The sequence below is a fragment of the Peromyscus eremicus genome, chromosome 9 (assembly GCF_949786415.1).
Source record: "Peromyscus eremicus chromosome 9, PerEre_H2_v1, whole genome shotgun sequence".
NCBI lineage: Eukaryota > Metazoa > Chordata > Mammalia > Rodentia > Cricetidae > Peromyscus > Peromyscus eremicus.
The window spans coordinates 89992167-90135570 of NC_081425.1; the positions used below are offsets into that span (position 1 = coordinate 89992167).

General features: G+C 45.2%; 4 protein-coding genes and 1 long non-coding RNA gene across 10 annotated transcripts in view; 4 read left to right on the forward strand and 1 right to left on the reverse strand.

Moving 5' to 3' along the window:
* Positions 1-1622: 1622 nt before the first annotated feature.
* On the forward strand, positions 1623-40081 carry Colq (collagen like tail subunit of asymmetric acetylcholinesterase). Its single transcript, XM_059274077.1, has 17 exons — positions 1623-1772; positions 6947-7059; positions 7703-7801; positions 11135-11179; positions 11504-11530; positions 13030-13101; positions 15378-15440; positions 15885-15911; positions 16556-16600; positions 16763-16798; positions 21550-21630; positions 27157-27262; positions 33793-33932; positions 34530-34649; positions 34996-35116; positions 36665-36767; positions 38680-40081. The coding sequence occupies exons 1-17, from the start codon at positions 1694-1696 to the stop codon at positions 38747-38749; spliced, it is 1347 nt and encodes a 448-aa protein (XP_059130060.1). The 5' UTR covers positions 1623-1693; the 3' UTR covers positions 38750-40081.
* An 18764-nt stretch (positions 40082-58845) lies between these two features.
* Positions 58846-67518, forward strand: LOC131919076 (DNA-directed RNA polymerase III subunit RPC1-like). The gene is made up of 4 exons (XM_059273134.1): positions 58846-58867; positions 60652-60842; positions 65215-65454; positions 65572-67518. The coding sequence occupies exons 1-4, from the start codon at positions 58846-58848 to the stop codon at positions 65737-65739; spliced, it is 621 nt and encodes a 206-aa protein (XP_059129117.1). The 3' UTR covers positions 65740-67518.
* A 12759-nt stretch (positions 67519-80277) lies between these two features.
* On the forward strand, positions 80278-91763 carry LOC131919693 (disks large homolog 5-like). 2 transcript variants are annotated; one of them, XM_059274101.1, is made up of 6 exons: positions 80278-80991; positions 85846-86005; positions 87241-87384; positions 88233-88413; positions 89251-89366; positions 91535-91763. In XM_059274101.1, exons 2-6 carry the CDS (start codon positions 85938-85940, stop codon positions 91542-91544), a joined length of 519 nt encoding a protein of 172 aa, XP_059130084.1. In that variant the 5' UTR covers positions 80278-80991; positions 85846-85937; the 3' UTR covers positions 91545-91763. The 2 variants fall into 2 exon arrangements, with proteins under 2 accessions (XP_059130084.1, XP_059130083.1); XM_059274100.1 differs by lacking the exon at positions 80278-80991 and having other exon boundaries at positions 84740-86005.
* The window catches only part of LOC131919692 (disks large homolog 5-like), a 114871-nt gene continuing 59956 nt past the window's right edge, over positions 88490-143404 (reverse strand). For 2 of the 5 annotated variants that reach the window (XM_059274095.1, XM_059274099.1), the window contains exon 5: positions 88496-88657. In XM_059274095.1, coding sequence (XP_059130078.1) covers positions 88583-88657 — 75 coding nt within the window. In that variant the 3' untranslated portion in view covers positions 88496-88582. Of the gene's footprint in view, positions 88658-119941; positions 120039-120982; positions 121100-143404 lie in introns of those variants that run through there. The other 3 variants (XR_009381369.1, XM_059274097.1, XM_059274096.1) reach the window with 3 other exon arrangements.
* LOC131919704 (uncharacterized) overlaps positions 103616-143404 on the forward strand; it is a 70323-nt gene continuing 30534 nt past the window's right edge. The window contains exons 1-2 of the long non-coding RNA XR_009381399.1: positions 103616-103937; positions 105214-105374. This is a non-coding gene — a long non-coding RNA (uncharacterized LOC131919704). The remainder of the gene's footprint in view (positions 103938-105213; positions 105375-143404) is intronic.

A 143404-nucleotide genomic window follows, 5' to 3' on the forward strand; every position in this document is an offset into this window, starting at 1 on the left:
AGCCCAAGCCTTCCCTCTCCTCCTCCTCCTCCTCCTCCTCCTCCTCCTCCTCCTCCTCCTCCTCCTCCTCCCCACTTTGGGTGAGAAAAATCTCTGCTTTTAAGGCTCAGCTCAAATGCCACCTCTTCCAGGAAGCCTTTCCGACTACTCTTTTCATTCTCTCTCCATCAACTATCTCTTCCTCCTGCGAGTCCCTCCAGACACCCCTATCACTATACTCTACTCTTTTACCTTGAGCAAGTTGTCCAAATCAGGTGGATAAAGAGCCTTCTTCTGTGCCAGAAATGCCAAAAGCCCTGGCTCTAATCCTCCTGACTGAGTAGCAGTTTATGTAACACCCACTTTACAGATGGGAAAGCTGAGACTCCGAACAGACATCTTCCTCAAGGGCACATAGCTGTTAAGTGGCAAGACCAGGAATTAAGCCATGTTTGCCTGATGCCAGCATCAGTACTGATTCTGCAGTGACACTAAAGAGCACGTTCCTGAGGCTGGAAATCAAGTCTAGTCACTGTACATCCACACACTTGGCCCTCTCTACATGTTTCTAGTGAATGGTGCATACATTGGATGGTATAGTGCTGGGGTCGGCAGACTATAGCCCAGGAGCCGAAACCAGCATGCCTCCTATTTTTTATAAATAAAGTTTTATCAGAACCTGGTCACACTCATACCTTTAGATATTGCCTACAACTGCTTTTGTGTATAATGGCAAATTTGCCACAGAGACCATGTCTCCTAGGAATCCTAAAACATTTAATATTGGCTGTTTGTAGGAAAGGTTGGCTAGTCTTGTTGTAAAGCTCATTGTTAAAATGCTTAAATCAGTGCTTTTACTAAGTCCCAATAGCCTTATCTTTCATGGTTTAGAATATTATGTTTGTTCATGCTTTGGGTATACCGTATGAGGCATATTTCAGTGTGTACCTGACATGTGTCAACTTTATTATTTTATAGAAAGGTTCCTATAAAAAGGTTTGAGGCTGGGGATGTAGCTCAGTGGTAGACTACATGCTTAGCATGCATAAGGTCCTGGGTTCAACCCTCATGATCCTTGGAAATACACATATATGTATGTGTGTATATATGTATTTACATATGTAGAAGACTACATAGTGGTATATATACATATATACCATATATGTATGATGTATCTAGGGTTTGTGTTTTGTGATCTTGAATGTGACTTTATTGGCAACACCTTGCCAGATATAGCAAACAGACCATGCAGGTCTTCCCTGAAGCAGAAGAGGGCAGAGTCTCCTTGGACAACCTCTGTGGAGTGCGACTGTGATGCATTCCAGAGCAGTATTGCTGAGGCAGTTTTGAGGCAAATGAAAAGCCGCCTGGCTGACAGACTGTGTTGTTTCCTCCTAGTGGTGTGTGAGGTGATCAGTGCCCCAAGCTCCCAAGCTCATATCCTCTGGGCAGAGGGTACTGTGTCTACATGGCCTGCCCTACAGAAGCATCAATGAGGAGCTAGAGCAGGGCTGCTTACCCATCCCTGCTCCCTGGAGCTCAGGACTGGCCCCTGAAAGCCTGGCATCTGGGGCAGAAGCAACATCAAAGCCGGGATTGGCCGACTCCCACCAAAAATGCCAAGCAGGCCAGGCGCGGGCAGCTTGGGGGCGTGACAGATCTCAGCTTGTCTCTAGCTTGTGTTCCTCGGCCAGTCTGCCTTGGGCCTTGCCCCATGATGACGGGCCCATCATTCAGCTTTACTCATCTTCTTATCATTTCAGGACTTCTCTATGACTCAGCTGGCTACTTGGGTAAGTGTGTGTGTGTGTGTGTGTGTGTGTGTGTGTGTGTGTGTGTGTGTGTTAGAGAAGAGAGGGAGGAAGAGAAAATATATGCATGAATTATTTTTTAAAAAAGACTTGGACAGTAAGCTTGCCCTGGGAGCATTAGCAGACTTTAAATTTGAACCCCCTCAGCCAGTGTTAGGATTGCAGCGTGAATGGGGTATGATAGAGTCAGTGGGGGCCTTGCATACATGCCTATGTGTGTGAATTTGTTTGTTGTTCCTCTTGTGACCTTGACTCCAGGGTGTTTGGCAGCTGCTGTCTCCTTGGCTTTGAAGTAAAACCATGTTCTGTGGTCCATGACACCCCCAGCCCCCACCCCTCGGCATTAGGTGGCTGGGATGCTCGCCAACTGGCTTGGGTGATGCGGCTCAAAGGCAGCAGCCACCAAAACATCGAATCACTTCCTTTGCAGATGTGTTCTCACTTGCTGCCCAGGCCCACTCTGGTGCAAACCTCCCCCACAGCCTTTTAAAGAACTGCAAAATGCTTTCACCTTTAGGACCAGAGTTTGTTTCTCAAAGGTAGTATGGTCTGTGCATGGATGGGGTCAAGGGGAAGTCCTAGGAGTAAATCTCTGGAATACGTGAATTATAGATGATTGGGCAAATTGCAGCTAGCTAATGTGTGGATGTCACCGTTGCTGGGCCTTCCAGCCTAGCACGGATGCACCCAGTGACGCCATGGAACGTGCTTTCACCTCGCCTTTTCTGATGTTTCCTTCCAACAATGTTCCAACAGGTGGGAGAGACGTGAAAACTTAGTAGGCCTACCACCCTGTGGCCAGGCAGATGCAGGACCACTAGCATATGGCTGCACTTGGCATTTTCCAATCGACGAAGGCAGGATGTGTTCTTTCATAGCTGCTTCCTTTGGTGGCTTTTAGTGACACACTGGCTTGCTCTGAGGGATGCCGTTTTGGTGTAACTTTGTAATAGGAACGGCTGTCTTGGTGGCCTTGCTTGGTGGCCTGGGCTTGTCTCGCATGTAGGACAATGAAGATAGACCTAGCAGTGGTCTTGGTGTCATACTTATCTTAAAAACTGCCTTCGGACTTTGTCAGGTAGATATGGGAGAATGACATCATGTGTGCGCATGTGTAGGTATGGGTGGGATGTCATCTCCTGCAGATTGAAATAAAACTATCCCAGCACTCGGGAGGCAGAGCCAGGTGGATCTCTGTGAGTTCGAGGCCAGCCTGGGCTACCAAGTGAGTTCCAGGAGAGGCGCAAAGCTACACAGAGAAACCCTGTCTCGAAAAACCAAAAAAAAAAAAAAAAAAAAAAAAAAAGAAATAAAACTAGACCAATTAAAAAACAAAAACAGAAAAACAACAAAAGAAACTGCCTTTGGAGGCAGTATATGCCAAACTTTTGGTGGTAAAGATGAGGAAACTAAGTCCTTGGGCTGAGAAAGTGAGTTGTACTGTATCGAATGGCCACATGCCCCCCAGACTCACATTCTTGGATGCAAGTTCCTGTATTTCCAAGAGTCCACTGGTGTAAATCACTTTCCAAGAATGTACCTCAGTTTCTCAAAACAAAGTATGGAAAAGGATCCTTTCCAATGTAAAAAAAAAACAAAACAAAAAAAAAACCAAACATTTGCCGAAACCTTCATTAGACATTGCCTCTATTTTGTCAGGGCAGTTCCCACAGATGACGTGGCATTGGTATCTTTAAGTGAAGGCTGGTGGTCTTGGAGTCCCTTGGTAGTTGACATTGCCAAGGCAGCTGCCTGGGGCTGAGCCATGCACATGATGCACCGGGCCACAACAGGTACTGTGTACTACACACATACACACCAGTTTCCATTACAATAGAGCCTTCTGGGGCTTTTCTAGGCTGGTCCCTGAGCTTAGGCACGATTCCAGCGGGAGACAGCACAGGCCTGAGAGAGACTCATGGGCCACTCAGCACCAAAATAGACATTTGAAGCCCTGGCTTAGCTGACAGGCAGAGTGAAGGGGGCGGGGGTGCTACTCCCAAACTCATCCACCTGATGGAAATACTCAGTGCTGGAATGAGCTGTAAATAAACCAGACTGTGCTAAAAACACACAGCTCCTGGAGTTGGGGGAGGGGCAGAAATCGAAGCCCTCCACCTGCTGGGATGAAGTAGGTCAAGGGGGAGAGTGAGGAGGGACGGGGTAGTGTGAAAGGCAGATGCTCTGGTAGCAGAAACAGCTGTTAATTTATGTTCACTGAAGACACCTCCAGTTTCCAGGAAGAAGTGAGGGGAGCGATTGCCTTGAGAGATACAAGCTCTTTCCATAGGGGGGCTCCCAGGGTGCTGGACAGGCCACACTGGAGACCATATATGGACTGGAAAATCAATGGTGATGGCGCAAATTAGCCACACAGCCCGCCAGGCTCCCAGGTGTTCTTTCTGGGAGGGCCCTCTGGAGCACTGCAGCCTTGGATCTTGGCTGTCTACTGAGGCGAAAGGGAGATGAAAGGAAGGGTCTGGAGGGGACTCTAACAGACTTCTGAGGCGAGTGTGTACCTACCGCCGTCTTCGCTAGCCCAAGGTAGCATGGAGAAGCTGAAGCTGTCTCCTGCCGGCTTCTCACCACCAGGAAAGAGGTGGTGAGAGAGCAGAGTTTGAAAACGTAACTATCACTTTCCACCAAGAAAGAGAACAGCGGGGGCTGGAGAGATGGCTCTGTAGTTAAGAACTCTAGTTGCTCTTCCAGACAACCAGGGTTCAAATCCCAGTACCCACTCAGAAGCTGTTAACCCTAGCTCCAGGAGGCGCCCTCTTCTGGCTGTCTCAGACACTATGCACACATGCACAGATGTACATGCAGGCAAAACTCTCATACACATGAATTAAAAATTTACAAGGAAGAAGGGAAAGAAGAACAGTGGCCGTGACAGCTGGACTGCCCAGGTCCAGTGTGCATGGCATTAGCTACGGCACACAATTCCATAGACGTCAACCTCAGACAGCACCACTCTGTGACCCGGATGGATCAGGGCAAAAGCAAGACTATCCCCAAGTCATAACCAAACACAGAGGAAAGCCAAGGCTATCCCACCATGAAATGACCATTCTCGTTCTTGTATGTAATCGGCTTGTGCTTTGCTCCATTCCTCTTTCTCCCAAAGGAGAACCAAGCCAGCTGACCGCAGAACAGCCCATTCTGCTCGTCAGCAGCTGTTCCAAAGCAAAGCCAGACTTTGCATCTCAGTCTCCCCCACAAATCTGCAAGGAGCCAGAACCCTAGAATAAGTTTCTCATTGTGCCTCCTGGTTCTTCCTGTGTGTGTTCTCCTTTCTTGCCATAAACCAATAAACCCAACTTGGTTCTTCTTTGGATGTGTTCCCGGTAGTCTTTGGTTGGAAAGCATTGATACAGTGGTCTCAAGTAGTGTTATGGGAAGTCCCTTGCCTCCTTCCTGGGTCCCAGTCTTAACTATTACCCATCTGGAGTCAGAGGTCAAAAGAGCGAGCTCTGGAAATATATAGTTCAAGTATAGGCTCCACTGCCGACTCGCTGTTTGACCGTAAGCAAACTGACTCACTGGCTTGGTTAGCTGATCGGTAAAGTGGGAGTGGCGATGGTGGTGGTGCTTGGCTCACGGTTACTATGACGATTTGGCGTGCTTGTGTACATGCACCACGCAAATGGTGCCCCACATGTAGCCAGTATTTGTCACTACGTTGTTAATTCGGCAACCATCTACAGAAGTCCAGTGTCTACAGGTGCACTGTTAGACCCTGGGGACAGAAACTGGCCCCTGTCCCCTTCCCAGGAAGCACAGCTCAAGCTGGGAGACAGAAGGAGAGTTTCAGCCTGTGGAGAAGCACGGACACAGGGAGAAACCCAGAGAAAAGTGCAGCAAGGCCCCCGAAGCTTGGTGTGTGAGTGAAGGAAAGCTTCCTAGCGATAAGATTCAACATGGAGCTCCGCGCTGAGAGGCTCGGGAGGCCCACCTGGGCTTGTTCTGTGAGGTCAGATATCCGAGTGGGAGGTGACGTAGAGGTCCTCGGAAAACCAGGAACTGAAAGACACGGCCTTGCCTCTGCTACATGCATTCTAGTGCACCTGCCTCTCCACTGGTAAATTCCTAGGAGCAAAATCGCTGAGCTGTAGTGTATGTCTGTGTCCTGCTTTAAGAGAAAACACCAAGCAGTTTTCCAAAGGAGATACCAGCCTCCGTTCCCACCTGCTAGTGTAGAGTGACAGTTCTGGCTGTCCCCCATTCTCGCCACATTTATCTCCTGTCCTTTTCTTTGTAGCCATTCCGGTGTGTGAGCATCAGTGTCACCCTATGCATATCAGTGATGCTCAGCAGGATGGATAAGTACATTGTGGTCTAGCCACACGGCGGAACTCTGCAAGACTAACGGATAGCCTGTTCCACTCCCTCAGACACTGTGTTGAGGAAGAGAAGACAAACATAGGAATTCACGCTGTATGCTTCCATTTGCATAAAATGCAAACATCTTCATGATGCATCCCTGGTGCTAGGGTCCAGTGGGTGTGGGGAAGCGCAGAGGCTGGGGTTTATAGGCCTCTGCTGTTCACTCTGTAGAACTCGATTGTGCCATACTGTAGAATCTGTGTCTTGTTGCATGCTATAACACTGACCATATAGTAAGGCCAAACATAGATAAGACTCTGCGAAAACTAAGCTGTACAAGTCCAGTGGCCTATTTGCCTCCTTATGCCGGGGATTTGCTCACCTAGATCGAGACATTTAAGTGGGACTCTCTAGTGAGATGGAGCACCCAAGTGAGTGGATAGTGTCTGTTTCAAACCGTGCTCTGAGCACCTTGGAATCAGCGCCGCCTCCAGCCTGGCTACCTCTTTGTCTAAACAGTTTCCTCCTGAGACAGTATCACAGTTGTCCACAAGCACTTCCTTCTGCCTAGCTGTGGGGCCACATTACGGGTCTGTCTAAACTTTATATTCCTTCTCACACCTACAAAGTCAGTCTCTGAAGGAGAAAAGGACACACACATATCAGTGTCTATGCCAGCCTCATCTAGCAGAGGCAAAGGGAAGGTCTGTGTCAGGCAACAAACAGGGGCCTGCTTACATCTCAAACAGGCCAGCAATGTCCCTTGGGCGTGGTGGGCATGACCAGGTCATCACCCTAGCCCCAGGCTAAGGAGCAGCAGTTTTCTCTAACAGCCCTTCCTGGCCTGGATCAGAAGAAGCGGGGCAGCCACAGAGCATGCTGCCTACTGATACCGCCGCCACCCCCGCTGTTCCCACCACTGTTCTTCAGGGGCAGCAGAAGCCCGGTGAGTGCTCTGGACGTCGGTGAGTGAAATCCCCAGACTCCCTCGTGTCAGCCCCACACCTGGCTCAACATGGCCACCTCAGAATCTCACATGAGAAGGGCAGCTCTACCTTCACTCAGGGGCCAAGGCCCAGAGTGGGCATTGTACCAATTGTGCCAATTTCGCCGCACATCTGTTCCCCTGCCGTCTTAAATCTGCGAAGGAGGGAGTTTTTTTTCCTCACCTGGGAGTTAGATGTAGCAAAATGCCTCATCTTTTTGAAAACACCAAGGTGCATTCACAGCTTCCAAGTTCCCATCAGCCGTTCAGATGCAGGACTCCCTCATTTACTTTTTAAAAATCAAGTATTTATGAAATCCTTGGGATGGGGGAAGGATGGGAGAAGGGGAGATGAAGACGGGGTATGAGGGTAGAAATGGGGAAGAGGGCAGAGAGAGGTTAGAGAATGGTGTCAGAATGCAGTTAGATGTGCGGCATTAGGACAACCGCAATCTGTGACAACTTATTTTCTATTAAAAACCAAAGTAGAGAAAGAAAGAAAAAAAGAACCCAGAGGTTCCCACTGCATAGACACAGAGCAGGGTCGAGTCCAGGGAGGCATCTTTCATTGGTCTGACCTCTAACCCATGGCTTTACTCTGAAGCTTCTCTCTCCAGACATGAAGAATCTTCTGGAACTTGAGGCCTCACCATCACCCTGCATTCAAGGCTCACTTGGCTCTCCTGGGCCCCCTGGTCCCCAGGTGGGTACATCCTTCCAGGCCCCCTGCTGTGTCTTCCCATAGACAAAGAAACCTAATGGCAGAGCCTTGTAGCTCCTGCCCCTATGGCTGATTTTTCTCCTGTAGAGGCTCTTCAGCTCCAGAGCCCGGAGGAGCCTCTGGTGAAGAGTCACCTGCTGTGATAGATCTGAGGGTCTCATATAGGATGCTGCCCATATGGTAGTGGCTGTTGTTGGCATTATCCCCAAATACAGATGTGACCATCCACTCGACCTTCAGACGAAAGGTGCTCCTGCTCAGTGCAGGAAAGTGGTGTTTGGAGGGACTGGTTACCTGAGCTTTCCTGACTTTGGACTGCTATAAGCAGCCCCTACCCAATGTAAAAGAGAAGAGTGAGGAACGAGCAAGTTGCTAGACAAAGAACTTTCCAGACAAACAGTGCACTCCAGAGACCCCCATCCTGGGGCTGGCCTGCTGCCGTGAGGGCTTTTTCAACTGCTCTGAGGCTCAGGTCCTCCGGGGGAGGAGCATGTCGGGCCCTGTGCTGTCCTAGGCAGGAGGCATAGAAATTGCCCCTCAGCTACATGAACTTCCTGTGGCTTCCTAGTGTCAGGGGACTAAAAACTGAACTTCCTGACATGGAAGACAAAGTTCCATGAGTGGTCCCTAGCTTGGATTGCTTCATCAGCTCGTACACACACTCCACCTTTGACTTAGCTACAATGTCTGCCTCTCTTCCTCACATTCAGTGTCTGCCTCTCTTCCTCACATACACGGAGCTTCTCAGCCTCGGTCCGTGCAGTCAGGGCCACACTATTCTTCCTGACGTTTTTACCAACTCCTCTTAGTCACTCAAAAGTTGGTTTTTATGCTGCCTCCCTAGAGATACCTTTATCAGCCAAGCATGGTGACACATAGCTCTAATTCCAGCACTCAGAGGAGGCTGAGGCAGGAGGATTACCATGAGTGTGAGACCAGACTGAACTAAATAGTGAGTTCCAAGACTGCTTGGGCTACAGAATGAAACCATATCTCAGGAAGTGGTAGGGAGGGAAGGAGAGGAATAGACAGGAGAATTTTTTGCAATTATCACGTCTAAATCTACGGCACTGAATCTAGCCCCGTCTTGACTTCTAACTCTGGTTTTACTTTCTGTGGCTGTTTCCAGGCTATCAGGGCAGAGCTGAGGAATCTGGCAGACAGCAGATGTGACTCTCTGAGCCTAAGAGAATAATTATTCTCTGGCTTTGTAGAGGAAAGGTTACTGATCCCATGTCTACAGGGACAGGGATATTGTTCATCCTGCTTCCCAGTCTACTCCACCTGTGGGCTATAGCTAGCCTCTTCTCCATAAACATTTATTGACCCAGGTATGATGACAGGCTTATTATCCCAGCACTTGGGAGGCTGAGGCAGGAGGAGCCTGAGTTTAAGAGTAGTCTGGGCTACATGGTAAGAGACCCTGTCTCAAAAACAAAATAAACAAGGAAAGAAACAATACAAGCATCTTAAGAATGTTATAATGAAAATGATTTTGAGCTCAGAGGCCAGAAGCCACCAAAAAGTGGCTGAGAAGTCTGCACAAAGGCCGGAGAGAGTCCGCTAAGGTGGACGGACATTCCACCTGCAGCGCTCTTTTCTGATGGGTCTTGATGCTCATGAGAACCAACAGAGCGTGTGGAAGGAATCCTTTTCTCGGCTCAGAACAGCAGTCACACTAGTGCATCTCTGAGCTCCCACAAGCTCTTCTGAATCACATGGAGGCTCTGCTGCCCACCCGTGGAGTCTGTGCAGCCACCTCAGTTCCCTTAGGACAGTGAATGCTGTTGCTACTAAAAGTGAGATCTCTAAGTCTGCAACTGGCATCATATGGGAACTGGTTAGAAATGCAATCTCACTAGGTGATTAACTTAGCCCTTGAGTTTGAAGCCAGCCTGAGCTATATCGTGAGTACCAGGCTAGCCAGGGTAAGACTTCCATCACAGGAAGAAGGGAAGGAAGGAAGGAAAGAAGGAAGAAAGGAAGGAAGGGAGGAAGGCGGGGAGGGGAATCTCACACTCTGCCCATCCCTCTTCATTCAATCAGAATCTGTATTTGTTTGGTGGGTTCCAAGCTTAATGATCTTGTAGAATAGTTCTAACCATTTTAAGAAATGGAAGGCTTGGCAGAATGAAGAAAACAGAATTAAAACAACTTCCCGACTCCATTCCAAAACAGAAGGCAGGTAAAGCAAAGGTGGTGTCTCCCAATTTTGTCTTCACGGGAGGACCCCTGGAGAACTTCAAACATGCCTAGTGCTTATTCTCTCACCAACTCCCTCCCACTGCCCCCGACAGTCGCTTGATCGGTCTGGGAATGGCCTGAGCTTTGGGAGTTTTCAAAGCTCCTGGGGAAATTGTAGTGTGATGGCAGGGTTTGGAGAGAGCATGCTTCTCACAGGCTTTACCTTGTATTGTTCACTTGCAGACAGCAGGGGACGGTGGAAGCTAAGGGATTTGGGGGGATTTCTCTCTGCCATCCCCAGGAATTTGGAAAACAGTCATCAACTGAACTTACCACAGACGTGTGGACAGAAAACAGCTGCTTCTGGCTGTGGATGTGCAAAACACTGGTGTTTCCACAGCCTCTGGCTGGAGCCACCCACCTCCTATGGCTGGCAATGGGACACAAACATGCGCCTTACTTTAATGAAAGCGGGGAGGAGAGGATTGCCCAGTACTGAGACCCACAGCTCACTTGTGGGAATGCTTCTTTTTGTCTTGTTTATCTTGTTTGTTTGTTATTTGTAAGACAGGGTCTCAGGTTGGCCATGAACTTGCTGGTGCAGCCAAGGCTGGCCTTGAACTCTCAATCCTCCTGCCTCTAGTTCCCAAATGCTGAGATTACAGGAGTGGGCCACAAAACCCCACTCCTCCCTGGGAATATTGGAATCAGCTGCTTCTCTAGGCAAAACTTAACTTTCCCTCCTGGTGGGGCCCCAGGGAAGCATGGTGCAGTCAGTGAAGGATCCCTGAGGCCAAGGAGCATCACAGACTCCCCCGAGGGGCTTCTTCAAGACTCTGTGGTTGATCTTATCAAGCACTGAAGGATTCTAGGGAGGAAATTAAAATCCAGAGAGGGGCAACTATGGTGCCATGAAACATGCTGAGAAAGCTCAGGAGGGAGAGGAACAAGGGGGGGGGGGAAGGGGGACAGTTTGCAGGATGGAAAGGCTCCTGCAGGGGTGCCTGGAGCCCCCACAGAGTCTGCCTGCCCTGTAAAGGTCCAGGGCCACAGGCCGCTACCACAAACCCTTCCCTGCAGTCTCGGCTTGGTTGGGTACATCTTTCTTCCCTTCTTATCTCGATTGTGTAGGGTCCACCCGGGCTTCCTGGCAAGACAGGACCAAAGGGAGAAAAGGTATGAGTCACCGCTTTCTTAGTCCCACCTCGCCTTTGTAGCTACAGCTTACTTTCTGGGGGTGCCACTGAGGATGCTCTGGTTGAGATATCAAAATATGTGCTCATTCTGTCTTAGCAGATGAGGAGGGCTCCCTGATGAAGGGCTGCAGCTGTAGTAGGGGGTGCTATTGATGTGTCCTGCTTCGGGCCACTGGCATGGTAGACGTGCTCTAACTGGTCAAGTGACCTGACTGATTGAGGCACAGCCACGCCCTACTAAGCATTCTGACTCCAGAACTTCTCTTCCAAACAACCTTTGTTTATCTGTCTTCTCTATGCACAGGGGGATCTTGGCCGCCCAGGAAGGAAGGTATGACCCATGCTGCTCTGTCGGGCAATGGTGCTGCATGCGTGCGTGTGCGTTCAGTAGCTACCAGTACCTGGTGGAGGGCTGGTGCTGCCATCCCTCTGGTGATGTCAGCATGCTTGCCTTTTCTGGCATCTGACAAACCTTCCAGAGGCTGCTGGGTCTGGCCACACTTCCTCAGCCTCACCCCGCCCCCCCCCCCCTCCAGCAGAGAACTCTCCAAAGAGTGACACAAAATGACCTTCGCTACTTGATTAAACTGGAATAAAGTGATCGAGCAGACGGGAATGAGTGGCTTTGCTTTGGAAATTACCATGGCTCAGAGTGAACCAGCCACATGACATCATTAGCGTCAGAGAAAGAACCAGCAGGTGATGTCGCTGTAGTCAGTGAGTGCTGGCACTCAAGTTCTAGTCTTGACTGTGATTGAAAGAAGAGAAAATCTAGCTGAAAAGATGCCAGTGGCTTTATTACCAACAGAAGCCATAAACAGACTTTTGCAAGGTACAAATAACAAGGGCAGCCACGGCTCAGTGGCTGTGTAGACTGCTGACCTGGAGAGGATCCTGTGGCTGGTCTATGCTCAGATGCATCAAGGTCTGTGTTGATTAGTAATGTCTGCCATGGGCATGGAAAGAAAAAGTAGAGTGTACACACCAGCATCTGGCATTCCTGAGCTCTTGGCTGAACCTTTTGAATCCCTAGCTAACTGTGAAGTGATCCACCGAGTGTGGAGACCAAGATAGACCCCTTAATCTATGCTCTTGTCCTCTTTCACTTAGCTGAGGTGGGGTTCTCTGGAAGCAGAGACACAGACAAGTGAATAAATTGCAAAGGGATCACTGTCAGGAGGAACCTGTAAAGAGGGGTGAAGGGGTCATGAGAGAGTGTGGCCAACTCCAGTAGCCTGAACTTGGGAGTGTGGATTGCCTGTCTGTTTGTCCTTCCTTGATACCTTGATGGTAAGGGATCTGGGATCTTGGCTGTAGGAAGGAAGGTTCATAAGTGACTGGGAAGCTCCAAAGCCCCTAAGTGAACTTAAAAGTTTCAGGCTTTGGTAGAAGTCAACAGGGTAGCCACTGAGGGATGGTGCCTGAAGCAGGCAGAATTCCTGAGGGAGTTCCAGCAGCATCCACTGCTGCTCCCCACACAGTCCCAGCTCACATCACAGGACAGCCTTGTGGAAAACTCACAGGAAGCAAGGGCCAGTGGAACAGTGAACAGAGGTGACAAAAAAGGAAAACTAAGGCATTTAGAACCTCCCTGCCCACTGGCCTCTATTTCCTAAGAAGAATAAAACCTTGTTTGATAATATAATATGACACCAAAAACCTAACTCATACCTGTTTGGCATGGTTTTTTAGGCCCTCATTCTTTGGAGGGTAGGGATGGAGGTACAGGGGGACTCACGTAGTGGCTTTATACCTTATCAGGACCCCAAATATTCTTGGCTGGAGGGAAGCATACCAGGGTATCTTGACTTTTGTTCTTCGTCTTTGAAGGGTAGACCTGGACCCCCAGGTGTTCCTGGCATGCCCGGACCCGTTGGCTGGCCAGGCCCTGAAGGACCCAGGGTAAGTGTCTTATGTGTTGGGGCTCATGTGGTATCAGAACATGAGGGGGAAGATGGCGACCTCCTGGGTTCTGGCCAACAGTCAAGCACATGCATCTCTTCCTTGAGATGGAGAAGAGCTGGAAGGGAGCCCCCAGCCCTCAAGCATTTCTCCTTCGTGTGGTCTGCAGACCCGGGTTAGTGCTGTGACTCTGCTCCCAGGGAGAAGTGGGGGCTGTTCCCTTCTTTCCCAGGAGCCCCATTTCCCCTTTGTCCTGAGAATTAGTGTGCTAGTCTTTGGCTTCTCTGAGATGACCCAAAGGGAACCCGGGTCTGGGGAGCTATCCCGTCACGGCTGATTTGGCAGGTAGAAAGTATGGAGTATTGGCAGCCTGGAAGAATGCAGATCCTACACCGAGCAAGGGATTACCTCCTCCTCAGAGGGAGTATGCAAAGCTAACACACCCCCCATCTTCCCTTATTTCATATTCTTTGCTGCCTGTCACAGGGTGCAGGGTACAGAGGCCATGACTTGGAAATTTGACCAGCAGAAGCCAGGGCAAGGAGAGCAAATATCCTCTGCTGCTCCATCTTCCTGGCTGTGTTGGTGACTCAAAATCCCAAGGAGGTTTCTCTTTAAACCCACTGTGTCCTGGCTGCAGAGACAAAGAGATGGCTCACAGTTAAGAGTGATGCTGCTCTTGCAGAGGTCTTGCCTTCAGTTCCCAGCACCCACGTGGTGGCTCACAACCATCTGTAACTCAGGTTCCAGGGGATCCGATGTCCTTCTCTGGCCTCTGCGGGTAGTAGGCATGTACATGGCACACATGCATATGTGCAGGCAGCTTTCAGTTCACTGCATGGCCAGGCACGGTGGCTCGTACTCACAAACCCAGTACTCAGAAGGCTGAGGTAGGATCACCAGGACTTAGAGGCTAGCCTGGGCTACAAAGTAAATTCCAGACCAGCCTGAGCTAGAGTGAGATCCTAGCTCAAACAAACAAACAAACAAACAAACAAACATCCCGACTATAGAGAGCTAAGCTGTCTATCATGGCAGCCATGTACGTATAGCTGTGAAGCCCTTGAAATGTGACTAATACAAATGAAGAAGAGAAGGTTTCACTTTGCCTTCCCCAAGTTTTAATTTATAAAACTGTATTCGGGGATGGGGAGAGAGTGAAGGTGCTTGCCACCAAGACTGGCAACCTGAGTTCCATCCCTGGAACCCACATGGTGGGAGGAGAGAACCAACTTCCAGAAGTGGTCCTCTGACCTCCACATATGTGCACCACATATATGTGGTGCGAGCGCATGCACACACACTAAATGAAATGTAGTTTTAAATCTCATTATTTTACAGTGATTACATGTTGAAGTGACAGTTAGATTAAATGAAAGTAAAATACTGGCAAAATTAATTTCAATTGCTTAGTTTTACATTTAAGGTAATTTATAAAGATATTTAAGATTCAGAATATGCAACCAGGCATGGTGGTACATTTCCTATAATTCTAGCACTCAACGGTAGAGGTAAGAGCATCCATTCAAGGCCATCTTCACCTAAATTTGAGACCAGCCAGGGATACAGGAGATCCTGACTTAAAAAAACAAAACAATAATAACAACAACAAAAAACAAAAACAGACTAAAAACAAAACAAAGAAAAAAACCAAACAAACAAAAACCCCACAAATTAATCCCCCAATCAGCATATAGTTGACTTTATATCTCTACTAATTAGAGGTGTCATGCAGTTTTGTAGTATAGAGAATGCTTAAGATTCAAACTTATTCTGAGGCACAACAAGCCCACCCTACTTGTTCACCACCCCCTCCTGTTTATCTATCCGGAGCCTGATTGTTCCCTCTGCTTGGCTTCAAACTGAGGGTGAGAGTATAATGAAATGTCTGAAAGGCCCTCCCTATACAAAAAACAAATCAGGCAAAGAATTTGTATGTGTGGCAAGCCTATTTTCTGAGGCCCTCATGCTGTCTCCCCACCCTCTCACAATCCTTTCCAGGAAAAGATCAAACATCACCATTTACAGCTTCTTAGTGAGTATTTAGTTTGGTGATCGGTACCATCTTGGGCATTTTTGTTCTCTATTAATCTCAATGACCACAATGAAAGGTGGAGAGTGGAGCCCTGGGAGGAGGCAAAGGGGCATATGGGATCTCAAGTTTACAACCGAGACCCAACACCCTGGTTCCATCCCAGCTTTTCCCACAACCCCTGTTTCTGTTTCTCTAAGAAATATCACTGTGGTCCTTCTTTTCCATCTTCTAATTGCCGCAGGGTGAAAAAGGTGATCTGGGTGTGATGGGCTTGCCAGGGTCGAGAGGACCAATGGGCTCTAAGGTCAGTGTGTGGTCCAGAGGGACATTCCCAGGCCTTCTCACTATGACTGGGGAGCGGCAGCTGTCTACAAAGATGGGGAGGGCACGACTGGGGGACTGTCACCCTGTGCTGGGGAGTCAGCCCTTTGGGGGACATCATGCCCTGGGGTGCAGGGACACAGGGATCCTGTTCCTGTTGTTCTCTTTGGTTATCAAGGTTTTGCCTCCGGATTAGGCTTTTGAGGGCTGAGAAAAGCTACATTTTTTTTTTTTTTTTTTTTTTTTTTTAGGCATAGTATAAACACAAGCCTCCTGGACATCTTCCTGTTTATGGCTATATGCCCCTTAAAACTCACAATAGAGTGCAGAGACAGCATACTCTGGGAGTCCTTCTGTTCTTACAGCACCCCCCCCCCACCTCCTCTGCTGTCTTGGGGGCTGATATAAACAGTCTGCTTTCTTTTAGGGCTTCCCTGGATCCAGAGGGGAAAAGGTCAGTCCGTGTCTCTCCTGGCATCCCAGATCCTGGTCTGGACACAGCTCTGGAGTTGGGGGTGGGTGGAAGACAGGCCCAGCTCTCTCTTCAGATATCAACTGCAGCCATCATTCCAGGCTACTCTGTTCTTTATCATGTATGGGCTGAGAGAGAAGAGGGGCCTCCTGGGGCAGGGCAATTCCGGTAAAAAAGGACCTCCCTGTGAGGCTCCTGCCCCTGACAGGGAGCAGGGAAACAAATGAGAGCCAGGTAGGGAGTTATCCTCAGTCAGCATAGGGGTGCTGGAAGAGGGGACTTATCCTTAGGCCAGGTTTCTATCACACAAGCCTTCTTTTCTACTAAAATAAAACAAACACCAACAGGCACCCGTGGACACATGCCCTGTGAGATGAGAGGATCTGAGACCCAGAACTTTCTGTTTCCCTTTACTAACTAACATTAAGAGGTCTTAGGGGGTCTAACCAGAAAGCATGCCTTGACTGGGCAAGCTACCTATTATCTGAGCCTAGAGCTTTGTCAAAATGAAGGTGTTGGCCTAGGGAGCTTATCAGTTTGAAATGCTTCTATCCCTAGCCCCCCCCCTACATAAACACACAAGTGCAATATTAGTGCATTGACCCCCTCTTTTGGTTTTCTCCTAGGGATCCAGAGGTGAAAGGGGTGACTTGGGTCCCAAAGGAGAAAAGGTAATGGCAAATCTGTACAAGTGATGTGCTGCAATGGAAGTGGGAGCTCCCCGACCTGTGGACTGAGGGATAGCCGTCATAAAAATGGCTGACCAAATCTATCCGCAGCCAGTTCCAAGTGGCATTTCAAAACAGTCACAGTATTTGTTGTTCTTTTCACAGGGTTTCCCTGGATTTCCTGGAATGCTGGGGCAGAAAGTAAGTGTCTAAAAGTAGAGATGACAAACCTCAGGTGCTCCAAACAGCAAATGGAGCCTCCTTCTGGTCCTTCAGGCAGAAACATTGATTTTGACTGTGGAAAGTTCCAGTTTGAGATGGGGACCAAGTTGTCTTGTCCACTGGGAGAGGGTAGCAGGGAGGTCTGAGGTCAACCTCCAGTTTAGTGGGAAAGGCTCTTCCCACTCTCTCCATACACACACCATGGAGAGAGGCCCCTCTTTGCTTTTTCTACCTCCTGGAGCTCAATGGAAGATTCAAAAGCCGGAAGCTTTGTGAGGAGCTACTGCAATCTCCTGTCTGAGCCACAATGGTCAAGACCCCTCGTATCCCTCAGACCCTGAAGCAACTTAGAGATTTGTTTGATTAAGTTTCACTGCTGCCTAAACACTCAATACAGTCTTCAAGGGTGGCAAACACTGTTGGAGGGACACAGGATTATTTTAAAAAGTGACAACTATTTTATTTAACCAGCGAGATATTCAGTATCTCACTTGGGACAGGCCCAATTTTAAAAGGAGACAGTTTTAGGTGTTAAAGAAAAACCATTCAGGGCCAGAGAGATGGCTCAGCGGTTAAGAGCACTGGCTGCTCTTCCAGAGGTCCTGAGTTCAATTCCCAGCAACCACATGATGATTCACAACCATCTGTAATGAGATCTGGTGCCCTCTCCTGGCATGCCGGTATACATGCAGGAAGAACATTGTATACATAATAAATAAGTAGATCTTTAAAAAAAAATCATTCAGTAAATAACCGTAAAGTGATATATTGATATAACAAAAATTATGAAGGTGGCAATAGACTGACAGATTTGGGGACACTTTTACTTAGGTTTAGGATCTAGAGTAAGGCTGGGCGTTGGATGAGGAAAGATGTCATAGCCTAAAGAAAGATGCATACATGACCGTGTAGAACAGCTCCCAACCTGACATGGAAACACTGGGTTCTTACATTGTAAGGCATTAACCATGTAAAACAGCCCCTGACATGATAGTGCTGGGTCCTCAGTGCTGTAAGTTACTGACCATGCTGAACAGTTCCTGAGCTAACATGAAAATACTGTGCCCTCATGCCCTCGTGAAACATTGACTGTGTAGGACAGCCCCTAAGCTGTCTTGGCTACTTTTTTTTTTTTTTTAAAGATTTATTTATTTATTATGTATACAATGTTCTGTCTGCATGTATCTGTATCACTGCAGACCAGAAGAGGGCACCAGATCTCATTACAGATGGTTGTGAGCCACCATGTGGGTGCTGGGAATTGAACTCAGGACCTTTGGAAGAATAGCCAGTGTTCTTAACCTCTGAGCCATCTCGCCAGCCCAAAATTTATTTATTTATTTATTTATTTATTTATTTATTTATTTATTTATTTATTTATTTATTTATTTATTTATTTATTTATTTTGAGACAGGGTTTCTCTGTGCAGCTTTGGAGCCTTTCATGGAACTCACTCTGTAGCCCAGGCTGGCCTCAAACTCACAGAGATCCGCCTGCCTCTGCCTCCCGAGTGCTGGGATTAAAGGTGTGCGCCACCACCGCCCGGCTTTTACTTTTCTATTGCTGTGATAAGATACCATGACCAAGACAAGTTATGGAAGAAAGTGTTTCAGAAGCTTACGTCCATGATAGGGGAGGAAAAACATGGCATCAAATAGCTGAGAACTTCCATCTAGATCCACAAATTCAAGAGTGAGAGCGAGAGAGCGAGAGCGAGAGCGAGAGCGAGAGCGAGAGAGAGAGAGAGAGAGAGAGAGAGAGAGAGAGAGAGAGACTGGACATGGCACAAGTCTTTTGAAACACAAAGTCCAACCCCAGTGACACACCTCTGTCAACAAGGCCACACCTCCTAATCCTTCCCAAACAATTCCACCTAATGGTAACCAAACAATCAAATATGTGAGGCTATGGGGGTCATTCTCATTCAAACTGCCACCTAAGCTAGCATGGTAATGCTGGATCTTCATGTTGTAAGGTATTGACATTAGAAAGTGTTATCTTTACCTAGGTCACAAACTGAAATTCTTAAATAGGCAAACAAGTGTTTTCTTAGTATTTTTTAATTCTTTTTAAACATTCACTTTAAAGTGTTACTTCCTAAAGTGTAACATTTTTATTGGGCAGTACCCAGCCATCAGGGCATAATGAAGTACTTTCAGTCATTATGCAAGTCACTGTGTGACTTATCCTTACCTTAACCTGTCAGAAACTCAATTTCTGCTATCCTAGATGCGATGCTACATTTTTTTTTTTTTTCAGAGCTGAGGACCGAACCCAGGGCCTTGCGCTTGCTAGGCAAGCGCTCTACCACTGAGCTAAATCCCCAACCTGGGATGCTACATTTTAAAAATAGAATAATTATATAAACAAAGGAAACCTCAAAAGAGAAGTGAGTCCCTTAAGATATTTGGTCTAGGTTTTCATTCCCTGCAACAGTGCCCATCAAAGACTCATAAATCACTGTAAAATTAAATATAACAGTTTTCCTGGCTTCTGCACTGTTTCCTAGACTTGGCAACAGGAGCTATCTCCCCTTTTCATGGCAGGCTGTTTTAAGACAGAGCTGATATGATAACCATAATTAGGTCTTAGGAGAGAAATTAGATCAAGAAATTACGGGTTGCTTCTAGTTCATAAAGAGAAGGGCCACACTTCCTTCTGACAATCTCTTTTTAAAAATTCATATATTTTTTAATGGTGATGTTTTCTCCTAGCCAAGCAAGACATGCCCTGAGTCTCTTTAAGGAGCCCTGGGGAATTGTGGAACATCTCCATGGCCCATGGACCCAACATACTCTCACCACTGAGCATCCTGAAGGACATCATGGTCGAAAGACTACATGGACTCAAGAAAAATTCTTTTTTAAAGATTGATTTTTTTAAAAGATTTATTTATTTATGTATACAGTGTTCTGCCTGCAGGCCAGAAGAGAGCACCAGATCTCATTATAGATGGTTGTGAGCCACCATGTGGTTGCTGGGAATTGAACTCAGGACCTTTGGAAGAACAGTCAGTGCTCTTAACCTCTGAGCCATCTCTACAGCCCTAAAGACTGATTTTTAATTGTATGTACATGTGTGTTTATGTGTAGGTATGTGCACGTAAGTGTCAATGCCTATGGAGGTTGGAGGTCTTGGATACCCTTGGAGTTGAAAGTTTTGTGACCATTCACTGCCTGGAGTTGCAGGCAATGTGAGCCACCTGATACAGGTGCTAGGAACTGAACCTGGGTCCTCTGGAAACCCAGTAAGCGTTCTTAACTGCTGAGTGAGTTGAGGAGAGACATCTTCCTGTTGTTGGGCTGAAAGGTGAGCTTGGGCTTGATCCTCACCATCAATAGATATCCTCTGGAATTTTCCATCGTGTTAGGGAGCCTTAAAGGATCCTGGGTGTCTGTTACTATCTCTGAGCAGCTAGGGTAGTCCATCATGGGCACTGGCTACTGATAAGTAAAAACTTCCTGGTAGCAATTGCTGCACTGACGGTGTTGGGGGTGCAGCGCAATTGCTTGAAGTAGAAATGATGTGCCCCGTGGGCCCATAATCCCCAGAAGCAGCAGGTGGGACAGGAATCCTAGACTTGGCAAAAGTAAGGAAAAGCTAAGATGGAGGGAAGAAATGTATTTGTGTGTGTGTGTGTGTGTGTGTGTGTGTGTTTGTGTGTGTGTGTGTGACAGTCTGAGAAATAAGTTTTGAGGAAGGTTGGCCTTGAACTATGAAAACATTATTTTCAATTAGAAATGTAATTTACATTGTTTTCCAGATTTTAATAGTATTTTTATGGTGACTCTTTGAGTACATACTTGAAATACCTCTCCTCACAGGAAGGGGTTTCATCTGAGCTGGGCATAGTGATACATTGCTGTGACCCCGGCACCAGGGAGGTGGAGCAACAGGATTCAAGGTGGTTTTCAGCCACATAGAGGTGGAGGCCAGCTTGAGCAGCAGGAGACCCATCTCAAAAAGAAGAGTTGTCTGAATAGGTAGAAGTGGGCTGGAACTCAAAATAATACTTCCTAAAGTGTGGAGAACTGCCGGACAGAGTGGTGTACACATTTAATCCCAGCACTCAAGAGGCAGAGGCAGTTGGCTGTCTAGGAATTCCAGGATAGCCTGGCCTACATATCAAATTCCAGGCCAGTCAGGGCAACATAATGAGACCCTATCTCAAAAAAAAAAAAAAAAAAAAAAAAACAACAAACAAACAAAAAAAACAAAAACAAAAAAAACAAAAAAAAAAAACGTGGAGAGGTATATAATCCTACATAAATCTACAAAATACCAAACATTACAGTGGACAAGACTGTTCCCAAACATTTAAAACAACAAAAACAAAAACAGAAAAACCCAAACTCATATGTGTGAGTTTGTACTAAAAACAAAACATAACAAACCATTACACAAATTTTCAATTAGACAAACTGGGAAATTAGCTTTTCCCAGTCTGTAGTGACACAGACGTGTGTGTGACTGAAGTGCAGAAGCCACCGCTGACCGCTGTGGACAGGGCCGTCTCTCTGACCACTAGAGCACCAAGTGCTCTACAGCACTGAGTCACACCCTCGGGGGTGCCTTCTTTCTTTCCTGTTCCTTGGATATGAGCTCACCAGTCTCCCATGCTCCCAGGACAGCCTACCTGGGAAAGACAGAGGATGAAGAGGAGGCCTTGGGGCCAGTGATTGGAGAGACCAGCATAGACATGCCCACTCTTTCTCTTTCTTCTCTCCAGGGTGAAATGGGTCCAAAGGGAGAACCCGGGCTCGCAGGACACCGAGGCCCCACCGGGAGACCAGGAAAACGAGGCAAACAGGTAAGGATCCCAGGGTTTACCTCACTGAGGGCACACTGCCTGGAGATGTGTGGAGAAGCATGCAGAGGTCATCTAGAGCTATTCCACAGCCTTAGATTCAAGCACCCTCAGGGCGAGTGGACAGAGCAGCCTCATTACTGATGTTCGGGCTTCTCCTGGCTAGCCATGGTTCAAGGTTACAGGCTCCACTCAAGGTCAGAAACAAGAGTGGCCCTAGTTCATAGGAACGCGTATATCTTAAACGAAGTAACTAGGAATGATCATTCTGCAGAAAACCTGCTCTTTGCCTCAGTATACGGGGTGTAAATTGAGTTTTAGAGACCAGTCTATGCCTGTCCTTGTGGCTACCAGGTCTTTTGAACTTCAGTGACAGTTTTCACTGCACAAACCCCCAATTTGGAAGTGATCCTCTTCGTTGGGTTTGTTAAGAGCTTAGGGCAATTGTTTGCTCTGAGCCTCCTGGTCAGCAGGGAAAGCCAGGTTATGGAATTGGGAAAGGAAGGAGCGGGGCTCACTTTCCTGGACTGGTTTTGAGGCCTGCACTAAATGGCCACAGGAAAACTAGCATTTTTGATAATGTACAGATACACCCGAGAGAAGTGCCATGTTACTTTTTGTTTTGTTTTTGTTTGTTTGTTTTAAGACAGGGTCTCATTATGTAACCCAGGATGGCCTTGGTCTTACTACATATGCATTATCATCATCATCATCATCATCATCATCATCATCATGATCATGATCATGTTTGTTACCTTTTTTATTTCAAATAGATATTTGAAATCCAGCTTTGTTTAGGGGCTGGGGCAATGGCTCAGTAGGTAAATTGCTTCCTGTGGAAGCATGAGGACTGAGTTGTTCCCAGCACTCATGTGAAGAAGCCAGTGTGGCAGTACACACCTGTAATCCTAGTACTAGGGAGGCAGAGTCCCAGCCACTCCAGATGAATCCACAAGCTGCAGGTTCAGGGAGAGACCTTGTCTCAAAATAAGGTGGAGAACAATTGAGGAAGATACCTGATGTTGACCTTTGGCCTCTGCTGGCACACTGACAGACACAAGTCAGTTTACGTAAATAATACTAATTTTTGGAAATTAATATTTATTAATATGTATACTTATGTATACTTTTAATGTTAATGATTGTTAGTATGTTAGAAGAAAAACGTCATTTTTGAGCATATATGTAAAACTTTCTATTTTTAATTGTTATTATATTTTATAGGGTATACTGTGATGTATGTACATATATACCTACATTGTGGAGTGATCAATTCAGGCTAATAGATACATCTATCACTTTAGATATTTACTGTCTTTTGTCATGAGAATATCTGAAATCATCTATCCCGCTAGTTACTTTTTTTATCTCCATTCTGTTGGTGGTTATGGTTTGATCTGGGTATTATATCTTTCCATAATTCATTATTTCACTTTAAAATTTCTTTGTTTATTCATTTGTTGTTGTTGCTTTGAGATAGAGTCTCATGTAGCCCAGACTGGCCTCAAACTCTGCTTCCACCTCAGACATGCTGAGGTTACACGTAGTTCAGAGCTATTTCTTCTCGTATTTTAAATTATTTCTTTTATGTCCACTGTGTATTTTAATAAACAAGGAAGCAATAGCTTGCTTGGAGGAGAGGCTCGCCCGGGTCATTTGAAATGCTGAAAGGAGGACATCTTTGGCAACAAAGCCTTTTCCTTGTGCTGGTGTGAGGATGCTCAGACTTCAGTTTATGTCAGCATCTCCTAGGCATTTACTGAACACAGATTCTCCACCAGCTACAGTGGCTGCACCTCCAGGTCTTGCCTCTGAACGTGCCCCTCCCCCCTATCACCCGTGCCTGGGCCTCGTTTCCTAAAGTCGCGGGTACAGTTGGTCTGGAATCGACTTCAGCTTGTGCTGTGTTTTGTTGAAGCCACCCATGGGATTCTAATGTGCAGCCAGGAATCATAACCACAGTCACCCTGTGAAGCTAATGATGAGCTTCCCTAAGTCAATGCAGAAGTGACCTGGCTCTGGATAATTCAGATCTCACAGTAACATTGTTTTGTTCTGTTTTCAATGGAAAACAAGGCCTTTATTTTTGTACAGTTATTTAAATCAAATATGGCAAGATTCTTTTAGTTTGTTTTTAAAGTCACAAAATGTCAGTCTCATTTTGACAGTTTCCCAGGGGGGCCGTGGTCACATGGCTTCCAAGGCATGCCACAGGTGCCAGTTTCCTTAAATCTAGGCTCAGAAAAAGTAAAAAAGAGGGAGAAAATTCTCCCTTACATGATTTCATTCTAGATTGTTCTACATTAGTCTAAGAAGAGGCTGTTGGTTTCTGTCCTCTAGATCTTTTCTAGGGCAGTGTTTGTCTTTCCTGGTAAAGCCAAAGCCGAGTAGGCTGTATATCAACCCTAGTGATGGCAGTTATATTGGAATGATTGTAAGAGCTACACCAAAACCACTTGGAGAGTTCGGAAGGGTCAGGGAAGAAGCCCACTCCATTTACAAGATGCAGGAGCTTACCTGTGTGCCTTTCAGTGCCTTTCTACTCTGCAGACCCCTCAACTGTTACTGGAAGCCTGCCCTGGAGCTTCCTTCTTATCTCCTAGTGTAGAGTCATGTATCCAGAAGGACTATGATTTCTGGAAGTAACCAGGTTAATCCAAACCTAGGAAACAAGAATCTAGGAAGACTCTAGAATACAGTTTCCAACACAGGATTTCAGAGATCATTTAATCCAATCTCACTCCCTTCAGATCTCTCCCATCTATTCACAAGGAAACAAGGGGCCAGTGAGGTGGAGTTGCTTGCCAAGACTGTTGAGCTGAGCCAACTTCAAGGCCAGGGTTAGAATTTTGGGCATGTGTTCCTCTCCCTTGCTATGGCTCTCTATCATGGCCATGCTTCCTGACTTGTCTCCAAGCAGGTCCGGGGAAAATGGCTGTTGACCTGATCATAAAAACCTCCAGGGGCTGGGATTATGGATTGGTGGTAGAGTGCGTACCCAGTGTGCAAAAGGTCCTGAGTTCAAGTCCAAGAACCACAAGAAAAGGAAAGAAAGGAAGAAAGGAAGAAAGAAAGAAAGAAAGAAAGAAAGAAAGAAAGAAAGAAAGAAAGAAAGAAAGAAAGGAAGGAAGGAAGGAAGGAAGAGAAAGAGAGAAAGAAAAAACTTCAATCAAGGAGACAATGGCTTTAAGAGAAACCTCCTGAGTTCACAGCAGATACAGAATAAAGAATCCTTTCCCTGGACAATTTGGTTCAGCGACACCTGCCATAAAGATATGGCCTCTTCTGTGCAATGACCAATTAAGCCAGACTCCTCTACTCTTGGTGTCAGAGTCAAGGAGTGTTTCCAGCTCCTTCAAGCCATGCACTTCCTGTGCTCAGAGCCAGCTGGCCTGGCTGTTAGGAAAACAAGCTTTACTGGCTATATTAAGCTGGTGTGACTTCCTTTGCCATTCTGGGACCCATCTTGGTTATCATGTGGAATGCTTCAGCCTGGCCTGAGGATTAACAGCCTCCTCTGTGAGGGCAGAATTGGAAACAGACTAACCTCATGGGTCCCCTGGGACAAGTTTAGGAACTCCTCTGGTATTATGGAGAAGACCCCTAGGGCCATGTTGGTAGGACAGTACCTCACAGAGCCAGTGTATGATTGGAAATGGAGTATCTTCAGGTGTGACTCTCTTTAACCAATCAGGACTTCTTAGGTGTAAGGGACATTGGGCTTGGACTTCTGTCATCCCGTTGACCATCATGGTTGATCTAGATGGTCTAGCTGTTGAGAGGGAGCTCACTGCTCCGTGTGTCTCTTCCAAAGCTGTACGATTGGATAGAGATGACCTTCTCCGATAAAGGACTGTCCTCTGGTTAAGAATATATAAGCAGTCATGGTCCCAGCCAGAATCTCCAAAATGCTCTCAGAAAATCAAACTTGTTTCTCCATGGGAGAAGATGAAGCCTGGCCAGCCACTAGGACAGTCAGCTTGTCTCCCCCATCACCCTTCACTCCTTTATTTATTTATCTATTTGTTTGTTTATTATGTATACAGTGTTCTGTCTGAACACATGCCTGCACTGCAGGCCAGAAGAGGGCACCAGATCTCATTATTGATGGTTGTGAGCCACCATGTGGTTGCCAGGAATTGAACTCAGGACCTCTGGAAGAACAGCCAGTGCTCTTAACCTCTGAGCCATCTCTCCAGCCCCACCCTTCACTCTTCACAAACCACATTTTCACTTCTGCCATCTTTGTTAGCCTCACAGTGAACCCGGGTGGCTCTGTATGTACTGGCCCTACTTTAGAGAAGAGAAGACCAAGGCATAAAGCAATGACATGATTTATCCAGCCTCACTGTAAAGGTAAACTATCTTGACTGACAGATTGTCAAAACTCCCTCCCCATGTGCTGCCAACTTCCTCTCCTTCATTTGGTCTGGGGAGAGAAGATGCACATGGCGGATTCTAGCCCACATGGAACTTATGTCTCATGGGGAGACAGTGATGAAGTGACCACACAATAATCTATGATCAGTGATCCAAAATAAATAGGAAGAGCCAGGGGTGTGTGTTTAAACTAACAGCAATCCCTCTGCCTCAGCCTATTGAGTATTGTGATGACAGGCATGCACTTCAACTCCCAGCTTGAAAAAGAAAGTGTTGAGAGAATGCCGTGAGGAACACCAGTACAGCCTGGGAGATCAAGGAAGACCTTGTTCTTGGACATCGGAGCTGAAAACTGAAGGCAGAGGGGGCATAAAGAGTTTGGGGTGCAAAGATAATCTTTTCTTGAGAAGTGTGAGAAGAATCATGGTATTTTTGACTAAAAGTAAAAACAATCAAACAAACAAATAAACTCTGGCTGTCATGGTGGTGCCCATCTTTAATCTCAGCACTCGGGAGGCAGAGGCAAGTGGATCTCTGTGAGTTCAAGGCCAGCCTGGTCTACAAAGTTCCAGGAAAGTTAGGGCTGTTACACAGAGAAACCCTGTCTCAAACAACAACAACAACAACAACAACAACAACAATAGCAACAACAACAAAAAACAAAACAAACAAACACTCTGACTCAAGGCTGGAGAGCAGGGCCATGTCTTGCTTCTTGGGCTCAGTAAGGAACTGGGTCTCTACCAAGAGAGCAATGAGAAGTCTGTGGGTAGAAAGTTCTGATAGAATGAAAGTAATCCTAACAAGTAGATGAAAGTTTAAATTATAGGTCTACCTCAGCTACCTCAATACTAGAATATTGCACAAATACTCTGAGACTCCATTTCCTAACTCATGCCAGGAGATGAGGTGGATTGTTTCTATTGTCCTGTGCCATGTTTCTAGAACAGAGTGAGAACTTAATGAGGTCTTCAAACTTGCACAGATCACTTGCTCTGTCCCTCTCACAGGCTGCGTGCTGGAGACCAGATATATCCCACCATGAGTTTTTGCTTATCTGAGCTAGGTGGTCTCTGATTTAGAGGTAAATGGGGAAGGAACTTTGTCATGCCATCATATCACAACAGGCTTTCTCTTTCTATCTGTCAGGGTCAGAAGGGAGACAGTGGAATCATGGGCCCACCAGGCAAGCCTGGACCTACTGGTCAACCTGGTCGTCAAGGTCCTCCAGGGCCCCCAGGTGCCCCATCTGCAGGTAAGACCCCAGGTGCCTCATCTGCAGCTTCACTTAACCTATAAGTGGTACTCCTAACTAGATCCCCCCCGAGACACCACAAGGAGATGCCTGCAGAGCTCTGCATTGTATTTCTTGTCAGAAACTGCCAGAGGCTCTTTCGTATATCTTCATGATTTCTCTATGATTTGGCTCACTCAACTTCGTCTTAACATTTTGGAGATTACACGGAGGAAGTAGAGAGGGGCTAAATTACATTGGTGATGTCATTTATACTTTAAGTGAAACAGGTGCCTATTTCATCAACTAAAATCTTTTTCTAGAAAAATGTGTTTCATTGTTCCAATCATTATCTTACACCCAGAAGGCATTGCAGATTTTTCTGTCTTACACAGTGTGATGAAAGATTGTTTATTTGCATTGGATATGTTGTGTTCATTCGAAGGAACTGCTAAAAAGAAATTAAGAGTCCATCATTGAAGATGAACTAGGTATGTTTCTACCTTGTTTTACTATTTAATTCGTTTAGGTAAGCCCTTTAGTTTATTCCTTTATCAGCTCAACATGAGGCCTTTAAGTGCACATCACTTGTAAAAAGACAGCATTCCTAGATCTATCCTCAGTTATATGAAAGGAACCACAATTAAAAAAATTTTAACACACTTTTAAAAAAAGATTTATTTATTTATTATGTATACAGTGTTCTGCCTGCATGTATACCTGCATGCCAGAAGAGGGCACCAGATCTCGTTATAGATAGTTGTGAGCCACCATGCAGTTGCTGGGAATCCAACTCAGGACCTCTGGAAGAACAACCAGTGCTCTTAACCTCTGTGCCATCTTGTAGTGATATATTGTGTAACCTAATAAACTTTGCCTGAGGATCAGAGGACAGAAGAAGCACTAGATTAAACAGAGGCCAGGCAGTGGTGGTACACACCTTTAATCCTAGCACTAGGAACTCAGATGGATCTCTGTGAATTCAAAGTCACCCTGGACTACATGAGATTGACTCTGTCTAGGAGAGACACAGAGCCAGACACTGATGGCACACACCTTTAATCCCAGCACTTGAGAGCTAATGCCTTTGCTTGAGAAGCACACACGTCCTTAATCCCAGGAAGTGATGGCTGGGCAGAGAAAGGTATATAAGGGGTGAGTAGACAGGAACTAGAGGCTTTTTCAGGCTGAGGAGTCCTAGAGGTAAGAGTTGGCTTGCTCTACTTCTCTGATCTTTTAGTATTTACGCCAATTTCTGGCTCTGGGGTTTTTCATTAAAAGACCATTTTAAGATTCATGTTACACCATCTCTCCAGCCAAGGAACCACAACTTCAATTACAACTTTTTTTCTTAATAAAATGGGAACATTGAAAAATTCTGCAATGTCTTTCTCCTACTGTATTTATGGGAACATGTTTGCCACACATAGTGAGGTTATCATGGAAAGATTATTCTGTTGGACCCATCCTGTCAAGATGCCAAGAAGAACCAGACTTTTGGGTTTTTTTCTTTCCTACCTTTTTAACTACCAACTAAGGGTTAGCTGAAGATCTGGTAAATTATGGCAGGAAGACAATGAGGAAGGACCCTCCTGCTTTGACCTACTCCTTGCCCACCTCTTATTTATGTTAATGTTCCATAGATGCCTGAGGAGATCACTGTCTCAGGCTATGCTTGGGCATTGCAGCATTTCTATGACTGGAAATTCTTGGAGTACCATGAGCTACCAATCAGGGACTGAGCATGGTGGAAGCCTGCTTTTGCCTGTGGAAAGAACTTTCTTGGGTTTGGAGTGTTTAGGGGCTAAAAACCTGAGGATTCTGGGGACATGTGGTGAGGTGGATGCAGACGAAGGTGGTTGGCAGACTTTAATGGTCCCATTGTGCTTCTGTGTCTTTGTAAACCTAGCCCCATCTGCCTTTGGCTTCCTTCCTGGGCGTGGGGCTGTGAGCAGGTTCTCACAAAGCCAATTTCATGCTGTCAGTCTTGAGAATTGGAACCCAAGGACTTAGCAGCCAGCACAGTTTTGTTTTCCTTCCTTCTCCAACCTTCTAGTTATATCTCTCATGGACGGGTACCCTATTTCCCCTTCTGCTACCCTGTCCTCTCCCAACAAGGTGCACTGTCCTTCTGTTACGGCTCTGCCATTGGCGATTTGCTTCTTTCTTTCCTCCTTTCCCTTTTCTTTCATACTATTGTCTGTCTATCTATCTATCTGTGTGTGTGTGTGTGTGTGTGTGTGTGTGTGTGTGCCACAGTGTGCATATGGAGGTCAGAGGACAACTTATTTATTGGTTCTTTCCTTCACCTGAGGCTCAAACTCAGTCCATCAGGCTTGGTAAATGCCTTTACCTTCTGAGAACAACCCCCCTGCCCCGTGTCTGTCTGTCTGTCTTTTCTTTTTTTTTTTCTTTTTTTTTTGTAGAGGGTTTTTTTTTTTTTTTTTTTTTTTTTTTTTTTTTTTTTTTTGAGATAGGGTCTCATATAGACCTGTAGTCCAGACTGGCCTTTAATTCGCTATGTAGCTAAGAATGACATTAAACTCTCCTGATCCTTCTGCCTCTACCTCCCAAGTGCTAGGATTATAGACGTGTGCCACTGAGGCCAACTTAGATGATATGCCCACTCAGTATAAGTGTTTGCCTCTGTGTGTGTGTGTGTGTGTGTGTGTGTGTGTGTGTGTGTGTGACTGGGTGTGGAGCACAGGGCTTCATAGATGCTAGGTAAACACCCTACTGCTGAGCTGTACCCCGAGCTGACTCTTGCTTTTTGCAGCTGTGTTTCATGTTCCTTCTAGATGCCAGTCACCCCAGAACTGAGTCAGCACCACATCCCCCATGGCATCTGGTGCTTGGAACCACACAGAGACTGGTCCCTACAGAGACTTCCTCTGTCCTTCCTGGGTTACACCTGCAGTCTAGCAGGATCGTAGACCATCTCTCTGACTGACTTTCTTTCCCTCCACCTTCTCTTCAAATCACTTCCTTTCTGAGGAGCCACTCAGAGGAAGGAGGCTGAAGGGAGCAAAGAGGCAAAATGGAGCAATCTCCCTGCTCTTTGTGAAAATCTGCAGGGCTGGGAGTGTAGGTAGGACTTTAGAAGGGACATCCCTGAGCCTAACTTGGGTAATAATACAAGAGTTAGAGCAGGCCCTGGAGTGACTCCTCACAGTTTTAATCTGATAAAAGCTCAAACCTAGCAGGTATTGTGGCATAGCCTGGGATCCACTGAGGAGTATGGGAAGTTCTGAGGGTAGCCTGGAGAGAACAGACCAACAAAGAGCCACAAAGCCACTCAAGAAGAAACTGTGTTCCCTGCCCCCTCCTCAGTTCCTCCTTGGGATATCCTTGGGTTCTAGAGAACACAAGGTAAAGTTTGCTGGTCTGTCCCAGTCCTTCCTCTGTGTCTAAGAACCCTGAGCTTCCTCAAGGTTACAGAGCTGACGAGTGGCCACCATGGTCCAGATTCCACCCGTGGCTCCTAGAAGCCCCACACAGCCTTTTGATTACCATTCTGTCTTCCTCTGTCTTCTCACACTATGCCCTCCTGACCAGCTTTCTGCAAGAGGCTCCTGACCAAAAATGGAGAGCAAGGTCCTCTGACAAGAGAGCATGGCAGAAACGCTGGGGTGAGGCAGTTCAAGTTGTGCCCTTCAGAGCATCATGGCAGGAAGCTGGCAGGATGAAGGATGTCCTCTGCCAACTGGGAGGAAGCGGAAGCAGTGGGGAACTGCGGTGGTGGCGGCGGCAGGCTCCCTGCCACGTCCTGTTGGGAGGCTGCCTGGGGTCTGGTTCTCAGCACCACAGGGCCAGCTGGTGCTGGAGGAGTTGGAGAGGGTAGGGACTTTTTAATGACTCAAGTTACAGGGAAAGAGGATGGTGGTGAGGAGGGAAGAAAGGCAAAATTTAAGATGTAATTTGCAATTATACAATTACAAACTTGGCTAATTCTTTCCTGTGTCCAGACAGGGTATAAACAAATCCACGTGGCACCCGGGAATGACTGCTCCCCAAGAGAACTCGTATTCTTGGATCTGTCCACCTGAATGGGACAGAGTTAGGCGAAGCGTGAGTTCAGGTCTCAGCCACACCAGATTAACTAAATCTGAAAAGTCCTGAGTCTTCCCAAGACTATATTCTGGAGGAGTTCTGGGGTCATAGAACATTCCAGAAGGCTGCTCCGATGCCACGCTCAAGTTTCTCCTTCTCACAGCCCCACTTTTCCTGGTGGAAACTCCTCATGTTCCCAGGTTTTTACCCAGGATGTTCTGGAGCTGGTGGTGTCTTTGTCTCTTCAGAGTTTTCTGAAAAATCAGAACCTAAGGTGGAAGCTTTTCCCACAGAGTTCTATTCCTATTCCTTGTTAGAGCTGTAACTTGACATCTGGTGTTGGACCAGCTTATGAGTCAGCTCAGGAAGGCTGAAGGTGGTGGGGTCATTCCACTTTTTAGTGTGTGGCCTCTTCCCTATGGTCCTGGCCAGATAGTCCACCCTGGGTTCACATTATATGCTGCCATTCTAGCATCTACAGACATGTTCCCAGCTCCTGTCTGCCTCCACTGACTGCCTAAGACCAAGGACAGGCTGGTTTCCAATGGCCCCTGTTGTCTCCGGAGGAGGGGCATGTGCTCACCAATCTTTTCACCCTGCCCTGACCTCTCTTTCCTTGTACTGCCAGACAGCCGTGACTTCCAGTCTTTCACAAGACCTTTGCTCTCTAATTAATCATCCAATCATTGAATAGATACTCTGTTCCAAATGTGTGAAGTGTTGGCCCGCCCCTGTCAGTCTTACCCTGAGGGAAGAGAGACCTTAATGGAATGATCTGAGTGTGTAGGCTTGTAAGCAGAAAGGAGTGCTGTGAAGAACAGATGTAAGTGAATGTACCAGAGCAAATGTGCCGGAGTGGGAGGATGTGAGAGGGCTTCTCAGAGGAAGTGATGTTTGAATTGAGAACAGAAGGAACCGAAGAGACCCTTGGAGAAGGAGGGATGGAGGGTGAGAAGGATGATTTGATGGGGGTATATTCTGTACACATGCCATTTCCCTAGTGGTTCTCCATCTTGATGGACAGTAGAAACATCTTGGACACTTTTAAAATTATGGATGCCTAAGGGCTGGGAGTGTGGCTCAGTGGCAGAGCACTAACCCGGCTTATGCCAAGGCCCTGGTTCCATCCATGGCACTGAAAAAGGAAACAAACCCACAGATGTCTGGAGATTCGTATGGAATTGCTTAGAGTGTGACTCAGGCATGAAGGCCTTTAAAAGCCAATTTGAAGAATCTGGGTGTGATGGCTTAAGCCTGTAATCCCGGCACCTGGGAGACAGAGACAGGAGAATTGTTACCACTTTAAGGCCAGCTTGAGATATATAGCAAGTTCCTGGTCAGCCTGTAGCGTCCAGGAAAACACTATAAAAAAAGTCCAGGCAAAACTGAGCACAGTGGTACACACCTGAAGTTCCAGTCACTTTGGAGGCTGAGTCGTGAGGATTGCTTGAATCCAGGAGTTCAAAACCAGGCTAGGCAATATCGTAAGACTTCATCTCAAAAATCAAAAATAAGTGATGAGTAAGAGTCAAAATGAGAACTACAGACCTAGACATTGCCAGAGTGCATTTCCTAATCATACTCTTCCAGGATGTATCCTGACTTTTCTCAGTACTGGGGGAGAGAAATACCCTGAGCAGAAAATGTTCTATTTTCTTCCAGGAGAAATAAAACACACACATATCCCAAAATTCCTCTGTAAATATCCTTTATATAAGAAACTTAAGAGACAGTGAAAGGGCCAGGGGGTGGTGGCACACACCTTTAATCCCAGCACTCAGGAGGCAGAGGCAGGTGGATCTCTGAGTTCAAGGCCAGCCTGGTCTAGAGTGAGTTCCAGGACAACCAGGGCTACACAGAGAAACTCTGTCTTGAAAAACAAAACCAAAAAAGACAGTTGAAGTTGGACTGGCAAGGTGGCTCAGTGGGTAAAGGCACTTGTTGCTATGCCTGATGGCCTGAGTTCCATCTACAGGTCTCATATGGTGGGAGGAGGGAACTCCCCAAAGTTGTCCTCCAACCTCCATTCCCTTGCCTTGAGATGCACAACCTCCCTCCTCCTCCAAATAAATAAAAATAATCATTTTTTAAATATGGTAAAAGTTTTCCATCCACTGCATAACCATCTGCAAGAAGACCCTTTAAATAATGGTCACACAGAGAGTGCATTCTTCAACAAGGAAATCTAGAGATAGTCAACAGGTGATCTATTAGACTCCAGGTGTCACACTCCGGGCTGCAGGTCACAACAAAACCCTCCTCTTTCCCACAGGTTGTTAGTAACTAAGGCTGCTGCAGGACCAGATGTCCGTGTGTCTTGAAGGCAGGGAGGAGGGGCAGGCCCATTGCTTGACGGCTGTTTTCCTGTATTCCCAGACGTCACGGCTGGGAGCCTCTCCCCGCCTGTCGCCTGCCTCAAGCCTTCGCTCTCTTCCCTGCACAGGTTGCTCACGTCTCCTGACTTGTTGGCTCTAGTAACACGACAGTCTGTTGCCTCCTAGGACAACTTGTAATGGGACTGAAAGGAGAAAGAGGATTCCCAGGGCCTCCAGGAAGATGTCTTTGTGGACCTCCCGTGAATGTGAACAACCCCCTGCACTCGGACTCCATGTATGGGCCGGGCTCCCCGAGAGTTCCTGCGGTAAGGCTCTTCAGGGCGTGGTCCGGGTGGGTGCCAAGGATGCTCTCTCCCTGGTCAAAGGCCTTCGTGATGTTCTTTAGGAAAATTCACTTTCCCTTGTTACAACCGCTACCCACTCGCTGTGGGAAATTGCAAGGTGGGGCAAAGTCAAAAGAAAACAAGAGGGTAGGGACATTCCCCCCACTTTTTACTTTCAAGACTAACTCCGATGTGGTTGAGATTATATTGTCTGAAAGAGCTGTGTTTTGGCCAAGGATGTAGCTCAATGGCTAGTGCTTGCCTAGTGCGCCCTGAGTTCCAACACACAGTACTGCTTGTAACGATCACCATTGCGTATGATCCTTGTTGAAGAGACATTTCCAGGTGTCAAATTACTTACCTCTGTAGCATCGTCTTTTAAGCCTTGGTAACATGCTAAAATAAACATTTAAATATGTGAAGTCAAGGTGGATAATTTTGTTTCAAAGTATTCTGAACTGGATTGACGTGGTGTGGGCCTCCCGATACTCCTCCCTGTGAGAAGCAAACAGTCTTCTCTGGCTCTCCCTGTCCAGTGGGGAAGCTTTTCTGGACCCTGACCACTATGTTCTCTGGCAGATTTTTGTGGTCAACAACCAGGAGGAGCTGGAGAAGCTGAACACTCAGAATGCCATCGCCTTTCGCAGAGACCAGCGGTCGTTGTACTTCAAAGACAGCCTTGGCTGGCTCCCCATCCAGGTACTCTGGGGCAGGCCCATTGGGCTGTGACCCTGCTGTCCTCAGCCGGGAAAGGGACACTCCTGTTAGAAGGGAAGAAAGCTATACGTTTGGGGCTGGACTGCACTTCTGTGTCTGCAGGAGAGAGCTACCCATCCTCCCTCCCTGTCTTCTGAGCAGCCCCCCTCAGCCCCATCCCCAAACAGACGCTCACCTTGAGCCAGGATTCCCTTTGGGAAAGATGGCCTCTCACACCCTTACTAAAGGAAGCGAAGGGATGCCTCCTAGACCCAGAACATTTGACTCGCCTGCTTTGTGCTGCCTGGGCGTGCCACCCTCGTTAACGGCTGTGTGTTTCTTTGGCTAGCTGACCCCTTTCTACCCTGTGGGTTACACTGTAACCCAGCGTGGTACCTGTGGGGATGGCGTCCTGCAGCCTGGGGAGGAGTGTGACGACGGGAATCGTGATGTGGGGGACGACTGCATTGGTGAGTGGGGCCCAGCCTGGGAGACCTGACAGCCGAGGGGGTGGGGTAAGCCCTGGCTACCAGCTGTGAAGGTTTGAGGCAAAGGCAAGGGACAGTGGACCAGGGGCTGCTTTGGAGAGCCCCTTCCCAATTCCAGGCTGCATGTTAATTTTTCCCTCACCCAAGCATGTCAACAGGGAGGTGTTCAGGATCATGCCCCCTAGAGAGGTCTTCCTTGCCCCTGGCCCTCTTTCTTCCAAGCCCTACTTCTTTGCAAGCTCAGAAGGGGAAGGTGGTGGTCCTCACTTGCTACCCTAGAAAGGCAGGAGAGGCTGAGCCTGGATTGGACGGAGCTCCTTTTCTAGGTGGACACTCAGGGCAAGCTGTCTCCATCTTTTGTGATAGTGCTGGGACCTGGCTGTGGAGGGTTTTTGATGATTTGATTTTTGAGTTTTTATTGTTTTGTTACATAAGGTGATCAGAGCAGGAGATGAGGTAGAAGTACAGTTTTCAGAGTCAGAACAAATTCAGCTGCTGGCTCTGGTTGCCACCCAGCTCATCAAGGATGGCAGTGGAGGGCCATTTCCAGCCTGGCTCTCTTGACTGTAAGAGAGGCTTGACATGCCAGTGTCTCATGTCTTCAGAGATCCCTCCAGCGGACCTGTGCGGAGGTTGTCTGGATGTGGCTGGGGGTCAGTGCGTCCATCCATGACTCGGTTTGCTGAGGTCAGAACTGGAAATGTGTGGGCACCGTTGCTGTCCTTGTCGTCCTCAGGAGACAGATGGCAGCCACTGAGCTGAAGTTCCACCTAGAGCAGGGTTGAGAAGCAAGGGGAGGTTGTTATCAATCATGCGGCTCCACCAGTCCGCTGGCAGATTTGGATGGCAATCTGTGGGGCACTGGCTCTTCCCTGGATCCCTTCGAAAGGAGCTGTTTCAATCAAAACCAAGTAGTGAGGTCTCCATTTCCTCTAAAAATAAGGGTGGCCGGGCATGGTGGCACATTTGGGAAACTGAGGCAGGAAGATCACCAAAAATAAAAAGGCCAGTATGGACTGCATAACAAGACCCTGTGTAGGTGGATGGATGGATGGATGGATGGATGGAGGATGGATAGAGTCTTACTGCTGGTATGAAGATAGAGGTCTTTGTGGAGGTCATATGGTCCCTCAGGAACACAGGCTGAGCCTAGTGGTAGATTGCCTCCCCAGAGCTCTGTGCTGACAAAGGCTTCACCATGCTCTCGCACTGGGGTCTGGTGTTCCAGTGCCCTAAGCCTTGCCTTACCAATGTTCCACAGTAGTTCTATGAAGAGGAGGCAGTGTCACCTTCCCAGGTTTGCAGATGACATGAAGGCCCTTGTCCCCCTGTCAAGTAAATGGCAGGTGTGCTATACAGAACCCTGGTATGTCAGTGTGACGCTTAGTCCAGTCCTGAGTGAGTCTGAAGCCTTCCAGAAGTTGGTTCTCAAGTGGGTGGAATGCTCTAGGGACTCCACTGGGCCACACTGTCCTTGCTGTGTAGACAAGCCTGTTCCTGTTCTCAGTGCTATACTTTTTGTCTCCCTAGACTGTCACCGGGCCTACTGTGGGGACGGTTACCGGCACCAGGGCGTGGAAGACTGTGACGGCTCTGACTTTGGCTACCTGACCTGCGAGACCTATCTCCCTGGGTAGGGAGGCCTCCTACACTCTTCCAGCACCCCCCTTCCTGCTTTCCTTCACAGATATTCTTAAGGGACTTTTGTGTTCCTGGTACTTTGTAGACACTGAGGTAGGGTAGAGTTCATGCTCCCCTGGTGAACACGTAGTAGTCACGGTCCCCAAGAGGCCTCAGTCAGAGCAGCCACAGCCGTCAGCACCATCCTGGGCCAGGGCAGAACAGCAGGCAGGCAGCAAGGAGCCTGAGGGCACTTCACAGACTCCTTCTGTCTGCCCAGAGCACAATACCCACCTCCCACAAATTCAAAGGAGATCAGACCAGAACTAATATGTAACCTTAGGGACGTAAGATATAGCTCAATAAGCCTAGATTCAATTCCCAGTTCCACGAGAAAGAAAGGAGGGCCAGCAAGATGACACAGTGGGAAAAGGCACGTGCCACGCTGGTCTGGTGACCTGAGTTCAATCCCCAGAACCTGTGTAAAGGTGAAAGGAGAGAACTGACTCCACAAAGTTGTCCTCTGACCTCCACATGTATACCATGGCACATCCTCACCCTCATCACTCACGCGTACACATGCATACACACACACACACACACACACAGAGAGAGAGAGAGAGAGAGAGAGAGAGAGAGAGAGAGAGAGAGACAGACAGACAGACAGACACACACATAAATTTTAAGATATAAAGGTAAAAATACCTAATCTTGCCAGTTCGTGGTCCCTCCAAGAAAATATCCCCTTCAAGGACCTGTCTCTCTACCTTAGAGAGTCCTCAGTGGGCATTCAAGTATGTTGGCGTCTTTGCTCCCACAATGGCATCTTCAAGCTACCTACAGACCCCAGCCCCTGCCCAGAATGTAACCTTCCAGTACAGAATGATGCTAAATGGCTCCTGCTCAGCTGACCCCCACAGAATCAGCCATAGGGTGCTCTCGGGAGCCACTCATCTGCTGACCTGTCGTCTGCTGACCTGTCTCCCATGAGTCCAATGCTCTCAGCTTTGGCTTCCATCACTTACCTTCTGGCAGGTCTTCAGCAGGCTGGGAATCACCTGTCCCACAGTTACATCCAGCCAGTACTCTCGGGTAGAGGGGTCTCCTCAACACTCACCCTCCAACACATATTAGCATATGCAACCTGGCTGAAGGAGTTGCACACCTCCAGTCACCCTCAGACTTCAACCCTGGGTAGGCTTGGCCAGGATCTCACTACATATGTGTCTGTGTGCACTGCCCAATGCCTGAACTAAGGAAGGCTCCTAACAGCCACCTACTGAATCTGGCCTGACTGAGCTGCTTAAGGGCTCCATAGAGTCATATATTGTCAACATCTGACTGGGAGTCGAAGGCTTATTCACCAGCTCACTGGGGCTATTCCTCTGGTATCTAGAAGCTTCCAAGAGGCCATTGTGAATGCGTGTGGATAAGACATTGGGGGTTATCATTTGCATTTGCAGATGTGTAGAGTACACTCTCCAACATGGTAGCCCTGTTCCATGTAGCTATTCAATTTTGAAATCATTAGGATTTTTGATTCAGTTCTTTAGTCACACTAGCTGAATTCCAAGAGCTCAGCAACCGTACCAGGCCAATGCTGCCCCTTGGGCACAAATAGAGGACATTTGTATTAGTACTGAGTGAGTTCACAGATAACACTGGACACCCTTAGGCATCGAGAAGGGGGTGACTGTCTCATAGATGATGTGTTAGCATCGGGGCTAACCGTCCCTCCCACCCTAGTCCCTCTGACTCAACCTCTCAGAGCCCCAGACCCCAAATGAAGCAGAAAAGCTTTCCTAGACCTGGGTCCTCAGGGGTACGGTAGTTTAACACAGTTGGATCACCAGTCGTTTTTAGAATGTGCTTGCCCCTGCCCACTCTGCTGCCTCTGCCCTGATCAGTATCCTTGTCTCCCTCAGGTCGTACGGAGACCTTCGCTGCACCCAGTACTGCTACATCGACTCCACACCCTGCCGTTACTTTACGTGAGGGGCTCGAGGAACAGGTGGGCTGCAGCCCATGTAACTGGCGGCTGTATCTCTGCCCCGCACATCATGCTGGCCTTACCCTCTCCTGGGCCAGTGTCCACTGACCTTCATGCGACAAAACAAGGATACATTCTTGCTGCTAAGACATGCTTTTGACTCAGTTTGACTGGAAGAGTTTTGGACCACTGCATCCTGTCTTAATTAAAAGAACCAGAAACCTTCTACATGTCCACTCTGGAGACTGCCCCTGCCCCCCACATCTGGCTAAACAGCTGGCTGTAATGCCTTATCTCCTCTGGAAAGATGCTGGCTCTGGCCATGGACTTGGCTTAGCACTGTTAGACAATGGGAAGGCCAGGGCTCATGCATTTTGTTCTGCTCTCATCCGGCTTTGGGAGTGCTGGTGCACAGGCTTCTGCACCCTTCAGACCTCCGAGCACAGCTGCTCTCACCCAAGGCAGCCCGTTGTGAGGTCTCTCAAGATTTAAGAACCACAAAAGAGGAGGTGAGCAGATGCTCTTGGTGCAGCTCCCAGCTCAGACTTGCTGAGGAGGGACCCTTCAACTGGCCAGAACCCCATCACCTTCATGTGAAGTCAGAGGCACTGAGAAAGCCTCAAGATCCAAGCTCACTCCCAAGAAAAAGGTGGAGACTCGGCCGAGTCCCTTGCCATGTGAACCACATCAGAACAGAAACCTTCCTCCTCTTGACGTTCTCAAAGGGACAGTGGTTGTAGCTTCAAATCCCAGGTGCCATCTTGGCCTCTGTCTTGACAGTGCTCTTCACAACTATGTTCTGTGTGGGAAACGCACTCCACACACCCTGACCAGGGCAGGTGCTGGTGTTTTCTCATGCTGGTTTCCCTGGTCTAGGGCTCCACTGCTGAGTCCTTGCTGCCTGCTGGAAGGGCCCTGTGACCCTCTTCCACGCCCGTATCTTGCACACCGTTGTGTTTACCCCTGTGTGCCTGACCTCTTCCTTTTTCCTGGGGATTCATTTCTCCTTAACCCTGCATACCCGAGAACTGTCTTCCCCACATTTCCTGAGTGGGGTTTGGCTCTATTTTGGAAAGACATTTCTTTTTGTCCCCCACCCCAATACACACACCTACCTTGTCACCACGTAGGCTGCCTCCTGGGCTGTTATACAAGCTCTTCAGTGAGCCTAAGCCTTGGGAACTCGGCAGGCAGCCTCTTACCCAGCAAGTCAGAACTGTGAACTGTATTTCCTGAGAGAAATCAGCTGAAGGCCGTGTCTTCGAAGGCAGGCATTTATGCTATTTACATTACTATTCTGGGGCTTCTGGGTGGGCAAGCAAGGAATAAAGGTGATACCTGGCTGTAGCCCACTCTCCTTTGGGTGCTGGGGATAATGCTTACTGATCCTGGATGGAGTGGAGAGACTGAGTTCAGTTCTACTTCCCAAACTCTTAGATGGCTGGATTTTCAGGGCACCCAGCTTCCTTGAGGATAATGGAGGAAACTGATGGCCAAAGAGGTAGTGAGGCTTACCAAAGATCACCAAGTCCAGCCCTGCCAGCTCATTCCTGGCTCTCACCTTGCTGGAGGACCTGTGGGGTGGAGACCTATAGTGCCACCTGTAGATCTAGCTAAGACGCATTCTGTCCCAAGTCCCACACCTTGGAGACCAGCACACACTTGAGGCCTTAGGTGGCCTGATTCTCTTCACAGGCAGCCACAGAGCCCATATGTGCCAGGTAAATGTCCCTTGAGGTAATTTTATGGCCGTCATGGAGCTCCAAGAGGGGCTGCAGTGTGGAGAGAAGAACACGGAGGATACTCCCTGAGCTCACAGCTGCTACAGCGCCTCGCCTGGAGTTAGCTGGAGGCTGCACTTCCAACTCTGCCAACTCACCCGTGTATAGATGATGCTCTATAACCCTGACAAGGCATTCCCCAGAGATGACGAGGGATTCCCTCGGCTGTCACCATGAGTGGCTGAGATTACGGACAACTGAGGTGCCCAGTGGTAGGTAGACAGCATTCAGTGAAGGGTCCCCACTTCATTTCTCTGCCTCCTGTCTGCTGCTGGAGTCTCTTCCACTAACAAGAGTGCTATCTGCTCCCAGCATGACCCAGAGGAGTGGAGAACAACTGCCCCACAGGCTCTCAACCCCCAGAGCCCCCAGTTAAGTCTGCCTTTAGATCACTGGGCCTGTTTTGGGTCCCGGGCCTGTTTTTAAACAGTCAGAAGCATGGTGTCTGCCGAGTTGATCAGAACTGGGTTCCTGAACCCATGATGACAAAGGCCACAATATTGCATTTAGCCTATCCTCTGAGAGTTTATCAGAAACAAATGGCTACCTGGCTGACCACTGAGGACCAAGAATAAGGGTTAGGATGTGTCTAGTTTCATTTCCAGTTGCTGTGATAAAATATCCCGACAAAAACAGCTGTGGGGGTGGCATGGGGGTGGGGTGCGGGTCAGGTGGTGAGATGGTTCGACAGGTAAAAGCACTTGCCACTGGACTCGATGACCTGAGTCCAGTCCCTCTAACCCAGGGAGAACCAGCATGTTGTTCTCTGAGCCCCACATGCATACCACTGCATGTATGTGCCCACATGCTTAGACAGAGGCTAAGTAATAACTGATTTAGAAGAAGAGCTTGGAGGAGAAAGGATTTGTTTTCACTGACAATTATAGGCATCATTGTGAGGAAGTCAAGATGTCAGGGACATGAAGCAGCTAGTCACATCACATCCACACTCAAGAAGACAGAAATGAATTAGTGTGTGCATGCTTACTACTCAGCTTGCTTCCTCTTCTCTTACAAAGTCTATGACCCAAACCCAGGGCATGAAGCTGCCCACAGTGGGCTGGCTCCTGCCATATCGATGAACATAATCTAGACAATCCCCAGAAGACTCACCCACAGATCCAGATAGTCCCTCATCAAAATTCCCTTCCAAGGCGATTCTCAGTTGCACCAAGTTGACAGAGCTAACTGCCATAGATGCAAACACTCTCCATCCCAGTGGCCATCACTCTGGACCTTCTCTCTTTCCGACAGGGTATCAGCCACTTGCAATAGATGTTCAGGAACACTGTACATACCCAGACTCCAAAGAGGTTCCCTCGGACCTACTGAGAGAGGCTGCCTCGTAGGGTACCACAGCTCAAGAACGATGGGGAGGAATTTGTGGGGAAGGGGAAGGAGATTGGATTCCCACATTTAGATGATTATTTACTGGTTTGGACCTAGTAAATCACCTATTCAGAGAGCCAGCAGTGTTTTTTTATGTGAGCTGATTTGTGGTACCTGTTTTGACCATAGCCCTTATTGTAAAACAGGAAAAAAAGACTGTGGTTCTTATACTACTGCAGGTCACCTCTCTGGTGTGTCCCACCAACTAGGGAAAAAACCACCAAGTAGGTTCCTTGACTTGCAGGGAGACAAAACACCCGAACAAGGGTCACCTCTTCAAGCCGAGACAGAAGGGACAGGATTCGGGGGAAGATGCATGTAATCTGTAAATTGAATAGTGGTGAGCTAGGCTCCAAGCCCACAGCAGGCTACACCAAAGGGATTGACATCAGGCCCCACAGCAAAGTGGATGCAGGGCCTGATTCTCTACAGACTCTGGACTTGAGATGAATATGGAGTGGTGTGCCTGGAACCCTATCAGGAATTAGCTGGGAGCTGGGGAGATCAGTCAGGCTGGGGAGGGCTTGCCAGACAAGCACCAGGACCTGAGTCCTGAGTACGATCTCCAGAACTGATACTAAAAAAATAATAATAATAAAAAAAAGCTGGGCATAGGGGTGTGAACTTGTAATATCATCGCCATGGGCTGGAGAGATGGTTCAGCAGTTAAGAGCACTGGCTGTTCCTCTAGAGGACCTGGGTTCAACTCCCAGCACCCATGGGGCAGTTCACACCTGTCTGTAACTCCCGTTCCAGGATTCCTGACATCTCACACAGACACACACTCAGGCAAAACACCAATGAACATAAAATAAAAATAAATTATATAAAAAAATCATTGACAAACAGGCAGATACAGGTGGAACCCTCAATGCAGCCTGTCTGGCCTACTTGGTGAGTTCAAGGCTAGTGAGAGACCCTGTCTCAAAAAAATAAATAAATAAAGGAAGAACAACACTCAACCCCAGAGATGGTGCCCTTTAACTTCCACACACATGTCCCTGCATGCCCACATACATACATGTAGAAAGAGAGAAAGAAAGAAAACATAGAGGCCACAGGGAGAGGGAGACAGACAGGTGCACTTGCACACACATACACACACATGGGGGTGTGTGTGTGTACAATTCTGTGTTTAGGCTAGAGGTTGAAACTGCTTTTCTGTGCTTTTCCGTGAGGGTCAGTTTTCCCAGGCAACAGTGGGATACTCCCTTTATACTGATTGACTTTCAGGGAGCAGAGGAACAACAGCCTGTGAGTTCAGTCACAAAGACTGGCAGTGATAAAAGTGTCAGGTGACGGCAGTAACAAAGCAGGCTGGCAGTGTCACTTCCCGTTAATTCTGTAGCTGGCTCTTGGTGTCTGATGAACGGCAGGCCATGAGATGGCCGTGGTGCCTCCTGGGCTGAAGTTGTGCACTTTCAGTACTGAACTGGCTTTTGAGGATTTCATTAGTGAGAGGGCCCTGTTCTGCCCAACTGACTCCCAGGGACACAGTCTATCAGAGGCCAGCCCAGGACTCCTCACTACCCAGCTATAAAGTTGACATGTGTGTAAGTACAGCATGGCCTTTGGAGAAAACCTAGCAACTAGTACTTAGGGAAAGTACTAGAACATATTTCTGAGTATTTCCTGTAATACACAAATATCAACCAACCTAATAGGGACACAGAGAGCACACTGGGCATATATCAATGGAGAACCTCTAAAGCTCACATGATTGACAGGTCAGCCTACGGCCCACTGACGGCTCCCAGGAATCTAGCCCCATCCATCTCCTGTAGTGGAGCAGGCTGGTTTAAACCATCAGTGAAGTTTGGTTCTTCTACCTATGTGGAGAAAGAGCAGCTCCTGGGTCAAAGCCATTGGCAACTGGCCAAAGATCGTATTCCAGCATTAATTACATATGTGCCCAGAGGTTCCAAGAGCAAAGGTTACTCAGCATATGACACAAGAGTGAAGCTGGGTGTGGTAGCACACATCTATGATCCCAATACTTGGAGACTGAGGCAGGAGGATCATGAATTCAGGCCAACTTAGGCTACATAGCAAGTTCAAAGCCACCCATTTCAACACCGTGAGGCCTTGTTTCAAGGAGTGGTGGAATAAGGGATCCCTATCTTATCTTACCCAGCTCCACTGAGCTGCAGAGGAAGTGAACCCCCATTGCTTTTATCTGAGGGGCTCCCTTCTGAGGGTCCACCCTGAGTTCTTCCCAGACCCATACAACTCTCCAAGAAAGTCTTCATGAAGGAAGGTAGTGGTCCCCACTCATTTCTCCTAGCTTCTGTGGGTGTGAAAGGGGTCACTTGTGACACTTTCTGTGGCAAAGCTCTGACATCTCCAGTTTCCAATGGTGTAGCTGAGGCACAAGAGTGAAAAACAGGGCTGGGGGTGGGGCTTTAAATATACATCCATTACAGCCAAGCAATCTTACTTTCCTCCTCTTGAACAGGGGAGGGGCTGCTTTGACCAATAGAATACTATGGACTTCCTCAGGCTAGGTCATAGGTCACACAGTTCCTCAGAATATACCCAGAGAGAGCCAGGTTTTCAGAAGAACGCCAACTCACCCGAGATGGCTGTGCAAGGCCATGCAGGCCTCGTGCCTGATGGGCCCAGATGACCTGCCTCCCAGCCATCCCCACCCAGGTGCCAGATATGTGAATGAAGCCACAGAAGCAGATCTGCACAGCCAAGTATGGTCCCAAACCTTAAACCAACAGATCCCATGATATAAAATGGTTGTTGTTTTAACCTACTAAGTTTTGGGTGGTTTGTTACGGTAACTGGAATCTGGAATGTCGTTGGGATAAGGAAGACCTCATAGCTTCGCATGTCAACCTGACACACCTGGAAAGTAAGACCCTCAATGAAGGAATTGCCTCTATCAGGTTGGCTTGCGGGCACATCTGTGGGCATTTTCTTGATTGCTAACTGGTATGCGAGGGCCCAGCCCACTATAGGTGGTGCCACCCCCGGGCAGCTGGGCTTAGGCTGTGTAGGAAAGGTAGCTGAGGCAGCCAGAGTGAGCAAGCCAGGGAGGCAGTATTCCTCCATGGTTACTGCTTCAAACTCCTACCGTGAGTTCCTGCCCTGTCTTCCCTGGGTGACGGACTGTAATCCATAAGCCAAACAATCCTTTTCCTCCCTCAAGCTGCTTTTAGAACAGAAGGGGGAAAGGAAGCAAACTACAGCACAAAGGGGTGGGTGTGTATGTGCGTGGGTAGGAACAGCCAACAGGACCCGCTGGCTTGCATTTGGCGCCCTCTGCAGGAACCAGAAATAGAATCTAAGAAACTAGTCTGCTCCTACTGGGATTTCCTATCTCAGAGCCATACACACAGTGGCAGAGCCCCAGAGGCCTCAGTGACCCTACTGCCCTGTTTTCTTTCTCTCTTTTTAAATTTTATGTGCATTGGTGTTTTGTCTGCACGTATGTCTGTGTGAGGGTGTTGGATCCCCTGGAAATGGAGTAACAGACAGTTGTGACCTGTCATGTGGGAGCTGGGACTTGAACCTGGGTCCTCTGGAAGAGTAGCCAGTGCTCTTAAACCATGGAGCTGTCTCTCCACCTCTCCTCTCTAGCTAGCTCTTGCTCCTTGCCTTTGACAGCCTGGACCAGGCCACAGAGACAAGGCTCACAGAGGGTAACACAGGGGTGTCCCTGCTCCAATTGAGCTGGCCAAGGCCATGCCAGATGAGCTAAACCTCACACTGCATGGCCTGTGGAGGAGCCAGCTAGCCCAGAACTGCCTAGCCAAGCCCATTCTAAATTGCCAACCCACCGACTTGTGAGCCAAATGAACACTTGTTGCTTTAAGTTACATAGGGGATGATTTCTTGCGTAGCATGACAGAGGTAGCTGTTCACTGAGAACAACAAAACTCCCTTAGGAAGTGAATGTGCACAACCACTTCCCCACCAAGATGGTCAAGTCTGTGTTCACCTGAGATCAGGGGTCCCAGCTGCAGAATAAATAGAAGAGGGATAAATATCCCCGGGAGGGATAGCTCTCTTAGCATGGAATTTTAGCCAGTCCAAATTTGTTGAGATACCTATTAGAGACCCCAGAGAAACTAAGAATGAAACATCTAGAAGTTTACAGCCTAATGGGAGCCAAGGCCACAAGCCAGAAGCAGGCTGTGCTGAGGCAGCTGTGTGAATGGATGCAGAAAAGTGAGATCATGGCCAGCTGAATGTCAGGTGGGGGTCCCAGGTGTGTGCACCATGTGGCAAGGCATTCCAGGTGGAACTGGGTGAGCTAAAGTAGCTGGATGATGTAGCGAGGGATCTAGCTTAACTCTCAGACCCAGCCCTAAGCTTCCTGCCACACCAAGAAAATTGTCTCAGATGCCATGTGTAAGTTTTGAACTTTATAACGTTTATTCTTTGGCATTTAAATTTTTAATGGATACAGAAAAACCTGTTACACATTTTAATGGGGGCACTATTTAGTGTTTGATACATGTACATTTTTTATTTGTGACAGGGTCTTCCTATGCAACCCAGGCTGGTTTTGAACTTTTAATGCTCCTGCCTCCACCTCTTGAGTGCTGGGGTAAGTAGTATACCAGCTTGTCTTGTAATATTTAAATCAGGATAAACATATTTATGTCCTCAAATATTTGCCATATTCAGGAGTTCTTACTCTGTGAATCCCTTGTCTCTGGCTGGGGTATAGACTGCTCACATCTAAGAGGAATGTGGATGAGAGCAGAAGGCAGTGCAGGTTACCTAGACCAATTTTCAATCATCCAGAACATGTCATGCTCGTTTAGAAGGATGTTAGCTTCAGTGAAGCATGAACAAGCCTTAGAGGCTATCTGGACTTTCACTAGAAGGTTTGTGCTCTTGGAAAGAATAAGAGGAAGACAATTAATAACTGTTACCCAGGTATCTATAGGAGACATTTTGGTTCAGTTTGTGCCTAACAACAGTCTTAACACATTTACAATTTACAGATGCCCACATTCCCTTAACATATTTTTCAGGTGATGGTTTGATATTGGCCTTCTATGTTTCTTCGAGTTCTTGCAGCCAAAGTAAGATAACAAAAGTCCCAAATCATGCAAATGGAACACATAGTAATATGTTTATAAAAGGGCACCAGATGGAGAGATTCTAGCGTAAGTGAGGAATGGGAAACCAGATGTCCCAGCTTTAGAGTGTGGAGACACGACACCCCCACCTATATGCAGCTAGAGAACAATTGTGACTTTTTTCTCTCTCTCCATCAATAAGTTGGTTCCCATGGAAACAAATGCATGTCTGCAAGCTTGTCTGCATTACCTTTACCAGATTAGTCACCTTCCAGTCCATTACAACAACCACAGAATTTAATAAGCTGTGTATCTATAGTTATGTTCTCTCTGTGTATATCTGTCCTTCATTGGAAATTTTCATTCACAAAATGAAGTTTTGCCACAGTTAACTGAGGGCAAGAAATTGAGGACAGAGTATTTAAGAAGCTTCTATGAAACCTCCAGATTGCTCTGTGCTACTCCACAGGATGTAACTGATAAGTTTTAGGCCTCCTGAAGGCCTCTCCACCGAAGCAGCAAACTGAATCAGACCGGAATTGGAAAGCCCAGGTTTAAAGGGTAAAGTGCTCCCGGGCGATTCCCTGGCCCCTCAGAGAGGAGATGGGGACTCGAGACCAAAAGAACTACGTGTCTGTTTTCTGGGATGTTGCTTATATACCCTGTGGAAGTGGTCTTGAGCCTCTGTGGGGGAGGAGCTGTGTTTGGCGGGCTTTGAAGGGGCAGTCTTGAGCCTCTGTGGGGGAGGAGCTGTGTTTGGCGGGCTTTGAAGGGGTGGGTTTGAGGAGGAGCTGTTTGGCAGGCTTTGAGGGGATGGGTTTAGGGAAAGAGATGGGGAAGGAAGTTGAGGTGGATCTTCCACCAAACTCCTTCCAAACATTCCAGATTCTTTGGGTAATGGGTTGCCAGGGTGCCAGGGGTTGAGGTGGAGCTCCCACCCAAACAGTAACAGGGTTAATTTTCCATCCCCTTCAACCCTAGTACTAAGATTGAACCTAGCACGTTGCACATTATAGACAAGTAGTCTATTTCTGAGTTACAATCCTGACCTATAACTCCATTTATCTGCTACAAATACTACAGGAAAGATATCAAGATGAGCTTGAATTTCTATTTGGCTACCTCAAGACTGGTCAATGTGAGTAGCTGACAGAATGCTTTCAAAGTTAGGAATGTTTATATGAGAGAGAAGAAGTGTCCAGTCCACATTGCACAATCCTGACAGTTTAATCTGAGAAAGGCTGATAGTAAAATGTTATCTCCCTGCACAAATGCAAGGGGGGAAAATCCATGCTAATCTGTCTGGTAGCATTTATCAGAAGAGCCAAGTGCTTTGCTAAGGATTTACATGGAAGTAAGGCATGGCCTAAAATCGACTTCTTCCCAATGATGGATAGATGGACAGTGTGACCCATGCCACATGCTGGTGATTGGTAGTGTAGGATGAATGAAGTCTCAGCTAGTTCCAGTGTATCTATAGGTATGTCTTTTTGTATCATAGTCAGTTCAGAATCAGAAGGTGACCAATGTCAGGGAGGAACTTAAATCCACCCCTCCTTCTCAAGCGTAAAGCTCTTAAAAATGATAGTTTGAAGAACCAGACTGGAACTTACAAGGATAATTCCTTCATACATTAAATTTCTGACTCATTGTGACTCTCAGGTCAGATCAGTTTCAGGGGAACTTCTGAAGTATAACGCCCTCATCTGGAAGAAACCTTTCCTCAAAACACAGTGTCATCTGCTGTGGTAAAAGAGTAGCTTCAACCATCCCTCTCCCTTTCACGCCTTGCACAGACAATACTGTCTATAAGAGGCATGTGGCTTTTAATGCAGGCACCATCCCCCAGGCTTATATGAAGCTTCCTCTTAACACTGCTTAGCTGCTGCATCAACAGGGTTTTATTACCTCTTCTCCATCCCCAGGAGGATCTTCTCAATTCTTCATTTCATCTGATGGGCCTCTCCTGCATTGTTATTTAGATGAAAGGTGACATAACTGCCCCAACTCTGATAGCAAGAGATACTGAGGGATGATTCTGAACCCTGAAACACTCTGCTTGAATGTCTGGCATCCCAAGACAGTCTTCCATGCCTCCCTCATGGACTTTTCCCTACAATTGTTCAAAACATCTCTCTTCGGTTGGGTGTGAACCAGTCCCTCTAACACACTAATACACTAGAAAGGCTGGAAGGACAAAAGTCAAGTGCAGAGGCTGAAGAGCTCACACATGCTTTCAGAGGATGTGTAGCTCTCCCAGAGGACCCACAGAGTAGCTAACAATCTTCTGTAACTCCAGTTTAAGGTGGAATCCATTGCCCTCTTCTGGCCTCTGTGGAAATTGCATGCTTGTGGAGGCTAGAAAGCAGGCAAACTACCCATACACATAATAAATACAGGTAAATGAATCTAAAAAAATTATTTTGAAATGAATAGTCGAGGCAATAGCACCTAAAACACCATGTCTCAATATGTCTTAGAATGATTCAGTCTCTATATTGTGACCATCACTGGTACTATATTTCAAGGAAAACAGAGGCAAATAGCTACAGGTTTTATTTATTTCTTTATAATCCTGTATTGAATGTTCTCATTTTGTGAGATAAATTAGAAAACATAGATGTCTTTCTCAAAATATAATGTGAATGATCGTGTCATGAACATATGTGTATCCAGACTGCAGGTTTTTGTTTTTGTTTTTGTTTTGAGTAGCTAAACGTTTGATGTCGGGTGTAGAATATGGGTCATTTCTTTTTGTCATGAAGTGGGTATCTGTTGTAACACACTTTGTTTGTGTTCTGACAAATTAAGCTTGCTCCAGAGAGTGGAGCTAGCCACTGGTTAACCATAGATGCCAGGAGATATTGGCACACACCTTTAATCCCAGCATTTGGGAGGCTCAGGCTTTGGATCCCACCACATCGGAGGTTCACACCTTTAATCCCAGCACATGACATGTAGATTTAGGATCTCTGCATATGGTCTGAGGATTCATAGGAATAAGAAGTTTCTTTTTTCTTTTCTTTTCTTTTTCTTTCTTTCTTTCTTTCTTTCTTTCTTTCTTTCTTTCTTTCTTTCTTTCTTTCTTAATGAACCAGTGAGTTTATTGGGGTTGCTTATTGGACTATGGATGAGGTGTTATTTACAAGAGCATGGGTGACTCAGAGACAGCTGTGTCTCTGAAAAACCCATCAAATCTTCATTCCTGAAATCCTCTGGCCAACTGGAAGGCACCTTGTCTTATTGTAGAGCCTTGAGTAAGAAGTTTCTAGTGGCTGCTGCTCTGCTTCTCTGATCTTTCAGCTTCCACGCTCAATATCTGAACCCTGGTTTTTATTGCTAAGACTCCACTTGATGGAGTCCACACCCAAGATACCATTCCTCTTTGTAGCCCTACCTGGCTGGAAACTCACAATGTACCCAAAACCACTTGGAATTTTCAGAGATCCATCTCTCCCTGTTGAGTCCTAGGGTTAAAGGAATGTGACACCACACCTGAGCAAAAAAGCTAGATTAAGAATGAACAGTTGAAAATTGCTTTTTATTTATGAAAATACTGTCATTTTGACTCAATGGGAGCTTAAAGGGGCATTCAGTATATACAGTGTATAGCCTTAGCAAAATATCAAATCAAAGAAAAAAAACAAAAGAAAGAACCAAAAAATAAGAAAATATCAAATCAAAACAAAGAAAATCAAAACCTCAATGTAAGAAAACCCAAACCCAAAGACGAACAAAAATATTTACACTAAGCAGAGTTCTCTTCATGAAGATTTAGTGGCACTGTCCTACACTCTGTGGCTGGCTTAGGACACATAGTAGGAATGAAGCCACAGATTGTAATACCCTTTTCAAGACAAGTGTAACCATGACAATTGGGGCTTTGTATGTTAAGCCCTTTGCCAAGGTTGATCCTATGCTATGTTGGCCACTAGATGATTCAGGAAACATGTGTCTGTGTTACTTGCCTATCAAGACCAAAAAAAGGACATGAGGAGCTTCTGCTATCCAAAGACACAAAAGCTCATGGTGACATCACATCAGAATCCTTTCTCAGGACAGTTCACTTCAGTCAAGGCTGTGACACAGGAGAATCTGCAGTTGATTTCTTAATGGACAAAAGAAAAGACTAAGATTACTAGCAAGGGATTGTTGTCATCTCTGTAGAGCATTAACTTCAGTATCACATGTGCATGACATGCAGTAGCTTCAGCACTGGACTGGAGTGAGAAGATGTTGCTTCCTGGTTTGGGATGTCTGGATAGCAGGATGACATCAACACAGTCTCTCTTGACATGTCTCCCTCCACATACAAAGTGCTGAGACTCAGTCAGCTCATAAAATTTCACAGCAAAAACTTTTCAGAGTAACTATGAGCAGAAACATGTCCTCCCTCTGTAGGTGTAACCGTCTTATTAAATAAGAAACACAGAGCCAATGCAAAGATGAAAGCTCAAGAGGTCAGAGCAATAGCAAGAGCTAAAAACCTTACCCTTCAATGCTGCTTCTGTCCTCCTCAGCAACAGAGCTGCTTCCTGTCTGTTTGTCTTTTTTATAGACTTTCTATTCTGCCTTCTCATTGGTTGTAAACCCAACCACGTGACCTCCTCGTCACTGCCTGTCTGTACAGACCTCCAGGTCTTCTATGGTTGGTATTGAGATTAAAGGCGTGTGTCTCCATGCTGGCTGTATCCTTGAACACACCGAGATCTGCCTAGCTCTGTCTCCCAAGATCTGGGATTAAAGGCACCACCACGGCCCAGCTTCTGCTATGACTTGCTATTAGCTCTGACCCCAGGCAACTTTATTTATTAACATGCAAATAAAATCACATTTCAGTACAAATAAAATATCACCATATCCCTCCATGTTGTGTGCCCCTCACCGGGACCACTTGTTGGTGGATATCAGAGTTCTACATGATTCTTGGTGTGTTTTCTTAAAATTAAAATTAGACTAATATTTATTTTATAAAATTAAAATGATATTACATGGGAAAACATTCTGTAAGTTTATTTTCACTATGTTGATTTGAAGGTAACTAGTATTCTAATATTATAATTTAGCAAGTTAGTTCTTGGGCAGACCATTTTTTTTTATCTTTTTAAATTCATTTTACATACCAACCACAGATCCCCCTATCATCCCTCCTCTCACTCCCCCTCTCCTTCCCCCCACCCCTCCTCCCCTCCTCCAAGAGGGTAAGTTCTCCAACTGGGGGACAGCTAAGCCTGGTACATTCAGTTGAGGCAGGACCTAGCCTCTCCCTGCTTTATCAGGGGTGAGCAAGGTATCTGACCATAGGTAATGGGATCCAGAAAGCCGGCTCATGCACCAGGGATAGATCCTGATCACACTGCCAGGGGCCCCTCAAACAGACCCAGCTATACAACATTCTCCCATATGCAGAGGGCCTAGTCTGGTCCCATGCTGGTTCCACAGCTGTCTGTCTAAAGCTCCTGAGTTCCTTTGAGCTTGGTTCAGTTGTCTCTGTAGATTTCCCCATTATGGTCTTGACCCCCCCCCTTGCTCATATAATCCCTCTTCCCTCTCTTTGATTGTACTCCCAGAGCTTGGCCTGGTGTATGGTTGTGCATCTCTGTATCTGCTTCCATCAGTTCCTGTATGGAGGCTCTATGATGGCAGTTAGGGTATTCACCAATTTGATTACCAGGGTAGGCCAGTTCAGGCACCCTCACCACTGTTGCTAGTAGTCTAATCTGGGGTCATCCTTGTGGATTCCTGGAAATTTCCCTAGCACCAGGTTTCTCCCTAACCCATCATGTCTCCCTCTATCAAGATATCTCCTTCATTGCTCTCCCCGACCATCCCATTCCCTCATGTTCTCATCCCCCATCCCCTCCCCTCTATGAGCCATAATATCCAAGTGATTCCAATGTAGAATCATACTGATCATTAAGACAGAGTTCTTCAGATGAATAGGTAAGGCTTGTTGATTTGATAGATGGACAGGGATGCCATTAGTATGTCATTAGATAACACAGTGCCCTGGGAGCTGCATCTTTTTTCCTCCTAAGGTCACCATATGGAAGTCAGCAGCAAGGGATAGATCAAGCAGCTGAGGGTGATGGCAGCCTCTGAGGACAAACAGGGCAATGGAGTAACGAAGGAGGAGTATTTGTTCTCACCCTGCTCTGCAGGACCTTTCTAAACTGGTGCCTTTGGAAGGTCTTGCCAATTGTATTTTTAAATCAATACCGGATGGTGAAGAAATCAAGTCATCTTGGAGCTGACCTTGTGCTATAAGTAGTGGATGGGTCTAGTGAGATGGCCCATGTGGTAAAGTGCATGCCACCAACCCTGGTGACCTGAGAGAAAGGAGAGAACCAACACCTACAAGTTGTCCTCTGATTCCCACTGGAGCTGTGGCATGTGTGTGTGCACGAATGTGTGCAGATGCACACACACAGACACACCTAAATAACACATGTAAAATAAATTAGAAAGCACTTGAGCGTTCTGCCCTGAAAGTAGTTGAGTTGTCTCTTCTAGGGACAGCAGTTGAAAGCAGGTAGGCACCAATCCTCAGGTCACAATATGACCAAATATCTAGTTGGTGCACCCCAAATGCCTAAGATTTTCTTTTCTGACAAAAGGTCCATGGTTGGAGGAGGGTAAGGGGTCAGGTGGATCAGTGGTAGAGTCCTTGCCAAGTATACACAAGGCCTTGGGTTCCCTCTCAAGCCTCCAAACCAAAACTAAAACATAAATTCCTGTGGCCGTTTAGGGACTTATATAGTAGCTGACCTGTACTGCCTACCATCATTGAGGTAGGAGCCTCCTCATTCATTGTGGCCTAAGGTAGCCACTTGAGTGCTAGGCCTCCAGCCACAGAAACAGAGAGGAGGCCCTGACCTTTAAGGAGAGTTCCCCAAAGCACTTGACATTTCTGTTTACATCCCTTCAGGCAGTATTTATATAGCTGAACCAGATCTGAGGAGGCTGGACAATGTTTCAACTCTGGGTGGCCCTGTGCCTGGGTATAAATAGGGAGCCCTGTAGTGAGCAAAGAGACAATGGGCCGAAAGTCTTAGCCGCTGGAGTCTGAGGACCTGTCTCATTCTGGGTTTGACAAAGGTCAGAATATGTCCCTAGACCTATCAGAATGAAACGTTTTTGGGGTAGAGTGAGACCAAAGACTGCTTCTGAAAACAAAGACAAGACAGAGCCCATATGCTTCATCTCATGACCTTTTATTTTCTTACTAATGTTAGGTCCGAGGGGAGTATTCATGTGTACGTGTGTGTGTGTGTGTGTATGTGACATTTAAATCAGATCACGTTCCCTTAGACATAGCAAGCTATCTGAATCGCTCCTAAGGTGATGGAAGGAAGGGGTGACTGTTAAGTGTTGAGTCACCAGCTAACACCATTTTTAACTCACTATGCCCTTATCAAAGTACCAGCAGGATATGGGTCAATACATACCATGGCCCCTTCCCTTTTGGTATTAATCTAGTCTCTTGTAGGATAATCATGTACCTAGTTGAGAATGTTTTAAGAAACTGCATGCAGTGGCACACACCTATAATCCTAGCATTGGGGAGGTGGAGGCAGGAGGATCTCTGGCAGCCAGGGCTACACAGAGAAATCCTGTCTCAAAAAACCCAAACCAATATTCATAATCATAATCATCATAACAATAATTTAATAAGAACAGTAATGAGAAAACTAGGTAGAATATCCAATGTATTTTATTTTATATAACAGATACAAAATGTCATTTCAGCAGCAGTCAGCATAAAAGCTTACAAATGAGACGTTTTATATTATTTGTCCTGGTTTCACAAGCCCAGTATGTATCTCTTCTCATACAAGAGCTCAAATTTAGGAGATCAATACCTCATAGTTGGCCATTCATAATTTCTACTGGTCAAGGAAGTTTCCCTAGATTCCTCTTTGTCCTTACACCGACCAGATGTCATTTCCTGTGTCAATCACCCTGACCCCAAAGCCAAAGTCCCAAGCAGTAGTTCTCAACTTGTGGGTTGTGACTCCTTTGGGGTGAAATGACCCTTTGGAGGGGTTGCCTACAACAGGAAAACACAGATTTTTACATACAATTTATAACAGTAGCAAAATTACACTTATGCCCGGGCAGTGGTAGTGCATGCCTTTAATCCCAGCACTCGAGAGGCAGAGGCAGGTGGATCTCTGTGAGTTCGAGGCCAGCCTGGTCTACAAAGTGAGTTCCAGGAAAGGGGCAAAGCTACACAGAGAAACCCTGTCTCGAAAAACAAAACAACAACAAAAAAAAGAAAAGAAAAAAGAAAAAATTTACACTTATGAAGTAGCAACAAACATAACTTTATTGTTGGGAGTTTCACCAGAACATGAGGAACATATTAAAGGTTGCAGCATTAGGAAGGTTGAGAACCACTGCTCTAGTGGGAGGTTCATAATTGTCAGTCATAAGAGGCAGAGAACCTGGTGTTGAACAGACTCTAGTATCACCCTTCTTTGGAAGCTCAAGGTCTAGGCTTCTCAGCCTCTCTTCCCAAGAAGAGCCCAGTTGATGTAGGAAGCTCAGGGCTACAAGAACCATGTTCCTGGCTGACAGCGTAGCTAAGAGCATTTGCTGCTCTTCCAGAAGACCCTTGTTTTGGTCTCAGCACGTGTGTGGGGTGGCTTACAACTGCCTCCAATTCCAGCTGCATAAGATCTGACAAAGTCTTCTTCCCTGGAACAGTCTCACATATGTAGAATCCACACAAACAGATTCCTTCCCCCCCCCACATACACACACATAAATAAATAAAAATAAATCTTAAACAACCATGTTCCCATGCTGAACAGACCTGGCTGACTCATTCAGCTCACACATTAGGCATGACTGGACTCTAATAAAGTTAATTCTGAGCTGTATATCATCAGCAGGGGTTAATATTAGAAATAAGCCAGGCACCCACAGTGGCAAAAACAATAAAGAGGAGCAACTTAGATGTCTCAGCTGGTAAAAGAACTTGCCATCAATCCTGACGACCTAAGTTTGTTCCCTGGAACTCATGTAAAGTTGGAAGGAGAGGACAGACTCCCAAAGTTCTCTTCTGATCTCCACATGCAAGCAATGGCATGCACTGACCTCTCCCTATACACACTAAAAATACAATCCAAAGAGGCCCAATCTCTTGGTAGAAGGTAAGAAGCAACACCTAAGACCATCCACTGACCACAACACCCATGATCACACTCACAAAAACACATGTGCACACATATCACAAACACCCACACAATGCACACAACCCAGTTTAAACAACAGCAAAATTCCCGAGCTATCTTACCCTGTCTCACAACTCATTCAGACATTTTAAAATACTACCTGGTAGACAAATGAATTTTCAAGTTTGACACTCAATCCAGTGGCCCCTAAGAAGTGGATCTAGACCAGAATGTCCAAGTCTCAAGTTCTAGTCACCACTCTGCATGCCCTGGGAGTCATCCAGAGCTGGAAGTCTGTATGTAGGATTTAGCAGAACACATACTGGTCATCACTGCTCTGTATAAAGTCTTGGTCAATTCTTACCTCATCCCTCTACCTTCTCCCATTCTAAACTTGTCTTGAGCCCCATGACCATGACTATGACAATGCTGAAGTATCCCAGCACTGGTGTCATTGTGGGCTGGAGCTGATCTGAGCATCTTTAGCCCTTCTGACACTGGAGCCTCCTTCTAACCTGGGTGTGTTTCATTTTGCTTGCTGTCTGTCTCCCAGGGAGGTGGAAGCAATGTGAGGTTTGATTTGTTGTCTAGTGCTCATCCTCAATGCTAGCACAGGACCCACTGTACAGTAAGCACTTTAAACATGTGAGTCAGAAGTAGGACATGGTGGCCCATGCCTTTGATCCCAGCACTCAGAAGGCAGTGGCAGGTAGATGTCGGTGAGTTTGAGGCCTGCTTGTCTACTGAGTCCAGGACAGCCAGAGCCTCATAGTGAGACACAATCTCCAAAAACAAACAAACAAAAAAAGTGTGTTGGAGAGTTGTATCAGCAGTTAAGAGCACTGGCTTCTTTTGTAGAGGATGAGGGTTTAAGTCCCAGCCACCATACCGAGGTTCAAACACATTCTTCTACCCTCTTCAGGCACCAGGAACACATGCAGTGCTCAAACATACCTGCAGGAAAAACACCCATATACATAAAATAATGAAATAAACATTAAAAAGGGGAAAAACAAAAATTAAAATAAGATACAAATGCAAGTCAGGGGCTTATGAAATGGCTCAGCTGGTAAAGGCTTGTTGCACAAACCTGGAGACATAAGTTTAATCCCCAGCATTTTCTTAAACGTGGAGCGAAAATAAAAATGAGACTGAACAAAGTTGTCTTCTGCACTCCCCATGTGATCATACACAGAATAATAATTTGTAAAAATAAAAAAGAGAAAAGAAATTTTCAAAAAGGAACAGAAAAGAACTGTCAAATCAGATTGGAGGTATGGCTCTGTGATAGAGCACATGGAAGGGCCTGTTTCCATTCTCAGCACCAAAAATAAGGCACACTAAAATGTGGAAGGAAGTGAATTCAAGCTCCAATTTCCCCTGAATTTAGCATCAAGGTGAGGGTCCTGGAGCCCAGAAGACCTGCCTGGAATCCCTGCCTAGTCGTCCAAGGTCCCTATGACATTGTCCCTCATCTGACCTGGAGCCGGGCTCAGGTGGCCACTTTGCTGCAGAATCCCCCTAATCAAGGACTACACAAGCCCGAAGCCTCTTGTCCTTGAACTTTTCACAAGGCTCATTACAATTTTGCCAGAGAGGGTGCTTTTTTTCTATCTTTTTCTTCTTTCTTTCTTTCTTTCTTTCTTTCTTTCTTTCTTTCTTTCTTTCTTTCTTTCTTTCTTTCTTTCTTTTTTCCTTCCTTCCTTCCTTTCTTTCTTTCTCTCTTTCTTTCTTTCTTTCTTTCTTTCTTTCTTTCTTTCTTTCTTTCTTTCTTTCTTTCTTTCTTTCTTTCTTTCTTTCTTTCTCTTTTTCTCTTTCACTCCTAGTTCTTCCCAGTTGACAACCACAAAGCAAAAGTGTTTGGGCTCTATTTGCCCAAGCAGATTGTTTTGTAATTGTTGGAGAAGCAAATGCCAGGGACAGGAAATTGCTGTGTATTGGCTGAGGGTCCAGATGCAATGGTACCTCATAGGTGTTACTGGAAGTGTTTTGGGTGCCTTTCACACTATTGGTGGCCATGACTGCCTGCAGGTTGTCGCCTTCTACCAGAAGCTTGAACTTCTCCTTTCCCCTGTGCTTGTGGATATGGATGACAGCTCTGGACACCCCAGAATGCTCTATACCACCACCTACATTCAACACAGAATCCTTAAGATGCTGCAGCCTCTAGGTCCCTACTGAGATGCTCAGTAACAGGGCTGAAGACTGGGCTGGTAACTAGTTCATGCCATTCTCAGCCCATTTATCACCAGCAGTGTGTGTACTCCAGGAGTGCCTAGGTACTGCTTGGGTTAGGGGAAAGATAGTTCAGAGGGCTGTGCCCCAACCTATAGTCAGCTTGGAGAAGGAGCAGAAGTGATAAGAGAATTATCTATCAATTAGAAGAGACTAATCGATAGAGTTGCAGTCTTAGAACTAAGGATAAGAGAAGAAAGGACTTTGTGCAGCTTCAGCTTTTTGATTATCTTAACTCAGGAAACTTTATTGATTGGAAATCTGACATCCTGATGAAATGTTCTCGAAACTTCTATAAATGTAGGATTGAAGGATTGTGATCTGCAGAGCCAGAGTCTGGCACCTCATAGACTACATATTCTTCCCTCCTCTGTCCCTCACCCAGCCCCTGATCCTGAAGGAGCTGTTTGTGATCTAGGACCACTTTGGCAGTACCTGCCTCTAAGAGCTGGATAAGAGCAACAGCCCACTCACTATGGCCGTGTGTGGCTCCAAAGGTAAGCTAAGGCCCCAGGGTTAGCTGTTTGTACGCCCTGTCAGTGGCTTGGCTCTAGAGCGTGTCTTTGGTGGTTTAATTTCATGGAAGCTCTTCACTTTTTTAAGTGCCTGTCTCTAAATCATGGAAGACTGAGTTTTTGTTTGACTTGGGTGGTGGCAATTTAAGTCTTTTGGACAGAATGATTGTTAATGTGGCTGAGTTCCAGAGTTTGAAGCTGCTTTGACCAAATTTAATGTTAATAAATGAAAGTTCATTTTTAAATTGGATTTCTAATTGGATTGTTTAGTGTTTTGATATCTAGTTTCTTGAGTTCTTTATATATTTTGGAGATCGGCCCTCTGTCATTTGTGGGGTTGGTGAAGATCTTTTCCGATTCTGTAGGCTCTCGTTTTGTCTTATTTACTATGTCCTTTGCCTTACAGAAGCCTCTCAGTTTTAGGAAGTCCCATTTATTAATTGTTGCTCTTAGTGTCTGTGCTACTGGTGTTATATTTAGGAAGTGATCTCCTGTGTCAATGTGTTCCAGGCTACCTCCCACTTTCTCTTCTACCAGGTTCAGTGTAACTGGATTTATGTTGAGGTCTTTGATCTACTTGGACTTGAGTTTTGTATATGGCAATAGATATGAATCTATATGCAATCTTCTGCATGTTGCCATTCAGTTATGCCAGAACCATTTGTTGAATATGCTTTTTCCCCCTACTGTGCAGTTTTGTCTTCTTTGTCAAAAATCATGTGTTCATAGGTGTGCATATTAATTAATGTCAGGGTCTTTAATTCGATTCCATTGGTCTACATTTTCATTTTTATGCTAATACCAAGCTGTTTTTATTACTATAGCTCTAAAGTAGAGGTTGAGGTCCGGGGTGGTGATACCTCCAGAGGTTTCTTTATTGTACAGAATTGTTTTAACTATCCTGGGTTTTTGTTTTTCCATATGAACTTTAGACCAACAGCTGTGGAGCCTGCATGGGACTGGACTAGGCCCTCTTCCACAAGCAAGACAGTTGTGTAGCTTGGTCTGTTTAAGGCTCCTGGCAATAGGATCAGGATCCATCCCTGGTGCATGAGCTGGCTTTTTGGAGCCCATTACCTATGGTGGGACACCTTGCACAGCCTTGATGAAGGGGGAGGGGCTTGGACCTCCTTCAATTGAATGTACCAGGCTTTGTTGACTCCCCATGGGAGGCCTTACCTATTTGGAGGTGGAAATGGGGGGTTCTGTGGTGGGGGAGGATGGGATAGAGCAAGAGGAGGAATAAGAGGGGGAATCTGTGGATAGTATATAAATGAATAAAAAATTTCTTAATAAAGAGATAAAACAAAGAAAAAATAAAATAAAAAAGAAGACAACTGAGAATTTTCAGTAATAGATTTAGTGAAGTAACAATCTATTTTCTTTGGCAGGTAGATTTTGGTTTCCAATGCTCTTCATTCACAAAATATTGATTTTGTGTTTTTCATTTGATATATTTATTTATTTATTTATTTAATCTCTATCTATCTATCTATCTATCTATCTATCTATCTATCTATCTATCTATCTATCTATCTATCTATCTATCTATCTATCTATCTATCTATCTATCTATCTATTGGCTTTAAGATAACAAAGTGCAGCACTTCACTGTCATTTTGAGAAACCCACCAGAAAGGGAATTTTTTTTTTCTTTTTTGATTAGCGCGTCCTGGTGCATTCTATGCAGTTGCCAGTAGGTGGCGGTGTAGCGGGAGGTCGCAAAGCAGCATGTGCAAAGCCTCTCTAGACGGACCCCGTGGCAGAAGAGGAAGCGGCACGTGCGGCGCTGTACGGTGGCCCGAGGGACAGCGGCTGCTCTCTGAGCTCTAAATCCAGCAGTGCCCGGGAAGCTGCAGCGACAGTGGTTTCTGTAGTCCGAGCCTGGAGAAGGGCGCCCGGCAGCCGGCACCATGGTGAAGGAGCAGTTCCGGGAGACGGATGTAGCCAAGAAAATGTAAGGCGCGGCTGGGGGTGGAGGCTGGGGTCCCGGGTCCCAGAGGGTTCCAGGTGAGGGACAGTTGTGAAGAGAGAGAAGAGAGAAGTTCCAGGATGGGATTTCAGATCTTACCGGGTCCCTGAACTGTGGCTGAGAAAGTGGGACGGACCGAGCAGTGTCAGAACGGGCGTCCTGAGCCAGGATGCCACCTCCCGAGGCCCCGCGCTGACTCCTCTCAGGAACTTTTCCCTGGCACGAGGAGACAGTGTGTGCTGACCCGAGGTTGTCAGCTAGAAAGTGGGTTCACAGCGGCTAGGCGGCAGGCTGAGATCCAAGCTGCTGTTCTGGGCCCTCTGCTTCACAGCTTAATTATTAAACCATAGACCTTCCTTATGAGTTTTCTGTTAGTTTGTTTGTTAAGGCAAATCCATTCATTTTTAAGAAGCACGAGAGAGTCCTGAGACCAGTGTTGAGCACTAAAGAGCCCACATGAATGCAGCATTTGCTGCTTGGTCTAGTGGAGAGTAGTCAAATCAGCCATGGTTGCGGCAAATGCAACAACACACAGAGGGGATAATGGGAGCACCACAGACCAGGCCTTTTTCAAAACGCTATTGGAAGGACAAGGTGGGCTGATAGAAGTGAAGCAGGGGACTTATACTGTGTGAGTCTTGCAAGGAGTGTCAGACTCTTGAAGTGTTTGACCAGGCCAGCGTTTGAGTAAGATTCCTTCTTCTGGGAGGCCATGGCAGGGATCCAGACTGGGAATGATGATGGCCTGAACTGTGGGTGGGGACCTGAGGATGGGTGTAGGGACATGGAGAAAAGTGGATTCAAAGAGGCTTAGTGTGTAAAGTCGAAAAAAGAGTAGAGATGGAGGTAAGAGAGAAATTAGATGGACATTGTTTGTGTGTGGCTGACATTCACTAGAACAGATGTCTTACCTGGGTGACCTCCCAGCTGTTCTCAGTATCCACCCCTACCAGTACTTCACACCCACCCTATACACTTAAAATACTTTGTCTCACAGCAGCCCCAGGATACTGTTAGAATGCAGATGAGGTCAATTGTGATGGTACAGGCCCATAATCCCAGCACTCAGGCCAAGGCAGGAGGATCATAAATTTGAGGCTAGTGGGAGCTACATAGCAAGACCCTTCATTTCAAAAGAAAACTAGATTGGTCACTTGGATCTTCCAGTAGCTCTCTATTACACTGACACTTAATACTCTTCTGATTCCCAAGCCTTGGCTCTCCTGCAGGCCTTGCTAGAGCCATCCTGTACCCTTAGCTAGCTGTCTGTGCCCCATTGTGCTGCTTGCATGTGGTTGCTTGATGATGCCCAGAGTGGGTGGGCCCAGGGATCTGTCTTCTGCTTCCAATGTTCATTCTTCTAATTGCCTTGTGTACGGGCTCCTTTCCTACTTGGAATTCAGCTGGAAGGTCAGTTTTGCAGAGAATCTTTCTGTAGAGACCCTGTTGTGCCCCCAGACTACACCATTCCATGTCATTTTGATTCTCTGCATGGTTTATGAACAGTCATCACTCCATGGAACATTGGTTTCAACACCCCAGCACTCATAAACAGATACTAAACTTGAGGATGTTAAGTCTTTTATGCAAAGTGGCATAGTATTGCTAGATAATCTATTTGACCTTTTATAGTTTTACTGTGTTTTTGTTTGTTTATTGTTTGTTTGTTTTTGGAAAAAATGGAAGGAAGAAAGCCTGTACATGACCCAGTGCCCCTGGCAGGCTGTTGTGTCACTCTTGGAGAACTGCTCTTCTAGTAAGTGGTTTCTAGACTTTCCAGTCCTCTAGCCTTTCAGTTTCCTGGCATGCCAGTGTCCTGTCCAGCTCTGACAGATTCTCAGCTGAGGCCTCTGTTCTCTTCCTACCATTTCTCAATGCTCTTCAAGATTTCCTACCAAGCAAGGCAACAGTTACCCAAAACGGGGGCCAGGGACCTACAGTTCTCCTCTTTTACTGAAAAATGAGCTTCTGACTTAGGTTGCATGGAATGTCAGCAGGTCACCTTACGCGTCATGGAGACACCTGCCCAGGCCACACAGGCGCTCTGTCTTAGGTTGGTGAGTGCCCCCCAGACATTACCTGTCTCTGAATACTCATTATCATACAGGCTCAATCGTGTGTGAGCTGCAGAGTTAACTGCTGCCAAAGATCTTAAAGTGGCACTGGGCTTGCAATCTGTGTGTTCGACACAGAAAAGACCAACAGAAGTCCTAACCCACCCATAGCCAGTAGGCTAAAGGTAACTGAGCCATTCCCTTCCTTTCAACATTGTGTAAAACCCTGTAACAATGCAGGATTTTTTCTTTCGTTCTTTCTCTGTTGTAGAATATTATTTTAAGGTGTGTTACTTTTGTTTATATTGCACTTGTGATACTCTGTGAAGCTGTGATACTGTGTCTGTCTAAAACACCTGATGGTTTAATAAAGAACTGAATGGCCAATTAAAAAAAAAAAGATTTCCTACCTTATTTTCTCAGATGGTAGGGAGGCGTTCATGGCTGGAAGACGGGAGCTAAGGTAGGGTGTTTGGTGAGGGCCTCTACCACTCTCTGTAGTTGGTGTCATCTCTGCTGAACCACAGATGCCTTCCATGCTCTGGGATTCTGATGGCAGTAGCTATTCAGATGCTTTTTTCTAACTTTGTTTCTCTCCTAGATCCTCAGAGAAAATGTTTGTTAAAGTCAACTTAAGTATAACATTTCATTATTGAAACTTAAGATTCAGTTAATAAAATCCCCAGAAAATTTAGTAGAAACCATGATACACAATGACCATTTTTTGTTTGTTTGTTTGATTTTGAGGGAGGGTCTTTCTATGTCAGTGGTTCTCAAACTGTGGGTCTTGCCCCCAGGGGTCGAACAACCCTTTCACAGGGGTCATCTTAGACCATCGGAAATGACAGATATTTACATTACAATTCATAACAATAGCAAAATTACAGTTATGAAGTTACAACAAAAATAACTGAATGGCTGGGGGTCACCCCAACATGAGGAACTGTATTAAAGAGACAAAGCATCAAGAAGGTTGAGAACCACTGCTCTATGTAGTCCTGGCTGTCCTGGAGCTTACTATGTAGACCAGGCTGGCCTGCCTCTGCCTAGAAAAGCAGGGATTAAAGGTGTGTAACACCATGCCCAGCTCCATTCTTAGGATTTTTGGATCACTAGTAATTTTCAGAGTTCTTAATAAGTTAGTGATTCGTAGCTTAACATTTTAAATATAATATATTTGTCAATTCTTTAAGAATGTCATATATACATACAATATATTTTCATTATATTCACATCATACTCTTCCCCTAAATCCCCTCAGCTCCACTGCTTATCTCATGTTCTCTCTCTCTTTTAAATAACCCACCAAGTCAAATTTATGCTGCCCATATCTCAAGAGTATGGGATCATCTGCTGGAACACGGTTAACCCACCAGGAGCCACACCCTTAAAGAGAACTGGCTCTCCCTTTCCTAAAAGCCATAAACTAGCAATGGCTCCTTAGCCAGGGTGGAGTGTTGTGAGCCCTTCCCATCCTCCACAACATAACACTTATACTAATGAACTTAATTCAAAGGTAATATAAACTTATTAAGAAAAAAATTGATTATAATAAAAAGAAAACAAAACCAGTAGTTAGGTGCTTGCAAAAGGATTTCTGTTGACTATCCAGAACCCACATGTGGTCAGGGAGCTAGTGTGGTGGTATATATTTATAGTCCCAACTCTGGAGAAGTGGAGACTCGAAGAACCCTAGGGTTCATGGCCAGCTTGCCCTAGGCAAGTCTCCACCACATAGCAAGTTTGAGGCTGCGTCGGATCCTGTCTTCAGAAAAGCAAACATAGGGAAGGATAACTGTATCTAGAGTTCCTGCAGAGTTCTGCAGCTGGTTTGATTCCAGAGTGTTGGCACCTGGCTTTGATCTGCCTTTTGTGAGTGCTACCTTTTGTGTCCAGTACCTTCTGTTTGAAGTATGTTAATCTTATCTGAGAGTTTCCTAAAGATTCAAAGTCTATGTGAAACTTGGTTACAGGAGGACTCAGCAAACTGAGATGTCCTGTGGCTGGGAATTGCTGTGGCTTCTGTATCTTTGGGGAGCTTCAGATAGGAGGTTTTGGTATGCAGAAATTGACTTGCAAAAGATGTGAACTGTATACCATTAAAAAAAAGTCCTTTGCAAAGCTACAGTGAGTCAGTTTGACAGAGGCTCACTCCCCTGCAGCAGCAAAGGCTAAAATTCATCCTAGAGTGCACCTGTTCCTTCCAAGGACAGTGTGGACCCAACACATGACACAACAGATAACTTTACCAACCCCTAGGAAACTCACCTCCTATCTCCTTCCTTCCTTCCTACTTCCTATAGGAGAACTTGAATCCCTTAGTTGTTCTGAATTTGTTTAAGCGCATCCCCGCTGAAGATGTCCCTTTACTTCTGATGAACCCAGAAGCTGGAAAGCCCTCTGATTTGATTCTCACCCGACTTTTGGTGCCTCCCTTGTGTATCAGATCCTCTGTCGTGAATGATTTGAAGTCAGGAACCAATGAAGATGACTTGACAATGAAACTGACAGAGATCATTTTCCTAAATGATGTTATTAAAAAGGTCAGTGTTTCCCGTTAACTTGTGCATTCTGCACTGTGTGCATCTAGAGATGTTAGCTCACTAGAATGCAAGGAAACTCAGAGAGCAGGTTTGTTTCTGATCTTTCTGTACTCGTAGCACCGGATCTCAGGAGCCAAGACGCAGATGATCATGGAGGACTGGGATTTCCTGCAGCTGCAGTGTGCCGTCTACATCAACAGTGAGCTCTCTGGCATCCCCCCTCAACATGGGCCCCAAGAAGTGGACTGGAGGCTTTGTCCAGCTCCTGAAGGGGAAGCAGGGTAGGTTCCTGACAAGATCTACCTACCATTGTTACCTACTGAGGGAATATATGTCTGTTCAGATCCCCAGAAACAGCACAGGGCATGTTATGGAACTTATGGTGTTTTTGATTTTAAATTGATTTAGAGGTAATCTGTCAGGGAAAAGGGTGGATTTTTCTGACCAAATAGTCATCTCACCTGACCCCAACCTCCTGATTGCTGAAGTAGCTGTGCCAGTTCATGTGGCCACAATTCTAACTTTTCCTGAGAAGATAAATACCATTCAGCTGCCCAGTTCTTTGTTTCCAATCCAGTATTTCCATTTTGATAGTTCGTGCTACATATAGAGGCAAGTCCCCAGAAACCCACACAGCTTTGTGAAAATATCTCATTCCACTTTGTTTATGTTTTTTTTTTTTAAATGAGTGCTCTGTCTGCATGTACATCTGCATGCCAGAAGGGGACATCAGAACCCATTATAGATGGTTGTGAGCTACACTGTGGTTGCTGGGAATTGAACTTAGGACCTCTGGAAGATCAGCCAGTACTCTTAACTGCTGAGCCATCTCTCCAGCTCATTCTACTTTGTTAAACACACACAACCTCTGTAACATCTACACTGGTACAGTCATAGCTGTAGCTGGAGGTTGTTGGGTTTTCATTTGTTTGTTGAAGAGGTAGAGATCCAGCCTGGGACCATGTGGGCCAGGCATGTAAGCACTGGACCACTGACCTACACCCTGCTCCACAGACCATAAATGGAATCTCACTGACCCTAAGGAGACAATTCTTGTAAAATAGCTATATTCAATAATAGGTTTATTTTTAAGTGTTCTTGGTTTTTGTTTGTTTGTTTGTTTGTTTGTTTGAGACAAGGTCTCTCTCTATGTAACTGTCTGTCCTGGAACTTACTATGTAGAACGAGGTGGCTTTGAACTGACAGAGCTCTGCCTGCCTCTGCCTCTCAAAGGCCTGTGCCACCATGCCTGGCTCAACTTTTTAAGTTTTTAAAGGGGTGATGGATAAAGTACTTAAGTTACTATCTTTGTATTCTGATCTTATTTTTAGTGTATGTGTGTGCACACATGCATGAGTGTGAGTGCACATGTCCTAGAGTGTGCATGTGGAGGTCAAAGGACAAATTTCAGGAGTCAGTTCTTCCCACACTGAGTTCTACTGATGGAGCTTAGGTCCTCAAACCTGCTGGCAAGTGCTTTTACCAAACCAATGAGCCATCTCACCAGCTCTTACCATATCGCTGTCAGTTAGAGACAGGTGCAAAAGAAAAAAGAAAGCATTTTTATATCTGCAAAAGAATCTGCTGTTTGCTTTTATGCATTTTAATTTTCTTTTTTCCCTAATGTTAGAGATGAAACTGGGGCCTCATAGCTGGGAGGTCAACTGACCTCATCCTAAGCCCATTCAGCAGTGTTTTAAAACAAAAGGGCATGCCCATCTACCTCAGGCTTTCCCCACACACCAAACCCACTCAGTCCATGATCAGTTCAGTCAGTGTCACCTAGCCATTCTGGTTTTCATAGTTTGGTGATGGGAGCATTTGAGATGAGTGACAGTTTTTGGGGTGTTGTCTTTGAAATGATTCTTGTATCATGCTTGCTGTTTATTAATGCATCCATTTCACATTCTATGCTGCAGCTTTTTTCCCTATTGACAATACTTTCAACACCTTTGTTAGTTTAATCCTCACATTCTAAAGTATTTCACTGAAATCATTTTCCTGAAGTGTTATTTAAAAATATTTAATAAAATAAGCAGTGCTCCAATTTGTTTGTACATTTTGTGGTCTAGCCATCCAGAAACTTCTGGTCACAACATTGTCCAAATAATAAAAACAATCAGTTCTTCTTCCTAGTTTTCTTGGTGTGGGTTGTTAGTTTTTAACTGTAAATGATTGAGTCAAAGAATCTGATCATTTGAAAGCTGTTTCTGCTCAACCAGAAAGCCTGCAGCAGTCTGCATTCAGTTCACACTCTGAGTATAAGATGGTGGATACAGTGAGAAAGCCTGTGGCAGTCTGCATTCAGTTCACACTCTGAGTATAAGATGGTGGATACAGTGAGAAAGCCTGCGGCAGTCTGCATTCAGTTCACACTCTGAGTATAAGATGGTGGATACAGTGAGAAAGCCTGCGGCAGTCTGCATTCAGTTCATACTCTGAGTATAAGATGGTGGATACAGTGAGAAAGCCTGCGGCAGTCTGCATTCAGTTCACACTCTGAGTATAAGATGGTGGATACAGTGAGAAAGCCTGCGGCAGTCTGCATTCAGTTCACACTCTGAGTATAAGATGGTGGATACAGTGAGAAAGCCTGCGGCAGTCTGTATTCAGTTCACACTCTGAGTAGAAGATGGTGGTTACAGTGAGAAAGGCTGCAGCAGTCTGCATTCAGTTCATACTCTAGTGGATACAGTGAGAAAGCCTGCGGCAGTCTGCATTCAGTTCATACTCTGAGTATAAGATGGTGGATACAGTGAGAAAGCCTGCGGCAGTCTGCATTCAGTTCACACTCTGAGTATAAGATGGTGGATACAGTGAGAAAGCCTGCGGCAGTCTGCATTCAGTTCACACTCTGAGTATAAGATGGTGGTTACAGTGAGAAAGGCTGCAGCAGTCTGCATTGAGTTCATACTCTGAGTATAAGATGGTGGATACAGTGAGAAAGCCTGCAGCAGTCTGCATTCAGTTCACACTCTGAGTATAAGATGGTGGATACAGTGCTCCCCAACTCTATGCTCCACATAGAGACTTAGACCACCGCAGTGCCTGGTAATAAAAGCTTGCTGATTAGCTGCATGCCTGAGGTTTACAGACAGTCTGGATCGTCAATGCTTGTCATGAATCTGTTCCAAGTGTCCTCATTTGAAGGAAGAATTCTTTCCCATTAAACCATTGACCAAGAAGTTACAGAGCACAACAGCCCATAGTACTGCTGCCATATCTTCTAAGCCTTAGAGCCTGGTGAAAATTGGCAGATGAAGTTGCCACAGATTGCATTCACAGTACTGTGCAGTTCAGTACACATAGGGAGATTAGAGACCGAGAAAGACTTAGCCAAGCCTCTTTAGATCTAGGCTGCTGTCTGCCAGTTTGCTGTTCCTGCAACTTCAGTCACGACTGGGGGCCACAGCTGCCCCGTGGTAGCTCTCTGTCATTAGACCCTATGCTGTGAACAACTGAGTACTGTTGGCTCGCTTATAGACAGGAAACTGTCTTACTGTGGTTTTTATCACGGTCCTGTAGGTGAACAAAGCAAACATCAATTTTTTGAGGAAACTGGTTCGAAATGGCCCTGATGTTCACCCAGGAGCCAATTTCATCCAGCAGAGACACATGCAGATGAAAAGGTAATGCTTTCCCTGTTGTGTGGGATTAACCTGCCTGACGGTACTGTTCACCAGAACCATGGAATGCATTCTAGATACACTGACGGGCATTTTGGCATGTAGAATGTAGATGTTTAAATTGACTAGTCCTGTGTCTGTCATTGTCTCTGATCACTGCATTTGCATGAAGTATTGTTCTCTTACAAGGGACGTTATTAGACCTAGATACACAGACTCGCTTGAGATACGAACAGCTTGTTTTCTAGGTCACTGGGCTCTTGAGGATCTCTCATTGGTGCTCATTTCGCCAAGTCTGGCTTGACAGCCAGGTGAGGTGACCACCAGTGGCTTGTGTCGTGAGGGTTTTAAGGATCCCATAGAAGAAAGAATATTACTGTAGTTCTACGATTCTAAAACAAATACTTTTATATTTTAACTTCTATCTCTCCTGGATCTGGAGACTGAATCCAGGGCCCTATGTACTGCTGAGCTGTACCTCCAGCTCCCAGTACCCCCTTGTTAAAAATAGGGTCTCGCCAGGCAGTGGTGGCACATACCTTTCATCCCAGTCCTCAGGAGGCAGAGACATGTGGATTTCTGTGAGATCCCAGAGATCAAAGTCAGATTGTCAGGAGTAAAACTTGAATTTTGACTTGATTTCATCGTCATTTTATGTATACATATGTGTGGGTGGGTGTGTCTGATGTATGCCACATGTGTGCAGGAAAGTGTAGAGACCCGAAGAGGGCATGGGATCCCCTGGACTGGAACTGTAGGCAGTTGTGAGAGGCCTAAAATGGGTGCTGAGAAGCAAACTGGAAGTGCTCTGGAGTAGCAAGTGCTTCGAACCTCAGAACCATCTCCAGCCCCTCCCTTCAGTGTTTTTAAGATGTGAGGTATAAGGTTCATACACAACATTACTGTGACACAGATCTAATTGAGAGTTGGAGTGAAAATCCCTGGAATGATTTCATTTTGCAAAGGAAAATGTGTGTGTTGTGTACACAGCTTTATATAAAATAGGCAAAAATTGATTTTATTTACTTTTGCCTGTTAATTTAGCAACTGAAGCCAGGTGGTGGTGGTGCATGCCTTTAATCCCAACACTTAGAAGGCAGAGGCAGATGGATCTCTGTGAGTTCAAGGCCAGCCTGATCTAAGGTGTCAGGTCTAGGACAGTCAGGACTGTTACACGGAGAAACTTAGACTTTTGAAAAGAAAAAAAGAAAGGAAACTTAGCACCTAAAATGCTGAAGAGACTTGCACAGTGGGTCTCTTGCAGAGTGTTGAGTGCCACAGGCTTAGGGGCAGCATGACTTTGAAGAATGCTGAGGGCTGGGGGCCCCCTGCAGATGTGGCTTCACTGCTGCTACTGCTTTTCATCCTTGTGAGCTTAAGATGAGCCTAAAGACTCACCAGATTCAGGCTCAGCTTTTTGCAGGGCTGATGCATAGATGGTGCTGGTTATTGCTCTTGGCTTGTTTGGAGATATTCATGTGATCTGGCTACCCCACTCTTGGTGATGCTGAGAAGATTGAAATACTTGAGGGTGTACAGGTTCCCCAATCTTTAATTTCTTTCTGTTCTCACGTATTACCTAGGCTTCTTCTTTAAAAAATTATTTTTTTACATGTATTGGTGTTTTGCAGCAGTGTCCTTCTTTGTGGAAGTTTTCTTATGATTTCCTTGAAATTTTATCTCCATTGCTTTCTGTTTGGAACTTGTGTTAATTGTATTCCCAGTTACTGGATCAATTCTGCTTTTTAAATTTTTTTTTTTACCTTTTTTTAAAAAATCTATGACTTTATTTACTCCTTTTGTTTTTTATCATTTCTGTTGATTTGAAATGTTTCTATGACAAAAGTTCCCATGATTAGTATTTGCAGATTAAGTGGGGCATTGCCTGTTCTCTACATTAGGATTTTCCCCAGCTTCCTCTGTTTTATTTGTTTATGATTTCAAGACAGGATCTCACTATGTAGCCCCCACTGACCTGGAAAATGGTATGTAGACCAGGCTGGCCTCATCCTCATGGGGATCTGCCTATCTCTACCTCCCAAGTACTGGGAATAAGGGCGTGCGCTGCCACACCAGGCTGGAGCTGCCTCACTCTAATCTCTGGATTTGACTTTGACTGCTCTGAAGGAGTTTTACTAAGTATTTTCATATTTGCTCGCTGAATTTTCCATGTCCTTTCCTTTTGTATTTGTAGTCTCGTATTTCATGTTAAAAACTGCCTTAAAGGGCAGGAGAGATGGCTGAGAGGTTAAGAGCTCAGAGGTCCTGGGTTCAATTCCCAGTAACCACATGATGGCTCACAACCATCTGTAATGAGATCTGGTGCCCTCTTCTGGCATGCAAGCATACATGCAGAACACTATATATATATATATTATATATATACACACACACACAAAAACAGGCCAGGCGGTGGTGGGGCACGCCTTTAATCCCAGCACTCAGAGGCGGAGGCAGGCGGATCTCTGTGAGTTCGAGGCCAGCCTGGTCTCCAAAGTGAGTTCCAAGAAAGGCGCAAAGCTACACAGAGAAACCCTGTCTCAAAAAACTAAAAACAAAAACAAAAACCAAAAACAGAACTACCCTAAAATGCATAAAATCCATGTTGTTCTTGGTTATCCACTCATCCTTGGGGTGTGAGACTAATCACTGACTGGAAATAGAGCTGCAGGGTTTATGGTCCTTGGTTTATTGTTAAGGTTCTTTGGTTTGAGCTGAGAACCAACCTTCTCACTGCAGGGCCACCACTTACCCCGTCAATAACAGTTTTCTCTAGGGAGGCTTCATTTCCTCAGAGACATCTCTTCTAGTTTCAGTCTCCCACCCTGGGGATAGAACCATGGAAGCTGGCCAAGGCGGGAGCTCAGGGCTGCCATAATATATTGCACAGATGGTTCTCCAGTCTTTTGTCGTCCTATCCGGCCGTGAGTGGTATTCTCCAATCCAGAACCCTTGGGTCTTCCCTGAGGACGTGAACTGCCATCTTCCTTCCGAGCAAAGCCCAGAGCCAGTTCCTTACACAGACTCTCCACCCATTCTCCTTGTCTCCAATACATTCATCTCTGTGTCTGCAGGAACTAGTGGTCTCACTTCCAAGCCTCTCTAGACTTCTTGTTGGTTCTCTACCTGAAGACACTGAAAGGGCCTCTCCTTCCCTGTGCAACTAAGACTGCACACTCAGTCACCCACCCACTTCTTCACAGCTTAGTCCTATTCTACCAAAGATGGCGTTTATATTTGCCTTTTTTTCCTATTGGGAAGTAAACCCAGATTCACATAGTGCTCTCTCTCTCTCTCTCGCTCTCGCTCTCGCTCTCGCTCTCGCTCTCGCTCTCGCTCTCTTCCTCTCTCCCTCTCTCGCTCTCTCTCCACTGAGTTAGACCCCAGCCTTCCTCCTCTTCTCTTGGAGAGTGATTTCTGAGAGGAGGAGGGCAGGCAGCAGGGATGAGCTCTTCCTGACAGCTGGACACTAATGGTTATGGCTCGTTTGCTCTGCCCGCCAATTCTTCCTCAGCTAACCGTGGCTTCTCCATCGGGATTGGTGATGTCACACCTGGCCAGGGACTGCTGAAGGCCAAGTATGAGCTACTGAATGCTGCCTACAAGAAGTGCGATGAATACATCGAAGCCCTGAACACAGGCAAGCTGCAGCAGCAGCCAGGCTGCACTGCTGAGGAGACACTAGAGGTGAGACTGCCCTCCAGATCGGCGTGGTCAGCTGTCCTGCTTACAGTGTGTTTGGGATGGGCCAAAAGCCATGAAGAGAAGGTGGCCGAGAAGCAAGAAGGGACGCGTTCTTGTCCCGTTCCTGCAATGTGTTCTTGTTTGTTTGGCAGTGTGGGACCTTTGCTCTTTTAGCATTCACACTCTGGTATAAAAACATGGGTACCTGTTCATTTGACAGCATGGGGCTGTGCTTCACTGGGGCTGCTCTGACTGTCCCTCAGGTCCTCAGCCCTCCCTCTTTGCAGCATCCTCCCACAGACACCACACCAGCGCTCAGTGTGTTGATCATTATTACCATGACTTGGATACAGGATAGGAAATACTCATGTTGGATTGTCTCACCCAGGCCACAGACTCCTCATGTTTGAAACATGAGCACTGAGCTGGCCACATCAAAATCTATCCTTCTCTAGGAGCCTGAAGTTCAAAAGCAAACGGACCAGGAGTTGGGGCACTGGCTTTGTTTTGTTCTGTTTCATGACAGTCTCACTCTGTAGCTCAGGATGTCCACAAATTTAAGGTCTTCAGACCCCAGCCTCAAGTTCTGGGATTTGCAAGTACACGTTGCCATACCTGCCTATCCTCTGCCTTCTCCATGGCCTGTGTCTTGCACTTTTCCCTCCCTAGAGTGTGGAAGATAGGCTCTTGAAGGATCATGTCTTCCCAGCTGGGTGTGGTGGCACACACCTATAATCTCAACCACCTGGAGGATGAGGCAGAAAGATGGAGAGTTCAGAGCCAGTGTTTTGTTTTCTGTTTAGAACATATAAATAGTTTGCTAAAGAGGGTTTGAAACCAGGTTGGGGAAGTTTAGCAATACAATAACTAAAAGAGAGGTGGGAAGATGAATTCTTTCTCTTTGTGAGGGTTTTTCAGACACTTTCTCTTTGTAACCCATAGTCACTAATTCACAGTCCTGCCACAGTATCCTGAGTGCTGGGCTCCCAGGAGTGTACCAATCCCCTGGAAATCTGCTCCTTTTCAGTCTTCCTGAGTTTTAGACAGAGATATTAGAGGAGGCTTCTTACTGTACCCACCATGACAATTAATTAAGGTCTCAATAGGACCACAACTTCTAGAGGACTCAGCACCTTAAATTGTGAACTGTGACTGTGCTCACAGGTCAGGGTGTCCTGGAGTCATCTTGTCACATTCTTTGCTCATGCAGATTGAAAGCATGCTTGGTGAGAACAGGTAGAGACAGACTGTACAAGCAGAGGGAGCAGTTCTCCTTCACATGAGCATTGTGCATTTACAGGTGTGCGCGCACACACGACTGGATGTCCACGTGCTGTCACGTAGACAGCAATACACAAAACCATAGATATTCTACTTCATGAACAATTTGAAATTTTTTGTAGAATTTTGTTTCAATTTGCTATGCACACTCTTCCAGACCCTTGCAGAAGAAAGGCCTTTGTGCAACTTGGCCTGTGTGATTGAGTTCAGGAAACTTCTTTAATTAGAAATCTGACATATGTTCAGATTTCTGAACATACGATGAAATGTTCTCAATTTTTCTTTTTTCTTTGTTTGGCTTTGTTTTTAGAGACAAGGTTTCTCTGTGTCATTTTGGTGCCTGTCCTGGATCTCACTCTGTAGACCAGGCTGGCCTTGAACTCACAGAGATCCGCCTGGCTCTGCCTCCTGAGTGTTGGGATTAAAGGCATGTGCCACCACCGCCCAGCCTTGATTTTTCTATAAATGTCAATATGAAGATCTGTGATCTGCAGACCCAAAGCATGTCCCATCAGGGACTTCATTTTCTTCCCTCTCTGCCCCTCCCCCAGGCCCTGATCTTGAAGGTGCTATCTGTGATCCAGGACTATCCTGGCAGTGCCTGCCTCCAAGAGCTAGACAAGAGCAACAGCTCCTTCACCATGGCCCTGTGTGGCTCCAAAGGTGAGCTAAGGTTGGCTGTTTGTGTGCCCTGCCAGGGACTTGGCTCTAGAAAACGTCCTTCATGGTGGTAACTTCATAGGGGCTCTTCATTTCTTTCTTTTTCTTTATTAAGAAATTTTTTATTCATTTTATACCAACAACAGATCCCCATCTCATCCCTCCTCCTGCCCCCCCCACTTTCCACCCCCACCAACTCCTCATCCCCTCCTCCAAAAAGGTAAGGCCTCCCGTGGGGAGTCAGCAAAGCCTGGTACATTCAGTTGAGTCAGGTCCAAGCCCCTCCCCTCTGCATCAAGGCTGTGCAAGGTGTCCACCATCATAGGTAGTGGTCTCTGAAAAGTCAGCTTATGTGCCAGGGATAGATCCTGATCCTATGCCAGGAGCCCCTTAAACAGACCAAACTACACAACTGTCTCACTTATGCAGAAGGCCAAGTCCAGTCTCATGCAGGCTCCACAGCTATTAGTTTAAAGTTCATGAGTTCCCAATAGCTTGGTTCGATTGTCTCTATAGATTTCTCCATCATGATCTTGATGCCTCTTGCTCATAGAATCCCTCTTCCTTCTCTTTGACTGGACTCCCAGAGCTCAGTCTGGTGCTTGACTGTGGATCTCTGCATCTGCTTCCATTATTTACTACATGAAGGCTCTATGATGACAGTTAGGGTATTCACCAATCTGATCACTGCGGTAGGCCACCTCAGCCACCTCTCCACTATTGGTAGTAGTGTCAGCTAGGGTCATCCAAGTGCCTATCTCTAAATCATGGAAGTCTGCATAGTTTACATCTTTCGGAAAATTTATTGGTAATGTGGTCGAGTTCCTAAGTTTGAAGATGCTTTGATTAAATTTGGTATTAAAAAGAAGAAAGCTGGGAATTTTTAGTAATAGATTTAGTGATCTTTCTTCTTTTCTTGTGGTGCTGAGGATCAACCCTAGGGCCTCATGCATCTTAGGCAAGTGCTCTATCACTAGCTTAGCTTAGATGTGGCAAACTTCTTTAACTTCATTTACTCAGACCCTCTAGCATTATGATTCCTAATACCATGCTCAAACTCAGAACTTCAGGGCCTCTATTGCTGTCATTTTGTTCATTATGAAATAAAATTCCCGCTCTCTAAGTTGGCTGCCTTTCCCCATGTTCTACTTCCTGCTCCTGTGCACACTTGGGGTCTCCCCTGCTCTACCTTTGCTTCTCCCTCACTCTTCCACACACATTCAGATTCCTTCTCCCATCCTCCTCTCTCTGCAGACCCCATGTCCAGAGGCCAGTCTGACGGTCATCTGAAAGACTCCAGTGGCCCTTCCCTCCACCCCACACCTGCACATGCTCCGGAGCCCTTCCTTGGTTCCAACTGTTACTGTAGTTCTGTCCTTCAGTCCCTTGACTCTAGGCTGTGAGAGTAAGGGTTGTGCTGTGTCACATTCTATTTTATCCCTCTGTCCTGCCTGGCTTCTGTTATTGTTTCCATTTCTGACCTGTTCCCAGGTTCCTTCATTAACATATCACAGATGATCGCCTGTGTGGGACAGCAAGCCATCAGTGGCTCCCGGGTTCCAGATGGCTTTGAAAACAGATCTTTGCCTCACTTTGAAAAGCATTCAAAGGTAAATGGCAGTGGAAGCTTGAAGGTCTGTTTGTCTAGATTGTCCCCTGAGGAACACAGACTTATCAGGATCTAAAGCCATTGGTTATTTTCACTGGGCGTTTACATAGAATGTGTGGCTGTGGCATTGAGTTGTACTTCATGTCAGTCTTCACCCATATGAAGTGCCTCTTCGGTGACTGTTGGTATGTCAGAGTCCACCGCCATCGCTACAGTCTATTTTACCTTTTCAGTAGCTCTAGCTCCGGGTGGATCTGGTTTGGAGGTGTGCAGGACTGGTTCACAATAAGGATGTCTTGAAGACAGTGGCTTCCCAGGGAGTGGCTTGGGTGCCCTCTGAAGTCCTTGACACTTCTGGAATAGCAGCTCCAACTCATATTTTCCTCTTCTGAGCCATTTACCTGCCCTGGCACCCTAGCAAAGATGGTGTGTCCAAATTATTTCTCCTGTAGGCAAGGGCGTAGGGCACCTGCCAGTTCTTGGGTCACTGGCTGGGTATGTGTGTAGCCTCCAGGGGACATTTTCTTCTGTGGATGGATTTTAGAATTTTGGACCTGGAACTTGCTTGATATTCTTTTTTTCCTACCTCTCTTTAGCTCCCTGCTGCCAAAAGCTTTGTGGCTAATAGCTTTTACTCTGGCTTAATGCCTACTGAGTTTTTCTTCCACACAATGGCTGGTCAGGAGGGTCTTGTAGACACTGCTGTAAAGACTTCTGTAACAGGATACTAGCAGGTAACTTGAGGAAGTGTCATTGGCCACAGAGCAACAGCATTGTGTGTGAGCCCGGCCTGCTCAGTGAGTGAGTGAGTGAGTGTGTGTGTGTGTGTGTGTGTGTGTGTGTGTGCATGCGTGCATTCCTGTGTGATCTCCTGTGTTTATGCATGCATGCTTGCCTGTTTTGTACAAGAGCTGTGATTTACCCCCATTTTGTTTTTGAAAGGGAACATTTAGACATATTGCTGCTCTGGAACTAATAATAACTGAGCTCAGATTATCCTGTGTACTCTGAAAGGTAGAGAATAGGCCAGAGTCCCAGATGGCTAAGTCTCCTAGAGGGGAATGCTGAGCTTGTAGCCTGGACTTACCATTCAGCCTCCCTTAGCTGTTTCCTAGCATGACTGGGGCATGAGGGTGATAACTGCCTGCCAGTTACTGAGAGGTTTCTGACTCTAACTTTGCCACTGTTGAGGTCTCATTATTCATCCTTTCCATGGCTCCCAGGAATTATAGCTTCAGGATGACAGGGCTGAGCTAGAGGGTTCTTTGCTGCACTTACAAGTGGCAGTAAAACTTGACCCTCTGAGTCTCTCTGTAGGTCACAGCAGAGGATTTCTTTCCAGACCCCAGGATCATTTCCACTCCCTGATACATCAGTAGCTCTATATGTTGCAAGAAAATTCGTGTGTTTCTGTTGCTGGAGATTGGACCCAGGGCCTCCCTAATGCTAGGCCAGTGCATTAACTGCTGAGCACAGTCCTAGCCCCCCAAAATTGTTCATGTTTTTGACTGTTTATGACACCAGTTAAAGGTGACAGGCCGCATTGTTGAGGCACATGCTTGATTCCACTTTGGGTCCTATCTGTCCCCCTGTGGAAGTGAGGACCTTACAGACTGCAAAACAAGGATTTGATGAGCCAGTGAGCCAGATAAAGGTGAAGGGGGTAAGATAGTGGCCGGAGTCATTTGTGCAGGCAGTGCCCTGTCTGTACCTTGTTTGTTATCCCCTGATGCTGTGGACATCTGCTGGGAATTGCCCTTTGGTTTTGAGGTGTGCTACGTTCATCAAAAGGAACTGTGAATGCCTTTTCCACTCATGGTGTGGGGAGCTGTGACTTAGGGTGTTTACATGTGCAGTATGAATGTCCAAGAGCACCAGGATAACCTAGAAGCAGTGGGTTCTGGCAAGAGCAAGGTTGTTTTCTAGGATTTCTCTCGTTCTCTGGGCCAGAGTCACACTGCTCGCTGGTGGGGGAAGGTTTTCCCAAGCATAGTTGAGAAATGGTTGCTGCCCTTGATTCATAGTCTGTAACCCTGCTTCCTTGTCCTCTGTCCCCAAAGAGGGCTTGCATCTGATTCTCTGTACTGAAGTCTGCATGGACTCTGGCTTGAATTTGCATAAAAACTAGTTTGCACCATAGGGAGCTGGGTGGGAAGGCTAAGCAGCCCAGGAAAGCAGTGTGCAGAGTTCTTGGGGCTGGTGAGGTTTCTGTTGCAGGGAGACTTGACACAGGTCAGACTAGAGGTTGGAGCCTAAGCTGCCTCTCACTGCACAGGCTAGTGAGGCACTTGTGGCCCTGTTGTTCTCAGGCAAAGGAGGGACTCTTCAGGAATGTCTAATAAAGTGCTGTTGATGTAATTTCAGTACCTGTAACCTCGTGCTGGGGATGTGGCTTGGTGACAGAGTGCTTATCTAGCACACCCAAGGCCCTGAGTTCATCTTTAGCACCATGAAAAACAAGCAAACAAATGACCTATAACCGTGAAATTGAATGGCAAGTCTGATTGTGTGCTATGAAGCAGTCTTCCCTGGGCAGCTGAGCCTCCTTCTCTTCCTGTAGAGAAGGCTGGTCAAATCCCTGGAAGACCTCTGCTCCCAGTATGACCTGACAGTGCGGAGCTCCACTGGTGACATCATCCAGTTCATCTACGGAGGAGATGGCTTAGATCCTGCTGCCATGGAGGGCAGAGATGAGCCTCTGGAGTTTAAAAGGGTTCTGGACAACATCAAAGTGAGATGCAGCACTCTGTTGAGGGGTACAGTCTTCTGGGGGGCTTTGTCATAGGTGTTGACACTGTTTATAGTACCACACTTCCCACTTAATCATCTCTGCCTCAGTACTAGATTGGTACCTTATTACTAGTAGTTACTCTGTCTGTTTTCATTCCTGAGCCTATTGTTAGTCCAAATCAGATGCCAATGGAAGAGGCTCTGGCTCCTCTCTTCTGCTGGAGTGGACTAGAGACAAGCTTTATAAAGAATAGGTGTTGGACAGAAGGCTCATTTCATATACTGTAGCCAGGAGTATGAGTTGGAACCAATCTTTTTGAATAGTAACTGGACAAGATTCATCTGGGTTTCAGTTTAGTGCCTTTTGGCCCAGATCTTCCAGCAGCAGAAGGTGGTTCCACTGAGGTGGTTTTTCAGTTGTTTCTAGTAGTTGGAAGCCACCAGTTGAGAATGGGTCAGAAAGCACTAAAACTTTGAGGAAACCCCATGATCCTGAGGAGGATGTGATCCCATGGTCCTGTACAGGTGTTGACAAACCAGAGTTAACATTCAGCAGGCAGAGAATCACTGTAAATTCTGGCTGTTCTTTGTTGTTGGTCACCTCATTAACTGTATTGTCCTTCTGAGTTGGCCCTAATGCAGACAAGACATGGCTATCATAAGAAACTATTTGACTTGGTGTGGGTGTGTTCTACATTGTGGTTTACCATCACAGCATGTTAGGATATTTGATCTCTGTGTCCGTCTTCATGTTCTGTGGAAGGAGCCTGGGCCGGCTCTGCCTTACTCACCTGTGGGTCTCAGCACAGGGCTTGGCTGGTTTGTAGTGTTTTCAGTTGGTGGGTTAACCTAACCCCTTATACTGGTATTTGTGGAGATAGAGAATATTTGACTGGTAACCATGGATCTAGGAGTCAGCTGACTTGGGTTGGGATTGTTGTTCCCACATGAAAGTCAAGTCTATCTTGCTGTGGGCCTTTGACTCTCGTAACAGAGCTGATTTATAAGTGTTGATGTAACTTGGAAGTAGAGTAATTGCCTCACATGTACAAGGTCTTGGGTTTTATCTAGGGGCCAGAAAAAGGGAAAAAAATGAAGAATCCAGTTACATGTGGAAGTGTAGCACACAAACAACAACCCTTCAGTCCTCCTGGTCTCCATTCTCCAGACAATCCAGAACTTTATCCATGGGCTCTGTTTGTTGCCATTGGTAGGGCATAAAATTTCATTGAGGAAAATGTTCATCCTTTGAGTGAAAAAAAATCTACTTATGGATTAAGCAGAGATAATGAACATAGATGTGCTGTATAACAAAATTTTGTGGTGTTGGAGAGTTTGCTGAGTAGTTAAGAGCACTTAACTGCTCTTCCAGGAGACAAAAGTTCTGTTCGAGTACCCACATAGAGTAGATCACAATCTCCTATAACTCCAGCTCCAGGGGAGATGGCTCCTCACTTGTCTTCATGTGTACCTACACACAGGTGACATACATTCACACAGACAAACACACATACATATGAATCAAAATAAAATAAATTTTGTGGTAGACCAGGCAGCACAAACATGACTGTCAAGACTTCAAAAGCCCTCATGAGCCAGGCAGAGGCAGGCCGATCTCTCAGTTCGAGGACATCAGGTCTACATAGTGAGTCCTAGGACCAGCAGGACTACACAGAGAACCCTGTCTTTGGAGGGGAAAAAGCCACCATGACATCAAGGCTGAAAGCCATTGACACAGAAGTCTGCAGATGTCTGTTGGTAATGTCCCCTGGCACTTTGCAGGTGAACGCTGAGACAGTGCGGTACTCCATCTGCACATCCAAGCTCCGAGTGAAGCCTGGTGATGTGGCTGTTCATGGTGAGGCCGTGGTGTGTGTCACTCCCAGGGAAAACAGCAAGAGCTCCATGTATTATGTGCTGCAGTTTCTGAAAGAGGATCTACCCAAGGTGAGGCCAAGAGTCCTCTCATGGAGAGACAGCCAAGAGTGGGGATGGGGACCAGGTCACTACAGAGATCAAGGATGGCACCGAGTACTTCATGGCCAAATACCCATGGGCTCAGCCTGGTTCTTAATTGATTTGGGGGATGGGAGAGTGGGTGGTGTGCTTGTGGGAGTTGGCTTCTTCCCTCTACCTTGTGGGTCTCAAGGATCAAACTCAGGTTGTCAGGCTTGGTGGCAGGCTCCTTTATCCACTGAGCCCTTAGCTAGCTCTTGTACTGACTTCTGAGATCGCAGCTCTCTCTGTCAGTCTTCTTTCTGCTCTCTATCCCAGCTGATTGTAGGTTGGGGCACAGTCCTCTGAACCGTCTGTCCTTTAACCCTGAGCAGTACGTAGGCTGAGAGTACACACACTGCTGCTTGCAATGGGGCTAAGAATGGCATGAACTAGGATACCAGCACATTCTTCAACCCTGTTTCTGAGCCTCTCAGTAGGGACCTAGAGGTTGCAGCGTCTTGAGCATTTGTGTTGAACGTAGGTGGTGGAACAGGGCATCCCGGGGGTGTCCAGAGCTGCCATCCATATCAATGAGTAGAGGGCAAAGGGGAAGTTTAAGTGTCTAGTAGAAGGTGACAGCCTGTGGACAGTCATGGCCACCCATGGTATGAAAGGCACCCGGAACACTTCCAGTAACACCTATGAGGTACCATTGCCTCTGGACCCTCAGCCAATACGCAGCAGTTTCCTGTCCCTGGCATTTGCTTCCCCAACAATTACACAGCAACCTGTGTTGGGAAATAGAGCAGCATGTGCTTTGTGCTTGTCAAAAGGGAAGAAGTAGGAGTGAGGTAGCTCCCAGAAGGGACTGCCTCCACTCACTCCTAGCTCTCCCTAGGGGGAGAAAACTCTGGGCATTGAGGCTGCCCGGACAACCATCATCAAAGATATCCAGTACACGATGGTCAACCATGGCATGAGCATGAACAGGAGGCACGTGATGCTGCTCTCCGACCTGATGACCTACAAGGTGTGAGGGAAGGGAGGCTCCAGGTTGTCAGGGATCATAAAACCCACGGTCTGGCGAACAGCCAGAGACTGTATACAGCATAGAAAGCACATCAAGACGAAGTGAAAAAAAGTGAGGAGGGTTAGAATGGGAGAAGCCCATGCACAAGCCAGAGTATAGCTGTCGGACACCAGGACTGAAACCCAGCACCCACCACCCACACCTTTGCAGCCTGGGCACAGCCTCTGTCCCCCACAATACAGGAAATGTCCCATCTCTCTGCGTGGAGTACTCCACTCCAACGTTAGCTCTCACTGTGTGTTGGGGCTAATTTGTCTCTTTGCCTCTGTGTTCTGGAGTTGTCTTTGGTATTAACATAGAATGCATCTGCCTTCAACTTCCTTCCTGTAAAATCATAGTCCTAGCATAGAATCTTGGAGCTTTTAAGACTTGAACTGAATCTACGTGGTGTATGTCCATGCCTTTAATCCCAGCACTCTGGAGGCATGGTCCTTGAGTGACCAGGCGGGAGATCTGGGCTCCTCACAACACCTGAGTGCTTGTGCACTGTGCCATTTTTCTCCTGGCTTCTGAAATCACAGGCAGGTTTCAGGGCTCTGGACCACATTGCATTTTGTGCCACTGTGAATATTCCTGAAGAAGTAGTCTCTGTTTTCCCCAGAATCATGTGAGGGAGACAGAGGAAACTGTCCCCTGACTGTTTACACAGTCACATCTCTACAGAGTGATGAAAAAAGTAAGATCCACAGAGGGGGCATCTCAGCCTGGCCCAAAATGTTTGGGTTGTCCCTTGGTTCCAGGCATGATCTTTCTGTTTGGGCCTCAGGGTGGTCTGTCCATCCTCTATGCCTTGTCACTATGCAAGTTCACTTGTGTTCATCTACCCACAGAGACTACAATGGAGCCATCATCCCACCCAACCCTCCACACCAAGAAACAGGTGAAGAAGGAAATGGAGAAGCTTATCATAGGGTCTATGCTAGAAGCCTTTGGCTCTGATTCTTGTGTTGGGGGCCAGGCTTGCAGACAGAAATGTGGGGAAGAAGGGAAGAAGTGTTACTCTCTCTTGTCCTGTATCTAGTTCTATGAAGCACCCTCTCCTGTAAAATTGTAATGAGGCCTTGTGAAAAGTTTAAGGACAAGAGGCCTCTGGCTTCTGTAGTCCTTGATTAGGGGGATTCTGCAGCAAAGTGGCCACCTGAGCTCATATGAGGGACAATGTCATAGAAACCTCGGACAATTAGGCAGGGATTCCAGGCAGGTCTGCTGGGCTCCAGGACCCTTCCCTTGATGCTAAATTCAGAGGGAATTGGAGCTTGAATTCACTTCCTTCCACATATTTAGTGTGTTGTATTTTTGGTGCTGAGAATGGAAACAGGCCCTTCCATGTGCTCTGTCACAGAGCCATACCTCCAGTCTGATTTGACAGTTCTTCTGTTCCTTCTTGAAAATTTCTTTTCTCTTTCTTATTTTTACAAATTATTATTCTGTGTATGATCACATGGGGAGTGCAGAAGACAACTTTGTGTCATCTCATTTTTCTTTTCACTCCATGTTAAGAAATTTGGATTGAAGATTTAATTTAAGATCCTTTAGCCTCAAATATAAAACTTAAATAAATACAGTCCATAGAATTGAACTTTATTTTATTTTTTACTCTTTCATGGTGTACCATTATAGAGTATCACAGTTTCTTTTATGACTCAGGTTATGCAAAGAGCTAAAGCTTAACAAAGTTGGGAAAGACAAAGAGGCTAGATATAATATCTTCAAGTGCATTTCTGCTAGCCTAAATAGACCTTAGGTACTTAAGAGCCCTATTTATCAAATATACTAGATTTATCAATCACATATTTGTTTTTTATTTAAATTTTTCTAGAAGCCTGGTGTTCAACAGTTAACAAATACATAAGTGGTTAGACATAAATCTTTTGAGTCAGGTTCTTCTATCCTGAATAGACCTATATTTCCTTAGGGATATCTCATGATATCCTTCATGTGCAAATATATACATGAAGTGAGTTAAAAGTAACCTATTACTGAGCAATGTCTAATGGAATATAGTAAGTTTTTGAGCTGTACATTCAGGGGAAGGTACTATCCATTTTGTGGAATATGGGGAATTTGTATATATTTGCTCCTTGTCTTTTTGAAGAACAATCTGTAAAATCACTAAGAGCAAACACTACAGGATTTTTAGGTGTAATTTTAGGTCATACTCATTGAGTATCTTCAAAAACTCTTAAAATTGATGTACTGGGTAGTGATTATCTATAGAACCGAGTAACATGCTAATGCAATCTGCCATGGTCATCAGTTTAAATCAAATAAGGTGCATATTATCTACTGGCAGTAATTTCTGTAGGCTCCATACTAGGAAGTTGTTTAAAAGGTATCCTTTCCATTATCATTAAGTCTATCATTTCTTGGTAATAAGGAGATGGAGGTACTTGTGGAGAATCATACCTCACAGAAATGTCTATAATACTGTTACCTTCTGGACATATACTTCCAGTAGGAAATGAACACTCATTTTCCCACATGGAAGTACTGAGGCATTTCCAAACATGCAGAGAATTCAAGGGTGCTGAAGGATTTCCCTTGAGTCCCAGGAGAGATTCCTGGAATGGGAAACCTGACTTCTGGAGAGTTATGAGGAGATCTGGTTAGCAGGGAGGCAATGTCAGTTCCCCCATGACATCAGGGAGTCTCATGCCTGGACATTCTATTGTATCCTGGAGACTTTAGAATGTTATCTGATGTCACCTGAGTTGTAGCAATACCAACTGCCTTTGGACAGTTGGTTCAGTGCCCTTACAGTTCAGCCATGAACATGTTGGGAAGACTCAGGAGTCTGTTGGGTCGAGAGAAAGAAGAGGGAAGAGAAACCAGAGAGAGGCAGACACAAGCTGGCCTTCAGCCATTCAAACGTGAACCGTCAAGAAAGAAATGGTCCAGAAGATGGTACAGTAAGTTGTGGGCAGGAAATTGGGATGTCCCTGCAGGACCTGGACTTGAGCTGAATATTTCAGTAATGGGACACAGGAGGTAGGAGTCTCTGGGAACCAACTGGACTTCCCTGCTTGTCATGGCTCCTGAAATTCAAGGATTCCAGAAGAGTAATTTGTCTGTCCCAGAAATCAGGAGCGAGTAAGGCCAAAGCTGTTGTGCTGGGAGCTCTTGCCTTTCAATCCTACAGGAGGGTAGGGGTTGAGAGGGGACAAAAAGGCCAGCGTTAGGGTAGGAAGTTCAAGTGAACTGTGCTCAGCAAAAAGCAGGTCATCAATGTACTTCAACCTCAGTGTCTTCATTTATTTACAGCCCACCAGCTCTATGCACCCTCCTTTGTCACTGAGGCATCTTAGTGAGGTTGGTGACCATATTTGGTCCCTGTGTGGCTTCTCCATTTTTGCCATGTGCTTAGAGTGACCTGTCAGGATATTTTTGCATCTTTAATGACTTGAGTGCTTGTGGACTGTGTCAATTTTACTTGCATTTGAAAGCCACAGACTAGTGAACCCTGTAGCCAAGTTGAATGCAGAGTCTAGAGTTGTTAATAAGCCTGAGGAGGCTCTCTCCTTAGTTACCTGAAGCATGTGCTAAAGGAGCAGAGGAAATCAGCTGGCTGAGACACTTATCTCCTGTCACAGAGATGGGAGACCTGAGATGCCCAGCAGGGGCATCTCTCAATCTAGGGCAGAATTCTTTGGGATGCCACTGAATTGCTTGCTTACATCCTTTCTCAAACACCTTCTCAGGTCTCAGGGTGACCTGTTCATTCTCTATGTCTTGTCACAATCCATGTTCACTTGTGTTCATTCATCTACCCACAGGGGCCTCCAAGGAGCCACCATCCACTCCAACCAGCCTCACAAAGAGACAAGTGAAGCAGAAGGTGGAGAGCCTGACCACTCAGCTCCGGGAGATGACTGCCCAACGGAATGATCTGAGAGATTGCCTCATCTTAGTAACCGAAGGATCCTTGGACAACAGGTATTTACTGTTTCAGACTCCATGGTGACTGTCTTGGTTCCACAATTTCACCCTTAGTTTATTTTGTCTAAGAAATGGGCTTCTGGGAGGTTGGGTGTCCCTTTGCCCAACATCATTTCTCTAAATGCTTCCCTGAAGCAAAACCTGACACATGGGCAGGAGTGAGATGGGGACATTAGACTGTTCTGCTTCCTCCAAATGAAAATCAGAGCCTGTGGCCTGATTCACATAACTCAGGAATTGAAACAGTAGTGTATGAATTCCCAGCATGAAATTGGAGAGATCCTGTCAAGTGGTGGCTAGTGTGAGAATGTTATTATTTTCTTTTACTTGCCTGGTAAGACATTGTGTGTTGGATGCTCCTTGTAGCAGCTGAAGAGGCCTGGTTCCACATCTTAATAAGTGGTAGCAAGGCCTGGTACTGATGTCTGCTGCTCTTGGTCCTCTCTAAGATGACACAATTGCATGCATTAATTTGTCATCTCAATGATAGCATTTTATCACCTTTTCCTCTCTCAATCTCTGTATCTCTCTCTCTCTCTCTCTCTCTCTCTCTCTCTCTCTCTCTCTCTCTCTCTCTCTCTCTCTCTCTCTCCTCCCTGACTCTCTCTTTCTCTCTCTCTCATCCCTCTTTCTTGTCTATGTGTTTGTGTGTTTCTGCATATGTGTCCCTCTTCACCCTGCAGTCAGGGGTCTGTGGTTGACCATGAAGAGTTGCTTATCTCAGTACCTAGGTGTGCTCTGTATTGTGGACTGGGAGCCCCATTTTGAGCAGCATAGCCCTTTGCCAGTCTGTTCACCTTGGTGCCAACTAGGAATGCCCTGGGGAGTTTATGAAGCTATCATGATATTGAATCCCATCCTCAGAAATGCTCATGATATGATTTTAGCCTCCATGTCAATATAGGCACTCTGGAATGAGAATCTCTTATTTGAAAACAAAAGAAACATCACAGTTTCTGCTGGGCCCAGACCTGTGATAGACTTCTGGGAACTGCATAGCAAGCTAGCTGTGCATTACTCCTGAGGGAGCTCATTCAGTCCCAGCTACATCCTTCTTAACACCCTGCCTCTGCTGGCTTGTGGCCAGAAGTGCAAGTATAGCAAGCAGCCAGAGGTCCCAGTAACATAGGAGCCAGGAAGTGACATCTCATGTGTTGAAATAGTACAGAACACACCCTACATTCGTGTGCTATGTGACCTGTATTCATTGAATTCTTTGCTTCTGGGTCCAGGCCCTACCACAGGCCAAATCCTTTCTGGGAAAAGCTCAAGATGGAACATCAGCAGGTCATGTCACACCTGAAGAAGTTTGAGAATGAGAATTTGGAGGCCTCACAGAAGCTCAGTGAGCTGACCAAGGAGAAAGTCTTCCTTTGGTAAGTGCTTGTCTTGGCAGGGACCCCAACTGTTGTACAATGGGCAACTCTGAGTTTCTTTGTCTCTGAACTGCAGGGTCTGTAGATGTGCTTCTAGTTTTTCTGCTTCTTAGCCAACAGCATTAGCAAGCAGCCTTTGGACTTATGCCCCTTTACGCAGTTTTGCTAAGGCTTAAAGAGACTATTAGCTCCTCCAAGCACCATGTTGTCATACTCAGTAGCCTCTAGATCAGTGGTTATCAGCCTTCCTAATGCTGTGACACTTTAATACATTGCTTCATTTTTTTGATGTCCTCAAACCATAAAATTATTTTGTAACAATTTCATAACTGTAATTTTGCTACTGTTATGAATTTTAATCTAAATGTCTTCATAGGACATCTAGTATGTGTCCCTTATAAAAGGCTCCTTAGATACCAAAGGGTTCACAACCCACATACTGAGAACCACTGGTTAGAGGAGCAGTTGGCCTCACGAGATGGTTGTCAGGCAGGGGCTGACTGCTATGGGATCTATGCACCCTCTCAGTCTCCTTCTTCCCCAAGAGTATTTGTACATTACCTGCTGGTGTTTCCTCATGACATTGGTGTGATTAGGACAGGTGGGGTACTCCTCTTGTTTTTGGAGGTGCATGGGGGTTTATTTTGGAGGGGGGTTTCAGAAATAGTTTGATTCTTGCAGGAAATAACTGTTCTCTGCGTTTGGTCTTTAGTGCCACTCTCATTACTGTTGAAGGTTTTTGTTTACATCTTGCTGTGAACCTGGGATAGGGTTGGGTTGTTGAGGCATGGTGTTGTGGGTGGCCAGCGGTGGCTGACATGGTCTTACTATGCAGAGTTTGTTTCCAGTGATCTGCAGAGCCGGCTCCTGATGGAGCAGAGTCAGCTCAAAAAGAAATTGGACATGCTGAGGCAAGAGAAGGAGAACCTACTGGAGGATTGGGTCGTGCTGAAGCACCACTTGGGTGACTTGCAAGTGCTCAGTAAGGATCAAGAAGAGATCAGTGACCTCCAGAACCAACAACAGCAGGTAGGACAGGCATCTGGGTCACAGTTAGGTCCCGCATCATTTACTTACCTAACCTTATACCCGGTCTACCCATCCAGACACCTGTGTTTTATCTCATCACTTTCCTCATCTATACACCCATCCATCCACCCACTTCATGACATAAAATTGTTCATTCTGTGTCTGTGCATTAGTATTTCTGAGAAGTGTGTCTCCTCTGAGAATCTTGGTCATTGGCATGCAATCCCTGATACTCTTCTTGAACCTGTAGTCAAAGGGGGGAAACAGGTCAATCACTCATCACACAGCTACCTGTCTCTGTGATGGGAGGATTGCTGTACACAGACTTGAGTTCAAGAGTGAAAAATTCTCTAACTGCCTCCACACAGACTGACCAAGCAGAGTATGCTCCCTTAGGTCATTTTAGTTCCCAGGGATGGAAAGCTGAGTTTGGGGACTTTTCCTAAAGGCTGGTGTGCTTATTTTAAAGATAACTGCTCCTCTATCACTTTGTTGTTTTCGTCTCACCCCTTTCTCTATCTCTCTCTGTGGTGTGTGTGTGTGTGTGTGTGTGTGTGTGTGTGTGTGTGTGTGTGTGTGTAATAGAGGCATGTGGGAGTGCAGTGCATATTTCATATGATGACAGCTAGAAGAGACCACTGGGTTTCTCTCTTTGTCAGTCTCTGTCTTATGAACTTGAAGCAGGCTTTCTCATGTGCCCATGAGCTTGAAGTTTGGTGAGACTGACTGACCAGCAAGCTCTTGGGATCATCTCTGTGTGTGCTTGCACTTGTGTGAGAATGTATTGACTATACTATACTCAACCCTCCACTAAGAACACAATCTTCTAATGAACAGGAGCAGCAAAGAATGGAAGAGAGACTCCAGAGCTTGCTGAAGCAGAGGGAGCTGGTCACACAGCAAAAACACCTGGCAATAAAGCTGCAGCATCATTTGACTGTCTCCCAGATGAGGTAGGAACCCAGGCTGAAGTTGGGGTATGGAGCCAATTGGGTCCCCTGTACCAGGGCTCTCTGTCCTTTGTGGGCTTTTGCTTATCAGCAAGACTCCCTGTTCCAAGCATGGGTAGACCAACTCAGAACTCATAGTGTTATGCTGGTCCGTCAACAAGAACTTCTGTCCAGCAAACAGTATGTTTGATACTCCCTGGGTCTGTACACTTGTGTCCCGTCCCTCCCTTCTGATCTCTCTGGAATGTTCTCAGCAGGCTTTCCTTGAACTCACAGAGCTCTGCCTGCTTATGCCTCACAAGTGATGGGATTTTAAGGTGTGCCTCACCATATCTGAAATTACATATTTATTCAGAATATCATCTGTAGGGATGAGATTCACACTCTTGTCACTATTTGATGTCACACTGGCTGTCTTCATTGTCTGAGCATTTCCCATGTAAAGTGTACTGGGGATATAATAAGTTTAGGCATTGACAGGATGAACCAAGGCAGATGTCCCTGCTGAGAATTGTTCAGAACCTTCACTGAGTGTTGTATAACAGACTCCTTCAGAGTACCAGGATGTAGATACCCAGCTGTAGGCCTAAGGATAACACAGCTGTTTTTGTTTATTGCCAGAGACCATGCAGTGACAATGTTCTCAGACACATGGCTCAAGAAATACTGCTCTAGCATGACAGGCTCCATCTTGCATATTACCTGGGTCAAGGTGCTTTCTGGGCAGGAGGCCTGATATTTCTACATGACCTTATTCAGCTGTCTAGTTTGCAAAGTTGTATTAAGTCTATGTATAAAAATGAGGTGGTCTTTTTAAAATTATTTTTTATTCATTTTACATATTAACCACAGATTCCCCCTTTCTCCCCTCCTCCCACTCCCCACACACCTTCTCCCCCGACCCTTCATCCCCTTCTCCAACAGAGTAAGTTCTCCCATGGTAGGACAGTTAAGCCTGGTACATTCTATTGAGGCAGGACCACGCCCCTCCCCACTTTATCAAGAGAGAGCAAGGTGTCTGCTCATAGGTAATGACATCCAGAAAGACAGTTCATGCAACAGGGATAGATCCTGATCACACTGCCAGGGGCTTCTCAAACAGACCCAGCTACACAAGTGTCCCCCATATGCAGAGGGTCTAGTCCAGTCCCATGCAGATTCCACAACTGTCAGTCTACATTTCCTGAGTTCTTTTGAGCTTGGTTCAGTTGTTTCTGTAGATTTCCCCATCATGGTCTTTACCACCCTTGCTCATGTAATTCCTCTAAAAAAGAAAAAAGAAACACAGCTTGAAATTTTAAGGTTTTCTCTATCAAACCTGTGACAGCATTGTACAACATGGAAAGAAAAATAAAATAATATCAATTAAAATCAGGAATAAGGACAGGTGTGTGTGATGGTGCATGTCTTTCATCCAAGCTCTTTGGGAGCACAGGCAGGAAATCTCTGGCCTCTAGTAGCCATCCTAGAATATGTATCAAGTCAGCCAGAGATGCATATTGTAACTCTGCCTAGAAAGAAATAAACAGAAATTGGACTAGGAAAAAAATGAGGTAGTTGATGAGAAACTAATCATGAACAGTCTGTGTATCTATGCTGTGCTGTTATGTATGACTTTAATATGCTACTCCTTTTGTTTAAATGATGTCCCTAGAGTGTAGGAAAGATCCTGTTCTTTCTCATTAGAGCACAGTACATACAGTACTCAGATCAACATCTAATACTTGTTAAGGGCAGAAAATAATTCCAGGTCCAGCTATTCTGTGACACTTATTCCTTAGAGGCACAATGACTACTACCAAAGATTAATGTTGACTGTCCAGCACAATTGAGTTTTTGTGATATCACTGAATGACAGGTGACATGGTGGATCCCCACCAGGACTCTGCCCTTTCTAACTTCCTCCTCTAGGTCAGAAAAATCTCCAATATGACCTGGAACAATCCATAGCTCAGGATGAGAGCCTCCTGCTGACAGAGCTGCTGCAGCAGGAGCACTAAGTGTCATAAGCAAGTGAGCCACCATGACATCCCATCCCCAGCAACACGGCATTTGTAGGGTGGAGTTCTTCCTTAATTCTGGTTTCCTATGTGTGAATAGGCCCTGAATTTATCTAGCCAGTGACCCAGCAAGGCTGTTTTTGTATCTGATTGCGTTTTCTTCTCTCACAGCACCCTTTAAGAGAACCGAGAAGGATGAAGGAATCCATAGGCAACCAGAACCTCTGACATTCTCCACTCTATGATCAAGGCCTTCTCAGAACAAGATATGTACTACTAGTTGTAAAATCACCGGTGAGGCAAATATCATCTGCCCTGCAGGTCATCCATCCATAATCTGATCCATGTGTCTGCTGACTCACTAGTTACAGAGAAACCATCAAAAAGATGCTTGAGATAAAAAAAAAAAAAACACTAAGAATTATGCAGAAAAACGGACATCTACCAGCAAGTGTTCCCAGTGAGGGCCACAACAACATGGAGAGAGAATAAGTTTCTGCTCATCGTTATTCTGAAAGTTTATTGCTACAAACTTTTTTGTTAGCTGACTGAGTCCTCAGCCCTTCATATGTGGAGGGAGATATGTCACCAGAGACTGTGTTGATGTCATCCTGCTATCCAGACAGACCACACAAAGGAAGCATCATATTCTCACTCTCAGTCCAGTGCGGGAACTACTCAATTTCATGCACATGTGATGGTGAAGTGAATTGTTCTGGGAGATGACTTAGGAAGGATGTCACCATGAGCTGTTATGTCTTTTGGTAACAGATGCTCCCCGTGTCATTTTTTGCTCTTGAATGGGCACACAGACACATGTTGGCTAACATAGTCATATAGTGGCCAACATAGTATAAGATCAACTTTGGCAAGGACTTAACCTACGAAGCCCCAAAGTGGCATGTCTGCACTTGTCTTCAATTCATGGTTGCCTTCCAACTTGTGTCTAAAGCCAGCCACAGGATGTAGGACCCTGCACTAAATCTACATGATGAGAATGCTTCTTAGTGTAAATAGTTTTGATTTGTTTTTGGGTTTGCTTGAATTGAGGTTTTGATGTTCTTTGTTTTGTTTTGATGTTTTGTTATTTTTGGTTCTTTTGTTCTTTCTTTGATTTTATATTTTGCTAAAGCTCTACACTGAATATACTAAATGCCTTTTTAAAACCCCTATTCAGTCAAATTTCTGTAATTTCATGAATAAAAAGGCAATTTACAACTCTTCATTCTTAAAATACATTTTGTAGTTGGGTGTGATGTCTCACTTCTGTAACCATAAAACTCAACAGACAGAGATGGATCTCTGCAAGTTCTAGGAGGCTTAGGCTACATTGTGAGTTCCCAGCTAGACAGGATTACAAACCAGAATGATGTCTTGGGTGTGATTTACATGGCCTACTCCACGAGTATCCACTTAGTGATGGAAAAAGATCCATATTAAACACTTGCCTTCACATGTCTATCTACTCCAAAAAACAGAGAATAGATACACACATGTTCATGACATGATCATTCATATCAGATTTTTCAGAAATACACCTATGTTTTCTAATGCATCTCAGGAAGTGAGAACATTTGTTACAGGAGTATAGAAGAAATGAGGAAACCTATAGCTGTCTGCCTTTCTTTTCCTGAAATACAGCACCAGTGACAGTGGCAATGCAGGGGTAGTAATCTTCTAAGACATATTGAGATGTGGTCTTTTTAATGTGCTGTTGCCTTGACTATTCATTTTGCATGGAAATCTTTGAGATTCATTTACTTGTATTTATGAATATGGGTATTTTGCCTGCTTTCTATGCACCACAAGCAATCAGTTTGCACTGAAGCCAGAAAGGGCAATGGAATCCACATGGAACTGGAGTCACAGAAGATTGTTAGCTAATTTCTGGGTCCTCTGGGAGAGCTACACACCCTCTTAAAGGATGAGTGGTCTTTCAACCCCCTGAACCTGACTTTTGTCCTTCCAGCCTTTCTAGTGTATTAGTTGTACTGGATCACACCAAAACAAAGAGAGATGTTTCTGGAGAATTGTAGGGACAGGACCATGAGGTAGGCATGGGAAACTTCTTGGGATGCCAGGCATTCAAAAGAGTGCTCCCGGGTTCAGGATCATTGCTCAGCATCTCTTAAGTCAGAGTTGGAGCAGTTATGTCACGTCTCATCTAGACGACAATGCAGAGTAGGCCCATCAGATGAAATGCAGACTTTTAAGACCCGCCTGGGGATGGAGATATCGTAAGATAGACCTGTGATGTACAAGCTAATCAGTGTTAAGTAGAAACTTCACATTTGTCTGGGTGGATGAAACCAGCAGCAAAAGCCACATGCCTCTGGCGGAGAGTGTGTCTCTGCAAGGCTTGAAAGGGAGAGGGATGGTTGATGCTACTCTTTCACCACAGCAGAAGTCACAGTGTATTGAGGAAAGGTTTCTTTCAGATGTGGGCTTTATCCTGAAGTTCTCATGGAATAGATCTGACCTGAGACTCACAGAGAGTTAATGTGTGAAGGAATTATCCTTGTAAGTTCCAGTCTCTTTCTCTCAAACCTAAGCTTTTAAGATCTCTAAAGAAAGAGAAGTAGGTAGTTCATTTCAGTTCCTCCCTCTCATTGGTCACTTCTCATTCTGCACTGACTCTGACATAATACCTGTAGACACACTGGAACCAGCTGAGACTTCATTCATCCTACACTACTAACCACTGAACTGTGGCATGTGTCTCCCTGTCCATCTTTCCATTATTGAGAAGGAGCCTATGTTCAGTCATGTCTTACTTCCATGTGAATACTTAGCATAGCTTTGGTTTTTTTGATAAATGCTACCTGATAGATTAACATGGCTTCTTCTTGCATTTGTGCAGATAGATAACAGTTTACTATCAGCCTTTCTCAGACTAAACTGTGTAGAGTGTATAATGTGGACTGGGGTGCTTCTTCTATCTCAGATAAGCATGCCTAGTCTTCAAAGCATTCTGTCAGCTACTCACATGGCCATTCTTATGAGGCCTCAATTGACAGTTAAAGCTCCTCTGGATGTCTGCCCTATAGTAGCTGTAGCAGATGAATGGAGTTACAAGTGAGGAATATAACTCAGAGACAGAATACTTTCCTAGCAAGTGCAATGTGTTAGGTTGAAAATTAGTACATTATGGATGACGAGGATGGAAAATTAACACTGTTACATCCTATGAAGTGAAATACAGCAAACTGTAGTTATCGAAGAAGCTTCTAAAATTCTTCCAACTCCGTTTCTTGCCCTTTGTTAACTGTGACAAACATTCATTTTGAGGATGAATATTTCCAATGAAGGATAGATATACACAGAGGCCATAAACAGAGACATGTAGTTTATTAAAATCTGTGGCTTTGATGATGGACTGGAAAATGACTAAGCAGGTAAAGGTAATGGAGACATGCATTTATGTCCCTGGCACCCACCTTATTGATAGGAAGAATAAAAAAATCTGCCAGAAATTGTTCTCTGAATTGCATGTAGTTGAGGGTGCCAGGTCTTGACCCACTGAAACTAAGACAACTGTCTTCCCATTTCTCATTCATGCTAGAATAACTCCATGTGATGCACATATGTCAATATATTATTTCATGTTCCATTTGAGTGATTTTGGACTTTTTCTTATTTTGGTTTGGTGACAAGGAACCATAGAAATAAAGAAGGCCAATATCATATTAAAATGAGGAAAACAGATTAAGAGAATGTAGATTTGTAGATTTGCTAAGACCTCTGTTACTCCCCAAATGCCCCAACACATCTTCTATAGATGCCTGGCTAACAATTATTTATTGTATCTTTCTTATTCTATCCAAGAGCCCATATGTTATGCTGAATGTCAGGATGAACTATGGCTTGCTCATGCCTCACTGATGCTAACAGACTCCTCTAATGAGGATGACATGTTCTGAATGATTCAAATTTGGTCCAGGTCGCCATCACTACCTTCTGTTGTCATCCACATTCCTCTTAGCTGTGAGCAGTCTATACACCACCCAGAGCCAAGGAATTCACAGAATTAGCACTCCTGAGTAGGACCCTGGGATGAACATGGTGAGAGTAGAGAATTAATGGCTGCAACTTGTCCATTGAACCTCAATCATGCTCTGGCACATGTGTGCAAACACATATATAAGTATACAGGTGAATAAATGTATGAAAGTTTTGAGAACAGAATTCAATACCAGGCAACTCTCAACCTAGTCTTGTCAAGTGACACAGACATTTCTGGGGAAATGATGAAGAAAAACCACGTTTCTGTTGAGATTTCTAAACAAATGTTGGATGAAAGAACATGAGGCTGCCAGAATGATGCTGGGGGAGGGGGGAACCACAAAGGCTCTGGATGTTCTGGAAGATTTGTTTCACATAGAGCAAGGATGATGACTTGGATCTGTGCGTGACAATAGGCACACACACACACACACACACACACACACACACACACACACACATCTCTGATGTTTTCTAAATGGACAGCGACCCTCAGTGAGGAAACATTGACAATGTTGTGACAGTAGAGGGGAGACAATGTCTTTCCCCCTTCCTTCCCTGCTGTCTCTGTCACATTCCACGACCATTTAGCACTTACTGCATTCTATTTATATTATTGTTAGCTGTTAACAATCTGTCTTTTTCTTCCCTTAATAGTTTCATTCAGCTGACAATTATGGGAGGTTATAAGTGTCAGCAGGCACGAAGGGGTAACACTTAAGGGAACATCCAATAAAGATGAGCTACCAGGCATGGTGGTGTGGTGACTTGCCACTGATTCCAGCACCAGGCAAGTACTGACAGAACAATTAGGAGGCTGATTCAATCTTGGGCGACAAGAGACCCTCCCTAAGACAATAATATAAATAAAAATGAAGAACAGCCTGTCTTCACAGTGGAGAGAGAGCTGACGGAGCAATATGTGGAAACATGGCCTGACTTGGCCCTGTGTGCTGTCCGGTTCTGTCTCCCAGAACATGTAGCAGTTGGGGAGCTGAAGCCTCTTATTTGATAGACCAGCCTGGATTTCCTGCAGCAGGCAGAACCCTCCCTAGCCACCCAGCAGAGCCAAGGCTCTGGAGACACTTGCTGGGCCTCTGGACATGAAAGCCTTAGGTATAAGTCAGGGATGCTCTCCTAGCTTACATGCAGTCATAAGCATCTTAGATACTTCCTAGAGGGGCTTCATGGGGTCCTGGCTCAATGGAGTCTTACTGATAAAGTGAACAGTGTGCAGAGAGGGCTTAATATGCTATTGGCCTGGCCAAAGTGTCTAGGCCAAAGCCCAGGAATCTGCATGTCACCAAGACCATCATTGGCAGTAGTTATCAACCTTCTGAATGCTGTGACAGTCTTGGGTAGACGTCATTCCAGGGAGAGAGAAGCTGCCTGCATGAATAAAGGAAGCTTAGAGAACAGGTTCAGTTCACAGTCCTTGAAATCAGAGAAATCAAATGACATGGGATGACGGCACTGTTTTCCCAAGCAATGGCTATTAGATTGTTGTTGGAAAGCTCCCAGGGTCACTCATGTCTGTGTGTGTGTGTGCCTGCTCTGAGACCTCTTGTTTCTCATCATAGGGATAACCTGGAACTGTCAGAATTTCCCACAAACATTATGAGTTTGTTTTTCTTTCTGATCAGTAGAGAGGAGTGCCAGGACCAAGACTGGTTGTGTAGAGACCTCTGCAGAAGCTCACCTGTAGGGTAAAAGGGCCAGGCAAAGAAACACACCATAGCCCTGAAAGCCAAGCTAGTGAAAGAATCACTTTAGTCCTGAAACCAGAATCAAGGAAACACACCCTGACCCTGAAACCACAGCCAAAGAAACACACTTTGTCCCTGGAACCAGAGCCAGTCAAAGAAATATACCCTGGCCCTGAAATTAGAGCCAAAAGTCTAAAAAGGGTCAGTGAAAGAAACACACTTTGGCCCTGAAACCAGAGCCAACTCTGTCCTTGACCAACTAAACCAACCAATCTCTGAGCAGGAACCAACCAATCCCTGCGCAGAAAATCTTCTCCTTGAAAAAACACTATCCCTAAGCCCCTTTGTCTGTTCAGTTATCAGCTGTTCTTCACCATCCTTCACCATCCTTCACCATCCTTGCAGAGGCAGCTCTTCTCCTGGATTCCTCCTTCCCAAATAAATCTCTTTAAGAAGAGTTTTGGGTGAAGATCTTTTGATTGCTGGGAAGCTCCCTTGGGAGCAGAGCAGTGCAGAAGAAACAGATACTCCAGCTGGAAAGCTCCCTTGGCAGGGGGCAGAATTAACAACTTTTTCCCAGAGCCTGGGCAGGTTGCTACATTTCTGCTGGGGGTGGGAGTGCGGTGGGGTTCCCCTTTTGCAGAGTGAACCAGAAGTAACACCTTGGGAGAGAGAGAAGAAAAGGATATCTCTGCTGGGACATCCCCATCTCGGAGCAGAGCAGCAGAAGAAAAAGATACCTTTTTGGGGAAGGGGCAGAGCAGAACTCATCTGTAATGACTCTCTCTCAGAGGGAAGTAACATTGCTACATCCTATCTGGAGATCATCTCCCACTGCATCCCAGCTTCAATTATACCTTGACTTTCCAACAAGTCAGTATACTTTCTCCTCACAGCTGTAGGTATCCAGGATTCCTCCCTTCCGAGCTGTAAGTATAGCCTTACTACAAGTCAGGATACCTTTCCCTCTAGAGCTGTAACAATTCCTGGTATGGCCTGACTTCCTGACAAGTCAGGATACCATTCCCTCTAGAGCTGTAACACTTGTAGGCATAGCCTGACTACCCTACAAGTCAGGATACCTTTCCCTCCAGAGCTGTAACAATTGCTGGTGTGGCCTGACTTCCTGACAAGTCAGGATACCACTCCCTCCAGAGCTATAACACTTGCAGGTATGGCCTGACTTCCTGACAAGTCAGGATACCTTTCCCTCCAGAGCTGTAACAATTGCACCACCTTCAGTAGTAAGCATATTACCTGCCTGGACGCCAGGTTCCTTGAAGAAATAAAAAGGAAAGTAACCAGACCTCTGGAATGCTCAAAGTAAGAGGAAGTGTGTTATATGGCAGCTGAACTGAGGTTAGAGGGGACCAGGGAGTGTGGAAGTATCAGGTGGCTCCCAAAAAATTCAAGGTATCTTTCTCCTACAAGATTTGTGTTCAGGATTATCATTCTATTTTATACATAAGACAACTGAGCCATCCAGGGATGCCTAGTGACTTATGCTGAGGATGAGATCTTCTCTAGGTTCCTAAATAGCAGATACAGAGAAAGATTTCTGAGGTTAGTTTTGCAGAGATCCAGGAATTTTCAAGTCTGCAGCTACTGTGCTGGGAGAGCTCCTTAATTTCATTCAGAGTTGAAACAGGGCAGCAAGAGGCACAGGATGATAGATGAGGGATCCCTGTCAGGATAGGGTGTTACTGAACTTCACCCTCAGTAGATTCCTGTATATTCCATGGATATCTGATGCTGCTGACAGGTAGATTAACTCCCCTGGGCATTCACCAAGGTTCCAGCCATTCAATTCCTCTTGGTACTAGACATAGATGGTCAAGGCTTGGTGCTGCTAAGCACTATGGACTCCAGGATTTCCTGCACCACATCAGATATGAGCTGAGGTTGTACTCCAAACCAGCATGGCTTCCAGGGCCCATGGGACTGCAGTGGGTGTTGAGGCACATATCTAGTCATTGTGGTGGGGGACTCGGATATTGCTTATGTGCCCCAGCTTGAAGATAGCTGCCCTCTTCTTTCAGAGCTACTAAGGTTCCATCACTTCCTCTTCCTCAGGCCTCTACTTGGTACTTAGTGTAAGTATTACAGCTTTAGGGGGAATGGCTTCCCCAACAGAAGTGTTACAGCTCTGCCCCAGCAGGCAAGGTTTCCCCAGTGCAAATGTAACAGCTCTGCTCTGGTAGGGGGAGGTTTCCCATTGCAAGTGCTACAGCTCTATTCTGAAAGGTATCCTGGCAATCAGGAGACAAGAAATACCACAAAGTCACACCACACAACATAACTCACACAAGATACTTATTGAGATGGGAACCCCAAGAAGGTGGGAATTGGTAATTTAGTCCTCAGTTTGGGCAGCGGTTAAGAGGACTAAGGAGCTTGTGTCTAGGTTTACTGTTTATATACAAGAATGTTGGCAGTCTGTTGAGGATTCCCTTTGCTTCAGTGTCAGGAAGGATGAATTCCTTTTATGAACACCAGTGTGTGGTATTGTGTCAGTGTGTGTGTGTGTGTGTGGAGATGAGAGAACTATTCAGGGAGTTGCTTCTCTCCTTCTACCATTTGTGTTCTGGATTTTGAACTTAGCTCATCATGTTGGGAGGCTGGCCTGTTTAGCCAATTGTCTCTACATGTATTTCTTTTTTAATTACTAGCTTCATGAAAGTTGGTAGAGGTTACAATTTTGAACCATATGGGGAAACTTCTAACACCTGAAACAGTGTGAAATCATGACAAACATATAGGAGTATGATTTGGTTCAGTCATTAGAAACCTTACCACTTGTTTGTAAGGAAGCAAGCTTGAGTATCAGGAAGCAATATAAGACCTGATATTCATGCTAGGGTGCATCTGTGTCTGAAGGAGTCTACTGAGAGACTGGAGATGACGACAGGAAATCCCTGGAAGTTCCCCCAGAGAGCTAGCCTGGGGGTCACATACAAGAACAAGCTGGAAATCTCACACAACCAGCACATACAGGCAAACACACATACACAGACACACACATGTACACACACACACACACACACACACACACACACACACACACATACACACACACAACATTAGACATCACTGAACTCATGATTTTGGGGTGAGTTAGCTGCTGACAAGACTGGGAGCAAAGGAAAGGCTAGGTTCAAGGCTCTCTTGGGCTTTCATTCAACAGTGACCCTTTCGACATGATTCTGAAGAGTAAGTTCAAAGCCCAGTGTACCAGATTCTCAGCAGTAGTGAATCCGAAAGTGGAAGATAAAATGAAGGTGTTATCTTGGAGTTTACTAACAGCAGCTCCTGGAATCTGGATCTCTTAACTGTACTCACGAAGGCCTGGTACTGAAGGAAATTATTGTCCTCCTATAAATTCTGGGACAGGTTTTGAGTTACAAGGACTCAGAATTACACAAAAATGCTTGTTGAATACAAAAACAGCCAGGTGGTGGTTTCAGAATTTATTCATGAATGGATTAATTAAAAAGTAGTTTAAAAATACAAAAAATTGTGGTGGCTTCTGGGATGCTAGAGAGGGATACTTGGAGGCAGAAATCAATTTCATGGTCTACCAAACCAACCTCTTAGGAGAGAACATCAGTCTCAATGAAATGCCAACACACTGTCATGACAGAGACAAGGTTGTGTTGCTTTAAGGGCAAGGAGGACAAATGAAATAGGAATATTAACTACATGAGCATGTAGATAGAAAACCATCCATTACTACAGTTATCAGAACAAGGCACACAGAAGAACTACCTCTCTCCCTCTCCCTGTGTGTACGTGTTGGGGTGTTGTTGTTGTAATCAGGGGCTAAACTCTCCCCGTCTTCCACATGAGAAAAAGTTGTAAGGAAAGCAGTCACCAATCATAGTCAACTCTTGAAGCACAAATGTTTTGAAAATTTCTAATGTAAGATACATCAGGAAGTCACAATAAGGATCCAGAATATTTAGTAAATGATTTTCCATATGAATGTTAAAAGGATTTCACATTTCATAGTGAAGCAATACCTGAAAAAGGGCCAAACTGACAGCTGAAGTAAATCAAACATTAACGTTGTCATTTCATAGTTAGAATTTTCTATAATTGTTGTAGAGTTTTCATTTACCTTTAGAAGTGGACAACATTACCAAACAGAAGTCTTTATCCAGGTAAGAATACAGGACGTAGCTCTCATCTACTGCTGCAGCAGCATTGGTGCCACCATGACGGTAATGGAGTAAATCTCTGAATCTGTAAGCAAGCCCACAATTAAATCCTTTCTTTTATTAGAGTTGCCTTGTCATGGTGTCTCTTCACAGCAAGAGTACAGGGAATTAAGAGGCACCTTTAGCAGAATCTTATAGCCTAAATTTCTTGCTTGAGTCCATAGGGAAGAGGATTGCAGCTGCTATCTTCTACCCCAGTTGTGGAAGATCTTAACCCAGCATAATCATTGGTGTTGTGGCAAGCCCCCACCTGCCACCACTTTGGGGGGATCAGAGAGAGTTTGCAAAGTTCCCTCAGGTTGGACCTTTACTGAACTGGACCAGTAGTTAATTCTTCAGTGACAGGTTACTTAAGGGGAGGTCCCTGGGGATTGGGAAAATAAAGGCAATTATAGTTGCGGTCATTAGTACCACTTCTATTACCTGAATGCTGTGCTGGAGAAGACACAGCCATGCCTGATGGTCATTCTCTACCTGAAAGGCATCACGGGCCTCAGAAGTCCTCAGAGGGCATAGGTGAGTAGCAGTCCCAGCAGCCCCTGCAGCCTTCCTGCCCTCCATCTCATTTCAGCTCACTGAGGGGGCAGTATCTGGTTGAACCCAGTGCTCCATCTGTGTCTAGCTGGTGACATTTTCTCTCCTATCCTTCTGCTATGATAATGGAGAGGCTCCTGGAAAGGGCACCTTGGCTACAGGTCAGTTTGGTGTGAGATAGTTAGCAGGGAGGTGAGGACTGTAAGGTGGGACATTAGCAATTACTTGCCCAGACAATCTCTTGTATCTTGGAGAGCTCTGGCATCATCTCTGATATTACCAGTGCTGTGCAGATACCAATGACCCTTGGGGCATTTGTCCAGTGCCTATGTGTTTCAACCAAAGACATGTTGAAAAGACTGAGCTGCCTACTAGAGAGAGAGAATGGAAAGCACAGAGATACCAGAGAGACACCAAAGGGAGGTGGGCTTTGGTCTCAGTGTAAAACAGCAAGAAATCAATGTTCCAGGGGAAGGCACTGTGATTCCTCGACAGGGGGTTGGGAGCTTCCTGGAGGAGTTGGACTTGACATGGACCTCCCAGGAACAGGGCTCAGCAGCTCCTCTGGGAAGCAATGGGCCTATCCTTCTTTGGGTTCCTAAAGAGTAGACCCAGAGTCAAGGATTTCTGATGTTTAGTTTGGCACAGCCAGGAGCTTACAGACTGCTCTGCTGGAGGTCTTCTGCTTTCCCTCTGAGTGAAGAAGGAATCAGGGGAACTATTTTAGTACCATCACTGCTCTTCATCCCCACTCCATTCCTTTAGGAATTGTTGCACTAAAAACAGGGAGGGGAAACTGCCCTGGCAAAGCCTGAGGTTCTCATACTTTATATCACAACCACTAGCAGGGCAGGAGTCACCAAGCATTGCTGTCTGCCAGTGAGTCCTAAGGTGTCTGAGGTCCCAGCTGTGTGGGTGGCACCCAGATCTCCAGTGTAGCCTGAGAGCTTTTAGAGGCAGTGTATTAGGACAGAGATAGTCCCTTTCCTGACAGCACAGGTGAGGAAGTGTTGGTGAATCTGATGACTAAGTTTTGTCCTGCATGACATTTCCATCAATATTAAGGTCTAAAGCATCCAGGCAGTGACTTAGGCACACAGCCCCCCCCCCCATTCCCTAAGTGCTTGTGGGTAGTACCAGTTTTCCTCTGGCTCTGACAAAAGAGGACTGAAGACTCTGAAGCCAAGTTGCATTCTGTGCAACTGTGAATCAGCCCAAGGAGATTGTCTTGTGCAGGGAGTCAGAAGAAGCAGCTGACCTCTGAGACACCCCCTACCTATAAAGGGGTGGGTGAATTGATAGCCACGGAGTGGGGTGAGACTCCACTGGGCTTTCAGATCCTGCTAGGGCAGAGTCTCTTCTGCCAGTCACTTCCTGAATGTGTATGCTTCTGTGTGTCAGGTTTGCCTGAGATGAAGCAGTGTGTAGGGCAGGTCCTGTCCCTTGGCTTCTAGAATCAGGTATTTCTGAGATAGCTAACTTTGGCTAGCATGGCTTGTCAGTGTAATACCCCATCTAAAAGGATACAGTACACCTCATATCACTCATTTGTTCTGGGGTCAAACAAGTACACTTCCTAACCTCATTTCCTAGAAACTTTTATTTCTCATCTAATTGATTAGAGATCTTAGAAAGGGAAGAGCTATTCCCTGGGCTGTTTTTGAAAAGTGAGTCTTGAATTCTCTACAGATAAGCAATGAAAAGGTTCTAATGAGGCATAGAGAGATCTCTGGTTTTGTGAGGAGGAGGTGCAGAATGGCATCCCCTGTGTCTATGGGAATGCTCCTGGAAAGGGCAATTATTGGTTAATTGGGGAAGAGCTCAGTGGCACGCAGGTGAAGGCTGTTGGCAGTGACCCTAACAGTACCTTCCCTGAACATTCTATTCTACCCTGGAGAGCCCTGAGCATCCTCTTGATGTCACCACTGTTGAAGCAACACCAACTGCCATTTGGGGCATTTGTACAGTGCCTCTGGGAGTCACAAAGACATATTGGTGAGACTGAGAAAGCTACTTGGGAAAGAGAATGGACCGCCTAGAGAAGAGAGAGAGGCAGAAGGAATCTGGTCATCTGTCTCAGCATAAAACATCAAGAAATAAATGTTCCAGGGGAAGGTACAGTGAGTTTTGTGTAGGGAATGGGGAGCTTCCTGGAGGAGGTAGGACTTGAGCTGGGTCTTCATTAATGGGGCTCAGCAACTGGGATACTTTGGGAAACAATGGGTCTATGCTGCTTCTCTAGGGTCCTAAATAGCAGACACAGAGAAGGATTTCTGGGGTTTGTTTGGCAGAGATCTAGAAATTATCAAGTCTGCAGCTACTGTGCTGGGGAATCTCCTTATTTTCATTCAGAGTCGAAACAGGGCATCAAGAGGCACAGAATGATAGATGAGCAATCCCTGTCAGGATAGAGTGTTACTGAATTTCACCCTCAGCAGATTCCTTTATGTTGTATGGATATCTGATGCTGTTAACAGGTAGATTAACTCCCTTGGGCATTCACCAAGGTTCCAGCCATTCAATTCCTCTTGGTACTAGACACAGATGGTCAAGGATCGGTGGTGCTAAGCACTATGGTCTCCAGGACTTTCCTGCACCACATCAGATATGAGCTGAGGTTGTACTCCAAACCAGCATGGCTTCCAGGGCCCATGGGACTGCAGTGGGTGTTGAGGCACATATCTAGCCATTGTGGTGGGGGACCTAGATGTGGCTTATGTGCCCCAGCTTGAAGATAGCTGCCCTGTTCTTTCAGAGCTACTAAGGTTCCAAGCACTTCTTCCTCAGGCCTCTACTTGGTACTTAGTGTAAGTATTACAGCTTTAGGGGGAATGGCTTCCCCAACAGAAGTGTTACAGCTCTGCCCCAGCAGGCAAAGTTTCCCCAGTGCAAATTTAACAGCTCTGCTCTGGTAGGGGGAGGTTTCCCAATGCAAGTGTTACAGCTCTACTCTGAAAGTTATCCTGAAAATCAGGAGACAAGAAATACCACAAAGTCAAACCACACAACATAACTCACACAAGATACTTATTGAGATGGAAACCCCAAGAATGTGGCTTATCTGCTTTGGTGAAAAGCCACAGGGAACTGAGCAGAAGGCAGTCTATACAAGGGGTTTCTTGGGAGTGTGGAGCTTTCCAGTTTGGCCTGGATTTTATGAGACTTTTGTGAACTGATTAGGGGGCAAGCTCAGAGATTGATAGGATTCTTATTCCTGAAACTGGTCATGGGCTGGAATCAAGTCAGGGTCAAAATGTTCTTTCCTTGGCCCTGATCTCAGGGCCTTCATGGTCAAGTTTTTTCCTTGGCCCTTTTACCCTAAATGTAGCATTACCTCTCCTGGCCCTATGACATTCAATTATGTAAATACTCTTTTTTAATCTACCTCCAGGAATGACTGGAAAGGCATCTTTTCAACTCTCCCCTCACTGAGCAGGATCTGGAGATGAACAAGGTGGAGAAAATGACCATTCAGCTACAGATGATGACCTGTTAGAGGAATGAACTGCATTGAATCTTGGACCATTATACTAATACTGATTTGAACAGCAGGTAGTCATTATGCCTAGTTCTCTGTTGACTGACTTGAAACCATTGTGTCAAGCCCAGCTTTCCTTAGGGACAGGAGGATGACCTCTTTGGTGTCCTCATGCACAAACTAACTTTCCTGAGTGCATCTGAGAGGCAAAACTTGATGCCTAGGTGGGAGTGAGATGGGTACACAGGCTGTTCTGCTTCATGAAGAGCAGAGCCTGTGGCCTGAATCACAGTCTGGGTATAGGGGCAGTAGTGTGTGGTTGCTCATCGTGCATTTCAAGATGTCTTGACAGGTGTTGGCTTGTGAGAAGTGCAGGGTGTTGTGAGTTTATGTTGAGTCTTTGTACTTGACCAGCAGGTGATTGTGTGCTGATGGTTCTTGGTAGAGTGTCTCATAGTAGGGATAGTGGGTGTTAGGATAATAAAGGGGGGAATTACAGGAGAGAGTGAAAAAGAAAAAGGACACATCAGAGGGTAACAAGGTCAAAGCCATACTGTGGATGCAATGAGAGTGAATGTGATTTGTATTATGTGTACTTAGACACAATGGTGATATCCAACCTGTGGTTCTGTCTAGGTAAATGTGCCACTCAGCTGGTGAGTCAGTGAGAAAGCAGTAGGCTGAGATGTCCTTGAAAACAGACAGTCTTGCAACAGGACAGTTTTTAAAAGAATTGGTAATTTAGTTCTCAGTTTGGACAGTGGTTAAGAGGACTAAGGAGCTTGTGTCGAGGTTTAGTGTTTATGTACAAGAATGTTGGTAGTCTGTTGAGGATTCCCTTTGCTTCAGTGTCAGAAATGATGAACTCCTTTTATGAACACCAGTGTGTGGTTGTGTGTCAGTGTGTGTGTGTGTGTGTGTGTGTGTGTGTGTTTGTGTGTGTAGATGAGAGGACCAATTCAGGGAGTTGCTTCTTTCCTTCTACCATTTATGTTCTGGATTTTGAACTTAGGACATCATGTTGGGAGGCAGGCCTATTTAGCCAATTGTCTCTACATGTATTTCTTTTTTAATTACAAGCTTCATGAAAATTGGTAGAGGCTACAATTTTTAAGCATATGGGGAAACTTCTAATACCTGAAACAGTGTGAAATCATGCCAAACATATCGGGTTATGATTTGGTTCAGTCATTAGAAAATTTACCACTTGTTTGTAAGGAAGCAAGCTTGAGTATCAGGAAGCAACATAAGACCTGATATTCATGCTAGGGTGCATCTGGGTCTGAAGGAGTCTACTGAGAGACTGGAGATGAAGACAGGAAATCCCTGGAAGTTCCCCCAGAGAGCTAGCCTGGGGGTCACATACAAGAACAAGCTGGAAATCTCACACAACCAGCACATAGAGGCACAAACACATACACACACACACACACAAATGTACATACACACACATACACACACACAACATTAGACATCACTGAACTCATGATTTTGGGGTGAGTTAGCTGCTGACAAGACTGGGAGCAAAGGAAAGGCTAGGTTCAAGGCTCTCTTGGGCTTTCATTCAACAGTGACCCTTTCTACATGATTCTGAAGAGTACTTCAAAGCCCAGTGTACCAGATCCTCAGCAGTAGTGAATTCCAAAGTGGAAGATAAAATGAAGCTGTCGTCTTGGAGTTTACTAACAACAGCTCCTGGAATATGGATCTCTTAACTGTACTCACGAAGGCCTGGTACTGAAGGAAATTATTGTCCTCCTGTAAATTTTGGGACAGGTTTTGAGTTACAAGGACTCAGAATTACACAAAAATGCTTGTTGAACACAAAAACAGCCAGGTGGTGGTTTCAGCATTTATTTGTCAATGGATTATTTAAAAAGTAGTTTGAAAATACAAAAAATGTGGTGGCTTCTGGGATGCTAGAGAGGGATGCTTGGAGGCAGAAATCAATTTCATGGTCTACCAAACCAACCTCTTAGGAGAGAACATCAGTCTCAATGAAATGCCAACACACTGTCATGATAGAGACAAGGCTGTGTTGCTTTAAGAGCAAGGAGGACAGATGAAATGGGACTATTAACTACATGAGCATGTAGATAGAAAACCATCCATTACTATAGTCATCAGAACAAGGCACACAGAAGAACTACCTCTCTCCCTCTCCCTGTGTGTACGTGTTGGGGTGTTGTTGTTTTAATCCGGGGCTAAACTCTCCCCATGTCTTCAACATGAGAAAAAGTTGTAAGGAAAGCAGTCACCAATCATAATCAACTCTTGAAGCACAAAGGTTTTGAAAATTCCTAATGTAAGGTACATCAGGAAGTCATAATAAGGATCCAGAATATTTAGTAAATGATTTTTCATATGAATGTTAAAAGGATTTTCACATTTCATAGTGAAGCAATACCTGAAAAAGGGCCAAACTGACAGCTGAAGTAAAACAAACATTAACGCTATCATTTTCAGAGTTACAATTTTCTATAATTATTATACATTTTTCATTTACCTTGGAAGTGGACAACATTACCAAACAGAAGTCTTTATCCAGGTAAGAATACAGTTTAAAAATACAGGAAGTAATTGGTGAATCCCAAGACAAGGAAGTAATAGTGTTGAGTGTACCTTGAGGCAGACACAATACAATGTGCTCAATCCCTGCTGTGACTTAGAGTCACCACAGCCAGTTTGTAAAGTATCTCTGTTATTATAACCCCTTTAGAACTAATTAGACAACTGCTGTCCTGAGAGCTGGATTGTTTGGCCCCATGGTCCTGGATCTGAAGTGCATCTCCTGCCCTTCTGCACAGATTGATTTGGGACATTGTTTGTTTACCGGCCTCAAGTGAGCAGTAAGTCCTTGTAGGTAGTGGTGGCTGAATAAGAAAATGACCTGGAAACACATAGTGAGTGGAATACTAAATGGAGTATTCTCCCATAAGAGCAGATATCTGGTGTTTGACCAAGGATATTTGCAGAAATAAACACACATTAGAGTGATTTTAAAACATGATGGTGATAACACACCTAAATACGTTTAATGGGTCCAGTTAGTTATTTCAGTGATCAGGGAATCTCCCAGGTGCCTTTATCTTCAGCTTCAATGCAGGTAAAGTTTATCTTCCCTTGGACACTCCTATTTTAGGATCATAAATGAGAGCATCTCCTCTATTTCTGTCTTTGCTTCTGTATTTAGAATAACAAAAAGTTGTGGAAATTTAGACACGTTTAATCTGTTCATCAAAATTTACATTATGAAGAGGTGGCACTGTGGTTTTTATATGATTCCACTAAGTGTATGTTAAAAGTCTTCATCTAGTTAAACAGTATGTGTTTCCATCTACCATTCTGGAAGTGAAGATTCAAGTACCATATATTAAAATTTTAATTTCTTTTTTTACATTTTAAAATAATATACACTTACATGTCATCTGTGTACATATTCTAACATTTGCCCCATTAGAAGGGTTTAACTATATACATGCATATGCATATTAAAGCTACTTAAAAGCCGTGAGTTGATAAAGGTTAGGATATCTGATGTGTGTAACCTGGAGTCCTAGCATGATGGTGTGTATGAATTAGAAGCTGCATTTTAATGATTTTTGAATGTGAATAAATGGCCAAGTGAGTTTTTTTTAATTTTAATTTTAATTTTGCAATACAATTCAGTTCTACATATCAGCCACGGATTCCCTTGTTCTCCCCCCTCTCACCCCCCCTTACATTCCCCCCAGCCCACACCCCATTCCCACCTCCTCCAGGGCAAAGCCTTCCCTGCAGACTGAGATCAACCTGGTGGACTCAGTCCAGGTAGGTCCAGTCCCCTCCTCCCAGGCCAAGCCAAGCGATCCTGCATAGGCCCCAGGTTTCAAACAGCCAACTCATGCAATGAGCACAGGACCTGGCCCCACTGCCTGGGTGCCTCCCAAACAGATCAAGCCAATCAACTGTCTCACCCATTCAGAGGGCCTGATCCAGTTGGTGACCCCTCAGCCATTAGTTCATAGTTCATGTGTTTCCATTCATTTGGCTATTTGTCCCTGTGCTTTATCCAACCTTGGTCTCAACAATTCTCGCTCATATAAGCCCTCCTCATTCTTGCTAATTGGACTCCCAGAGATCCACCCGGGGCCTAGCCATGGATCTCTGCATCCGGATCCCTCAGTAGTTGGATGGGGTTTCTAGCACGACACTTAGGGTGTTTGGCCATCTCATCACCAGAGTAGGTCAGTTCGGGCTGTCTCTCGACCATTGCCAGCAGTCTGTTGTGGAGGTATCTTTGTGGATTTCTGTGGGCCTCTCTAGCACTTTGCTTCTTCCTATTCTCATAGGGTCTTCATTTACCATGGTCTCCTATTCCTTGTTCTCCCTCTCTGTTGTTGATCCAGCTGGGATCTCCCGCTCCCCCAAGCTCTCTCTCCCTCGACTCTCGCCCTTCATTACCCCCACTTATGTCCAGGCTGTTCATGTAGATCTCTTCCATTTCTCCGTCATTGGGCGATCCCCGTGTCTTTCTTGGGGTCCTGTTTTCCAGGTAGCCTCCCTGGTGAAGTGAGTAGCAGTCCAGTCATCCTTGTTCCACATCTAGTATCCTCCTATGAGTGAGTACATACCATGTTTGTCTTTCTGAGTCTGGGTTACCTCACTCAGGATGATTTTTTCTAGATCCATCCATTTGCCTGCAAACCTCATGATGTCATTGTTTTTCTCTGCTGAGTAGTATTCCATTGTGTATATGTACCACATTTTGTTTATCCATTCTTCAGTTGACGGGCATCTAGGTTGTTTCCATGTTCTGGCTATTACAAACAATGCTGATATGAACATAGCTGAACAAGTGCTCTTGTGGTGTGGTTGAGCATTCCTTGGGTATATACTCAAGAGTGGTATAGCTGGATCTTGGTGGAGATGGATTCCCAATTTTCTAAGAAAGTGTCATATTGATTTCCAAAGTGGTTGTACAAGCATGCATTCCCACCAGCAGTGGAGGAGAGTTCCCCTAGCTCCACATCCTCTCCAGCATAAGGTGTCTTCAGTGTTTTTGATCTTAGCCATTCTGACAGGCGTAAGGTGGTATCTCAGAGTTGTTTTGATTTGAATTTCCCTTATGATTAGGGATGTTGAGCAATTCCTTAAATGTCTTTCAGCCAGTTGAGTTTCCTCTGTTGAGAATTCTCTGTTTAGTTCTATAGCCCATTTCTTAATTGGACTGTTGGGCATTTTGATGTCTAATTTCTTGAGTTCCTTATATATTCTGGATATCAGTCCTCTGTCAGATGTGGGGTTGGTGAAGATCTTTTCCCATTCTGTAGGCAGATCTCTGTGAGTTTGTGGCCAGCCTGGTCTACAGAGTGAGATTCAGAACAGGCACCAATACTACACAGAGAAACCCTGTCTCGAAAAACCACACACACACAAAAAACATAAAAAAATTTCTTATTCATTTTACATACCAACCACAAACCCTCTTCTCTCCTCCTCTCCCCCAGCCTCCCCACCAACCCATCCCCCCATTCCCTTTCAAAAAGTTAAAGCCTCACATGGGAAATCAGCAAAGCCTGATACATTCAGTTGAGGCAGGTCCAAGCCCCTTACCCTGCATCAAGACTGTGCAAGGTGTCCCACCATAGGTAATGGGCTCCAAAAAGCCAGCTCATGCCCCAAGGATGGATCCTGATCCTACTGCCAGGGGGCCACAACTGTCTTTCTTATGTAGAGGGCCTAGTCCAGTCCCATGGAGGCTCCACAGCTTTTGGTCTAAAGTTCATGAGTTCCCACTAGCTTGGTTCGGTTGTCTCTGTCGTTTTCCCCATCATGATCTTGATGCTCCTTGCTCAGAGAATCCCTTACCTCTCTTCAACTGGACTCCTGGAGCTTGACCTGGTGCTGGACTGTGGATCTCTGCATCTGCTTCCATCAGTTACTGGATGAAGGCTCTATGATGGCAGTTAGGGTGTTTGCCAATCTGATTACCTGGGTAAGCCAGCTCAGGCACCCTCTCCACTATTGCTAGTAGTCTAAGCTGGGGTCATCCTTGCGAATTACTGGAAACTTCCCTAGCACCCGATTTCTCCCTATCCCCATGATGTCTCCCTCTATCAAGGTATCTCTTTCATTGCTCTCCCACTCCATCCCTGTTCCAGCTTGACCATCCTGTTTCTCTATGTTCTCATCTCCCTTCCCCTATTCTTTACCATGCCCCTAACCCCAGTTTACTCATGGAGATCTCTTTTTCCCTTTCCCAAGGTGATCCATGCATCCCTCTTAGGGTCCTCCCTGTTTCCTAGCTTCTCTGGAACTGTGGGTTGTAGTCTGGTTATCCTTTGCTTTACATCTATTATCCACTTATGAGTGAGTACATACCATGTTTGTCTTTCTGAGACTAGGTTTTCTCACTCAGGATGGTTTTTTCTAGTTCTATCCATAGCCGTGTGGCAAAACACAGATTAATAGAAATAGGTTCATGTAAGTCGAAAGAGCTAACTAGCAAGAATCCTGAGCCATAGATCAAACAGTTTGTAATTAATATTAAGCCTCTGACAGGTTATTTGTGAACAGGCAGGCGGGAGAGATTAATCTGTGTACAGCAGATAGCTCTGGTGTTTCTAATTTCTTTATTTTAAACATTTCATTGATTCTCTGTTGGCTTCACATCATGTACCCCAAGCCCAATTTTCCCCCAACACATTCCCTCACACCTGAGCTCTCCCCTTGAAACTCACCCCCCAAAAAAACAAAACAAAATTCAAAAGAAAAACTGAAAACTCAAAATTAAAAACAAACAAACAAAAGTCTTGGAGAGGAGGCTGTAGTTACACAATGTACCCTTTAGTCCATACATCTTTTCATGTAAGTGTTCCTGGCCTCTCTGGCTTCTCTACACTATAGATGATGGACCTTCATTTGTGCTCTTCTTGGATATCCTATTGATGCCTTGAGTCAAGGACATCCTGCAGCTTTGAATAGACGTGTCCCGGCCTTTCACATGCTCCAGAAGTTCATAGATGAAGATGACGCTACAGTGGGATAACTCAGACCTGGTTCTGGTCTGGATGGTAACAGTTTGGTTAGCTCACCACCTCTCCTCACCTCACCACCCAGGCAAGCTCTCCAGCACTGTCCAAGCTAGCTCACCCCATGCAGCCTGCAGAATGGAGAGAGGCCAGTTTTCCCGCTATCATGCCCTCACCCTTACTGACCTTTGGACCGCAAGAGAGAGCTCTGCTGTTTTGTCCAGGTGAGATGCTGAGCCCACAATCCCAATTGCTGCAGTTGGTGAGAGGCTGCCCTAGCTCTTCTGTTCTTAATTCCCAGAGGTCAACTCTCCCACCAGCTGCAGGTAACATGTGCTTAGGTGCAGCAGGCATCTTTCCCTCACCCTGAACAACACAAGGCAGACGAAGGTGGACTCAGTTCTTTGGCTCTCACATCCTCAGGGACAGCTCACCTACACCACCACCACCAAGATACTCTCTAATGTGCTACTCAGTCCAGGTACAGGACCCACTCACCTGACTGCTACAGTTGGTGAGGTGCAGGTCCAGCTCCCCCAGTGCTGCAGCCTGTGAAGGGTGAGGTTAATTCTGCATTAACCTACCCTGTCTTTGGAGGTAGCAGGAGCCACTGACATCAACACAGACAAAGCTGTTGCAGGGCAACAGATACAGGCAGGTCCGGAGGACACCAGGGCCCCTAGTGGCAGCATTGACCACTCAGATTTGCATGGCCCCAGCAGAAGCACAGCCCTTGGACACTAACATGGACCTAGATGGAAGCCTAGACCCCTACCTACCTCTGTGTGGCCTTTGTTGGAAACACAGGTGTATCTGGAGAGTTTTCTCTCCGAGTTCCGCCAAGCCCCGGCAGTCCCTTAGCCCACTTATAAAATACAAATACAGCCCCTTATATTATTTAAACTGCTTGGCCATTAGCTCAGGCCTATCATTGTCTAGCTCTTACTCTTATATTCAGCCCATTTCTATTAATCTATACTTTGCCATGTGGCTCATGGCTTACTGGTACCTTACATCTTCCTTGTTCTGGCGGCCACTGTAGGCAGTGTCTCCTTTCCCTTCCTGTTCCCTCAATTCTCCTCTCTGTTAGTCCCACCTATACTTCCTGTCTGGCTATTGGCCAATCAGTGTTTTATTTATTAACACATTTGCCATACAGAACATCCCACAGCACTTCCCCTTTTCTTTTTTTAAAAAGGAAGGTTTTAACTTTTACATAGTAAAATTACAGATAACAAAACAATTATCAAGCAAGAATTACAGTTATAATATCTAGTCTATTTATAATAACTAGTCTATTTGGAAAAATTAAAGAAGATATCCTATCTATCTTATATTTGTGAGTCTAAGGTTTTATATCTAACTTATCTTTTATCATAACTAAGGAAAATTGTATCTAGCTTTAACTACATCAAAGACCTCAGAAGGATATAATACTACGTGAGAAATGGGAGAAGGACGCAAGCAACTTTCAGGAGTCTTGCAGGGTAGACAGAGACACCTGCCAGCCTGGACAGTCATCCAAAGTTCTCTTGTAAAGTTGGGGCATCTGTCTTCAGCCCACAGGGATAGAGTCTCTCAATCACTTTTTTCTTTGTCCTGTAGACTGTCTGGCAGTTTCCTCTGTGAAGCAGGAACCTAAAGGACCATTTTGCCAAGCAAATTTCAGTGGTCACCTTTCCATGGGTCCTGCATGTCCAGTTGATCAAGCAGTCCAGGCAAGAACAGTTTCTTGCCCAAATGGCTATTTTTGCCAAGGTGAAATAAACTTCATATAGAGTGTTTTTGATGTCCAATTTCCTCTCTGAAGTAAATCCGGTGCTGCCAGGAGTAGACTTGTCTTACTGTCCAGAAAGTCTAAATTTTTAAAAATATTTTAAATGCCATATTCTGTAGGTCTTTGAAGTGTTTGAAGATTACCTATCTATCTGAAATATATCTATGTATACCTAGAAGAATTAACTAACATGGCTATCAGTATGATTATCACAGATAACTATTAATCTATTTCTTAATTATCCATTACAATTTTAAATGAGTTGTACAAACATAATACCTTAAACAAGAGTAGAAATATACACACAGTATAACAAAATTAACTTTAAATTTGTATCAATAAACTAAAATCTATACCAATGTAAAACATTTTAAACAAGTTGTTCTTTAACATAGGTTCAGCAATTTACCCTTTTATCCTATCATATCTATATCACACAGGCCATGGACATGAACACAGATCCTGTCTGTCTTTGCAACATCGACCCAGACATGGTCCTAGACTGCAGCCCAGGCCTGGCTGTGACCATGGGCCTGGTTGACAGTGTAGGTCACTTAGATTGGATTAGACTCAGCAGCACCATGTGCACAGGTAGTGGCCCAGATTCCAGGCATGTGCCCTGTCTTTGATGGCCACAGGAGCCTGAGACATCAACACAGACCCTGGCTGCTCCAGGGCCATGGACCCAGACACAACCCTCAGCAACAGCCCTGGCCCAGATGTTATTATGGTCCTAGGTGGCAGCACAGGCTTCAAAGGCACACATGCTCTTTTGGGGGGCATATCCTTTTGACAACAACATGGTCATAGGTGGAGGCCCAGACTGCAGGTGGCTGCACGGCCCTCACTGGTCAAAGGAGATATGGATATCAATACAGACCTCCACAGCTTCCTCAGGGCCATGGACAGGACATGGCCCTTGGCAGCAGTCCAGGAAAGGACATTGTCATAGCCCCAGGTGGCAAGCATGCCATGAATTTATTTAATGCTCCCTTAATCAATGTTTTCATTTCCTGAGAGGCTTTAGAGCAATACTGTTATGTTTCTCATTAATTGGATGCTCATGATCATTTCAGGAAATGTGTATACAGAATAATATCTTTGATGGAGAGCTAAATATATGGATACAAAGATACAGTATCAAGAGTTTTCCCAACATACATTGGATATCCACATTCTAAGCCCTTTGTAGACCTGGCTGACTGGGAACTCAATATGTAGCAAAAGCTAGGCCCATAAGAGTGTTCTGATGTTACAGGAGTTTCTGGGGCTACTGGAGTGAGACAACACACCTGACCAAAGAAATTGGTTCTAAGACAGAAGAGTTCAAAATCACTTTATTATTAATAAAAATACAGTTATTTTACTAAATAGGGGCTTAAATAGATCAGTCAACATAAACAGTGAATATCCTTATCAAAATACCCAAACAACAAGAACAAAAGAAAGAACAAATAAACAGCAAAAGCTCAATCTATAACAAAGAAAACCCAAAAAACCTAAGCAAACAAAACTCAACCAAAAACCAAACAGAAAAATTAAGGTCAACAGCATTCTCTTGCTGCACATTTTGCAGCACAGACCTACAGCCTGTGGTTGGCCTTGGAAACATGGTAGGAAGGCAGTCAGCGATTGTGAAAAGCCTTTTCAAAGTTAGTATAGCCATGCCTCCTTCAGGCTTTGTAGGCCAAGTCCTCACAGAGACTAACAGTGAGACATTTCCTAGAGCAAATTTTGTGCCCCTTGGGAAGCTTTTGATAAATTATCACCCACTACTGATCCTGTAATGTTTTGGTCATCATTTGATTCTTTCAGACAATTCTATGCTGACTGGAGACCCAACAAATCCATGGGCAGCCTCTGAGTGTCCATGAACATCAAAGATGACTCAGGTGTCTTCTGTAAATCCTTTCTCAGGACCAGTCACTTCAGGCCAGGCTGTGAAACTAAAGAATACCCATTCATTTTACATATGGAAGGAAAAGTGTTTAACACAGGGAATGATGGACTGTGGAGATCTCTTTGGTGCATTATCTTCAGCAACACTGGTGCATGACAATGTAGATGTAACCAACTGTCTTATTAAATAAGAAACACAGAGCCGATTCAGAGAAGAAAGCTAAGAGGTCAGAACTAAGAGCCTTACCCTTCCTGCTTCAGCCAAGAGAGCTATCCAAAAAAGGGGCCTACTTCCTGTCTGTTCATCTTTATATAGACTGTCTGTTCTGCCTTCTTATTGGTTGTAAACCCAAACACATGACTGCTTCGTCACTGCCTGTATGTACAGCCCTCCAGGTCCTCTATGGTATTGAGATTAAAGGCGTGTGTCTCCAATGTTGGCTGTATCCTTGAACACACAGAGATCTACCTAGCTCTGTCTACCAAGTGCTGGGATTAAAGGTGTGCGCCACCACCGCCACGCTCTTGCTATGGCTCTAATAGCTCTGATCCCCAGGCAACTTTATTTATTAACATACAATTAAAATCACATTTCAGTACAAGTAAAATACCACCACATTTCCTCTTTTCTATTTTAATAAAAAGAAAAAAAGAAAAAGGTTATAACTAACAAAAGAAAAACTATATACAAAAGTACAATAACTATATACAATATATACAAGTAATGAATATCTAAACAATGTCTAGTCCATTTTTATTTGACAAATTCAGAGAAAATAATTTCATTATCTATCCTATTTTGGTAAGCCCAAAATGTATCTAATTCACTTTCTATCCTAATTAATCTTCAACTATAACTAACTAACCTTCAACTATAACTAACTAATCTTCAACTATAACTAACTAATCTTCAACTCCCTCAGAGACCCAAGAAGGAAATAATATTAGCTAACAAAAATAAAAACAGGAAGTGCATGCAAGCAACTTCCAAAAAATTTGTGAGTTGACAGAAACAGCCAGCTGCCTGGACAGTCACCTGGGGTTTCTCCGCAGTGCTGGGGCATCATCTTCAGCCTATAGGCTTAGCGTATCTGACAGACTCATTTGTGAAGTAGGATGTACACAAGGTCAACAGTTCAACCTCATTTTGGGTGAGAGCAGTCCATGTACCAGAAACACCTGAATTCCACTAGTGTCATGTCATGATTCAGGATTTTAAATTCTGGAAATTGTTGATGGTTTTTTAATTCAGCTGTCCATTCTTCTTGGCTGTGTATATATGGCTTCATCTCAGCATCCCGTTCTTCTCCACATCCCTCTATCAAATGCCAGTCTACTATTGAGAGGCGTGAGCTTAGTTACTCTTCAAGAATAACTGTTTCAGCTGCTGTTCCATTGCACAGAAGCCATCGGCCCACTGCCTGATCAGCTGCCTTCGAAGAAAAGGGCACTGTACCTTTTCTGGATTGCGAAGGCCACTTCAGGGATGGTGCCATATTGTCCTGGCCTCAGAAGATACCTTTTGATAAAGCCATAACCACACTTGTTTTGGCAAGAATCAGTAGTCCTTTGTTTCATGTCTTGTCTGTCCATTTTGTCCTGTTGATTCGAGGATACTTTGTTGTCCAGTGGCTAACTTTTGCCACAATGAAAGTTAACTCCATACGCAGTTTCTTCAATGCCCATATTTTCTCTGAAGTAGATTGGTACTGCCAGGAGCCAACATGTCTCAAAAAAGAAAAATTTTCTAAGTTATTAAAGCATTTTAAATGCCACATTCTGTAGATCTCTGAAGGGTTTGAAGATGACCTGTCTAAAATATATCTGCTCAATTTTTAAAACATATCTAATATGACTACAAGTTCTATTGTAATGTCTAACTACTAACTTTCATTTCTTTATATCCTAATAGTTGGTAATAATAACATTCAAGGATCAGAAAATTGCATTGTTAAATGAATGGTATAAGTACAATTAGAAATATACATATAGCATTTTCTAACAATATCAATTTCACTATATATAATTTGTATACAATATAAAACAATCCAATCCAATGTAAAGTATTTAAAACTAGTAATTGTCTTTTTCTTTTCTTTTCTTTTCTTTTTTTCTCTTTTTTTAAACAAGAACCTTAAATCTAATCTCCTTTGCTTAGCCTTTTTTCTAACCCTTTACAACAACTTGTAACCACCCCCCCTAAACAATGAAAATTATCCCAGACCCAAAACCCATTGAAAAGACCAAAAAACCACCCGCCCCACACCACCTCTTTGGGAATGTGGGCGTCGTATTCTTAAAATTGCTTCCTGCTGGGTATGGGCAAAGGTATCTTTATCCTGAAAGAAAAATTTTAGGTTAATTGTCAAATTCTAGGAAAGGTAACTATATCCTTCATTATCCAGTCTGTGTACAATGCCAAAGTTCAGGGTTTATCTCAAGTCCTTATTCAAGTAGTCTTTGAGACTGGATCATCTCAGCTAGTCATCTAAAAATTACTCTGAGCACCTTGTAGTTCAAAGCTGATCTGTAGATGATGTTTGTCAGCTTAGTGATATTATTATTGTGCACTTGGAATTGTTGTTGTTGTGGGGCCCCATCTTCTTCCTGGAGACTTCAGTTGATGTTAGGCCTGGCCGTGATTTCCTGCAGAAAACTGATAAGAGACTCGAACACCAAGACATATATATGCAGCTAATTGAAGCCTTTTTTCTAGAATTAGTTAGTACTCTATATGACCATTCATATCTTAACAGAGTTTAAAATGTATATATATATCTATATATCTATATATTAATCTTGTAAATTTTGATATAAAATTTATACTTTAAGAAAAGTTTAAAGAATCAGAATAGAATCAAAGAGTTGAGATTAGTAATAGAATAATCACTTAATTAATTTGGCTTTTCTCCTGTCCCACAGCAGAAGATGGCTCTTTTATTCTGGCATGATACAGGGAGTTTGCATTTTCCTTTTAAAAACATGCTTGAGTTTAAAGAAGGAGAGAGCCATTCTCCAACTCCAAAGTCAGCTATAAATTTTAGTTGAACTGGGACTATTAGAAGACCAATAGTGTTAAATCTTTAGAGAAAAGCAGAAACAAACATTTAGGAAGACATAAAATTTTTTAGATAATATATACCCATACGCTGTTTCACTCTGTTTCCTGGGATAGATGATTTGTCCCTTTTCTTCAGTTGTCTCATTTGTCCAGTGTTCTTCAGATTCCTTAACCTTCATTCTTCTAAAAGACAAAAACAAAAACCTTTCCCCAGCTTCAACACTCAACACTTCAACACTCAACTGGAGAATGAAATATGATGCCTTTGGGTGTGGTCTGTCAGGAACAGCTTGACATCAACACTATCATCCATGACACATTTCACACCGCATAGAGAGGCCTGAGAACTCAGTCAGCTTGCCAAAGCCATCAACATTAAACTGACAGAAATAGTCTTGCTCACCAACATCTCTACCCTTCATGTTGTAGTACCCCTCACAGTGGCCACTTACGATTGAATGCCAGGGTTGTCAGTAATTCTTGGCTCAGATTTTCAGTGTCTCAAGCTCATTTTTGGTTTCTTTCTTTTCTTTGAGAAGACTAAGTCAGCAGACCAATAGATCTGTTGGGGCTGGATCACCTGGAAGACAGCTAGTATGCTCCTCACTGGTGAGTTCACAGCTCTAAAGGAGTGTCTTCTGAGGAGGAGGCCTTGATCTCAGAGTATAGAATGTCATGGGTTCAAGGCATCTGTGGTTTCTTTGGCCTCCTCAGTTCTCCCAAGATCTGCTACATGAGAAGGAAAGGCAATCAGACCCAGAAGCAGCCTGGCTGGGCCACAGGCCAGAACAAAATCAAGGCCTATTCACACTGGAAGCCAAGGTCAAGAGCCCCCAGTTTCCCACCAATGCCATGTTTGCTGGGGAGGGGATGCAATGGTGGCTCACTTGCCTGTGAGACTTAGTGCTCCTGCTGCAGCAGCTCTGTCTGCAGGAGAATCTCATCCTGGGCTGTGGCCTGTTCAAACTCAGACTGGAGATTTTCTGACCTAGAGGAGGAAGGCAGTTAGGGACCAGGCCTGGTGGGGACCTATCATGACAGCTATTGAGCCTGAACCAGCTCTAGTCATCTGGACAATCCAGCATGGCTTTTCAGCTGAGGTCGTTCCCTGCATTCTCCAAGGGAGAAGGGCCAGAGTGTACCTGGGCCTTGATTTTTTTTTCTCAGCTTTTAAAGTCTGCTAGAAGATGAGCTGAAAAATACAGTGTGCTGGGCAAGAAAATACAGCACATTTCTCCAGTTGTCTAGATATATTACTTTGAGAGAAAAATAACAATGTAGTAATGACTAAGTAACACTTCAGGGCAGATATACATGGCCCTGATTAGATACAGGTGAATGTGAGCAACCTTAGACATTGAATGTAGACCCTCTAGGAGAGCCTACAAAAGAAAAGCAGTGAAGGATCTGATTATTGCTGAAGACAGAATCCTGCCTCAGTTCAGCTCCTCAACTCCTAAATCTTCTTATAACAGAAAAACCTTTTCACAGGAAACAGATTCACACTGCAGAGAACTTGTAATCAGCAGGAGTGTGCTGCATGCAGATCTGTGCAAAGGTAGGAACTTCTCTCTAAAGGTGATGTTCTGGAAGGAAAATAAAGTGGCAGGAGTACACACTGTCCTCCACAACTAAGCTTCCTCCTGCTAGGTTAAGGACTGCAATAGGGAGATTTGTGGGGAGACACAGGGGACACTGAGAAGATTCCAGAGAGCCCAGAAGGGCATAAGGGACACATAATCCCAGAAACACTAGAGATCAATCATACTGTTTCATGGAGAAGTTCTTGTTGACCGGGCCAGTACAATATCCTGAGATGTTCTTTCCCTTGGTGTGGCTGGGAGCTATTCAGATGGTGGGAATCCAGAGACAGAGATCCAGGGACAGGTGACCTACATGGTTCTAACCACTCCTCCCAGCTTGGGCTCCTACCTCATCTCAGAGACACTGAAGTGATGTTGCAGCTTTTCTGCCAAGTCCTCTTGCTGGGTGACCAGCTCCTTCTGCTTCAGCAGGTCCTTCAAATCTTTCATCCAGGCTCTCTTGCTCCTGTTCATTAGAAGACTGTGTTCTCAGTGGAGCCTTGCTCACTCACATGCACACACATAAATTCATGAACACACACAAATACATGTGTGCACACATACAAGCACACTGTAATGCTAGCTTCACAGTTAATATTAACATAAGGAGCAACCACCAGGGATACTAACGAAAAGAAGGTAAACCTGTTGGATGAGAGAAGAACACAGAGGGCATGAGAGATAGGCAGTTCAGTCACTGAAGTGTTTATCCTATAAACTAATGCATAGACAGGTGGCCCTCTGGGGTCCTCGCTCTTTAACTAACCCTGCTTAAGAAGTTCCCCAGGCTGTGCAGTACAGGAATGTTCCCCAGCAAAGGACTACTGGATGGTCGTGGACTACCCCACTGGTCTTGTTCACTGTTTCCCAGTTGCCCCCAAAGTGAGCAACTTCCTTCAAAAGGGGCTCCCTTTACCACAGGTTGCCTTACTTTGGGAAGCAAAGAGCTCAGGAAACTAGAAAATCTCCATAACCAGGACCCAAAAGAAACAGTTCCTTCCTGTGAGATGATTGTGCCAGTGATTAGTTTGAGTAACAAAAGGCTGAATAAGTCAGTGCCAAATGATTTTATATATTATTTTATGCTGAACAATATTCCATGGAAGAGCCTGACCACATTGTGCTTTCTCAATCTTTGAATGATCAAAGTATGAATGAAGCATCACGAGGCTACTGTCAGGAATGTTAATAAACTCCTGATGTCCCCCAGCTTCTCTGTGGACACCTACTTCATGATCTGGAATCACTGGGTCACCTGGGGATTGCAGTTTAACTTTCTGAAGACTTGTGTGTGGCTTCGCTCTGTGCTACACCATTTTACACTACCAGCAATGTCTGAGGGTCCTCATTTCTCCAAACCCTCCATGAGGCTGATTTTAACTCAGAGTAAACAGCTTTGAAGAAAAGCAGTTACTGAGTGCTATAGACACAGCACATGAGGAGTAATTTAGACCCTCAGGAGCCTAAGTGGGATGCACTGAGACAGCCCCATTCTCACACCACAGCATGGCTGGGGAATTCTGCTGGAATGAGATGCAGCTGGAAGCACACTGCAAGTCAGAATCTCTCAAGGACTAACATGCAGGCCAAGCTCCAAGGCCAAGGTTAACTGAGCCAAGGTTAGACAAAGGGGTAAAGCAAGTGGTAGCAGGCAATGTGGATGAGGACAAAACAGGATACAGGGAAGACACAGCAAGTCACCTGACCATTGAGTGTGCAGTCACCATTCACCCAGAGCAGAAGAGGGAAACAAACCCTCAGCCAGGCTATCCTACCTCTCAGACACCTTGATATGCCACAGTGGCCTCTTCCTCACCTTCATGTACCACATTCCTTTGGTTTGCTCCAAGGATTTCTGAGCAGATAAATATTTTTGCCTCTACAAATACCTGAATACCACTGAGTTTCAGTAGTTCTTGTGTCCCTCTGTTCTAGTGATCTACATGGACATGCAGAAAGATGGGCAGCAGCATGCAATATTTGATGGATGCCAAGTGAGGGGGCACAGTACTTTTTCAATAAAGTTGGTCCCATCATCATTAAAGATGAGTAAGTGAACATACAAATATGCAGAAATACACACACACACACACACACACACACACACACGAGGTTAAACTCCACACAGAAACAGGCTTGCACCTATAAGCACCTGTATTCACAAACACACAAATACTTACCCCTATACATACAGGAAACATGGACACACACACACATACATATACAGTCACCCACACATGGTCACATACACACACACAAACACTACTGTGCAAGCAATAGACAGTATTCACATACAAACACACACAAAGAAGTTCACACACACATACACACAGAGATGCACAGAAAAGCACAACACACCACATACCACACCCCAACACATACACACACATACACACACATACACACACACACACACACACACACACACACACACACACACACAAATACTTTCTGAACCTAAAATGGTCAGTGAGAAGACTGCTGCACCTTTTCTGATGCATGTGGAGGTAGTGAGTCCTCTATGCTGTCTACAAGGCTCTTAGACTCAGCAAGGCTCTGCTATTCTGGCCTGCACTTACTTTTCCTTGAATGAACTTTATCCATCACAAAACCCCCTGACCCCACAGGTTCCAAGTTCACGCTTCACAGTCTCTTCACTAAACTCATCCTGGCTCCTCCACAGATGACCTTGATAGTCCAAGAGAAAGAAAGTGACCCATGGTCAACACCAGGAAGTTTTCAACAGATGACAGTGAATATGATATGAATTCATCCCAATGTCAGTCAGAAGGAGGCCAGTGACATCACCTGCAGTGCTTTTCAGGAAATCAGCACTCTGCACAACTATGAGAGGGAATCTGTTCTGATTCCTATGCACATGATATAGTCAGCAACACAATGTCAGCAAGGAGATGCACTGTGGGATTCTCTGTTGAGAAGTAAGAGACAAAACAGACATTTACTGTGGTGTTAGCTCTGAACAGTGAAAGGAAAGAAGCCTACTGTTTATTTTTTAAATAGATTTATTGTTTGATTTTTGTTATTTATTAGAAAACACATTAGTATCAAAACAATAAAAGTAAATAAGCAGAAGAGAAAGCAAATATGTCCTTCCTCTTTCTGAGCAATTGAAATTTCTACAATTGGATGAGAAAAAAATTGGATGAGAAAAAAACAAGACAGAAGTTCTACTTTGGAGGTCTGGAGATCCAAAGAGTGCTGGCCAGCCAGATTAGCCCAAAGAGAAAATTTCAGGTTCAGTGAAAGACCTGGACCAAGGGAACAAGAGAGGGAGCAACAGATGACAACACGGCATTTCATTATGTAGTCTCTGAACACACCCACTAATGTACACATTTACACACACCTGCATAGGTCACACACAGAGCACAGAAATCAGAAGTGAACAGAAAAAAGTGAAGAGTGCATCATGCTGAATAAACAGTTGGATTTAAAATATGCACATCAGGTGTTTCAACTGAGACCCAAAACACTGCTATACATCCCTTGGGGCCTAGAAAATTCCTAGCAGAGCACACAGCTTAGTCAGACTATGTTGAGGGGATTGGAGAAAATATTTTCTTGCAGCTTCAAATCTGTCACTCTAACCCTCAGCCTGACAAAGTCCTCCCACATCAATGGTCATCCAGTCATCTCCAGACTTGAAGCTCCAGGATGGGAGAACAGTCAAGTATCATGCCCAGAAAAAGGACTGAGAAGGGGCTACTCAGACATCTGTCACATGAACCAAGAGCTTGGCAAAAGGAAGAGAACACTTTGGGATGCAGGAAGAAGGGAGAAGACCCCATGCCTCCCAAATCGTTGACAATGAGAACCACTCACTTGGCACTGACACTGGGCTCTAGTCCTTGAAGGCTGCTTCCTCCCTGTGATCTCACATGACCCTTGCAAAGCAAATATGCCACAGGCCACTGACATCATCAATGAAAGCTTTGTGCTGTTCCCTAAGTCCCTCCCTGCATAGCAGCCCTCTGATCATAATGACATATAGGTGTGTGATATGTGACTGACCCAGCTCTCTCAATGTACTGCAGCTTCTGGCAGAGCAGGAGGGTTTGCTTGTCAATTATCCAGATTCTTGCAAGAGGCAGGACCTGGGAATGATCACAGAAATCAACAGTTGGATGGTATGTAGGTGGGAGTCTGGATGGATGGGTGGATGGTTATTTGGGTGTCTCTATGTTTATGGTTGGAAGGTGGGCACCTGCCCCCGCTGCCTCAGCTTATCTGCTGCTGCTCAGCAGAAGGGTCACAGATCATCTCATGGGCCTCCATCAAGAGCCTCTTCAGCTCCTCACAGGACTCTTGCAGTTCAATCTGCTCCTTCCACAGCAGTCTGTTCTTCAGTCTCAACACATGTACACTCTCCTTCCGCTGAGTCCAATCTCGGAGGACCTGGCTGTGGAGGTAACCAAAACATGGTGAGCCCCAGCCAGCCTCCTTTGCCCAAGTACCACCAGGGCTGAAAAGTCCCAGACCGCAGACAGCCCAAGAACGGAGCTCTCAGTAGCCAAGCCAGCATCACTTAGATGCAGGCCAAATCCAGAAAATAACCAAATTCCAGAAAGATTCAACGTACTTCTGAAAACCCTGATGCCAAAAGGGATCCTGTCCCCCTGAGAACAGGGTGCAGCCTACTCCTGTGTTTAACTGTCCATGATACTGGGAAAGCATCAGCAGGTAGAGGGCAAACACTCTCGGAAGGAGGGAAGAAGTCCCAACCAGAATCAATTCTGTCTATGGCTACCATGGAAAGCAGCTCTGTGAAGCCCTGGTCAGAGCCCCAGAGGTCCTAGGATACCTGACACTCCCTTCATGGTACAAAACATTTTTCTATCAAGGGGCTCCTGAGGATGGCAGCACAATGCTTGGAGGGACTCAGTGTCTTTTCACACTTAGCAAAACTGAGTCCAAGAGGCACAAGGCCAAGGACCACATGTCAGACTGCTTGTTAAGAGGCAGACAGGCAAGAATCAGAGCCCTCACTTTGGCTGAAAGAGAAAGATGGTAGAATCAGTCCCTCCCAAAATAAATCAGGCACATACCTGTAGGATACATTCTCCTCAATCAACTGTTTGACCTTGTTCACACCATCACTGATTTCCATGGGCAATTTCTGCAAGTCCGACATCACCTGCTTATGCTCCTTTTTAGCATCCCAAAAGAATTCAGCCTGTGGTAGGGCCTGGCCCCTGGAGAAAAGGACCCCATGAACACAGGCCACAAGGATCATATGGAATCAGGCTATGTTCTGGACTCCTCAGCCCCATGGATGCCACAGCCTGACACTTATACACTGGGACCTCCTGGTGCTAAATAAACTTCCTATCATGTCCTCAGGCCAGAAGAAAAGGTTGTCCAAGGGAGTTATTCAGGACTGCACGAGCACCCTCAGTAAAACTGGAGCTATAGATTATCTCTCCAAGAAGATCCCGGGTGTCTGTGCCACATATCTGGTGCCACTAGAAACCTATGGTGACATTTTTCCTGTCTTTACAACAGGGATTATCATGCCTGGCTGCTTATTGCTACACAGAGGACCAGAGAATACATTGAATATTTCCAGGGAGGAGTCCCAATTTCAGGAAGGCTTTATAAACTCCACAGGGGATTCCAATGTTCCACCAAAGTGAGAACAGTGGCCAAGACCTGAGCTTCTCAAAGTGGAGCTCTCTAGCGTCATCAATGGCATCCCCTGGAAAATATGAAAATGGCAAATCCTCAGGCCCTGCCACAGACCCTAGATACCCGGAGTGCACACACACAACCTCATGCCCTCTAACACACACACACACACACACACACACACACACACACACACACACCACATATACTCAGAATGCACATGATATACAGAGAGTTTGCACTGTCTCAGAATATAAGGAGGATCCAAGAAAACTATCAGGCTATTAAATCCTACACACACACACACACACACACACACACACACACACACACACACACACACACAAACACACACACACACACCGCATACAGTCAGGTTGCCCATGAAATGCAGGTAGGTGGAATTGCCTCAGAGTATGAGGAGGAGGACAAGGGAGAAGCAGTGATAAGCATCAGGCCTTCCAGCCACAAACTGAGATGGATGAATGGGACCAGGCCTGTCCAGCTGCTGGTCACAATCATCTGCTGGTCAAGTACAAACACTCACCACAAACTCACAGAACCTAGCATCTCCCACAAGCCAACACCTGTCAAGGCCTCTTGAAATGCATGTTGAGAGCTCACACGCTACTGTCCCTATCCTTAGACTGTGATTCAGGCCACAGGCTCTGCTTTTCATTTGGATAAATAAGAATAGCCTGTGTCTCCATCTCACACGTACCCAGGTTACAAATTCTGTGCACTCAGGAAAATAAGTTTAGGCACCAGGACACCCTGGAGGTTCAGCCTCCTGTTCCTCAAGAAAGCTTAGCTACACACTGTGGGGTCAAGATGGTCAGCAGAGAAGTGCACATAATGACTACCTGTTCTGCAAATCCTTGTCGATATAACTGGCCAGGATTCCATTGCAGTTCAATTTGCTCGTATATTATACTCTGTAGCTGAAGGGTGAGTTTCTCCAACTTTGTCATCTGCTGCTCCTGCTCAGTGGAGGTGGAGGTTTGAGTTGGTGTCTTCCCAGTAGTCCCTGCAGGAAGATAAAGCAAAGTGAACTTGTACACTTGAATGGCATAGGGCCAGGAGAATCCATGCTAGTCCCAAGAGGAAGCCCCGTGAAGAGGAAATGCTAGGGACCCACTGAGGGCCCAAAGAGTAGGGCAATTATCCTCAAATTGGTTCCATGAGCTATGTTTCTGTCCTCAACCACCATGGCTAGGCATGTGTCTCCGTCTCTAATGCAGTCCCCCAGCCCTTGAAGACATAAGATAGCCCAACTATGTAGATTTGGAGGACAGTGTAACCTCATATCTGATGTGGTGCAGGCAAGTCCTATTGTCCCTAGAGCTTAGCAGTACTAAGTCCTCATCACCTGTATCCAGGACCAAAGTATCTGAATGTCTGATGGTGCATGGCTAAGAGAGTTTCCCTCTCTTCTTATTGGCATTAGATTCCCATGGAAACTGATGGAATCCACTAGGATGCAGTGCAGCAACACCCTACCCAGAGAAGGACACCTAATTAGTTACCACTTTGCTCCTGCTATCCCTCCTTTGCACTTAAAATGAGATTAAGGATCCTCCAGAAAAGCCACTGCAGGCTTAGCTCTCCCAAACTAACCATCAGAAATTGTTGACTCTGGCCCCACTTTTAGGGCACTCAGAGAAGCAGGATAAGCCCATTGCTTCCCAGAAGTTCCCAGATGCTAAGCCCCAGTACTGGAAGGCCCAGCTCAAGCTTCACCTCCTCCATGAAGCTCCCAACTTCTTTTCATGACTCACTGTTCCCTCTGCAGAACCATTTATTTCTCCATGTTTTACACTGAGACTGAAGCCCAGCTTCCTTCTGCCTCTCTCAGGCCCCCCCATGTTCTCCATTCTCTCTCCCAAGCACCCTTCTCAGTCTTGTTGACATGTCTACGGGCAGTGAAAGAATACCCCACAGTCACCTGGTGTTCCCACAACACTGGTAACATCAAGAGAATGCCAAGAACTCCCCAGAGTATAATAGCTTGTCATGAGAAGGAACTATTGGGTTCACCAGCAGTAGCCCTCACCTACCTACAAACTACATCTTCTGCAATTCACTGGAAGCCATACTGCCCTTCCCAGGAGCCTTCTGAAAAACGTATGGGAAGACCTTCACCACATCCTCATTACAAACCCAGGGATCTCTCTTTGCTTCACTAGTATTTATTCACTATTTCATGTGCAGGAAGTTGAAAACTCACTTCCAAACACATCCCAGGAAATGGCTCATCCAGCTGGTGAAACCTCTAGTCAATAAACAAGAAAAAAAGGTTTCTAGGTAATTAAGTAAGGATGGTGGGGAGAGGAAAGTTCAGTCCCCTGAAGGCAACAAGCACCTTGTGGAGGATGCACAAGGCTGTTAGTGTGGTGGGAGATTGGGGGTGTCTTGTCTTATCAGAACAAAGATAAGTCCCATAGTTGACGAAAATTATCCCTAACTTCAGCAGAATTCATTCCAGCCATTGTAGATACCAAAAGTGTGATTAACTAGTGACATGCCTGGCTGGAGATATAAGAACCAGAGTTCCCCAGGGGAGCCCTCAGACACAAAAACAAAAACTCTCATGAAGAATGATGGGCCATTCCTGCATTAAAGTTTGAAGAAAGACGAATGGCTATTGAGAGGCCACACAGAGAACTGCAAGGCATTTACAGAAAATCAAAATTTGTGATAATCATGAGGAGAGTATGTAGTGTGTCTCTGTTGTGGTTCTTCACCTAGAACTACACAAAAGCCAAATTCCTTGAACTTGAGCCTACTGTGACAATACACATGCCCTTAGGAAAGGTGAAACAGCCAGCTTAAATTACAACATCCATCGGAGCATGAGAAGGGCAGGCAAAGGGCGCAAAATGAGAGATAATAGGGGTCCTTTGCCCTAGACCGTCCCCAGAGCCTGACTTCACACTTGTAAATTTACTGGCATTCCTGAAATGAGGAGCGAGCACTAGTTCAGCCTGGATTGAAAATTCACCAGAGTCTGGACTGTGGCTTCTGAATTATACTTGGTGAAGCCCAGAACAAATGAGTGATGTGGAGTAAACTATGTCCATTCAGATGTCATATCATACTGACAACTGTGTTAGACAAGATTAGGTATCTCAGTAATTCCCAATTCTAGAAGCCAATGGAGAGTCCCTGCCCTACACATTACCTCATCTCAGTTAAACCAGACATGCTAAAGGATGATCAAGAAGTGACTGACAGATGAGACTTTGCCCTAGCTGGTTCTGAAAGACTAGACTTGAGTCTCTCCCTCTGTGGATGTCAGTTCTCGCATCTTTCTATAGGGAGATGGGTGTCTCAGAAGTTACCTGGCTTCCCCTGTCTCCCTGCACAGGGTGACCTAGGGGACAGCCTCCTAAGGCTTATTCACAGCTACAGAAGATGTACAAGCTTCAGAGCCCTCAGCCATGTCGTTCCCTGGACATAATCCTGGAGATAATTACTACTCTCCTCCCAAGCACTCATGTAGTATAGGGATGCCCAAATCACTTGGATGATGCTTCAGAGTCTCATGTTAATGGAGAAGCCATGCAGCGGCGGAACATAATCACCAGATTCACAAAGCCATCTTCACTGGCAGCCCAGGACACCTAGATCCTGTAGGAAGGGGATGGTCTCAGTCCAGGTCCACTGAATCTAACAGTTCTCAGGCTGAACTGGAGACCTGTGTCCCACCCACAGCTGGGAAGTCATAATCTTAGGGGGTCACTGAAAGACAGCAGCACTTGGTGCCTCAGCTCTGCTAGTGTCTACGATGTAAAGTAAGACAAGCTCAGGCTTTCTCAGGGCACTATCCTGTCCCTGTTATTGCTGGCACACACCCTAAGGACTCCAGTGGCGGTGAAGTGCAATAATGATGGTACTGAAATCCAAACATTCCTCTGTGTCTCCTTCCCCACTCATTGTGAGACAGAGGGTCCCTAGCACAAAGGCTACAGTCTTGTCAGTTCCTGACTATGTCATATTAATCATCATGAACTCTTGATCTGGGTCTGCTCGTTAAGAACCCAGAGAAGCTGGATAGGCCTATTGCTTCTCAGAAGCTTCCAGTTCCTGATTGACCCTGGAAGGCTCAAGCCCATCACATCCAGAAAGCTCCCCAGACCCTTTCCTGAACTTACTGCATCTTCCCCAGGACCATTGATTTCTCCATTCTTTCCAGTGAGACCTAGGGTCAGCTTCCTTCTGCCTTTCTCTGGTATCTCCACGAAGTCCATTCTCTCTATCAAGTAGATGCCTAAGTCTTGACAATATGTCTGTAGAAAAACTGTATAGACATTGAACGAATATCCTAAAGGCACTTGGTGTTGCTACAACACTATTGACATCACCGGGGATTCCAAGAGCTCTGCTCTCCAGGATACAATAGAATTTCCAGAGAAGGGACTCCTGATGTCACAAGGAACAGCCTTTGCCTCCTGGCTAATAAATTCTCCCTGAACTGAACAGAAGCTGAGATTTCTTTTCCAGGAGTCTCTCCTGTGATACAGGTGAAGCCATTCAGTACCTCCTCCTTCTAAAGCTGGGAATTTTTCTCTGCTTCCTTAGAATCTTTTCAATACTTTATCCATGGAGAGTTGAACACTCACTTTATAAGCACTGCCCAAGAATGGACCTTCCTCTCCTTAACAACCATACTCAATAATATGAGAAATAAAGTATGTCAAGGAATTAGATCAGGATGATGTGGAGGAGGAGGGTTTAGTTCTCTGAAGTGAGCAAGCACATGAGGAATGCTAAGGTTAAGAGAAGACGGCCATGGAGAATTTTTAAGTAAGCTGAGACAGTTATGAGACCCAAACTGCTCTAGAATGTCCTCTCTTTGTGCCTGGTGTATTATCAGGCCTCTAGAGTAACAGAAGTTATAAAAATGATTCTCTATATTAAAAGGGGATTTGTTAGAATGACTTACAGCCTGTGCTCTAGCTAATCCAACAATGGCTGGAAATGAATGGGAAGTCCAAGAATCTAGTAGTTTCTCAGTTCTTAGACTGAGTTTCTCAGCTGTCTGCGATATTATGCTGTAATCTTGAAGAAGTAGGCTCTAATATCAGTGAAAGAATGGATGTGCTAACAAGGTGAGAGCAAGCAGGGAAAGAGTAAAAGCTTCCTTTTTCCATGTACTTATATAGGCTTCCAGCAGAAGGAGTGGTTCAGATTACATCTGGATTAAAGATCTGAATTAAAGGTGTGACTTCATTCCTCAAAGTTCCACAATAAAGTAGTTCAAATTAAGCAGAAATAGAACACAGTTGTTCCCTCTATTTTCGGGTTATATTATTCTCAGGTGCCATCATGTTGACATCTAAAAATAGACATCAAAGTCTTAGTCCCATCTACTAACATTCTTGAGCAAATGGCTCCATCAGAGATTGAAAGGAAGGAGTGGCAATAATCACCAGGTACATGGGAATCAGCTGTAGATCTCATGGTCATGATGAATCTCAGTGCCTGTGTTATGGCCATGCATGGCTAAAATAGAATGAAATACCAATCTGTGGTTTCTTGAGAAAGAGGGGAGCACCTAGAAACCCAGTACTTTAAGAATCTGGTCTTTCTCTATAATTGAAGATTTTAAATTCAAATAATTATGTTTTGTTTGATAGTAACTCTGGTTTTAAAAAAAAGTGTCCTTAGGTAAAAAATGGGTGTTCTTTAAAGAAAAAGAAGAAAGGCCTAAAACAACAGCACATTGGATCTGTCATAAAGAGGAGGGTGTCTCAGACCATGTGAATTTTGACTTGAACTCCTCCAGACCGTGTATTGCTTACTCCATACACCCTGTGATGGCAAAAAACACCTTCCTAAAACAGGAAGGACTGTGATGACTACTGTGTGGTCTTCATTGTCATCAACAGCTAGATGCCGCCTATTGCTTTCAAAGCAAAAAGGGTCCCTTTAGATTTGAAATTTCTCTAGGGTTATACAAGTGGGATTTCAGGCAACAGCACCAGGATACAAATCCTACTCCAGAGTGGACACCACCATGATGAGCATGGGCACTGCAGTGTGTGTCACCAAGAATACTGGCATTGGACAATGTGCCTGGTACAGCTTCAGAAACTTGCAACATGTATAATTCTGAAAATGGGATGGAGCCTTCCCCCAAATCAAGCACAGTTGACTCCTCCATTTCTTTAGAATATAATCTCTGCCATGCAGATGACTGACTCAGGCTTGTATTAGGACCTAGCCTCTGTAGTAAGGGGCAGGGCCTCTGATGGGAACTTTTCCACCACAACACTTCAAGGAAGGTCAAAGCTGGTGGCAGCCAACAGCTACTCCAAATGTCCCCGCTACAGTATCAAGCACCATGGCTGGGTATGTGTCTCCCTCCCTAACGTAGTCCCCTGACTCTGGAAGGCATAAGCTAGACCAGCCATGTAGATTTGGAGGACAGTGTGAGCTCATATGTAGGTAAGTCCTGTTGTGTCTAGAACTTAGCAGCACCAAGTCCTGATCATACTTCCCCAGGACCAAAGCATCTGAATATCTGAGGTTGTGGTAGATGGCCAGGGGAGTTTCCCTCCCTTCTTCTTTTTTCGTTTTTTTTTTTTTAGATGTATTATTTTATTATGTATACAGTATTCTGCCTGCATGTGTCCCTGAAGGCCAGCAGAGGGCACCAGTTCTCATTACAAGTGGTTATGAGCCACCATGTGGTTGCAGGGAATAGAACTCAGGACCTCTGGAAGAGCAGTCAGTGCTCTTAAGCACTGAGCCATCTCTCCAGCCCGTAAGAAGTCTCTCTCTCTCTCTCTCTCTCTCTCTCTCTCTCTCTCTCTCTCTCTCTCTCTCTCTCTCTCTCTCTCTGTCTTTCTCTGTCTCTCTCTGTCTCTCTCTCTCTCTCTTCCCCCCCCTCTCTTTCTCTTGTTTTTTGAGACACGGTTTCTCTGTGTAGCTTTGCACCTTTCCTGGAACTCACTTGGTAGCCCAGGCTGGCCTCGAACTCACAGAGATCCACCTGGCTCTGCCTCCAGAGTGCTGGGATTAAAGGCGTGGGCCACCACCGCCCAGCATTTTCCCTCCCTTTTTATTGTCGACAAATTCCCATGGAAACTGTAGGAATCCACTAGGATGAAGTGGAGCAACACCTTACCCAGAGGGAGACAACTTGTTAGTCCATCTGTTCCTCCTGCCCCTCTTTGCCAGTCTGAATGAAATGAAGGAGTTCCCAGAAAGGCAGCTGCAGCCTGAATACTTCATGGCTCTCCTAAACTCACCATGAGAGACTCTTGAATCTAGGTCTGTTCTTAAGAAGCCCAGAGAAGCAGAATAGCCCCATTGTTTCCCAGAAGCTCCTAGATGCTGAGCCCCATACTGGAAGGCCCAGCTTAACTTTACCTCCTCCATGAAGCTCCCAATCCCCTGCTCAGGACTCACTGTGCCTTCCCCAAAACGATTTATTTCTCCAGGCTCTACACTAGACCAAAGGCAAGCTTCCTTCTGCTTCTCTCTGGTCTCTCCATGTTCTCTATTCTCTTTCCCAAGCAGCCAGCTCAATCTTGCCAACATGTCTATGGACACTGAATGAATTCCCCACAGGCATGTGGTGTTGCCACAACACTGGTAACATCACAGAGAATACCAAGGGCTCTACAGGATAAGATAGAATTTCTAGAGGAAGAACTACTAGGGTCACCTCCACAGCCCTCACCTACTTACTAACCAGCTCTTCTGCAATGCACAAAAAGCCATGTTGACCTTCTCAGGAGCCTTTCCAGAAACATAAGGAAAGAACTTCAGTACATCGTCTTTACAAAGCCAGGAATCTCTCTCTCTGCTTCATTAGAATATTTTTATTACTTAGAAGTCTGTATTCCAAATACATCTGGCAAAATGGCTCATCACTTCTTCAGATCTCTAATTAATAACATGAGAAATAAAGGTTGCCAGAATATTAGGTCAGGATGGTGGAGAGGAAAGATCAGTCTTCAGATGTAAACAAGCACATTGTGGAAAATCCCCAAGGCTGTTACAGTATGTGGGTGTGGTGGGAGATTGTGGGTATCCTGTCAGAACAAGGATAAGTCCCATAATCCATGAGGAAAATTACCCCGAATCATCAGCAGAATACATTCTAGCCCTCATAAAATACCAAAACCTTATCAACTTGTGACATGTCTGCCTGGGGATACGAAGAACCAGAGTTCTCCAGGGGAGCCCTCAGACACAAGAGCAAACATTCCCACAAGTGTAAGGCTCCATTCCTGCACTGGGGTTTGAGGAAAGGTGAATGGCTAGTGAGAGGCTCCATACAGATATGCAAAGGCATGTACAGAAAGTCAAATGTGTCATAGTCATGGGGATGGTATGTAGTGTGTCACTGCAGTGGTGCTACCGCTGGAGTTACACAAGAGCCAAATTCCTTGACTGGAGCCTCCTGTGACAATGTGCATGCCCTTAGGAAAGGTGACACAGCCAGCTTAAATTACAACATCCATCGGAGCATGAGAGAGGCTGGCAAAGGGCACAAGAGGACGGATTATTAGGGGTCCTTTACCATAGACCTTTCCCAGAGCCACACATTGGAATTTACTGACAGTCCTGAAATGAAGAACTAGCACCCTGTTTGGTCTGGATTGAAAATTCACCAGAAGTCTAGACTGTGGCTTCAAAAGCATACTTGGTGGACCCCAGAAGAAATGAGTGATGTGAGGAAAACTGTGTCCTTTAAGATGTTATATCACACTGACAAGTCATGCTAGACAAGGTGAGCTATCTCAGTAATACCCAATGCTAGAAGTCAAGGTACAGCACCTGCCCTACACACTACCTCATCTCAGTTAATCCTTACACACTGAAGGATACACAGAAAGTGACTGACAGATGAGTCTTTGCCCAGGCAGGCTCTGAAAGCTCAGACTTGAGTCTCCCCTTCTGTGGATGTCAGTTTCCCATCTCTCTATAGGGAGGTGGATGTCTTAGAAGTCAGCTGGTCTCCTCTGTCTCCCTGCACAAGAGGACCCAGTGGACAACCTCTTAAGGCTTACTCACACTGTAGAGGATGCACCTTGGCTGCAGAGCCCTCAGCCATGTGCTTTCAGATGCATGGAGATAATTGCTACTGTTATAATCACTTGGGTAGTGTAGGGAGGCCCAAGTCCCTTGCTCTATTCTTCAGAGTCTCATGTTAATGGAAAAGCCATGCAGGGACAGAACATAGTCATCAGATTCACAAAGCCATCCTCACTGACACTGCAGGACACCCAGAGCTGGCAGGAACTGGAGAGTCTCAGTCCAGGTCCACTGAATCTAACAGCTCTCAGGCTGAACTGGAGACCTGTGTGCCATCAACAGCTGGTAATTCAGAAACCTCAGGGGTCACTGGAAGACACCAGCACTTGGGGGCTCCTGCCCTGCTAGTGGCTATGATGTCAAGTTTGAGAACCTCAGGGTGTTCCAGGGTACTCTCCTTTCCCTGTTATCACTGGCACATAACTAAAGGACTCCAGTGGCTGTAAAACACAGTTATGGTACAGAAATCTCATTAATTCTTCTATGCCTCCTTTCAAGAAGTTCCCAGTTCTTGAGCCCTCGCTCTGGAAAGCTGAAGCCCACCACATCCAGAAAGCTCCCCAGCCCCTTCCCAGAACTCACTGCCTCTGCCCCAGGACCATTTTTTCCATGTTTTCCAGGGAGACCTAGGAGCAGCTTCCTTGTGCCTCACTCTGGTCTCTCCATGCAGTTCATTCCCTCTCCTAAACAGACCTCTGAGTCTGGACAGCATGTCTGGAGGCCAAGCTTGTGGTCACTGAACTAATGACCTCAAGGCAGTCAGTGTTGCTACAACACTAGTGACATCACTGGGGATTCCAAGAGCTGTCCAGGATACAATAGAATGCCCAGTAAAGGGTCTGCTGATGTCTTGGGGCAAAGCCTTTGCCCATGAACTGAGCAGAAGCTGTGGTTTCCTTTCCAGGAGTCTCTCCTGTGACACCATGGAAGTCATTCAGCATCCCTCCTTCCAAAGCTAGAGATTTATCTCTGCTTCATAAGAATTTTTTTCAGTAATTCACCCATGGGGTGTTGAACACTCACTTTATAAACACTGCCTAAGATTGGCTCTTACCCTTCTCACATCCATACCCAATAATATGAAAAGGCATGCCAAGGAATTTGGTCATTATCACTGAGGAGGAGGGTTGAGTTCTCTGAAATAAGCAAGCACCTGGGGAAGGCTATGGTTAAGGGAAGGTTAAGGTTAAAGGAAGTTTAGGATTTTACTCCATCAAACTGGCTTGCAAGCATGCTTTTTTGGCATTTTCTTGTTGCTAAGTGATGGAGGATGGCTCAGCCCTCTGTGGGTGTGCAGGTGATCCTGGGCCTCAGAGGAAAGCTACCTAAACAGACCAGTAAACAGCATTCTCTGTGGTTTCAAGCCCCTGCATTGGGATCTGGCCTTGGCTTCCCTTAAGGATGGACTGCAACCTGTGAGATGAATTAACCCTTAACTTTCCCAATTTGGCTTTTAAAACTTTTATCACAACAACAGAAAGCTAACTAGAACACTTGCCATATTCTAAGGGCATGCTGTCATATCCATCCTTCTCCTTCCAGCTTGTAGCCTCTTTTTTCAACAATTATAAACTTTCTGGACACTGTAGTCCGTTGCAATATCCACTCTATCAGTCACACATAATACTTACCCTAACCCTAACCCTAACCCTAACCCTAACCCTAACCCTAACCCTAACCCTAACCCTAACTCTAACCCTATCTGTCTTCCTCTCTCAATACCAGGGTATCCCTGGCTTAAAAAAAATTTGAATGAGTTCCTTCTTTTTCTATTTCATGGAATAGTTTGTGGAGTGTTAGTTTTTCTTTAAATATCTGTTCAAAATTGACACTGAATTTGTCCTTCTCTGAAAATCTTTTGTTGGGAGATTTTTAATTATGGCTTCTATGCCATTAATTAGTATTCAATTATTTAAACCATTCATGTTATTTTGATATAATTTTGGCGGATTACAGACATCTAAAAATTCATTAGTTCTTTAAAAAGATTTTTCAGTTTTGTGGAGTGTAAATTTTTAAAGGGTTAAAGTCCCTCCATGTCTCCTTTTTCCTCCTTTGTTTCATTATTTTCATCCTCCTCTTCCTTGTGGTTAATTTGGCTAAAGGTGTGCCCATCTTGTTAATGTCTTCAAAGATTGGCTCTTTGTTTCACTGTATCTTCATATTTTTGTTTTTATTTCATTGATTTCAGTCATATTTAATGACATATCTATATCACACCCTTTCCACAAGTTTCAAAGACCATCATGGAAGATGAGTTAGAAAGACTGTAGGAGCCAGAGGTCAGGGAGGATTAGAGCAAACAGTGTCTTCTGACCATGACTCAGAGCTGTTGTGGTCATTGTCCAATATCAAGCCGGTCAACATTCAAGCATGGAGTGGGAAGGGTCCTTGAGCCCCTATTCCTAACTGATGAGCTTTGGACCAGTAATGGCTTCCTGCAAATTGGGTCAGTTTTCTTTAAGAGTCTGCCCCTGGGATTATTAAAAATTAATGTAATGAAGAAGATATAAATTGGGCATCATAGATGTAGAGGCAGACTTGGGATGACAAAATGGGAGGAATTGGGTGGCGAATATTTTCAAAATGCATCCTATGCATTTCTCAAACAACAAGTAGAAATATATTAAAGTATATTCATTAAATTATTATTGTAAAAATGTATTATTATATAGGAATATTTTATTACATAACATTAATGGATTTTGATAACCCCAATGTGTCTGTCAACTTGTGGGTTCATCCACAGAGCATTATATGTTTTGCCACTAGTAGTGTTTTGTTTCAAATGGCAGCCTACAACATGGGAAAAGTTTTTGTTTTCATCAACTATATATCCAAGAGAAGGCTAATATATATATATATAAATTATATATAGAACAAAATAACCTGTGTATAAAGAAAATAAATAACATAATTAAAAACTAGCTATAGATCGAAATAGAGAAGTTTCACTAGTGGAAATTCTAGAGTATAGGAAACACGTAAAAAGGTGCAGTATCCTTAGTCTTTAGGGCAATGTAAATCAAACTATTTTGAGATTTCATGTTACATGAGTCAGAATAGATAAGATTAATAAAACAAATGACAGCTAATGTTGGCAAGGATGGGGAGCAAGGGAAACACTCATCCATTGCTGGTGGGAATGCAAACTTGTGCGGCCACTGTGGAAATAGGTGTGGCTGTTCCTTTGGAAGCTGGGAATTGATCAAGACCCCGTACACCACTTTTGGCATATGCCCAGAGGATGCTTCACCTCCAACAGAAACACTTACTTACTCAACCATGTACATTGTTGCTCTATTTATAATAGCCAGAAATTGGAGACATTCTAGGTATTCGTCAACAGATGAATGTATAAAGAAAATGAGGTACATTTAGCAATGAGATATTAAAAAGGAAGTTAAAAAAGAAAAAGGAAATCTTGAAAATTGCAGGTAAATGGATGGAGGTAGAAAAAGTCATCTTTAGTGAACTAACTCAGACCCAAAAAGACAAATATGGTATGTTTTCCCTTACATATGGATGTTAACTGTTGAGTCAAAGATAAGTAAGCTACAATCTGTATAAGCACAGGTTAGGTATAGAGTAAGGGCCTAGGGGGGTGGGGAAATGTCCATAAAGGGGGAATAGAATAGATTGTTATGGATGGATGAGGAATCAAGTTTGGAACAGGATGGTCAAACGAGGAGGGAGAGAGAAGAAGGGGTAAATAAATATAGGGAGGGAGAGGTAAAATTAAGGGCGATTTGAAGGATCTTATGGAAACCTAATAGAGTAGAACCACTCTAAAATATATACATATATGAAGGGGATCTAGATGAAACAGCCCCACAAAAAAACCAAATAACCAAAAACAAAACAAACAGAAACCAAAGTGTGGGGAGACAAAGCCCCAACTGGATATCTCTTGTTACCAAATGAAACTTGCAATACTGGCAATGGGTTACATCTAGTCAAGTTGTAGGTGAAAGGTGTCCAATGGTGATCCCAAACAACCCAAGGTTTTGCAAGGCTATTGGTTGCTCTCCATAAACTGACAGGAAGGTGTGGTTCCTGAAGATGATAATGACACAACTCATTGAACATGGAGAAGTCAAGCTAGTGTCTCCCTAGAGTCTTCATCGCTTATGGACTAGATTTCATGGCACTGAAGAGTACTCTGCTCACTATCAAAGGAGAAAGGTAAACACCAACCCAGCTCCAAAACCTCCATCTAGAATGGCGACTGCATCCAAGATATGCTGGTGCAGTAGTGGAACAAAGCTTGTGGGAGTAATCAACCAGTACCTGACTTGATTAAAGGCCCATTCCCTGACAGGGAAGGCATACACAGCACTGCTTGGCTGGCCAAGAACCTAAGACTAGATAGGCTAGGGTCTATGGGGAAAACCAAATACTACTGTTCTGCTTAAGGAACACAGCAATAAAATGATTCCTAACAACATCATGCTATACTCATAGACAATGCATTTCTCAGCCATCATAGGAGCAGCTTCCTCCTGCAGCAGATGGGAACAAATACAGAGACCCTCAACTAGACAATATGCAGAGAGGAAGAGAACTTGAACACTCAACCCTAAACTGGACCTCTCCAATCAGACTCCTCCCCTCCGGACATAGGGAACCCTGTGGAAGAGGAGGTAAAAAGAGTGCCATAGAATATTGTGGATGGCAAGACCACGGTCCATTTACTGAGGGGAAGCACAGATATGGAGTGGAGCCAGACTAACCCTGAGAAAAGCTGCACTGCATATGTTGCAAGCAGGGGAACTGGAGAGGGAGGAATGCCCCATCCATTTGGAGCCCAGAAGATCAATCACATGAGTGCTGTGGGATGTCTTTCTGTATACTGTGCATATATGTTTCTCTGATTGGTTAATAGATAATGCTGCATTGGCCTATGGCAGAATGGGATGGAGCCAGGTGGGAAAATCCAAGAGAGATAGGGAAAGAAGAAAGCAGAGGCAGGAGAGACATTAGCCAACTGCCCAAGGAGCAACATGTAATGGGAAGCAGGTAAAGCCAAGGAACACATGGTGATACATAGATTGATAGTTATGGGTTGAGTTAAGTTATAAGAGCTAGCTAGTAAGAAGCCTGAGCCATAGACCATATAATTTATAATTAATATCAAGCCTCTGAGTGATTATTTTATAAGGGGCTCAGTGGGACTGGAGAAACTTCCAGTAACATATTTGTTTCAGATGCTGGATATTGGGCTGTAGGGATTTCATAAGTAAAGCTGGATTTTGGTAATGTTCCCATCTGAATATTTCTGTGCTCATTCTTCCCATGTGGTATAAGAAAATATGTAATGTTTTTGGTTTGTTTTTACCAGACCCAATTAAGAGACTTTTTTTCTAAGGGAACTTGGACTTGCAAAATGTTTTAAGTTTTAAAAGCAAGAGCTTTGGGAATACTGGCGGATACTAGTACACACATTGTCTGTACAAGTCTATTGAGTTCAGCCCCTAGAAATCACCTAAAATCCAGAACAGTGGCACACATCTGTGATTCCTTCACTCATGGCAGAGTAATGTGGGGATGAGATTGGAAATTGCCTGGAGGCTGGAAGGCCAGCTGGACTAGAGTACACAGTCCATCCTAGAAACAAGAGAGACCTGCCTCAACATGGTAGAAGGGGAGAGCCAACTCCTGAACGATGTCCTCTGACATGCACAGTGTCCTGGTTAGGGTTCTGTTGTTTTCAGTGAAGCACCATGACTAAAAACAAGTTGAGAAAGAATGCATTTTTCTGACTTACACTATCATATCACTGTTCATCACTGAAGGAAATCAGGACCAGAACTCAAACAGGACAGGATCCTGGAGGCTGGAGCTGATGCAGACCCCATGTATTTTTATGGGCATTTCCTTCTTTAGGTTGGGAAAAATTTCTTCTATGATTTTGTTGAATATATTTTCTGTGCCTTTGAGTTGATATTCTTCTCCTTCTTCTATCCCTTTTATTGTTTGGTCTTTTCATGGTGTCCTAAATTTCCTGGACATTTTGGGTCATGACTTTGTTGGCTTTAGTGTTTTCTTTGACTGATGAATCTATTTCCTCTGCTGTATCTTCAATGCCAGAGATCCGCTCTTCCATCTCTTGCATTCTGTTGGTTATACTTGCATCTGTAGTTCCTGTTCGTTTACTCAGATTTTCCACTTCCAGCATTACCTCAATTTGTGTCTTCTTTAATGTCTCCATTTTTGAAATCTTTAACTGTTTCCCCCACTTGTTTAATTGCTTTCTCTTGGCTTTCAAGGGACTTATTGAATTTCTTCCCACTTTTGGTTTGACTTTTCCTTGATTTCTTTAAGGAAATTTTTCATTTCCTCTTTTAAGATCTCTAATATTTTCCTAAAGTCATTTTTATGGTAGATATCTTCTGTTTCTTCTGTGTTGGGATGTTCAGGTCTTGCTGATGCAGGTTCTGGATATGAAGCCATATTGGTTTTTATGTTGTTGACTGTATTTTTGCACTGGCATCTACCCATCTCTTTCTCCACTTGGTGCAAGTGGTGTCTGTGTCTGAGGGAGCCTCTCTTGGTCTTATTGATACTCTTGATCCAGTGGGGGCTCTTGGTCTGGTCAATGCTGATGGAATTTTTGTCTCAGGGAACAGCTCTTAGTCCAACTGGTGCTAGTGGGCTCTGTCTCGGGGAGTAGCTGCAGTCTTAGCATGTGGTAGATGGTGGTAGTCTGACCTGTCTGCAGTAGTTCTGCTTGCCAACTGGCCTCTTAGTCCAGTCGGGTGCTGGCAGGCTCTGTCTCAGGGAACAGGTGCAGCCTAGGGGCTGGGGTGTTCCGGTATGAGGATAAAGACTCACCTCTTAGTCCAGTAAGGTGCTGGCAGGCTCTGTCTCAGGGAACAGGTGCAGTCTCCGAGGGTGGGTGAGATTTGGGGGAGGTGGGGCTTGGGTTACAGGGTCTGATGGGGGATGGTGGAAGACTGACCTGTGTGCAGGAGGTCTGTCTGCCAACTGGACTGAAACCAGAACTGCAATGGGTGGTAGTGTAGGGGCGCAGAGTTGTGCCTTTGGGCCCAAAGCCTAGGGACTGAGGTATTCGGGTATGAAGATAAAGATTCACCTCTTAGTCCAGTCGGGTGCTGGCAGACTCTGGATTCTTGGACTTTCCATTCATAGCCAAATATTGTTGGATTAGCTATTAGCCTGTAAGCCATTCTAACAAATATTCTTTCCATACAGAGTATCATTTTATAACTTCTGTTACTCTAGAGAGCCCTGAATAGTACACCAGGCATGTAGAGAAGACATTCGAGAGTAGTTTGTGTCTCAGCTATGTCATAAATTCCCAGTGGTCACTTTCCCTTAACCATTCTTCAGGTGGTGCTTTGCTGTTGGCCTTCTTAGATTTTGTAACATCTCAGCAACAAGAATAAAATAGCAAATGTCCCAAATCTCTCAAATGGAATGCAGAGTAATATAATTAAAAGAGTGCCTCAGATGGAAAGATTCTAGGGTAAATGAGAAATAGAAAGCCTTAGGAATAGAAAGTATTAGCTTTTGTGGACCATGACCATGTACCTACTCTCGTATTAAGATCAGAGGACAATTTCTCAGAGGTTTGTTCTCTCCTTCAATCATGTGAGTCCTAGGGAAGTAACTCAGGTCTGTAGGCCTAGCAGCAGTTACCTTTGCCCACTGATCCGTCTCTCCAGCTGATCATGTCATCCATGGAATTCATAATTATGCTTTGTATGTGTATTGATTCTCGGTGTGTTTATGTTCTTTATTCATAAAGAGTAGATTCTTTCTACCCTTGTTTGACAGCGCCAGTTTGTTGTCCCATAGGATTACTTCCTCCACATGTTAACTCTCTGATTCACTGTCAGTCTCAGAAGGCAGATCTGGTCCAGGGGCGCTTCATAAAAATAAAGCACTCATCTGGAAGAAACCCTTCCTCAGGACACAGTGAGATCAGCTGTGGTTAAAGAGCACCATCCACCATCTCTATGCTTTCCTAGCATTGTACAGACATGCTCCTCATGACTGGCATGTCTCTTTTGCTGCAAGCTCCATCCACTCTGGCTGGTGTGAAGCTTCC

What these genes read in the sequence shown, in the direction of transcription:
- LOC131919076 (XM_059273134.1), top strand. Translation starts at nt 58,846, where the DNA reads ATGGCCGTGTGTGGCTCCAAAG. An exon ending in GGCCGTGTGTGGCTCCAAAG is followed by an intron (nt 58,868 to 60,651) that starts GTAAGCTAAGGC and finishes ACCCCGTGGCAG; the next exon opens with AAGAGGAAGCGGCACGTGCG. An exon ending in ACGGATGTAGCCAAGAAAAT is followed by an intron (nt 60,843 to 65,214) that starts GTAAGGCGCGGC and finishes TACTTCCTATAG; the next exon opens with GAGAACTTGAATCCCTTAGT.
- LOC131919693 (XM_059274100.1), top strand. Translation starts at nt 85,797, where the DNA reads ATGTCTTGTCACAATCCATGTTCACTTGTGTTCATTCATCTACCCACA. An exon ending in GAAGGATCCTTGGACAACAG is followed by an intron (nt 86,006 to 87,240) that starts GTATTTACTGTT and finishes TTCTGGGTCCAG; the next exon opens with GCCCTACCACAGGCCAAATC. An exon ending in TCCAGAACCAACAACAGCAG is followed by an intron (nt 88,414 to 89,250) that starts GTAGGACAGGCA and finishes TCTAATGAACAG; the next exon opens with GAGCAGCAAAGAATGGAAGA.
- Colq (XM_059274077.1), top strand. Translation starts at nt 1,694, where the DNA reads ATGATGACGGGCCCATCATTCAGCTTTACTCATCTTCTTATCATTTCA. An exon ending in TGACTCAGCTGGCTACTTGG is followed by an intron (nt 1,773 to 6,946) that starts GTAAGTGTGTGT and finishes TTTCTCTAACAG; the next exon opens with CCCTTCCTGGCCTGGATCAG. An exon ending in CTGGAATGCTGGGGCAGAAA is followed by an intron (nt 16,799 to 21,549) that starts GTAAGTGTCTAA and finishes TCTTCTCTCCAG; the next exon opens with GGTGAAATGGGTCCAAAGGG.